General features: G+C 43.8%; 1 protein-coding gene across 1 annotated transcript; it reads right to left on the bottom strand.

Moving 5' to 3' along the window:
* Nucleotides 1-58,537: 58,537 nt before the first annotated feature.
* LOC141271478 (uncharacterized) lies at nucleotides 58,538-107,135 on the bottom strand. Its single transcript, XM_073681544.1, has 5 exons — nucleotides 106,945-107,135; nucleotides 70,855-71,839; nucleotides 63,050-63,433; nucleotides 62,654-62,953; nucleotides 58,538-58,590 (listed from the first exon to the last, which is right to left on the bottom strand). Exons 1-5 carry the CDS (start codon nucleotides 107,005-107,007, stop codon nucleotides 58,538-58,540), a joined length of 1,785 nt encoding a protein of 594 aa, XP_073537645.1. The 5' UTR covers nucleotides 107,008-107,135.
* Between the last annotated feature and the right edge of the window lie 37,044 nt (nucleotides 107,136-144,179).

Here is a 144,179-nt window from a genome sequence, read left to right as displayed (position 1 = left end):
GGCCCAAGCGTTCTTGGCTCCCCATGCTGAAAATCGCAGCCCGCAGCCACCCCTGAAAATGGCGCATTCATCATAGCACCATTTCCAGGTGCTTTACCCGGCTCTTCCAGCGGCCCTGGTGGTGAGTGGCACCCTGGGTACTAATAGGGTTAGTACCAGGCCAGCTTTGTATTATCAGCTGGTACTAAGCCCGAAATTCATGGTGTCACGCCAAATTAGACATAGCCACCATCAATTTCTATTAAACAGGAAAAAAAATACAGAAATTTTTTTTTTATTAAAAATAAAACACATTTAGGGACTCCATCTTTAATAAAGAAAAATCCTCACTCCAACGTAATCCATGGGTCTTCTGTCTTCAGCTCTGCTACATCTTTGCCATCAGATAAATATGTCTGCTGACAGAGATGAGCAGGCACAGAATGACACTGGAGCATTGTTACTGTGTAGTGCCGCACTAGGTTCCTTTTTTTGTCATTTCATGCAGTGTAGAAATCTTGGGAAAAGTGTGGATTGTGCTCTGGAAGTGATCAGTTATAGCTATTGTTATTTTCTGCAGAGATAAGTCCTGCATAGAAGATGTGATATATCGGTCTGCGGCAGATAAAGAACTTTACCTACAGACATCACTGGTGAGTATGTGTATTACCTATACACACACACTGACACTATATACAGAGCTCCTGTGTGTGATGTCACTGGTGATCACTGTATTACCTCTACACTGACACTATATAAAGAGCTCCTGTGTGTAATGTCACTGGTAATCACTGTATTACCTGTACACTGACACTATATACAGAGCTCCTGTGTGTAATGTCACCGGTGATCACTGTATTACCTGTACACTATACACTATATACAGAGCTCCTGTGTGTAATGTCACTGGTGATCACTGTATTACCTGTACACTGACACTATATACAGAGCTCCTGTGTATAATGTCACTGGTGATCACTGTATTACCTGTACACTGTACACTATATACAGAGCTCCTGTGTATAATGTCACTGGTGATCACTGTATTACCTATACACACACACGGATACTATTTACAGAGCTCCTGTGTGTAATGTCACTGGTGATCACTGTATTACCTATACACACACACTGACACTATATACAGAGCTCCTGTGCATAATGTCACTGGTGATCACTGTATTACCTCTACACTGACACTATACACAGAGCTCCTGTGCATAATGTCACTGATAATCTCTACATTATCTGTACACTGACTCTATATACAGAGCTTTTTTACATTTTCATTATCAGTCAGTATCTGGTGCCATTATGTGCCGTGGTCATGGCGTGGCGGAATTTGTCCCTTGTATGTGGTGTTATTCGGACAGTCACTATGTGGTGGTAATATGTGGTCTTCTCATGGTGTGGCAGTATATATACCTTGTACTTGGTAGTATTTGATCACTATATGGTGGTATGTGTTCTGATCATGGTGTGGCGGTATTTCTCTCTTCTATATGGTATTATTAGTCTAGGGATGGTTGTCAGTCATTTGTTTTTTCGGATATTAAGAATGGGAACATTCGTTATTTGCAATACATATTAAATACTTGGATGTTTAACCTCTCCCTGTGTTGTGACTACTACACAGCAGCAGAGATGCACGTCAGCTCAAGAAGCAAAAAATAAGCCATCACACAGCCCGAGATCCAAAAAAATGAGAACACTACGGTGCGCAGAACATGGAGTGAAAAGTGTGATTTTTTTTTTCAAACTTATGAATTTGTTTTCACCACTTAGATACCAGTAAAGGTATACATGTTTGGTATCTACAAACTCATACTGACACGAGGCATCACCCTGTCACGTCGGTTTTTCCATATAGTGAACATGGTGACTAAAAAACCCAATAAACAAACGTGTAATTGCACTTTTTTTTGCAATTTTACTGCACTTGGAATTTTTGTTGCCATTTCCCTGTACACTATATGGTAAAATAAATGATTGCATCTGAAAGTACAACTCGTCCCGCAAAAAAACTGTCTTTCCTGCTGCTACAGACTTTTATATGACTACAATTTACATTCTGCTGCTTATGCAAACATTTTTGCAGTTTACAAGACACTTCTTACACTTGCTTGCACCCAGATTTCAAGTGAAAGAGTGTTCTCAAAGCTGAAAATTGTAAAAAATCATCTGAGGTCTTCGATTGGACAAGAGCTTTTAGAGTCACTCCTTCTGTTGAACATGGAGTATGACATTTCAAGGAACTTAGACTATGATAACATTATTAATAAGTATGCAATGTCACCTTCTGTTCTGAAAAAAAAACTTTTCTAATTTTGCTGCTGAATGACTGTTAGTGTGTGTTTATTTGTTGTTTTGGGCCTTTCACTAACAATTGAATGGTACTGTATTATAGAGGAGAGGAAAACGTGCAATACAAACTTCCAAAATGCTTACAGAATTCTTTAAGTTTTACAGTGGGCCAAGTTTGGTGCTGCTACAATGATGCTGGCTGCTGGGATGCTAGATAGATGCAGGTTCAATTTGTGGCACTTATACTTTAAGAGAATGTACCTTGAAAGTATTTATTGTTATTGTTCTGTTATGGCACTTTATCACACACTGGTGTGAATAAGATAACAGTGTTCCTCTTTTGCCAGTAGTGTTTCTTTAGTTTGTTATTTATTCATTATATTGGTTATTTGTTGGTTAATAATGTTGATTCATTTTGAAAGAGTTTGTGGACTTATGCTATTCCTATATACGGTAACTGCATGGTGCTGGTGGGCCCCAAGATTGATTTTTTCCTTGTGGGCCCCAGGTACTCCAGTCCGGCGCTGAATGGAGGCCAGAAATGGCAGAATTTTTAGCACAATTATATGTGATCCGTGTGATGGAGAAACCACAGTTTTACATACCTGGCCTGTAGGTAACTATTTTTAACAGCGACCTCGTGTCAATAACTTCGTTGACACACTGTAACAAAATTTCAATGGAGGCCAGAAATGGCAGAATTTTTAGCGCAATTATATGTGATCCGTGTGACGGACAAACCACAGTTTTAAATAGATGGATTTTTAGCGCTGTAATATAGAAAGGATCTGGCTGTATTCTGCAGTGCCAACAAGCAAATGGAGCTTATTAAGCAAATAATCAGGATTAAGATCCCAAAAAAAATTATTCCTGGCCCCTGATACCTGGGGCTATTTCTAGAAATATCTCTAAAAGCAGCAGACAGAACTGGAATGGACCTTCTTGCTATATTCACTGCACTCTGTCACATACACTGCCTGCCAGCCTAGCACTGATATCTATACAGCTGGATTAGTCCTCAGAAGGACTGTTAGTTGAGATGGATATGTGTATAATTTGTTGTGGTATACCTACACTAACTAAGAAACAAGCAAATCTCTCCCTAGCTCAGCAGCACCTTTCCCTACACTGTCTGATTCCGGAGTGACTGTGACAAGCATGGCAGCGCCAGGTCTGATATAGACCTGATGATGCTGTCCGGCCAGCCAATCACTGTAATGCCACAACCAACATGGCTGCGGCATTACAGTGTGTGGCAGACAATCCCTGCATGTTCATTGGCTCTCTAAAGAGCGCCAAATATGCAGGGACGAGACTCGAGCTCCCGCCGAGCAACCCGGGAAATACAATACAGACCAAAAGTTTGGACACACCTTCTCATTTAAAGATTTTTCTGTATTTTCATGACTATGAAAATTGTGCATTCACACTGAAGGCATCAAACTATGAATTAACACATGTGGAATTATATACTTAACAAAAAAGTGTGAAACAACTGAAAATATGCCTTATATTCTAGGTTCTTCAAAGTTGCCACCTTTTGCTTTGATGACTGCTTTGCACACTCTTGGCATTCTCTTGATGAGCTTCAAGAGGTAGTCGCCGGAAATGGTCTTCACTTCACAGGTGTGCGCTGTCAGGTTTAATAAGTGGGATTTCTTGCCTTATAAATGGGGTTGGGACCATCATTTGTGTTGTGCAGAAGTCTGGTGGATACACAGCTGATAGTCCTACTGAATAGACTGTTAGAATTTGTATTATGGCAAGAAAAAAGTAGCTAAGTAAAGAAAAACTAGTGGCCATCATTACTTTAAGAAATGAAGGTCTGTCAGTCTGAAAAATTGGGAAAACTTTGAAAGTGTCCCCAAGTGCATTTGCAAAAACCATCAAGCACTACAAAGAAACTGGCTCACATGAGGAACGCCCCAGGAAAGGAAGACCAAGAGTCACCTCTGCTTCTGAGGATAAGTTTATCCGAGTCACCAGCCTCAGAAATCGCAGGTTAACAGCAGCTCAGATTAGAGACCAGGTCAATGCCACACAGAGTTCTAGCAGCAGACACATCTCTTCAACAACTGTTAAGAGGAGACTTTGTGCAGCAGGCCTTCATGGTAAAATAGCTGCTAGGAAACCACTGCTAAGGACAGGCAACAAGCAGAAGAGACTTGTTTGGGCTAAACAACACAAGGAATGGACATTAGACCAGTGGAAATCTGTGCTTTGGTCTGATGAGTCCAAATTTGAGATCTTTGGTTCCAACCACCGTGTCTTTGTGCGACGCAGAAAAGATGAACGGATGGACTCTACATGCCTGGTTCCGACCGTGAAGCATGGAGGAGGAGGTGTGATGGTGTGGGGGTGCTTTGCTGGTGACACTGTTGGGGATTTATTCAAAATTGAAGGCATACTGAACCAGCATGGCTACAACAGCATCTTGCAGCGGCATCCTATTCCATCCAGTTTGCGTTTAGCTGGACCATCATTTATTTTTCAACAGGACAATGACCCCAAACACACCTCCAGGCTGTGTGAGGGCTATTTGACCAAGAAGGAGAGTGATGGGGTGCTACGCCAGATGACCTGGCCTCCACAGTCACCAGACCTGAACCCAATCGAGATGGTTTGGGGTGAGCTGGACCGCAGAGTAAAGGCAAAAGGGCCAACAAGTGCTAAGCATCTCTGGGAACTCCTTCAAGATTGTTGGAAGACCATTTCCGGTGACTACCTCTTGAAGGTCATCATGAGAATGCCAAGAGTGTGCAAAGCAGTCATCAAAGCAAAAGGTGGCTACTTTGAAGAACCTCGAATATAAGACTTATTTTCAGTTGTTTCACACTTTTTTTGTTAAGTATTATTATTATTCTACATGTGTTAATTCATAGTTTTGATGCCTTCAGTGTGAATGTACAATTTTCATTGTTCTGAAAATACAGAAAAATCTTTAAATGAGAAGGTGTGTCCAAACTTTTGGTCTGTACTGTACTCGGCGAGCGCCTAGCATCTCGAGCAGTGAGATGCTCGGGCAAGCACTGAGCAGTAGCAAGCATGCTCGCTCTTCACTAATGATTATTAAAAACATTTTCCAGGCAGTAATATATTTCCTTTTTTTATTAGTGAAGTATATTTATTAGTTACTTGTGACATAACATTGTTTGGGTACCCTGATCCAATGGTTGGAAGGGTACAATTACATTTTCTCCATAATAACAACCCTGACATCTCTATAAATACAACCATGGACTGTTTTATATCAAATGGAACTCTGGGCAACAATGTAGAAGCCCCTGACGCGCCCCCTGGGGCCGTGGGGAACTCGGTAGCCGGGCCGGTCCTGTTTGAGGTAGTCACGGCGACAGTGACCCGGTCCGTGGCCCATTGGTCAATCAATGAAAAGTGTCAATTGGGGAAATAAAGTTTTGGGAAATAAAGTTTGTGACGCCACCCGTGGTATGCGGCTATAGGTGGTCGCCGCTGCTGTTCACATCCACTGGGGCTGTTGGTGACGCAGCAGAGATGGTTCAGCTCTCCACAGGCAGAGCTAGGCCCCAGGGCAGTTAAATAAGGGATTTAGGATGTTGGTGGTTGTAGTGTGCAAGGCACGTGACACAGCAAGTAAGTCAAGGACACAGCGGGGTGCAGTCTTCAAGTCTTTACTCACAGCTATTGAGATGCTCCAGGTTACAATGGCCAGATTATAACCGCCCGCCAAGCCCTGTGTCCTCCGGGGAAATGATCCAGCCAACTCTCAGATAACTTGGGTTCACTTGATCGGGACCCCCTTCTTATGTACTTTTCCAGGTCATCTCTCTGCGCTGGCTCTCGCCCTCCTGCCCTGCGCCTCACACAGTGTCCCGAGCCAGTGGCCGCAGTACTTGTTGGGCGACGTCCTTTCTGTCCCCTTTGTCCAATATGGCCACATTTTTTGTGTGGTTGTTGGCTACGGCACTTGAAGATACCGCAACCTCTGGTTTGCTAGCTGAGTCTTGTAGTCCTCCACTAGTCTGGGGCCGGTCCCCTACTGCGGCCTGATCCCTTCACGGTCAGTGTGAACTCGGGCGCATGGGTGGACTCCGCACTTCCCATGCCCCTAGGATCCTCTCTCTCTCTGGAGCCCTCCTCGCTGCTCCGGTCTTCTCTCCTCACTTCCTACTGGGCCTCTCTGACTGGGCCCTCTCCTCACTCCCTAAACTCCTGCTCCAAGGACTGGAACCAGGAATCCCCTCAGACAGATGTGGCACCCCTGAGGGTTCGGTCACAACAGAGGCCCCTGAGGGCTCGGTCGCCACAGAGGTACTGCATCTCACCCAGGGGTGTGGTACCTCACTCTCAGGTAAGGAAGGAGTACTGTCCGGGACCCTAACACCTGCATCCAACACTACACTACTCCAGACCAGCTGGAGGGGCAAGATGCGTTGCGCTTCCTGCTGAGCCCTGTCCCTGGCTGAAGTGGGGGGAACCAAAGTAGGGGGAACCATGTAGTGGGTGTGGGTGGAGGAAGTAAATCAGGGGAGCATTGGAAGAAGTGATATAAAAAGAGGGTGGAACATTCTAGAGGGAGTTCAGTTCAGTCAGAGGAGGACAGTGAGAGGAGCAGGAGCTCTGTAGAAGCTCTGCTCAGGAGGAGGGACTGGCCAGAGAGGCCAAGGACAGACTGAGGAGGAGAGGAGCAGGAGAAAGGCTCCAGGAATGTAGAAGGGACCCCAGGGGTACGGGCAGTGCTGGAGGCCACCTGTACACCCGAATCTGCCAGGCGGTGGAGGGGTCAGGTCGCACAAAGGGGACCGGTCCCTAAACTAGCAGAGTTCTTCAAGTCTCATCTAGGAAACTGGAGGCTGCAGTATTTCAGGTACTGTAGCCACAAGCCACATCTGTTTCACCAAGAAGGGGGCCATAGAGGACCCAGGGGACAGAGAAGACGTCCCCCGACAAGGCCCGCAGTCACTGGATTGGGACACTAGGTGTGAGGTGCAGGGAGACGGCCAGAAGGAACACACAGAAGGGGATCCCGCTATGTACTCTGGAGGCACCTGAGGGTTGGCTGAACCCCTCCCTGAGTAAGCACAGGACGACGTGGGAGGTTACCCTGGCCCTGGTAACTTGGAGTCTGAAAATCGTGAGTAAAACCCTGAAGACTGCACCCCACTGTCTCTGTCAATTATTACTGCTGCGCCATCACCCCCTGCACTACACTGCACCACGAGTGCTACTTCCATAACAACAACATCTATACTGCCCTGGAGCTAAGCTCTACCTGTGGAGAGCTAAACCAACTCTGCTGCATTCACACCAGCTCCAGAGGACCTGCTCCGCAACGGCAGCTCCACATAGCCGCATACCACAGGTGGCGTCACGAACTGTATATAAAAACTTTAATTCCCCTGTAAATATCCCCTTTTGATTGACCGCCCTGGGTCACGACCGGGTCATCGGCACTGTGACATCTCCCCTAGCAACGACCGGCCCGGCACTGAGTACCCCACGGCCCAGGGGGGCGCGTCACAGAACTCAACTCCTTCTAGAGGTTTCTACCCTTCTTTTTATACTCTTTCTTCAGTGCTCCCCTAAACTACTTCCTCCACCCACCTCCTCTACTTAGTTCCACCCTCCTGACAGGGACCAGGTCTGTGCTCTCCCTTAGGAGCTATCTGGACCCTCCCTCAGGACTGGTGTAGTGTTGGATGTGAGTGTGTGGGTCCCCCCTCACTAAAACATTGCTGTCAAAGGGTAGTGAAAAGGCTTATACAGAGCTCATGAATATGGAGGACTACATGGCATCAGGTTTACTAGTTTTCTAGTGATCATCTCTTGCTTCTAAAACTGTGATTTTACTATTTTATTAAAACTACAGCAAGCAGCCCATTAAGTGACGCATCCACACAGATTCCCTTTATATGGCCCATTTATAGCAATCCCCCCCCCCACGCTGACTTTTGATACAACCTAGGAAATACCGATCTGGTCAATCATGGTTTTTCTTTGTTCGATGACTTTATTCATTTTTAAAGAGGACAAGCTAAGGATCATTCTATTGAAACTACCAGGTAAGGAAAGTCAGAAATAATCAGATGTATTCCCTGTATTTATTTAACTGCACCGATTTTTTTTTTTTACTTTTAGATAATCTCCCCGTATGTGTTGGCCATGACATTCACCTTCTCATTAAAATCTGACACCGGGTGACTTAATGTAGAATTTCTTCTGGAATTTTAAGCATGTGTTACTCATGCAAAATGGCAATTTATGTTGGTATAAAATGATTCTTTTTTATTCAAAAAGAAAAGCAGAAAAAGAAATAAAATGCAGATTCTCTACCTGACGTTCAGTGTTAAACAATCATTAGATAATGGAGCCAATCTGTCAGTGAATAGAAGGAGCTGCGCAGACTTGATACAATGTATGTTTTTCATCAGCTATTCTCCTATATAGCCGGAGAGCAGGCGCGGGCTGACCAATCACATATCCAGCCGAGCTCCCTGTACTTATTCATGTCAGATTCTGCACTTCTAAATGAGGACTTATTATTATCCCCAAGCCGAAAAATGAACGATATCAAGTCCTTTTATTATTTAAATGAGAGTATTGGAGGGGGTATGCATGCCCGTTCTATTATGAAAAGGAAATGAAAAGATTTTAAAGCAAATTTTTGATTAAATGTTCACATCTCAGATACAAAGTGTCCCTGTGTATATATAAAAAGGCACATTTGTTCTCTGGATGATGTAAATGAAAGAACTTGGTATAATGAATGACAACCACTTTTGAATTGCTCTTATTCATCTAAAATGAAAAATGAAGCAACTTTGTAAACAGTCTTAAGATTTCCTCCTTGTTCTTGTCTATACAGCTCTTTTTCAGATCTATTTGTTTGCTGCCACGGCTTACTACAACCGTTCTGTATTTACTGTCCACACATAGAAGGAGGATGAGGATTGTGTCCTGGGGACACTTTGGGAAGTATGACTGGAAGAAATAGGTAAAACAGGTGACATGTTGGTACACCAAATTCTAGACAAAGAAGCAGACGGAGCGCGACAGCAGATTTCAAAGATGAAAAAAAGGTTAAGATGCGAAGGCAGAATCACAAGTCTGCTGAACGCTCCTTTGGTTGCAGACATGCAGTGTACCATCTTGCGCCACCCCCTGTACTCCCTTTGTTGCAGCTTCCACATACCATACTTTATTAAGGCCACCTTCATTTACTCCCACGGTTACATGGCAGAGACAGGTTGCCACACAAACCAATCCCTTCTTTGATTTTCTGATGGTCTCAATAGGCCACCCACCCACCGGTCATGGCTAGTGTCTCTCAAGTGGTGGATTTCCTATCTCTCTTGTCTCTGTCAGTCTGACACCAACTCAGGTCATTCTCTTGTTATCTCCAAATTACAGTACCAGCAGTTTTGCAACTAAAATCACTTTTCAGTGACATGTTGCCGTAATATTAGGATGCTTCTTACATCACTGACTTCTCCGTTTTCTCCTCCCAAGGAACATCGGTTCTCTAGCTTCTTGTCTTAGTGGCACCACTCTTCTTCCTCAGAAGAGATGAGCGGTGTTCGACTCGAACTGTTCGCCAATCTCAAATTCGAGCTGTTTTGGGCGGTGTTCTAGCCGTTCGGCGAACACGAACGATTTGAAAAAAATTCGGCTGTTCGAGGTTATGTTCGATAACTGTTCGTGCACCAAAATCATAACTGGATTTTTTCTCAGTAATGATGAAAATTAATGTTAATACGCAGTTTGAGTGTACAGCGGGGTGGGGGGAGGGGCAGGGGATGGATCTCTGCAGGAATAATGAAGATCTCCATTTTTTTTTCTCTTTCCCGCATTTACAGTGGGAGGTGCAATCTGTCAGCCTATCAGCAGAGCACACATGGAGCGAAGTGCTTTTTTCACACAAGCAAGGGCATGTGTCATTGGCAGTGTATGTCACATGTCCTTGCCCTATAAGACCCAGCCATTTTCCCCGTTGCCACCATTTTCTCACTGCTGCAGCTGCGTGTTAGACGGCACCGCTGTTGCTGTGTGCGCTATACCTTGTTAATTTCAAGCCAATTTTCGCACAAATCTACAGATAGCTTGGGAGTAGGGAAGAGTTGTGATTGCAGTCCTTTTAAGGACTAGGTTACAGCATTTCCTACGACTTTTATCAGGCAGGTCTGTGCTCTTAAATAGATAGGTTGGGAGTAAAGACTAATTGTAATTGCAGTCCTTTTCAGGGCTAGGTGACATCAGTTCCTATCACTTTTTGCCAGGCAGGTCTGTGCCAGTGCTGTGCAAGTTTTTTTCACAGCATTTGGCTAAATCTAGCAAAGCAAATCCTTTTTGGCCTATTGCAGAGTGTGTTAGTCAGTGGAGTAGCCTATCTGTGTTGCAAGCTACACCACCTGTGTATAGAATACCAATTTTTTTACTGCACCTAGTGAAGTAAAACCTTTTGGGCATAGCATCATTCTATTAGTCCATCTATACTAACCTCCACCAGGTTGCAAATTCAATATAATTTTTTTCTGCATCGAGCTCTGAAAAAATATTTAGGCTTCTAGCAGTGTGTGGGACTTGTTCTATTAGTCCATCTATACTAACCTCCATCAGGTTGCAAATTCAATATAATTTTTTTCTGCATCTAGCTCTGAAAAAAATATTTAGGCTTCTAGCAGTGTGTGGGACTTGTTCTATTAGTCCATCTATACTGACCTCCATCAGGTTGAAAATTCAATATAATTTTTTTCTGCATCTAGTTCTGAAAAAATATTTAGGCTTCTAGCAGTGTGTGGGACTTGTTCTATTAGTCCATCTATACTGACCTCCATCAGGTTGCAAATTCAATATAATTTTTTTCAGCATCTAACCCAGCCAATACTTCTGGGCTAATACCACAGTTTGGCCACTCAGCTCTGCTCGGTTCCCATCCATTGTTTTTTGTGCAAACAACTCCAGAGTTGTCAATTAGTTAACCACCAAAATGAGTGGAAAAAGGCCTGCTGCTGGTGGAAAGGGGAATAGGCGTGTTGGGAAGGGAAAAAAAGGTTGTGTCCGTGGGGTAGGTGTTAAAGCAACAGTAACATCTGCAGAAGAAAGACCATCTTCCAGCCAAACTAAGATGTCTACTTCTTTTAGCGGACAATATGATAAGATCCCTTTCTTACGGCCACGCCAATCGCTACAAATTCCAGATGAGGCACAAAAACAGCAGGTGCTTCAACGGATATCAAGTGCTCCTTTAAGTGGGCTCTCCTCCACCTCAACTTCAACATCACAAATACTCCAGTCCTCAGAGGTGTCACCCCAATCACACTTGCTTCCTCACAGCTCCCAAGTCTCCAGCTGCCCGTCTGAGTATGGGGTAGAACAGATGGTTGAGTCTGCAGAGCTGTTTACTCATACTATAGCCTGCAAATCAGAGGTCGGCTCCAGAGCTTCTGTGAATCCAGACGAGGAAATGATCTGCACTGATGCCCAGAATCTTTATGAGTCGGATCCAGAACCAGACGCAGAAGGTTCTGACCATAATGTAGACCCTCGTTCCCAAACTGTAACTCCTGTTGGTGGAGACAATGAGGAAGACGATGATGAGACTCATATACCTGATTGGAGCGACAACTTTAGTTTTTTGTCAGGGCAGGAAGAGTTTGGCTCTGAGGACGACGGGTGTGATAACACACAGGGTGATGATGACGAGGTTGGAGATCCCACTTACTGTCAACCCACAGTCAGCCAAGAGATGAGGTCAGCAGAGGAGGTGGAGGAGGATGCTAGTGACGACGAGGTCAGGTTGCGCCTTCCTGGACAGAGACGTAGTACTGGAAGCACGTCAACAACTGCATCCTCAAACACAACTCTGCCTCTGAGTCGTGGTGGCTCTTCAGGTCGCATGGGTGCTAAGCCTTGCATAGCCTGGGCATTTTTTCAGATCGATAAAGATGACCCAACTCGTGTTATCTGTAACATTTGTCAGCAAAAGCTAAGTAGAGGCCAAAAAATACATAGTTTGAGTACTTCATGCATGAACCGGCACATGGATATGAAGCATAAGTTGCAGTGGGAAGCTCACTGTGCTACAATGCGGCCTAGCAGGCCGGGCCAACCATCGTCTACCACATCTTGTGCATCCGCGGCCTCTTCATCCTCTGTGACTGGGGGGACAGCAGTCAACCTGTTTTGGGACGCAGACCTGCCACCTCTTTACCCGCAACAGCCAGCGTGATTGGCAGGTCATCATTTTCTTTGGAGGTGGAAACACCAGCTGGTGTTCAGCGCTGTCCGACATCGATAGCACCACCTTTGGATCAAGGCAACCTAACATGTCTGCCTGCATCTTCCTCACAGACCGGCAGTTTGCCGGGGACACCCTTCTCAACCCCGTCTAAGCACAACAGCCAGCCCTCGGTCCCTCAGATGTGGACAAGTAAAAGACCATTTCCTCCTAGCCATGAGAAAGCTAAGAGGTTGAATTTCACCATCTGCAAGCTCTTGGCTACAGAAATGCTTCCTTTCCGCCTGGTGGACACAGAGGATTTTCGAGACCTTATGTCCGTCGCAGTGCCCCAGTACCAGATGCCCAGTCGGCACTACTTCTCAAAGAAAGGTGTGCCTGCGCTCCACCAGCATGTCGCACACAACATCACCGCTTCTTTGAGAAACTCTGTGTGTGACAGGGTGCATTTCACCACAGACACTTGGACGAGTAGGCATGGACAGGGGCGTTACATGTCGCTGACTGGGCACTGGGTAACTATGGTGACAGCAGGACAAGGGGCTGCTGTCCAAGTCTTGCCGTCCCGACGAGTTGTGCGTCAATCCTCTTTATCTCAAAGTTCCTCCACTGATTCTGCCTCCTCAACCTCCTCTCGGTCCTCCACCTGCACTCAAAGCCTGTCTGGTCATGCCACAAGCTTTCTAACTGTGCAGAAGGGATCCTGCACACCTCCTTTCTATGCTGGCAGCAGGGCTCAACGTCATCAGGTGGTTTTTACTTTGAAATGTCTGGGAAATGTGAGTCACACAGCTGAGGAGTTGTGGTCAGCTCTGGAGAACCAGTTTTAAGAATGGTTGTCTCCACTGGACCTGAAACCAGGGAAGGCCGTGTGCGACAATGCTGCAAACCTGGGTGCGGCCCTTCGCCGGGGCAATGTCACACACGTGCCTTGTATGGCTCACGTGTTGAACCTGGTTGTCCAGCAATTTTTAGCCCACTATCCCGGACTAGATGGCCTTCTGCAGAGGGCACGGTCGCTGTGTGCTCACTTCCGCCATTCGCATCCCGCTGCTCAGCGACTTACATCTCTACAGAAGTCGTTGGGCCTGCCACTTCACCGGCTAAAATGCGATGTGCCTACCCAGTGGAATTCAACTCTGCACATGTTGCAGCGACTGTGGCAGCACCGACAAGCCCTGGTGCAATACATTGTGAATTATAGCCTGGGCCAACGAGATCCAGAGGTGGGGCAAATCATGCTGGAGGAGTGGTCTCAGATCAGGGACATATGCACCCTTCTGCACAGTTTTGAAATGGCGACGAAGATGTTTAGTGCTGACGATGCCATTATCAGCATGACTATTCCGGTGATTTACATGCTGGAGCACATGTTAAACAGAATTCGGAGTCAGGTGGTGGCACAAGAGGAGGTGGAGGAAGTAGAGGAGGAGGAGTTGTATGCGGAAGGGCTAACATCTGCAAGGTCCAGACGGTCGGCAGCACCAAGGCGGCAGGCATGTGAGGGTGGGGGAGATGGTTTTACCAGGGCGCATGGTAGCAGCCAAACTAGTGAGGAAGGTGCAGGAGCCCAGGAAGAAGTGGAGGACGAACTGATGGAAGTCTCATCAGATGAGGGAGACCTTGATCACATTTCTGTTGTGCGAGGTTGGGGGGAGAGGGCATAGAAAGGAAGCATGATTGTTACCTCGCCACCAACACAACAGGGACTTGGTGCTCCTGGATGCGCAAGACACATGAGTGCCTTCTTGCTGCACTACCTGCAACATGACCCTCGAATTGTGAGAATTAGAAATAATCCTGACTACTGGGTTGCCACAATGTTAGATCCCCGGTACAAAAGTAAATTTGCAGAAATTATTCCTGCCATAGAAAGAGATGCATGCATGCAGGAGTATCAGCAGAGACTGTTGCAGAATCTTACATGTGCTTTTCCCCAAAACACTAGTGGTGCACGTAGTGAATCTCACAGTTCCAACTTGCCAACCGTGGAACCGTCGAGTGTTCAGCTCTCAAAACGTAACAGAAACACAGTATCTGCTGGTAACATCAATTTTGCGGAATCATTTCACCACTTTTTTAGCCCATCCTTTGCAAGGCCACAGGAGACAAGAAGTCTGACACATAGTCAACGCCTAGAGACGATGGTGCAGGAGTATCTCCAAGTAAACATTGAAGCCATGACTGTGTCACTGGACCCTTGCTCTTTTTGGGTTTCCAATCTGGATAAATGGCCGGAGCTCACCACTTACGCCTTTGAGATCTTGTCATGCCCCGCAGCCAGCGTTCTGTCTGAACGTGTGTTCAGCGCTGCTGGTGGTGTGCTGACAGATAAGCGCACGCGGCTCTCCACTGATAATGTAGACAGACTCACGTTCATAAAGATGAACAAATCATGGATCCGAAACGACTTTTCTACCCCTGTGTCATCCTGGGGAGAGTAAAAGCTTGATGATTTGTTAAAATCACCTCACCAACCGTTTTAAGCTTTAAAATTACTAATCATGTTTATCTGCATCTTGGCTGGAAAATAATTTGGGCCTTGTAGCAGTGTGCAGTACTGATTCTATTAGGCCATCTATACTAAGCTCCACCAGATTTAAAATTACTAATCATGTTTATCTGTATCTTGGCAGGAAAATAATTTGGGCCTTGTAGCAGTGTGCAGTACTGATTCTATTAGGCCATCTATACTAAGCTCCACCAGATTTAAAATTACTAATCATGTTCATCTGTATCTTGGCTGGAAAATAATTTGGGCTTTGTAGCAGTTTGCAGTACTGATTCTATTAGGCCATCTATACTAAGCTCCACCAGCTTTCAAATTAATAATAATTTTTAGCTGCATCTAGCCTGGAAAATAATTTTGGGGCTCCTAGATGCGCAAGACACATGAGTGCCTTCTTGCTGCACTACCTGCAACATGACCCTCAGATTGTCAGAATTCGAAGTAATCCTGACTACTGGGTTGCCACACTCTTAGATCCCCCACACTCTTCGATCAACCTTTTCATTTTAATAAAGAACAAAAAAATGGTCATTTTTGAAATTATAAGCATTAGCAGGTTATTAGAAACTGAAATCAAACAGTTTTCAACTCAAAACTTTATTCTAGGTGATGTTACATTTACACATAGGACCACTTGTTCGAAAAGACCTTCTCAACTCTCTCGTCCATTGAATTTGTCAGGTTTTGGATGGTTTCTGCTTCAATTGTTTTGCAAGAGGACAGAATACCCTCCCAGAGCTGTTGCTTAGATGTGAACTGCCTCCCGCCATCATAGACACTCCTTTTGATGAAGCTCCAGAGGTTCTGAATGGGGTTGAGGTCAGGGGAGCATGGGGGTCACACCATAAGTTTGTCCCCTTTTATGCCCATATCAGCCAGATATGCAGATGTGCTATGTGCAGCATGAGATGGTGCATTATCATGCATGAAAATGATCTTGCTGCGGAATACACGGTTCTTCTTCTTGAACCATGGCAGGAAGTGCTGTTTGAGAAACTCCACATACATTATGGAATTCATCTTTACCCCTTCAGGGATCCTAAAGGGGCTGACAATCTCTCTCCCCATGATTCCAGCCCAAAACATTACTCCGCCTCCTCCTTGTGGGCGCCGTAGCAGTGTTTGCGTGGGGTGTCCATCAACCAGCCATCCTCCACTCCATCCATCTGGACCATCGAGTGTTGCATGGCACTCATCGGTGAACAAAACAGTTTTGAAGTCAGTCTTCATGTACTGTTTGGCCCACTGGAGCCGTTTCTGCTTGTGTGCAGTGGATAGAGGAGGTTGACAGGATGGCTTACGCACAGCTGCAAACCTCAGAAGGACTCTGCATCTTGTTGTTCGGGGGACGTTGGAGGCACCAGCAGCTTCAAAAACTTGTCTGCTGCTATGACAAGGCTTTTTTGCCGCTGCTCTTTTAACCTGACGTAATTGCCTGTAGGAAAGAGTCCTCAATTTTCCCTTATCAGCACGCACACGTGTGTACTGTGAATCAGCTACATACTTCTTGATTTTGCGATGATCAGGATGAAGTGTCTTGGCAATGTTGATTGTAGTCATGCCTTGACCTAAACACTCCACAATTTGTTGCTTCTCAGCAGCCGACACCTCGTTTTTTTTCCCATTTTGGCAGAAAATGTAGGCTGCTTAATAATGTGGGACAGCCTTCTTAAGTAGTCTTGCTTTCATTGGACACACCTGCCAAACTAATTAGCACAGGTGTCTGCAATTGCTTACAGTGATATAAAGAGCCCTGACACACATCACCATCAATGAGTTTAACTGACAAACAAAAAAATTCTTACCTTATCACTCCTAAACACTTTTTACATAATAATTTGGAACACAATGTACATGTGCTTTTCCACAAAACACCAGTGGTTCACGTAGTGAATCTTACAGTTCTAAGGTTTTCCTACCGAAACGTGCGTCGGGGTGACGGTAGCAGAGCCTGTCTGGTGGCCTTACCCAGGTACATAGCTATTTTAGCTTATTTATGACCAATTGTTTGTATTACTTCCATCTGTATAAGGGTTTTAACCCTTTTGTTTCTGGGTATTTTGATTGTGATGGGATATTATTGTTTTGAGGGTAAAATTTGGAAAAGGTATTCGTGATGGGTGGTATATATTTATTAATACATGTGACCCTGTTGCTGTCCCCCTTATATTTCCACTTGCTATATAGGCTGACCTTTCGGGCGCTGTGTCACAGTTTTTAACATTGTTTTATTCATGTGGATCCAGCACTCTGTGTCTATTCTGTCGTCCGCATTTATCTTTGTAATTTGTGTTTACTACATGTGTTAATAAAGGAATTTTCTTACTTCTTTACAATTTTGAACTTGTGTGGTCATCTTTTTGTTTCTCTGCTTCACAGAGGAACAATCCCCCCTTTCCTTTACTGTTACAAGATAATGGCCCGTTCTCTTTATTAGTCCTATATGCAATAACATGGGTCCATTGGGATTAGATTTATCTTCACTGTGTTGTTTGCATCTGTGTTTCTGTCTCTCACTAGGACATCATCAGCAAATGCAGAGCACTTGTACTCGGTGCCTCCCACCTCAATCCACCTAATATTGGGGTTATGGCGAATTGATGAGAGCAGGTGCTCCGTCACTAGGATGTACAGTACAGACCAAAAGTTTGGACACACCTTCTCATTTAAAGATTTTTCTGTATTTTCATGACTATGAAAATTGTACATTCACACTGAAGGCATCAAAACTATGAATTAACACATGTGGAATTTTATACTTAACAAAAAAGTGTGAAACAACTGAAAATATGTCTTATATTCTAGGTTCTTCAAAGTAGTCACCTTTTGCTTTGATGACTGCTTTGCACACTTCAAGAGGTAGTCACCGGAAATGGTCTTCCAACAATCTTGAAGGAGTTCCCAGAGATGCTTAGCACTTGTTGGCCCTTTTGCCTTCACTCTGCGGTCCAGCTCACCCCAAACCATCTCGATTGGGTTCAGGTCTGGTGACTGTGGAGGCCAGGTCATCTGGCGTAGCACCCCATCACTCTCCTTCTTGGTCAAATAACCCTTACACAGCCTGGAGGTGGGTTTGGGTTCATTGTCCTGTTGAAAAATAAATGATGGTCCAACTAAACGCAAACTGGATGGAATAGCATGCCGCTGCAAGATGCTGTGGTAGCCATGCTGGTTCAGTATGCCTTCAATTTTTAATAAATCCCCAACAGTGTCACCAGCAAAGCACCCCCACACCATCACACCTCCTCCTCCATGCTTGACAGTGGGAACCAGGCATGTAGAGTCTATCCGTTCACCTTTTCTGCATCGCACAAAGACACAGTGGTTGGAACCAAAGATCTCAAATTTGGATTCATCAGACCAAAGCACAGATTTCCACTGGTCTAATGTCCATTCTTTGTGTTCTTTAGCCCAAACAAGTCTCTTCTGCTTGTTGCCTGTCCTTAGCAGTGGTTTCCTAGCAGCTATTTTATCATGAAGGCCTGCTGCACAAAGTCTCCTCTTAACAGTTGTTGAAGAGATGTGTCTGCTGCTAGAACTCTGTGTGGCATTGACCTGGTCTCTAATCTGAGCTGCTGTTAACCTGCGATTTCTGAGGCTGGTGACTCGGATAAACTTATCCGCAGAAGCAGAGGTGACTCTTGGTCTTCCTTTCCTGGGGTGCAGCGCTTGATGGTTTTTGCAACTGCACTTGGGGACACATTCAAAGTTTTCCCAATTTTTCGGACTGACTGACCTTCATTTCTTAAAGTAATGATGGCCACTCGTTTTTCTTTACTCAGCTGCTTTTTTCTTGCCATAATACAAATTCTAACAGTCTATTCAGTAGGACTATCAGCTGTGTATCCACTAGACTTCTGGACAACACAACTGATGGTCCCAACCCCATTTATAAGGCAAGAAATCCCAATTATTAAACCTGACGGGGCACACCTGTGAAGTGAAAACCATTTCCGATGACTACCTCTTGAAGCTCATCAAGAGAATGCCAAGAGTGTGCAAAGCAGTCATTAAAGCAAAAGGTGGCTATTTTGAAGAACCTAGAATATAAGACATATTTTCAGTTGTCTCACACTTTTTTGTTAAGTATATAATTCCACATGTGTTAATTCATAGTTTTGATGCCTTCTGTGTGAATGTACAATTTTCATAGTCATGAAAATACAGAAAAATCTTTAAATGAGAAGGTGTGTCCAAACTTTTGGTCTGTACTGTATAAGAGAGGGGACAGAGGACATCCCTGCCTTGTCCCATTGGTGATTATGAAAGGTGATGAAAATGTTCCATTTATCTTCAGCCTAGGTGACGTATTGCGATACAGGGCCGTGATTTTGCCTATAAAAGGGTCCCCTAGACCCCTACCCCAAGCTTTTTAAGGGAATAATATATGGCGTGCCAGGAGACTCTATGGAGTGCTTTCTCAGCATCCAACGAGAGTATCTAATTACAAATTTTTAACTGCATCTAGCCCAGGAAATACTTTGTGCCTAGTAGCAGTGTCTGCTAGTCAGCGGATTATCCCAGCTGTTAAGCAAGCTACACCACCTGTAGTTTGGACACTTAATTTTTTCAAAGGAAATGGTTCGGGCCCCCGGGACACTCAGTGAAGAGCATCGGGGAGACACCCCAAGGCATAGGGGCAGGGACTGGCGGTAGGACCCCTTGTGGTGGACCTCCGAGCTCGATCCTTATAAAAGCTTTTTAACTGCAGCAGCTTTAGTGGACGCTACTGGAGCAGGAATTATGCGGCTGCTGGCATGAGACTTGCCCTCCAATAGATCCTTGTAAAAGGATTTAAAGTGTATTCATTCAAATTAGAGAGACAATTTAAATTAAAAAGCTTAGACCTGCCTCCACCGCAGGGGGGCTCGCTCGACCCACCAGCGGACAGGCACCAGTATTGGGAGAGGGGGGCTGGCCGTCAGGGTCCACCGCAGCTCTGGCACAAACCCGGCGACACGGAGGTCGCACGGGCAGGAACGGACTGGCCGTGTCGGCTTCGAACTTTTTTAGTTTTAGAAGGGCATGACATGCCTATATCTCCTTTTACTCCTCCACCTCTTTTCTTTTCGCATGACTATATGTACTTGTCACTTTTCCATGTGTTAGTTGTGTCTTCTGAGCAGTTTGTCAGCTTTTGGACACCTTTGAAGGTGTTTTCTATGTGTTCCTATGTGTTTTTGCTTGCCTGCCATTGGTTTTAACGGTGTTCGAAGGTGTTCGACGAACAGTTCGGCGAACATACGGGTGTTCGACGAACCAAACCGAACTCGAACACTACAGGGGTGGCTCAACACTAAACACCAGACGTCTATTTTTCCCAAACATTTTCTATTGGTGGTTTTCATGGATAGAGCACATACCCATCATAAATGGCATCCATGTTCTCTCTGTGATTTTCATGCACCCACAGATTTGTATGTCTGAGTTTGTCCTGTGACTTGGATCAAAAACGGGCATTTCTCAGTTGTTGCTTCTTTTTTTTTAACACATTTTTTTGCACGTAATGTGTCCATGAATAAAATTACGGAGACATGTCTGTCCAAATAGGCATCATGGATGAAGATCATCCAAATAAGTTTAAGGGCCCCTGACAATCATAGACAACAAATGGATGTCATGATCTAAATTTTTCACTCTTTGTTTCATTGCAGCCATTTGGTAAATTCTAAAACGTTCATTTTTTTTCTCATTAAAGTACACTCTGCCCCCCATCTTGACTGGAAAAAAACAGAAATGTAGAAATTTTTGCAAATTTATTAATAAAGAAAAACTGAAATATCAAATGGTCATAAGTATTCAGACCCTTTGTGATACTCCTTGAGATGGTTCTACTCCTTCATTGGAGTCCAGCTGTGTTTAATTAAACTGATAGGACTTGATTTGGAAAGGCACACACCTGTCTATATAAGACCTCACAGCTCTCAATGCATGTTCGACCAAATAAGAATCATGAGCTCAAAGGAACTGCCCAAGGGGCTCAGAGACAGAATTGTGGCAAGACACAGATCTGGCCAAGGTTATAAAAGAATTTCTGCATTACTCAAGGTTCCTAAGAGCACAGTGGCCTCCATAATCCTTAAATGGAAGAAGTTTGGGACCACCAGAAGTCTTCCTAGACCTGGCCGTCTAGCCAAACTGAGCAATTGTGGGAGAAGAGCCTTAGTTGACTTTGTGGAACTTTCTACCATCTCCCTACTGCATCTCTGGAGCTCAGCCACAGTGATCATGGGGTTCTTCTTTACCTCTCTCACCATCACTGCAGCCCTCCACCAGTCAGGCCTTTATGGCAGAGTAGCCTGACGGAAGCCTCTCCTCAGTGCAAGACATATGAGAGGCCGAATAGAGTTTGCTCAAAAATACATGAAGGACTCCCAGGCTATAAGAAATAAGATTCTTTGGTCTGATGAGACGAAGATAGATCTTTTTGGTGATAATTTTAAGTGGAATGTGTGGAGAAAACCAGGCACTGCTCATCACCAGCCCAATACAATCCCAACAGTGAAACATGATGGTGGTAGCATCATGCTATGGGGGTGTTTTTCAGCTGCAGGGACAGGACGGCTAGTTGAAATTGAAGGAAACATTAATGCGACCAAGTACAGAGATATCCTGGCAAAGCATGCCGATACACTACTGTGGAGTTCATTATACTGTGTTTTGGGAATGCAGTGGGGATATCATACTATGTGCAGGGGAGCTTTGGGTATGATACTGTGTATATGGGAGCCGTGAACCCATCATACTGTGTATAGGGGAGCTGTGGGCCCATCATATTATGAACATGGGAGCTGTGGACCCATCATACTGCATATAGGGGAGCTGTGGGTCCATCGTAATGTGTGGAAGGGAGATGTGGGGACATCATATTGTGTATAGGAGAGCTGTGAGGACATCATACTATGTATAGGGGAGCTGTGGGCCCATCATGCTGTGTATAGAAGAGATGTGGGTGTATCATACTGTGTATAGGGGAGATGTGGGGTCATCATACTATCTGAGTCTTCACTATCTGACTCCGGAGGGTGTGGACATGCCTGTCTGCCTCTCTGCTAGATTGTGGAGACAATACGGCGCCGGACTACTGGCAGCCCATTGCAGCAGCAGAAGCTTCTACTTTATTTCAGTTACAGTTTTGTTACAGTTATTTTATTTTATTATTTTATTACCTTCTCTGGATTGCAACGTTCCTGTATACTCGTCTATTGGGGATGGAAGATACAACACTTCCCACACTATCAACTGCTGCTGGGCACACAGCACGAGATCTGCACCTGGATCTTCTTCCACCACTTACAAGTCTCCTGCAGGTACAGACACTCTGGGGCACGCAATACGGACCATCTCAGCTAATGCTACTGAAGGATGCATGCTGCTACCCACAGCCTGTGACAGGGATACAGCCATATGTGAGCGGTGGAGGTCACTGCATACGACTTGCCATGGAGAGGACTGGTGTGACGGGTGGAAACAATGACGGGATGGTGGACCCTAGGTCTGTTGCTAAACGAGCAGTGTATTCTAGGGATCGTCTTCTGGAACTGCGCAGGATAAAGTCTTCTCCAGCAGTGGCAATACGGAATGTTCCACGGGAAATAAGGAGACCTTTCAGAGGCTGCAGAGCAGGCAAGAAGATCAAGTCCTGGAGGAGAAGGTTTAAACCAGTGGTCCCATCCATTATCATGGGTAACGTACGATCGCTGGGAAATAAGTCAGATGAACTGCTGGCTCTGAGTAAGACCCAGAAGGAGTTTAGGGAATGCAGTCTCATGTGCTTTACAGAAACCTGGCTGCATGAGGAGGTCCCAGATTCATGTGTCTCGGTACCAGGGTTTCAAATGGTTCGGGCTGATAGAGAGAGAGTTAGATGCGGCAAGAAAAAAGGTGGAGGAGTGATACTCTACATTAACAACAGATGGTGCAATCAGGGGCATGTAACTGTTAAGGAGAAACATTGCTGTCCAAATATTGAACTGTTAGCATTGGGCCTCAGGCCTTACTATCTGCCTAGAGAATTCACTCTTGTTATTGTAGTTGTGATGTATATACCACCATGTGCGTACCCAGAGGCTGCTGGGGATGTGTTGTCAGGGGTGATGGCCCGGCTTCAGACTAAACACCCAAACTCTCTAACTGTAATTTCTGGGGATTTCAATCGAGTAAAGATCTCATCTGCAATACCAAAGTTCTATCAATATGTCAAATGTCCTACACGGGACAACAACACACTGGATCTCCTCTTTGCTAATGTTAAGAATGCTTAGGCTGTGTGCCCACGTAGCGTTTTTCAAGCGTTTATGCTGCGGAATTTCCGCAGCATAAACGCTTGTACAACGCTAGGTAATCCGCACCCCATGGTCCCCAAGGGGATTCCGCATGTTCTATGCACATGCTGCGGATTTTTCCGCAGCGTTTATGCTGCGTACAAAAATCCGCAGCATGTCATTTAATTTTGCGGAAGTGCAGCGGAACTCCCGCCATTGACTTGCATTGAGACGCACAGAAACCGCGACTGTACATTTTTACAAGCGGCTTCTATGCGTCTCTATGTGTGGATGGTACCCAGCTCTGGAGGAGAGGAGACTCTCATCCAGACCTGGGTACCATTGTACCTGTAAAAAAAGAATAAAATAACAAATAAAGTTTATACTCACCTGTCCGGCGTCTTCTCTCTGAATGCCGGCATCGTTTGAGGACCTGCGGTGGCGTCACAGTCATGTGACCGCAGGCCCTTCACCGCTCTGTCTCGCGATATGCCGGCAGCCGGGAACCAGCCAGGAAGCAGCGCTGCAGCCACGCCGGGGCCTCGGGGGTGAGTATAGCTTTATTTGTTTTAATTTTTACGGTTCACACTGTATAAATCCATGCTGTTTGCATGGATTTATACAGTGTGACCTAGTTGTCAAGCACTTTCCAAGTGATGCTATCGCCTGGAAAGTGCTTGTCAATCTGCATGCGGAAACGCATGTGAACCCGCATATGGATCCGCATGTATTCTGCAGGAAAAACGCATGCACAATCTGCATGCGTTTTTTTCTGCCAGGGAGATGCAGAAATTCTGCAGAAATTTTCTGCTTCATTTCTGCATCGTGGGCACATAGCCTTATTCATTGGCTGCATTACCCCCCCTGGGGAAATCTGACCACAACCTCATACTATTGTCTCCTGCTTACCAACCAGAGGTCCGCAAACAACCAGTGACAATTAAAAAGATAAGGAAGTGGTGTCCAGCAGCAGAGGAGGCGTTACAAGACTGCTTTGATTGTACAGACTGGGAGGTGTTGTGTACCATGAAAGAGAATTGTGATGTTAATGAGATTACTGGCAGAGTTACTGATTACATCAACTTCTGTATGGACATTGTAGTACCTGTTCAAGAGATTCGGTGTTATGCAAACAATAAGCCATGGATTACAAAAGAGTTGAAACATTTACTAAACATGAAAAAACTGGCTTTTAAAAGGAAGGACAAGGAGGCATTGAAAATTATACAGCGAGACCTAAAGGGGAAAATTAAGATTGCCCGTGAGGCATTCAGAGTTAAATTAGAAAATCAATTTGCACAAAAAAGCTCCAGAGAGGTGTGGGCTGGAATGAAGCTAGTGACTGGGTTTAAGGCAAGGTCGGAGCAGGGGGGTGGTGGACTTAGAATGGCTAATGAAATGAATGAGTTCTTCAATAGATTCAGCAATAAAGGTGCGGTAGCAGCAGGGAAGGGGGAGGAGGCCAGGGAACAACTAGCTAAATTAACAGGGGGTGAAATAGATCATTTCTCGGTCTCCAAAAATGACGCGAGGGACCAGTTTAGCAAGCTGGCCATTGGCAAAGCAGCAGGGCCTGACGGTCTCAGTCCACGTGTCCTCAGAGTGTGTGCAAATGAGTTGTGTACTGTCTTCCAGCATCTCTTTAACCAGAGCTTACAATCAAAGAGAGTACCAGTGCTATGGAAGACTTCCTGCCTGGTGCCGGTTCCCAAGACTACCTTCCCGGCTTCCCCGGGGGACTATAGACCGGTGGCCTTAACATTGCATGCGATGAAGTCCTTGGAGAGAATAGTACTTGCTCACTTGTGTCCGAGGGTGATGGCGCATACTGATGCTCTTCAGTTTGCGTACCGGCAGGGACTGGGGGTGGACGATGCTGTAGCGTATCTGCTACAAACAGTACATTCCTTTTTGGACAATGATGGAACCACAGTGCGTGCTTTGTTCTTTGATTTCTCTAGTGCGTTCAACACATTACAGCCACTCTTACTGCGTGGAAAGTTGATTAAAATGGCGGTGGATGAGGGACTTGTGAATTGGATAATTGACTACCTGTCGGATAGGCCACAGTTTGTTAGGTGGGGGGCGGCTACATCAGATAGTGTACTGAGCAGTGTCGGAGCCCCGTAGGGAACAGTGCTGTCGCCATTCCTCTTTACATTGTACACAGCTGACTTTCAGTATAAATCAGACCGTTGTCACCTCCAGAAGTACTCGGATGACTCTGTGATAGTTGGCGGTATTGGGAAGGACCAGGATGAAGAGGAATATAGAAGGGTGGTTGCGGACTTTGTAGTATGGTGCCAGGCTAACCATCTAGAACTAAATGTTAAGAAAACCAGGGAGTTGGTGATGAGCTATGGAAGGTGCAAGAAGGTATGCCTACCTGTTACCATTGACGGTCAGGATGTGGAGATGGTGGACAGTTTCAAATATTTGGGGGTTTACCTGGATAGCAAGCTAGACTGGAAGTGCCACATGGAGAAGGTCTACAAGAAGGGGATGAGTAGATTGTACTTCCTAAGGAAGTTAAGGTCTTTTAATGTGTGTGGCAAAATGCTTGAGGTGTTCTACCAATCCATTGTGGCTAGTGCCACCTTTGCGGCAATAATTTTCTGGGGTAACAGTGTGCGTGTTGCTGACGCCAACAAGCTCAACAAACTTATAAAGAAGGCTAGCGCGACGGTGGGCCTACAGCTTGGGACTTTTGAAGAGGTGGTAGAGGATAGGATTAAGAAGAAGTGCAGAGCTATAATGGGCAACAACACACACCCGCTTTATGAACTGTTTGCGAAACAGAAGAGCACATTCAGCAATCGCCTAATACAACTAAGGTGTAAAAAGGAAAAATACAGGAGATCGTTTGTTCCAACAGCTATGGGGGTGTTTAACAAATGTCTGAAAAGCAATGTCTAAAGCATTCCAAATGTTATGTTATTATATGTGTCATGTTCGAGATCTGTGTTCTGCTGCTGTGATACCGCAATTTCCTCCGGGATAAAAAAAATAAAGTATATCTTATATATCTTATACTGTGTATAGGGAGCTGTAGGCCCATCATGCTGTGTATAGGGGAGCCGTGGGCCCATCATACTATATATAGGGGAGCTGTGGACCCATCACACTCTGTATAGAGGAGCTATGGCCCATCATACTGTGCATAAGGGAGCTGTGGGCCCAGCATATTGTATATAAGGGAGCTGTGGGCCCATTGTATTGTGCATAGGGAAGCTGTGGGCCCTTTGTACTGTATATAAGGGAACTGTGGTCCTATAATTCTGTGTATAGGGGAGCGGTGGAGAATTATACTGTGTATAGGGGAGATGTTCAACAAATACACTGTGTATAGGGGAGCTGTGGACCCATCATACTCTGTATAGGATGCTGTGTGCCCACTACATTGTGTAATAAGGGAGATGTACATGGGGGACTCTGTTATAAAGGCACTCGGAGTATTGTTACTGTCAAATGGCACATGGGACATTATTACTTTCTAGGGGCAAAATGTGGACACTGTTTTCTAGAGCAATTGCACCGGGCATTAATATATTCTAGGGGCAATTTTACAATATAGAGGGCACAAAGGAAGCATTTTACTTTGTAAGGGGCACAGTGGTGGGCATTATTATGTGAGGCACTAAGAGGAGCACTGTTGTGCCAAACAGCGAGTACAGTAATAGGGACACATATGGCAGCAGCGGCTCAGTATTGGGGTATCAACAGGATGGGGAGTTTGTGCAGGTTGGGGATAGATGGGGACGGTTCTGAAAATTTGAAAAGTCAAATGTGTTTTATTGTCATCGCTGCAGACGAGTTGTGGCTGGAGAAGTTGTCATGTCGGTCTGGGCAAGATGGAAAAGACGGGAAAAGTGAACGACACCATAAGAAAGAATGTGTGCTGTAAGTCACCATCTATAACTGTACTGTAATCACTTGTATGTTCTGTGAGATTGGTTTCTTTGGTCACCATATGGCGGTAATATCAGTGTTGTTGTTTAAATAGAGATTTGCTTTCAGTAACAGCAGTGTCATCTGCTGAGGTTTCTCTATACTCATGATCAGGGTGCCCCAGTGTAGTTGTAATCAAGGTTACCTGCTTAGAGGCCCATTCAAATGTTTCACACTCCTCCCCCCCTTCCTGAGCTGAATCCTTGGTTATGCCTCTGTAATACGGAGTTAAATCTTGAAATCTCAAAAAAGTTCAGCAAATTTCATCAGATGGGAATTCTTGGCCTAGATTCCTCTCTGCTAAATTTCCCTGCGACGTCTCAATGGAAGGAAAAGCTTCATAAATGATAAGAATGAGATTTCCAGGGAATCACAGCGAAACTGATGAAATCTTTCACAAATATAATTCATGCAGGAAAAATTGTATTGTACGACCCACTGGCTTCATTCTAAGTGAGAATCACTGTACTTCATAATTACAATACGCTCACATCCAAAATATTAATTCTCACGTGTTCTCTGCTGTCATCTTTACTCCATGTGCTGCAGCCCATGAAGACAGAATTAACTAATGTGTCACCAGATCATTGTGATTTTAATTAGCATATGGAGAAAAAAGTGAAAGATCAGAAAGGAAAGACTGAGTTAATAGCAAAATATATGAAAAACAACAAAGTCCAAATTAATATTAATATCTACAAAGAGGTTTTTCTAGTTCACTTTTACATTTAAATGTCCTTCCCATCATGCATCAGAAAGAAGCAGAAATTTCATAATGTTCTTATCTTGAGATCTTAACTGCCCTCCGTGTGTTAGAACCCTCCTGTTTGTTTTTTCCATCTTGTGTTTTGCGGTCACGTGACCATCTGCCTTTATAATTCAGCTCCGTCCTTGTGGCTGTGCTGGACTTCAGTGTTTGACTGATTCTCTAGCCTGGTGCTTCGGTGCCTTTCTCTGTCAAGTTCGCTTGGTCCTCTGGGCCCTCTAGTACATTTTTGTCAGTTTGTCTTTTTGTGTTCTGCAACAACTTCTCTGTTTAGGAGGTGTGCCATTTTTTGTCCCAGTCCTTAGTTCTTTTAGGGACCCCTCCCTTAATTCTATAGGTCTTCGTTCAGACTAGCCGAGGACTAAGGCGGGTCTGTTCACTAGGAACAGGCAGCCCGCTACATCGTAGGGATTCAGCTTAGTCTTACTGTAGGGACAGCTTTCCCCTATCTTTCCTTAGTACATGTTGCAGATCATAGCACCGTGTACAAGAACATAAAACTATAATTCTGCACCCTATGTGCAAGAATATTACTATAATTCTGCCCCTTTTTGCAAGAATATAACTACTATAATACAGCCCATATGTACAAGAATACAACTACTATAATACTGCTCCTATGTACAAGAATACAACTACCATAATACTGCCCCTATGTACAAGAATATAATTATTATAATACCGCCCCTGTATACGAGAATATAACTACTATAATATTCCCCCTTATGCACAAGAATATAATTACTATAATACTGCCCCTGTGTACAAGAATAAAACTACTACAATACTGCCTCCTGTGTACAAGATTATAACTACTAGAATATTCCCCCTTATGTACAAGAATTTAATTACTATAATACTGCCCCCTATCTCATGTTCGAGATAATGGAGGTATGACAATTAGCTATTGATTTCCATGCATTTGTGCATGACCAGATTATATAATATAATTGGTCTGAGGTCGCTTTCGCTCCCCCTTTGTCCCATTATAGTTACACATTGATGCACCCTTTACCTGTCATACTCCAGTTAGTGAGCAAATTCCATTTTCCAATTTTTCAGAAACAACTATCTTCCGCAATTTGACGTTCTTTGACTACACGCTGCGCTCTACACGGTGACAAGTTTTTATTTTTTATCACCAGCTGTCAGATTGTAAACAATACAAAAGTAAAACGCGTCTCTAAAATAAAAGCCACAACATCTCGCTGGCTTTATTATGCCAGATTTGTCATCACTGTGTACATCAGCAGCAAGTACTGTTAGATGCATTTAAGAGAATTCATAAAAAAGGTGAAAAAAATCAGTGTATAATCTGCCTCCAGCCCCTGGCAGCTCGCTTCTACTCTGTCAGGTTTCTTGTGCAACCAGACAGAAATGAGGCTGGAAAATAAGTTAAAAGCTTCCAATAATACAAATAATTGAAGAGGAACTGTCAGGAGTTCTGCAGCGAAACGCGTTAACATCTTCTACCTTGATGATTAAAATGAGAAAAAAAGTTTTTGTATTTTAATTCTGCTTTTAGAAGTTTTCTACAGCTAGAAATAATCGTCTTACACCACAGAGGTGGATGTGATATTTATCTGGAGCAATCCGAAACAAGAAATCCAGCCTAGGGCTGAAGGTTAGATAAAATGTGCACATCTTGGAGATGATCTCCATCAATGGCAACTACCAGGGTCTGATTCAGTCATTTAACCCATTCTCAAGCACAGAACAGCATCTCTTTCTTTATCCTCACTGTATCCTCACAGTTTTGAAACACCTCTTAAATTACCTATTTTCCTTACCGCCAGAGGTAAAAAGCACACAAACCCTTTTAATATAATGGGACCTTACAGCAATGACAACTTGCTTGTACAAAGTGTTTTTCTTTTTTCTTTTTGCATCTTTTTTTCTTTTGGAAAATGTGACATGTTTTTTCTTTTTTGTATTTTAGATTCAGTTATTTAATATAATGTTATGTTTGCTTCTTATAGACAGTCCTGAGACAGTGCAGATTAGTTTACACTGAAGTTAATGGCACATAGGCAATGATATCACCAATCCTCCCCCCTTCTCTTTTTGATAGTACTAACCTGACTCAGCAAGAAAGAGAATCTGCAGCTGCATCTCCCTCCTCTACTCCTTACTAAATTTTACACTAGATGGATTTTTTGGTGAACGAGATGGTTTTTGAACACTTTTAGGAATCCTGCTGGCAGCAAGAACATAACTACAGACTGCTGGAAGGATGAAAGGTGCAGATTCATTATAGATAGTGATTAGCTGGCCGCTATCTCTCCTAACTCATCCATAACATGGATGCTCAGCTTGATCAAATGTTCATGTGCTTTCAATCAGAAGTAAAGTGTATGGGAGGGTTGACTTGTAAGGTGCCTGAGCGAGGTAGTTGTACACTCTGGCACCATGCAGGAAAATCGTGTCCCAGTCCCGGTGTGCTGCTATTTGTGGGGTGCATCAAACTTACTTGTGGCCCATAGGCCTTCACTGGCTCCAGCACACAGTCCAGGGGACACCGAATGCCTTATAACAGTCTAACTTTTACTGAGCAATTTACATCATTACAATGAAGCCTGTAGAAAAGGGCACAACAAGTTACGGTCTTTCCCACAGGTACTGGACATAACTTCAGCCCTGATTCTCGGTCTGGATAGAGCATCCCTCTTGCTAACTCCTCTAGCACTAGGAAGTCTCCATCCAAAGCAGTGCACCCAGATTCCATTACCTTCCGACTCTGAGAGTCTGAGCCCATCTTTCCCTGCAGCAGTGCATGCTTAGTGCGCCCAAAAGGCCTCGACATCCATTTTGAGGTCCCCAGGCTGACAGACGGATTTGCAAGGAAGGGTTCTATGGAAATACACTGCCCCAAGTAACAGGCTCATATTGGTCCTAGCAGCCCACTGCATATGACCTCTGTTAGCACTTCACCATACTCCCTCTAACTGAGTTAACTTATTCCTGTTCCTGAAACTACCCAGAGATTCCCAAACCTTCCCCCCATTATTGGCTGGCCTTAACTCTCACACTGTCTCTTTGTCTGCTGTGTTTCTGAGCAGACTTCCTTTTTCAACCACATTCTACACAGTGACATCTTGTGATCGTTAGTAAGTACTGTAGCCCACAGGGAAATTAACACTTGTTACAACAAGGAAACATATCAGAAACAAAACATTATTCACATCCTACATATTCTATATCACAGTAGCATTGATGTCTTCAGTGGAAACATGGCAGCTGGTCCATCTCCTTACATTTTCCCCTTTTTTTAATTATGGTCATCCTCGACAATCCGGAAAATCTGCAAGACACCAATACATAAAATGCATAAAACCAAACCCATCTATTGGGTGAGAGTAAGGAGGTCACCATACACTGAAGATGATTGGCCAGCCCTGAAAAAATAGGTGGTTTTGGCCAACTTTAAGGTAATGTGTATGGAGACATTAGGTTCTTAAAGAGTAACCTTTATTTAAATTTTTATTTTATAAATCAACAGTCCACATGAAAATAATAAACTTTGTAATATATCTCAGCAGAGAAATTCGCATCACTCATTTTCAAAATTGTCAATTTACTGGCTAAAATCTGTATTCAGTGAAGACAGATTGTTACATTACTGAAATAGATACTTATCAGTCGCAACTGTTCTCATCCTATGTAGAGGGGAGAGGGGAGAGAAGAGGAGGAGGAGCTACAGGCGATTACACTTTAAAGGGGTTGTCCACTACTTGGACAACCCCTTCTCATACCCCACGCTTGCCACAGATAAAATAAAAAAGCTGATACTCGCCTCCCATGCCAGCGCCGTTCCAGCGGTGTCAGCACTCGCTGTCCCCAGGGCTCTCATACGGTGTTGTAACTCATGACGCTGGTGCCCAATCAGCTCTGGTGTCACTGTGCCCGCCTCCTGTCGAATTGAACATGAAGAGGAAGTCCGGGCTGCAGCTGCTCTCGGACATTCTCTTCATCGGGGCCAAGCATGGGCTATGAGAAGGAGTTTTTCAAGTAGTGGACGACCCCTTTAAGTCTTTTTCACTTTTTGAACTTGTGCTTCCCTATGGGCCACTCCATGGGTACAAATATCAAAAAAGACTGACAGTCACTTCCAAAACAGGAAACTGGTGTGTGTAGGTGCTTACTAAGAGTAGCCATCTCCATATACAACTAACAAGTAAAGTAGCACTCTGTAACGCTAAGTATGCAAACATGAAATATATGCAATTTGAATAGCATTACTGCTCTAGAAAATATAAATAATTGAGAAATATTAGTGCATAAATTGGCCAATTCATGTATACCCGGCAGCCACTGTTAGAACTCTCCTGTTAGGTTTTTCCTATTTTGCTGGTCACATGACCTTTTTTGCCTATTTAATCCTGCTCCGCCCTTCTGACCATGCTGGACTTCATTGTAATTTCTACTCTTAAGCTAGCCAGGTGCTTTGTAACCTTTCTCAGTCAGTTTAGCTAGGTCTTTTGACCTCTATGTTCTATGTTGTTTGTTTGTCTTTTTACTGCTACAATTTCTGCTAGGAGGTGTCCATCTTTCTCCCAGTCCCTAGTTCTTGTAGGGATCCCTCCCTCACATCTATAGGTCTTCGTTCAGACTAGCTGAGGACTTTAGCGGGTCTGATCGCAGGATCAGGTTCCCCGTTACATTGTAGGGATCTAGCTTAGTTCTATTGTAGGGACAGATCTCCTGTCTTTCCTTAGTGCTTGTAGCCTATCATAACAGTAAGTCCAGCCGAAAAATATCTCTAAGGAAAGACCTCCAGTTTCCATCATGGTGTCGGTTCAGGATTTGGCTCAACGCCCGCAGGGACTCTCTCTGGAGGTGGCCGAGCTCCAACAACACGTGAGTAGCTGTTCTGGAGCGCATTTTGTGGAGCCAAAGGTACGATTGCCTGATTTATTTTTTGGTGAACAACAAGATTTTTTTTCCTTTAAAAATGCTTGTTTATTGTATTTTCGTTTGAGACCCAGATCCTCTGGTGATGAATCACAGTGCATAGGGTTCATAATGTCACTTTTGCGCAAAGAACCTCAGGGATGGGCCTTTTCTCTCCAACCTAGTGATCCGTGCTTTAGATCAGTGGTAGTTTTTTTTCTGCTTTGGGGTTGTTGTATGATGATCCTGATCGTGTCTCATCAGCTGAGACGGAATTGAGACTTTTGAGGCAGGGATCAGGTAATGTGGAAAATTATTGTACTCACTTCCGTCGGTGGTCTGCTCAGGTGGGGTGGAACGATTCAGCTCTGAAAAGTTTGTTTCTTGCTGGGCTAGGTGAAAGGGTTAAGGATCTGCATATTGCTTATCCTACACCTGGAAACTTGCAGGAGGCAATGCAATTAGCTATACGGGTGGACAGGAGACTGCGTGCAAGGGTTAATGAGAGTAAATCCTTTGCCATGTCAGCTCCTAGTCTTGAGAGAGTCTGTACTGACATTGGAGAGCCAATGGAGATTGGGGCGATGTCACCCCGCTCTCAGGATAAAGACCGCAGGTTTTCTGAAGGTTTGTGCTTTTATTGCGGAAAATCTGACCATTTCATTAAGAACTGTGTGCTTCGTATGAACAAAGAAAAAAAAAAAAAAGGTCAGTTACGCCCGTATAGCCTGTTTAAACACTAAGGGGGTATTTTTTTCTGCTACTACTGCAGCTCAGGAAGAATTAATTGAATTTCGGGTATTTGTGGATTGTGGTTCTACTCTGAATGTGATTGATGGGGGATTCTTGGAAAAACTTAAATTAAAACCCAAACCTTTGTCATCCCTTATTGCCGTGGTTTCTGTCGATGGCTCTCCCTTGAAATGTGTTACTCACAAGGTTTATGAATTTCCCCTCACTATTAATGGTATTCACCAAGAAAATTTGGATTTGGTAGTATTAAATAATTTGCCTTCTCCAGTAGTTTTGGGGTTACCCTGGTTAAAATTGCACAATCCTGTACTGGATTGGTCTACTAATGAAATTAAGTCCTGGAGCCCTAAGTGTTATGACAAGTGTTGTAACGGGCGCATTGCTGCTGTGGATAAAGGGGAATTACCTGTACCTATTCAGGATTTTTGGAAAGTTTTTTCTGAGGAGGAGTCGCAAATTTTGCCTCCCCATAGAGACTATGATTGTACCATTGAATTTGTCCCTGCAGCGACTCTTCCTAAAAGTCGTTTATTTAATCTTACTATTCCTGAGAGAAAGGCTTTGGAGGAACACATACAGACGAGCTTGGCCGCCGGTCATATCAGACCCTCTAAGTCACCTGTGGCTGTTGGATTTTTTTTTGTTAAAAAAAAGGACGGCGGTTTACGTCCTTGTCTGGACTTTCGCGAGATTAATAAAATTGCTGTACGCAATCCCTACCCACTGCCATTGATTCCTGATTTGTTTAACCAGTTAGTGGGGGCCAAGTGGTTCTCTAAAATTGATCTCCGGGGGGCATACAATTTGTTGCGCATGAAGGAGGGTGATGAATGGAAGACTGCTTTTAACACTCCTGTGGGTCATTTTGAGAATCTGGTTATGCCTTTTGGTCTTACCAATGCACCAGCATTTTTTCAGAATCTTATTAATGACATCCTTAGACCTTTGATCGGCAAAAATGTGGTTGTGTATTTGGATGACATTTTGATTTATTCGCCTGATCTGGAGTCTCATTGGCGGAGCGTACGTGAGGTATTACAGTTATTAATTGACAATTCGCTTTTTGCTAAGCTAGAGAAATGTGAGTTCGCTGTACAGAGAATTAGTTTTTTGGGCTACATTATCTCCAGCGAGGGCTTTGAGATGGACCCGGTGAAAGTTCAAGCTGTGCAGGAATGGCCTAGGCCTATTGGTTTGAAATCGATACAGAGGTTTTTGGGTTTCGCCAATTATTACAGAAAATTCATTAAAAATTTTTCTATTATTGTTAAACCACTGACCGATCTCACCAGGAAAGGTGCTAATACGGTTCAGTGGACTACTGAGGCCATTGAAGCGTTTGTGTTTCTAAAGGAGAGGTTCAGCTCTGCCCCCATCCTTATGCAGCCTGATGTGACTAAGCCGTTTTTGGTTGAGGTTGATGCTTCTTCTGTGGGGGTCGGTGCGGTGTTGTCTCAGGAAAACAAGGATGGAGTACATCCCTGTGCCTTTTTTTCAAAAAAAATTTCTGAGACTGAACTTAATTACGATATTGGCAATCGGGAATTGCTGGCTATTAAACTCGTATTTGAACACTGGCGTCATCTCTTGGAAGGTGCTGAATTTCCCATTCAGGTTTTCACTGATCATAAAAATCTGATCTATCTTGATGCTGCCAAGCGCTTGAATGCCCGTCAGGCTAGGTGGGCACTTTTTTTTTCGCGGTTTAATTTTTCCATTACTTACATCCCTGGTACCAAGAATGTTAAAGCTGATGCGTTGTCTCGCAGCTTTTCTCCCATGGTCGGTGCTGAGGAGGAGGAGAGCATTTTACAAGAAGGTGTTGTGATTGCTGCATTGAACTCCGTTTTGGAAGATGAGATTCTTAAAGCACAGGAGAATGCCCCATCTAACACTCCCCATGGGAGGTTGTTTGTGCCTAGGACCTTTAGGAGAGATTTGTTTGTTGAGTGTCATGAGTCTCGGTTGGCAGGTCATCCAGGAATTTCTGAGACCAAGAGACTTGTGGGTCGCAGTTTTTGGTGGCCTGGATGGCAGAAGGAAGTCATTAAGTGGGTGCGTCAATGTACTGTGTGTGCTAGATCTAAGTCTTCTCATACTCCTGCTGTGGGGTTGCTTTGCCCTCTGGAGGTTCCTAGTGCACCTTGGACACATCTGGCTATGGACTTTATTACTGACCTTCCCTTCTCTGAGGGTTTCACGGTCATCTGGGTGGTCGTGGACCGTTTTAGCAAGATGTGTCACTTGGTTCCCTTCATCAAACTGCCCTGCGCTAAGACACTCGCTAAGGCCTTTGTCAAGGAAATTGTCAGACTTCATGGTGTTCCTACTGACATTGTTTCTGATAGGGGACCTCAGTTCGTGGCTCGTTTTTGGCGTGCCTTTTGTGACAGGTTGGGAGTTCATTTGTCGTTTTCATCTGGATATCATCCTGAGTCTAATGGCCAGACAGAAAAGAAGAATCAGGATGTTGAGCAGTTCTTGCGTTGTTTTGTGGCAGACAATCAAGAGGGGTGGTCTGAGTTTCTGCCGCTTGCTGAATTTGCTCTTAACAACCATACATCCTCTTCTGCTGGGTGTTCGCCTTTTTTTTGTTGTTATGGGAGACATCCGTCTTTTGGGTCATTCTCCAAATTGGTATCGGCTGTGCCTGAGGAGGAGAGTTTTTCCGGTGATTTGGAGAGAGTTTGGACGGATGTGTGTGGTAATCTTCAGGAGGCTAACAAAAAAATCTAAGAGGTACTTTGACAGGAAACGTCAAGAGGTTTTGTTTACGGTTGGTGACATGGTTTGGTAGTCCTCTAAGAATCTGCGGTTGAGGATTCCTTCTAAAAAATTGGGTCCCAAGTTTGTAGGGCCCTTTAAGGTGCTTCAGGTAGTTAACCAATCTGCTGTTAGGTTGGAGGTTCCTACCTCCTAGAAGATTAATCCGGTGTTTCATGTTTCTCTATTGAAAAAAGCTGATGTATCAGATAGAGACGCCACTGCCACTGTTCCTCCGGTGGTGGAGGACGGGGAATATGAAATTTCCTGCATCCTTAATTCTAGACGGTATAGGGGGAGTTTGCAGTATCTCGTCACTTGGAAGGGTTTCGGTCCCGAGGATAACTCATGGGTGAGGGCGGATGATGTTTCTGCTTCCAGACTTGTCAGAGCGTTTCACAAGAGGTTTCCTGATAAGCCTGGGCCTAGGGGATCCGGAGGATCCTCATAGAAGAGGGGGTACTGTTAGAAATCTCCGGTTAGGTTTTTTCTATTTTGCTGGTCACATGACCTTTTTTGCCTATTTAATCCTGCTCCGCCCTTGTGGCCATGCTGGACTTCATTGCAATTTCTACTCTTAAGCTAGCCAAGTGCTTTGTAACCTTTCTCAGTCAGTTTAGCTAGGTCTTTTGACCTCTATGTTCTATGTTGTTTGTTTGTATTTTTACTGCTACAATTTCTGCTAGGAGGTGTCCATCTTTCTCCCAGTCCCTAGTTCTTGTAGGGATCCCTCCCTCACATCTATAGGTCTTCGTTCAGACTAGCTGAGGACTTTAGCGGGTCTGATCGCAGGATCAGGTTCCACGTTACATCGTAGGGATCCAGCTTAGTTCTATTGTAGGGACAGATCTCCTGTCTTTCCTTAGTGCTTGTAGCCTATCATAACAGCCACAGTAAGGCGTTTATCTTTGCCAGGAACCTTCCTAATGTGAATCCTCTTAGAGACTAAAGTCTGCATGTGTATGGGAAGGTAAAATCCTGCTGTAATTAAAACTGCCTGAGGCTTAGGGGCAGAGTGCTCAGTCAGAAAGCACGTGACCCTGGCGCCCAATCAGCACTGGCGTCACTGTCCCCACCTCCCGCCTAATTGAACATGAAGAGGAAGTCCGGGCTGTAGCTGCTCTCCGACTTCCTCTTCATGTTCAATTTGTACGAAGGCGGGGAGAGTGACGCCAGCGTTGATTGGGCGCTGGGGTCATGTATCACAGCACTGCGTGAGAGTTCCTGGGGAGACCAAGTGCCGACACCACGGGGACGGCGCCAGCATGGGAGGTGAGTATAAGCTTTTTTATTTTATCGGGGCCAAGTGTGGATTATGAGAAGGAGTTGGCCAAGTAGTGGATGACCCCTTTAAGTCTTTTTCACTTTTTGCATTTGTGCTTTCCTATGGGTACACCAGTGAAATCGCACAGTGTGACATAGTCATTGTAGCTCCCCGTTGATCACAGCTTGTAGGTTCTAGAACCATCTTGCTTATCCTCCTTGTTACTTTTCTGCCCATCAATACTTTTATCTCAATGTTAAGAAGACGTCGTAACTCTTGTCCAGCAGTTCTGTAGTTAACTTCTAACAATCCCGGTAGGGAAGATAAAAATCTATATTAGGATGGTGAATTCCACAATTAATATTTCAATTTTTTAATGATAATTTTGACATTGTTGGAAGACGATGAAGAAAAGTTTGACTGAGTTATTATTTTATACCAGTGGGTAAGAGTTCTTTTCAAGAGATATTAGAGAACTGTAATGAGTCCCATCAAATATTACAGCTTTATTAAGCCCATAACAATAAATCTCATTCAATCATCATTATCAGCACAATGTTAAAGCCCCCGTCTCACATAGCGATATCGCTAGCGATATCGCTGCTGAGTCACGGTTTTGGTGACTCACCAGCGACCTCACCAGCGATGTCGCTGTGTGTGACACTTTGCAACGATCAGGCCCCTGCTGTGAGGTCGCTGATCGTTGCAAAGTGTCCTGGACCATTTTTTGGTCGTTGGCCTCCCGCTGGCCAGCACACATCGCTGTGTGTGACCAGCGGGACCAACGATCTGGCTGGTAACTATGGTAAACATCGGGTTACTAGGGGCACGCGCGCACTTAGTAACCCGCTGTTTACCATGGATACCACTCTGCTACGGTGCACGGAGGCTCCCGCGCACCGTAGCAGAGTGGTATCCATGGTAAACAGCGGGTTACTAGGGGCACACGCGCACTTAGTAACCCGATGTTTACCATAGTTACCAGCCTGCTCCTGCTTGCAGCAGGCTGGTAACGGGAGCAGGACATCGTGGAACGATTCTTTCCACGATATCGCTGCTCCCCTGATCGCTGGTGAGCCTGCCTGTTTGACAGCTCACCAGCGATGTATTAGCGATGCAGCAACGATCCCTGACAGGTCGTATCGTTGTCGGGATCGCTGCTGCATCGCTTAGTGTGACGGGGCCCTTAGACTGAAGAGCGTGTTAGAGGAGCTGGGGACCTCTAGACTGGAGATAGTCTACAAGAATGGTTTCAACGGAGGCTTGACTGGCAGATAACCTGCATGTATTGTAATGCTGATGATGGGAAACTTTTCTATGGCTTCTTGTGTTACTATTACAGGCTTGTGTTATCCTTGATGAAACTTCCATGTTTTGGGGGAAAACTGGTTCTATGTTTGGAGACCAGTCTTATTGGCAATGCTTCATGGGAAAATAGTATGCAAATTAAGTCTCTCCCATGCAAAAAGAAAATAGCTACCATGTAAGTCATTTACAAGGTTGCTACCTTCAGTGGGCGACACTAGCAAGAAGCTTTTCTTTCTCTAAGGAAAGCAGAAGGATCAGGGTCAACAATAGTCATTAAAGAGAGTGTGTCATGTCCCCAAATACTACTAATTGGCAGATGTACTGTTAAATGCTGTTCAACCATATTATTGAAATAGCAGCTACCGGGAGAAAATTAACTTTATAAGTCCCGGAAACTCCGGCTTTCAGTCATATATGCATGCGCACACCGGATGTAGTCATCACTCCCAGCATTGTGAGGGGTGGCTGTAAGCATGCCTCAGCACTTTGCACATCTGTGCAGAGTGAGCTGTCAATCATAATGCCTGAGCTTGTTTACAACTGCCCCTCATAATGCTGTGAGTGATGATTGTATCTAGTCTGGGCATGCCTAAATGGCAAACACGACAAAATTCTGTGAGAACGCCTCTTTGACTGAAAGCTGGTGTACAGTGTCCACAGTGTCCATTTTAGGACATGATCAGATATCAAAGTCAAACATCAGAATGATGTCAGTTTGAGACTAAATACCCTGTCTGAGAACTGATTTTGATAAGTGATTTTGATAAGTGACTTTGATACATGACTTTTACAAGTGACTTTAATAAGTGACTTTCAGAAGTGACTTTGACATCTGACTTTAAGTCTCACATATCAAAATCACACATCATTTGAATTTGGCTTGGAGGAGGTATTTCTGAAAGTCCCAATGAGAAAATCACATAACCAAATAGAACATCTAGATCTCTTCAACTGAGTTTATAGCTCAATGGTTAGTGCACAGGCTTCTAGACATAGAGTTTTGGTCCCATCAGCGAACAGTGACTTTTTTTATTATTATTACAGTTGTAAAAGTCACTTATCAAAGTCAGATGTCAAAGTCACTTGTCAAAGTCATATATCAAAGTTACTTAGCAAAATCACTTACAAAATCAATTCTCAGACAGGGTATTTAGCCTCAAACGGATATCATTCTGATGTTTTACTTTGATATCTGATCATTTCCTAAAATTGACACTGTACTGGTGGCTCAAAGGAGGAATAAAGTTCATTTTCTCCAGTTAGTACAGTGGCCAGACAGCACTGTAATGTTATTCACCTGTAGATTATCCATATATCTGTTAGTTAAAAGCATTTGGCGACATGATAGGTTCCCAGGTTCCCTTCATAAGGTACTTTTTATCAAATGTTTAAGTTTTAAAATTCCTGATAGCACAGGGTATAATTTACTTTGAGAGCGACCATTGTTATCCCCAGTGATCCGCAGATTCTGCATAGCCCTGTCTGAATGAAGTGGAGGTCAAGCATTTTCATTTTTACTTCATTCACTCTCTATGGGACTACCAGAAATAGCCATGTACATTCCTTGGCTGTTTTTGGCAGTCCCAAAGAGAATGGATGGATCAGAAGTGCATAAGCTTAATCTGCTCTCCATTTATTCTTTATGGGAACGCTGTAGATAAACAAGTACAGCACTTGGTTATTTTGGCTGCCTCATAGAAAATGAATAGAGCAGAGGTACACATGCTCAACTCCGCTCCATTCAGACAGAGCTCTGCAGAGTCCCATTCTCACAATTGAGGGGCTCAACTGAAGTAAATTATCCCTTATCTCCTTAATAGGGGATAATTTGAAAGTTTGGTTCAAAGTCACTTAAGTTTGTTGATAACCTATCCATTATATACAAGGAGTTGCACTATTCAAAAATTGAGACTCGCAAGGACATTTTGCAATCATTGCTACCTATTGAATTCATCCTGCCACAAACAGAACCACAAAAATAGCTTATCATTTGGAGGCTGTTTATTAAAAGGGTCCTGTTTAAACACTCCCTTAGTGTATGGCATGCTGTAACTGTGCCACTGGTCGGGCTTACCTTGAAGGGGCGTAACTAAGTGACTACCTGGTATTCATAAGCGCCTCTGATGGTGAGGATAGGCTTGGCTGCAGATAGTCACTATGAACCAATCCAGGGCAGTCCCCAGGTCTGCAGCAGCTGGACAGGTGGACAAAGGCAAAGACATGATCAGACGATCACACAAGTGGTTACATTTCTACAAACTCTGGCCTCACTTCCCTATAGCCGGGTGGAGACTTACCAGCATCAGTAGGATGCAGCAGGGCTGGAAATGCTGCAAGAGGCTGTTCAGCGAGACGACCCGAGACTGGGAGGAGCAGAGTGATTCATTATGTGGGGGCTGCAATAGTACTTCATGTCCCTTTGTAATTCTTACACTTGTATCTCCGGTGAGCTATGTCATATAACTATAGGCTAACAACGAGCATACAGAGAACATACCTTTATTATATTAAATTAGTTTCTGGAATAAACTTGCAGAAGTTTCTGTCACAAGGCGTTGTACTAATTTGCTAGGAATGCAAATATTCCTATCCTTGTCATCACTTATTATCTGGTACTGTTATATATAGGGGATGTTTGCAGATCTGGAGATATGATTTAGCAACTTAATGAACAGCTCTGCCCATCTGTCTCTGTATATCTGTGCCGTATATAGAAATACATGATGCAATTTATGTATTCTTCTAGCCCTTTCATTATATACAAAGAAAGGGGGGGGGTCCTTATGGCATAAATAGCAGAGATCGTTATATGAACAAATATTACACATTAAGGCACGTGTTACTTGGTCTGTTATGCAATTCCAACAAATGCCATAATTAATCACAAAAAAATGGCCACAACTATCTAAAATGACATAAAAAAGTCCCAAAAGTGGGAGCAGGGCTCAATACATTGTAATGAGTACCGTATATCAAGTAGTGTTACAAATGGACCATATACTAATGAAACAGATACTGCATACATACTGTACATACATCTAAGAATGACACTAATTATAACTTTATGAATTATAGCTTTATAAATTAAATTATAGTAGATGTAGTAGGTAAACAATAGGTGGATTAAAACAAAGGACTCTGAATCCAGTATGACCACCACCTCAAACGCCAATGTGAATGTCGCTATCTTCGTCTCAAAAGTTTCTAAACTTTGCACAGAGCATCTCACAGCCTTTGCTTCCTTGATATCTTCCCATAGTACAGCCTGGTTCCACTTTTGGTGGTGGACAGGGGTCAGCACTGGCACTCTGACAAGTTTGCGGGTACTCTATGTCTTTTGCCACATTTCTACAATACCCAGCTGGAACTTTTTTTCAGCAATTTGTGCTACAGTAAGGCTGCGTTTTTTAAGCGTTTCCGCAGTGGCAATTCTGCTGCAGAAACGCTTAAAAAACGCTTGGTAGAAGGCCTGCCATGTTCCCAAATGATAATCCGCATGTGCTGTGCACATGCTGCGGAAATTATCATTGTGGAAAAATACGCAGCACTACCAATTATTTTGCGGAAGTGCTGTGGTTTCGCTGCCATTGACTTGCATTCGAACGCATGTAATCCGCATCACTGGATCTGTACATGCGGATTACATGCGTTTCAATGTGCGGATGATACCTGGGTCTGGAGAAGAGGAGACTCTCCTCCAGACCCAGGTAGAACCTGTTAAAAAAAGAATAAAATAAAAAATAAATATTATACTTACCTTCTGATGGCCCCCGGTGTGCTTGTCTTTGCTTGCTGGCAGATCGCGGTGGACTGAAGGACCTGCTCTGACGTCATTTAGTCACGTGACGGCAGGTCCGTCAGTGTACCGTGAGCTGCCGGCAAGCCAGGACGGATCGAATAAAGACTCCGGGTGCCATCAGTACATATTTATTTTTTTTTTTTTTACCATTCTTTAAGGTCACACTATATAAATCCATGCCGTTTGCATGGATTTATATAGTGTGACCAAGTTGTCAAGCACTTTCCAAGTGATGCTAAAATCGCTTGGAAAGCGCTTGTCAACCCGCATGCGGAAATGCATGTGAAGAACGCTTCACATCCGCATGTCCCTGGCAGGAAAAATGCATGTACAATCCGCATGTACAATCCGCAAGCATTTTTTCTGCCAGGGAGATGCAGAAACGCTCAGGAAAAAATCCAGAGCATTTCTGCATCGTGGACACATAGCCTAACTGTTCTGTGGGATCAGAACGGATGGACTAACCTTCGTTCTTTGAGAATATTAATGAGCCTAGAGAGGGTTTGACCCGTTTATCGGTTCACTGTTTGTCTTTCTTTGGGCCATTTTGGTAGGTAAACACCACAAGCTCTGCCAATCTGTCCTGATGTTCTGATCCAGTTGTGTAGACATGGCAATATTGTTCTTGTCATGGTTTCTCAGATCCTCTTTACGCTTCCCAGTATTTCCTGCTTCAAACACATCAACTTCAAGAACTAATTGTTCACTTGCTGCCTTATATAGCTCACCACTTGCAAGCATCATGGCAGCACATGGACCATAAAGGGATGGTGCACTTTTTTTTGGATTTGCTGTGAGCATGAGTGCTTCGCTGCAGTTTTTTTTATAAAAACAATCTGAGCTTTACCCACCCTCACAAAGTCCAGTGCTTAGTCTCTGTTGCTGCTCCTGGTGTCTGTTATTGTATGCAGTGTTGACGCCATGTTGACAGAGCTGCAGTCAATCAGTGAACTCGGAAGCTCTGATTAACTTACTCATAGTTCTGCCCGAGCCACTAATGATCGCTAAGGCCCCTGAATGGCAGCAGTGATGTCGATGTGACGGCAGTGCTGCAGACAATAACAGACCTCAGGAGCAGCGGTGGAGACTCAGCGCTTACTCATGGATGGAGAGTAAAGCACAGTTTGCATTTAAAAACCATATTTTTCGGACTATAAGACGCACTGGACAATACTACGCACCCCAAATTGGGGTGGAAAATAGAAAAAAAAAAAAGATTTTTACAAGATTGGGGTCCGTCTTATAGTCTGAATTTAAGGTATCTTACCTGGGGGGTTTCAGTGGAGCAGGGTCACAGGAGGCATGATCCCTTCCTCAGGAAACCAGCGGTGGCAGAAGTGGGGCAATGCTGTGGGTCCTGGGTGGGAGGAGGGAGTATCCCAGGGGTGCGATGCTGCGGGCCAGGTGTCGGTGGTGAGGCAGAGCAGAGTGCGTTTCTTGAAGCAGGGTCCCTTCCTCAGGAAGCCAGCGATGGTAGAAGTGTGCTGCGGGCTCGGTGTCAGCCGCGGGCTTCAGGGAAATGGCCGCCGGAGGCAGGACGTGCGCAGATTGAGATCTCATTGCTTTCTCGGCGGCCATTTTCCTGAAGCTGTAGGCCGCCGGGAAAGCAATGATGTACTCCACTCTGTTCACCACCAACACCCGGACCGCAGCATTACCACACTTCTGCCGCTGCCAGCTTTCTGAGAAAGGGTCCCTGCTCCACAACTGTCGCAACCCCATGGTAAGCCTGCATTCAGACTACAAGACGCACCCCTCATTTTCCTCCCAAATTTGGGGGGAAAAAAGTGCTTCTTATAGTCCGAAAAATACGGTAAACTACAACCAGGGGACAGGGGTTTCCTGCAACTGGAAAATCCCATTAATCTTTATATACTTTTCTACGAAGGACCAGTAATCTGAGACTGAGCAGGTTCTATCAATACTGGATTAAAATAATTTTACAATCATTGTCTGTATGAATGTTACCGATCAGCTTGTTGGGAAACTAAAAGAGCTGAAATATTATAACTCAGAAACCAAATCTATAAACGATTCCCAAGGCACCCTGCATAAGGAGAATATAAGAAGAAATAATAATGCATTGCTGAGTAATTCCATTCTTCTCCATTAAGCATTGGGATCTTTAGAAGACATTATGCTGAGATACGGGTGGCGGTATTAACAATCAATGGATTGCGGCCATTTGCAGGGAGGTGTATGTGGCAATAAGATGCATTTAGTCCCTTGCGGAGTCTAATACTTGAGGACAAACATGATTTTTTCCCCGCTAAATGCCCAGGACATCTTAGCCAATGTGATTCATGTTTGGTGTAATAACATGCAGTCAATGAATACTGTCATTCTTCAATCGTCCCGGGAACGTCTTCCTGCCACTGTCCTCTTTATTAGACCACTAAACCTGATAATGTGAGCGATTTCACATCTGAGCAGAATACATAATCGCGTCTGTGAGAGGCTTCTTGCTGAGCCTGTTCTCAGAAGATGAACACACTGCTGATCTGGAGAAGAAATTGTGTTAAAGCAAATACATAGACTAGCCCAGGATTCCAGGAATGGAGTAATGGCCGGAAATGTCACCGAGGCTGAGATCTATTTACACTTTATGTCACATGAAATGGATCCCATTTATCGGAATGCCTCGTTTTGCCACTGTAAGAGTGTGTACTGTACCGTCGCGTTCTTACCACAGAAGACCACAATCGCGTAATGTCAATAGTGTCAGCCGTTTTATACATATATCTATAATATACTTACCTTGTAATGTCTTCACTTCCTGTTCCGTCCAGATGTGTCTGGATCCCAGAATTCCAAGCGGCGGAAGTTCGTCGACCGCCATATTGGGACACCCAAGTGATGGGTGTCTCAATATGGAAACCGCTGGTGGAACCAGCCTCTTGCGCGGTACCACCAGCAGAACACCGTCCCGAACACGCCGTACACGGTGCACATGCCGCCGCCGGGATCAGCCAAATGATTCACTGACCGCCGCCATCATTGTACAAGAGGAGCGCATGCGCAGTTTTAATGTGACTGCTGCTATTTGCCTGCACAAAGATGGCGGTGGTCTGATTTACTGCGCTGGGAGACAGCTCAAATGAGAGAACACATGAGAGGAGAAGACAGCAGATGGGAGAGAGAGAAAGTGCACAGGGGGGAGAGAGACAGAGCACAGGCAGGGAGACAGCTGAAACGGGACAGCACATGAGGGGAGAACAGCACAGGAAGGAGAGAGACAGCAGACAAGAGGGATAGCACATGGGGTAGACAGGTCAAAGAAGAGAGCACAGACGGGAGAAGTCAGCACATGGGGGAAAGAGAGAGTGGATAGGTGGGTGAGCACATGGGGGGGGGGGGATTCTCAACGCTGCAAAGCCTTCCCCCATCGTGACATTACCGCCCTCCCAATGCAATAGCATCGGGCCTCCATCTAGTGTATATATACAGTACAGACCAAAAGTTTGGACTCACCTTCTCATTTAAAGATTTTTCTGTATTTTCATGACTTTGAAAATTGTACATTCACACTGAAGGCATCAAAACTATGAATTAACACATGTGGAATTATATACTTAACAAAAAAGTGTGAAACAACTGAAAATATGTCTTATATTCTAGGTTCTTCGAAGTAGCCACCTTTTGCTCTGATGACTGCTTTGCACACTCTTGGCATTCTCTTGATGAGCTTCAAGAGGTAGTCATCGGAAATGGTTTTCACTTCACAGGTGTGCCCTGTCAGGTTTAATAAGTGGGATTTCTTGCCTTATAAATGGGGTTGGGACGATCAGTTGTGTTGTGCAGAAGTCTGCTGGATACACAGCTGATAGTCCTACTGAATAGACTGTTAGAATTTGTATTATGGCAAGAAAAAAGCAGCTAAGTAAAGAAAAACGATTACTTTAAGAAATGAAGGTCAGTCAGTCCCAAAAATTGGGAAAACTTTGAAAGTGTCCCCAAGTGCAGTTGCAAAAACCATCAAGTGCTACAAAGAAACTGGCTCACATAAGGACCGCCCCAGGAAAGGAAGACCAAGAGTCACCTCTGCTTCTGAGGATAAGTTTATCCGAGTCACCAGCCTCAGAAATCGCAGGTTAACAGCAGCTCAGATTAGAGACCAGGTCAATGCCACACAGAGTTCTAGCAGCAGACACATCTCTACAGCAACTGTTAAGACGAGACTTTGTGCAGCAGGCCTTCATGGTAAAATAGCTGCTAGGAAACCACTGCTAAGGACAGGCAACAAGCAGAAGAGACTTGTTTGGGCTAAAGAACACAAGGAATGGACATTAGACCAGTGGAAATATGTGCTTTAGTCTGATGAGTCCAAATTTGAGATCCTTGGTTCCAACCACCATGTCTTTGTGCGACGCAGAAAAGGTGAACGGATGGACTCTACATGCCTGGTTCCGACCGTGAAGCATGGCGAAGGAGGTGTGATGGTGTGGGGGTGCTTTGCTGGTGACACTGTTGGGGATTTATTCAAAATTGAAGGCATACTGAACCAGCATGGCTACCACAGCATCTTGCAGCGGCATGCTATTCTATCCGATTGGCGTTTAGTTGGACCATCATTTATTTTTCAACAGGACAATGACCCCAAACACACCTCCAGGCTATGTAAGGGCTATTTGACCAAGAAGGAGAGTGATGGGGTGCTACGCCATATGACCTGGCCTCCACAGTCACCAGACCTGAACCCAATCGAGATGGTTTGGGGTGAGCTGGACCGCAGAGTGAAGGCAAAAGGGCCAACAAGTGCTAAGCATCTCTGGGAACTCCTTCAAGATTGTGGGAAGACCATTTCTGGTGACTACCTCTTGAAGCTCATCAAGAGAATGCCAAGAGTGTGCAAAGCAGTCATCAAAGCAAAAGGTGGCTACTTTGAAGAACCTAGAATATAAGACATATTTTCAGTTGTTTCACACTTTTTTTTTAAGTATATAATTCCACATGTGTTAATTCATAGTTTTGATGCCTTCAGTGTGAATGTACAATTTTCATAGTCATGAAAATACAGAAAAATCTTTAAATGAGAAGATGTGTCCAAACGTTTGGTCTGTACTGTGTATATATATATATATACAGTTATATGAAAAAGTTTGGGCACCCCTATTAATCTTAAGCTTAACGTTTTATAAAAATTGGTGCTTTTGCAACAGCTATTTCAGTTTGATATATGTAATAACTGTTGGACACAGTAATGTTTCTGCCTTGAAATGAGGTTTATTGTACTAACAGAAAATTTGCAATCTGCATTCAAACAAAATTTGACAGGTGCATAAGTATGGGCACCTCACCAGAAAAGTGACATTAATATTTAGTAGATCCTCCTTTTGCAAAAATAACAGCCTCTAGTCACTTCCTGTAGCTTTTAATGGTTTCCTGGATCCTGGATGAAGGTATTTTTGACCATTCCTCTTTACAAAACAATTCCAGTTCAGTTAAGTTTGATGGTCGCCGAGCATGGACAGCCCTCTTCACATGATCCCACAGATGTTCAATGATATTCAGGTCTGGGGACTGGGATGGCCATTCCAGAACATTGTAATTGTTCCTCTGCATGAATGCCTGAGTAGATTTGGAGCGGTGTTTTGGATCATTGTCTTGCTGAAAGATCCATCCCCTGCGTAACTTCAACTTTGTCACTGATTCTTGAACATTATTGTCAAGAATCTGCTGATACTGAGTGGAATCCATGCGTCCCTCAACTTTAACAAGATTCCCAGTGCCGGCATTGGCCACACAGCCCCAAAGCATGATGGAACCTCCACCAAATTTTACTGTGGGTAGCAAGTGTTTTTCTTGGAATGCTGTGTTTTTTTGCCGCCATGCATAACGCCTTTTTGTATGACCAAACAACTCAATCTTGGTTTCATCAGTCCACAGGACCTTCTTCCAAAAAGAAATTGGCTTCTCCAAATGTGCTTTTGCATACCTCAGCCGACTCTGTTTGTGGCGTGCTTGCAGAAACGGCTTCTTTCGCATCACTCTCCCATAGAGCTTCTCCTTGTGCAAAGTGCGTTGTATAGTTGACCGATGCACAGTGACACCATCTGCAGCAAGTTGATGCTGCAGCTCTCTGGAGGTGGTCTGAGGATTGTCCTTGACTGATCTCCCCATTCTTCTTCTCTGCCTTTCTGATGTTTTTCTTGGCCTGCCACTTCTGGCCTTAACAAGAACTGTCCCTGTGTTCTTCCATTTCCTTACTATGTTTCTCACAGTGGAAACTGACAGGTTAAATCTCTGAGACAGCTTTTTGTATCCTTCCCCTGAACAACTATGTTGAATAATCTTTGTTTTCAGATCATTTGACAGCTGTTTTGAGGAGCCCATGATGCCACTCTTCAGAGGAGATTCAAACAGGAGAACAACTTGCAAGTGGCCACTTTAAGTATCTTTTCTCATGATTGCAGACACCTGGCTATGAAGTTCAAAGCTCAATGAGGTTACAAAACCAAAAAAAGTGCTTTAGTAAGTCAGTAAAAAGTAGGTAGGAGTATTTAAAACAAGAAAATGATAAGGGTGCCCATACTTATGCACCTGTCAAATTTTGTTTGAATGCAGATTGCACATTTTCTGTTAGTACAATAAACCTCATTTCAAGGCAGAAACATTACTGTGTCCAACAGTTATTACATATATCAAACTGAAATAGCTGTTGCAAAAACACCAATTTTTATAAAACATTAAGCTTAAGAGTAATAGGGGTGCCCAAACTTTTTCATATAACTATATATATATATATATATATATATATATATATATATATATATATATATATATATTGTGTCATGTGAAATGTAAACTATGTCCTGCGGTTTTTAGTTTGTACTGTGATATAGACTGTGATATAGTAATATGCATAGTGTAAAGGTAATGCATACTGCTGGTAGTGTACAGCATAGGACTACATTAGGGTAAGAGAGTGTGATAGGCATTGTAAGTGTACTTTGCTTAGTGTATACTGTTATAAGATGCATAGTGTTTGTAAGGGAGATCTGCCCAGTTCACACTGGCCCACAGGGGAAGGGCTTAGTGATAGAGACAGGACTGTGCATCCTGGATAGAGTTAGTTAGAGTTCGTTAGCTAGTGGGACAAGAACAAGGTCAAGTTCAAGATGCAGTGGGCCTATAGCAAAAGAATGAACATATTGCTCTGGGTGGTATGAGGCCTTACAAAATCCCCTGCGGATATTCCTGCAACGTCCAGAGTGCAAGGCTCGAGACAGGTGCTGTGGAGAGCACCTCAACCCCTCCCGTACAGAGGAAGATGGATGTGGAACCGCGTTTGGATAGGTAATTGATCTCAGGTGTACTGTGGAACTGGAGGGGAAATCATCCCTGGGGCTGACAGGAACAGTGAACGTAGGGATAGTCCAGGTAGGACGGAAAGAAAAGCTGAAAATGTACAGTATTACGGAAACAAGAAACTGAGGGTTCTGTGCCGACACTGCGTGTTACAAGCTGATGAACTTGAAATGTGGAGTAAACTTTTGTGTGTTACAATGAACTAGGTGTACCCTGAGCTGTGTGCGTCGGCTCCTGTAACCAAAGATGTAGAGATAGCTGAGGCCTGCTGCCTGCAAGTGAGTGTGACGCACCCAACACATGACAGCACTCTGGGTCTGGGACATGATTTTCATATAAAGTGCCATGGCGACATGGAGCAGCAACATAACCATGGCTACCGCCCTCTGGCACCTTACACCACAATTGAACATGAACTATCGCCTGAAGATAGTTGTCGGAAGGGCTGTTTTGGTGATCAAAGCTGGCAAAATAGGTAAATCCACCACTTCTACACCATTGTGCCAGTTATCCCTGTATGGGTCCAACACTTTATAATGTCCTTGAACTTGGCAGTAAATCTTATATGCTATTATAAGAGTATTCTCATTTCATACATTTATGACATTTCCACAGAATATGCCATAAATGTGAAGTAGATGCAGATCCTACTAATGAGACCTGCCTCTACCTTGAGAATGGGGCCATTATGCACCCCCACTGTGAGTGGAGATGTGTATACATAGGATGTATGTCACTCTGTATAAAAATATGGTAACAGTATAGGATACCACTCCATATACTCAGTAAAGAATGAATCCAGCACTCATCGAGTTGCAGAAAAATAATATCCCTATTCCCCACAGCGCTGTTACATGCAGTGTACCATATGCAATCTGTCTGAAGAAGGTCCTTTCGACCAAAACGTCACTGTTTTGGATAGCTTTGCTAATAAATCTGATATTACTTTTCTGCAACTTGATGAGTGCCGGATTCTTTCTTTAGTGAGTGGAGACGTGGTCGCAATTACCATTCATTTGTATGGGAAGCAGCAGTGAGCATCAGGGCCCGTTCTCGAGATAAATAAGGTGGGACCCACATTTACAAAAAATTTGTTGCACTTCCTGTGAATGTCATAAACGTGTAAGATGAGAATACACCTAAGGTAGTCATAAAGATATCTGGATTCTAAAGTCTGCTGGTGTGTAACCGAAGTCATCAATCAGTGGTTGGTGGCAGCATATCTAGATGGACCTAAGGTGGTGGCAAAAAAGGAGAAGACAGTGCTGAACATAACAGATGAAGTCAGGTCACAACTGAAATTAAGAAACGTAGCTGAGGTAATTGGAATAGGTAGCCACAAAAAAGCCAAGGAACAATTATATATGGAGAGTACGAGGTAAGAACAAGAATCAGGAGAAGGCCAAAAACAAGACAGAAGGGCACACTAAGGTGGACCAAAAATTGAAGTTGCAAAAGAACAAAAATCTAGAGTTATGACAAATAGAAAGATATCTGAGGTCAATATGGCTCCTCATTGCAATAGCAATGCAAAAAGAACCTGGAGGAGACACCGAAATTGGGAAGTTTCTTCTGTCGATGACAATGGGCAGAGAATGTTATTGAGGAACCAGCCACCATTCAACTAGAAAGAGGTGAATAGCCAATCCATATATCCAATAGCTTCTCTGTTCAATTCCTGATGTCCAGATATATACTATTCTTAATGTCCATATGATGACTGAGTGGAACAGGATTTTGTGTAATGCCCTTAACCCCAGGGAATGGAGCAACAGCTACTATCAACTACTATCAATAACCAATAACCCCATGATGGTTCAGATAGGCACTATGAATCTCCAAGGTCTATAAAATGAAGAACCCATTCTGAAGTGACTTTAATTCCTTATTGGCAAGTCGTATTTATGCTGTTTAGTTGCTGATGCTCTGCAATGAATATCTGAATGTGCATTAATAATTTTAGTAATGGCCTCATTATCGGACTGTTCTTTACGTCTCTCTGATGACCGTGCTATTTCTAGTCCTTTGAATTGCTGCCAACTGATAAATTAATAATGCTTTTTGTTATCAATGGAATGATCTTGGACGACCTCCCAGCAATGCGAAGTTGAGTAGGAAGCAGGTCCCACTGCCCAGCGGTCATAATGCATCCACTGGAACGTGAATAGACCTCAACATACAATAAAAGGCGCATTAACAATTTCCGACCTGCAGAAAGCACCAGCAGTGGACACAACCCGAGTCAGCTGAATGGTTTATTTAAGAATGTCATTACAACAAAAGCTTCCTCCGTTACTTTAGAAAACAATTAAAGCTCTTCTTCCGAGAGGCAATGTGTCTCTATTGAAATAACAAGCCAGGATTAACTTACATATTGCATGTCCCTGACCATTATCTCTGGACTTACTTTTATAAGCTGGGCACTGCCAGAGGATGGTTGAATAAGGCTTCTCTACCTCAAAAATTAGCTGCTGCTGTGACCAGGGTAAACCATCTCTGCCCAATGCAGTAGAAATGTAGAATTGCAAGGCAGCCATAACATGTAATACATGATTGTGATGGGACCACCAAAGTGGAGGCCAGAGTGACTTTGCTTTATGGCTCATAAATTGTCCCGGACAGAGATGCTTCTCATTTGAATCTAGAGTATATTTGCATTACATAGATGACCATTTCAGTGGGCCATGTTCCTTGCTTGTCGTAGGGTGAACTTTATATCATCCGCAGACACCTGGACTGATGATGCGTCCTTTCAATAGATGCCATTTTCTTTAAATGGGTCCATTTAAAGTGTTGTTTGGTGAAAACAAGATGTCATATTTCCTGGATAGGTGATAACTCGTGGATCGATGGGGGTCCGACCGTTGGGACCTGCACCGATCAGCAGGACAAGACACTATTATCTCCATTAGGATGGAGCAGCAGTGCGCATGATTGGGGCAGGGCTGCGGTTGGCTTTTTCTGGTAACTCCATAGAGAATGTATGGAGCTGTACTTGGGTGTCTGACCTGCTGCTCCATTTTGTAATGGAGATAAATGTTCCACGCAAGGGAACATTTGCCAATCGATGCGAGTTCCAGGGGTCAGAAACCCACCAATCAGCAAGTTATCACCTGCGGATAGGTAATTAATTGTTTTAACTGAACAATTCCTTTAAGTTGTCTGAGAAATTGTTTCATGTCTGTACACAATGTCACCATTAATGGATGAAACCGTATAGGGCAGGGAAAATTTTGAAGTGCTAAAGACCCCATTTAGTATTCAGCGAGGGCCCCACCTATCAGAAACTAATGGCACATCTTATGGATGCGGTACTGTATGTGTCAGACTCGATCCTCCGTAGAATCACATTCACTTCTGTATGCAGAACATCTAGCCTTATTGCTCAGTGACCTGAGGCGACTTTACTAAATAGCGATAAACCAGAAGTAAATTGAGCAAACATGGCTCACTGCTGCCAGCGATGACATGCTTAATATCGTCTGAAAGAAGCGGTTGATGGATGAGCTGAATCAGACAAGTGTGAGTGAGTTTTGGACGACGGACCATGTAAAATCAGAATCATTGCACATTTAACTGCACATCACAGGTTAATCTGTCGCACAAGACACATTGTCAATATCATTTTCTAACATTATAACTAATGAGTCTTGGCTTCCTAATTAGTCATGATGGCTTTTAGCTAAGTGGCAAAATTAATTAGAAGAAGTTGCAAAAGTATTCAGACCCCTGTAAGGATCACAGACTCCCCTGCAACTGTAAGTGAAGGAAAGGAATCTGTCACCAGGTTTTTGCCACCTATTCTGAGAGCAACATAATGTAGAGACAGAGACTCTGATTCCAGTGATGCTGCTTGCTATAGTTTTGATAAAAATCACAGTTTTATCAGCAGAGGATTATCACTAGAGGACTAGTAAACCTGCCACCACGTAATCCTCTATATTTAGGAGTTCTGTATAACCCTAACCTCACCACTTATTTTCAGCTTTCTGCCTATGCACAATGTACACAGAAAGCTGCCAATCAGTGGTGTGGGCAGGGTTATACAGAGCTCAGCATTCAGAGAGCTGCTAGATCTGCAGCAGATAAAACACTGATTTTTTAATACTGCAGCAAACAGCCCAGTAAGTTTTACATCTCTGGAAACAGGGTCTATGTCCCTACATCTTGCTGCTCTCTAATGGGGTAGCAAAAATCTGGTGACAGATTCCCTTTAAGCTATTGACGCACCCCCTGGGCCTCACTTGTGAGGGAATACCCGGAACCGGACCTGTTGCGGATGCTGGGGGTTGTAGTCCTCGTGTGGCGGGGACACGGTCCCATGGCTCAGGGTGGTCAACTCAAATGGCAGTCTATTTATGTGGTTTTGATGATATTAAATGTCCGACTACGCCACCTGTGGATTGCAGTCAGGATGAACCGCCGCTGCAGGGCAGACCGCTGAGGCTGGTGTTGTGGGTGCAGCTGAGTGTAGTACAACTCCCCACGGGAGGAGTGTAGCCTCAGGGCAGTGTATGCGGAGGATGGGGGTGATGGTGCAGGAGTAGCAGTGACGATACAAAGTCAGTGATGCAGTCCAGGGTCTTTACTCACAGTTCTTATTATCCAGACCACTTCTGCAGGTAATGGCAGCCCACGTCGTACTGTGCTCACCAGGTGAGGGGCTCGGCCGACTCCCAGGTATCTCCGGAGTGTTTCACAGGGCCCCCTTTGTGTGTCCTTTCTCTGGCCTGTCATACCCCGCCAGTGACCTCGCTTCTGTCCGGCTGCCTCGGGCCTTCTCTTGGTAAACTTGACGCCAGTTTCCCTGACCCTATATGGTGCCTTCCTAGCGGGTGTAGCGAGGGGCTGTGCCACATGAAATGTCACAGCCTCCGGTTTCTAGCTGAGGGTTGTTCCCCGCCTCCACTAGTTTTCGGGGACCGGTCTCCCCCTTTGGCCCTTTGGCCTGACCCTTCTACGTAGGTAGATTCGGGCGTGCGGTGGCTACTCGCCGGTCCACATCCCTTCTTTCCTTGTTCCTGGAGCCTTCTCCGCTCCTCTTCCTTCCTTCTCCTTCCTTCTGCTTCCTCCAGGCTCCGGCCTCTATCTTAGGCCTGCCTGCGGAGCAGAGCCCATGCAGAGGCTCTGCTCCCACCTCCTGCTCCCTCTTCTTCTGTCTGTACTGAACTAACTCCTGATGTAAGATGGTGCCCACCTTTTATACCTCCCTCTAGGTGCACCCAGGAACTGCCCTCTCCCTCCTATGCACTACAGGGTTCCCCCTTCCTCTGCTTGGAGCATATCCGTTGCCCTGTCCCCTGGAAATGTGGTGTAATGCATGCAGGTTTCGGGGTCCTGATCCACACTCCATCCTTACCTGGAAGTGAGATATCGCACATCTGGTTGAGATGCAATACCTCTGTAGCAACCGAGCCCTCGGGGTGCTACACTATCACAATCCTTCCATATTAAAAATGGCACAATGCATTGAAGAGACACAAAGAATTCCAAAGATTTATGGGCTCCAGAGACCTACTTATGATGGTTGCAGTGGTTTCAATCACACCCAGCAGTAGGTGATAATGTAGAGAATTACTGTAAAGGGTATTAGATTGCGCCTTAGTACAGATTTTTGGGGGACACCAAATCATTAGATGAAGGGGCAATGGCAATTAATTCCCGTCGTGTGCTGTTACTAAGCTACACTCCACCAGTAGATTTGGTCTTCTGCTAGCTCCATTCAGCCTCCATGGTGGGTATATTATAGGAGGTATGCTATGTATACACTTTTAGGGGTCAAACCTTCATGACCTGGTCATTTTTGGACTTTTTTTGCCTCCTCGACCTGTCTTTTGTTGTCTTTTCGACCCTGGATTGTAAAGCTTTACTTAATTGTTTTTTATGTTCGCTGATCTTCCAGCTTTAATGTAGCATGAAATGGTGTAGCCGTAAGGGGTGTAGAGATTATAGTCATAGCCGTTAATATAGTTCCTGCAAAGATCCCTCTGCAGTTTAATAGGACAGCAGTACTATAATATAAATAACACCTTGTCAGGTCCCTGTGCATACTTTGCAGTTTGTAAGTGCTTCAATCTACTCCTCTCTATGTTGCCAGATCTATTCCTAGTTTCAGAGGTGTAGAACCACCGTCAGTAGATGAATACAGCACTAGAACCACACTTTTCCTCCTATGCATACTGCCCACAAGATACTGTGCCTTCACATTAACTTCCCTCATATACAATAACAGTCCCTCTAACCTTCAGCTCTTTAAGGCGCTTACCTTTCCCACTTTACCTTTACCTTTTCCTGTCTCAGCCGGGTGACAACCTCTGATCAGTTATGAATTGGTACATTTGTACATGATCAGGACAACGGTCAGTACATTAATCCATTACCAGATCCACTGTCAGTACATGAATTTAACTTCTTCATACTGTGCCCCCACTTCTCCATATTGTCCCCAAAGCTCTCACCTCTCCATACTGGCTCCCTATGCTCCCATCTCTACATACTGTTCCCCTTTTCTCCATACAATCCCCTCACACTCCCACTTTTCCATATGGTCTCCACTTGCTCCAAATTCTCCATATTGTCCCCTACACTCCCACCTCTCCATACTGTACCCCACTTCTTCATATTGTACACCCGCTTCACCATACGGTCCACCCACACTCCCATTTCTCCATAAGATCCCCCCACACTCCCACCTTTCCATAATGTCCCCCACTTCTTCAAATGGTCTCCCACTCCTCCATATTGTCCCCCACTTCTCCATACAATCCCCCCACAGTCCCACTTCTCCATATGGTCCTCAGACGCTCCCAATTCACCATCCTGTTCCCTCATATTGTCTCCTATGCTCCCCCCTCTCCATACTGTCCCCCTACTTCTTCATATTGAACACCCATTTCTCCATACGGCCCCCCACCTCTCCATAATGTCTCCCACTTCTCCAAATGGCCCCCCACTCATCCATATAGTCCCCCATGCTCCCTCCTCTCCATACTGTCCCAACACTTATCCATCTGGTCCACTTACCCCCATGCTGCTCCCTCTCACAATTTTCCACATGCAAGTAAGACGTGTCCTTTGCCGCTCTACGTCTCACTGATCTGACAGCAGCAGAGTGATGAGGTCAGCAGTGTGCTACCTCTTCACTCCACTGCACATCGGGTCGGGGAGATAACAAGTGCTCCCCTCCTCCTAGCACTGCAGTGTTGCTCAGATGTATTCATGTCTAAGAGACGTGAATACATCTGAACACAATGAAGAGGGAGAGCTGTGCAGCTATGGCTGTGCTTAAGTATATCAGTGTAGCGTAGCTCCGGGTGGGCGCACCGTGGTGTGCTCCCCCTGAGCACGTGGCTACTGCACCCTCTGCCTCACCAGTAGCTACGCTACTGCCTAGTCCTCTTTGTTGACGACCCTCGTGAAATCTCATTTAATTTTATAATTGTGGGAGCCAGGTCCGATTATCTGAGTGTCCACAGTGTCCAATTGAGGATCCTTCAATAAATCTAAAGTTTACCATCTATCTTATACGGATACTCATTTCATTTAAACAGAAGACATTTATTTTATAGACCATGGTGGCAAACATTTGACTATATCAACAGCTTCAATTGGGGTTGTCTTCTTCTGGACCTTCAAAACACCTTATGGTATCGGAACTTAGGTATTAGAGTATTTTCTGGTTCATGTGGCCCATAAAACGTTTAATACATTATATATGTATTTATTTATATATATATATATATATTTTTTTTTTATTTAATTGCTTATATAGAGCCATTGATTCAATAGCGCTTTACAGTCATCATCATCATCACTGTCCCGGGGATTACAATCTACATTCCCTATCAGTATATCTATAGAATGTTGGAGGAAAGCGGAATATATGAAGAAAACCCAAACTCCTTGCAGATGATGTTCTTGGTGGGATTTGATATGTATGTATATGCACACTCCCACACACACTTCTACATCTATAGGGAAGATTTATGAAGAATAGGACAAACACATAGCAGTTGCAGGTCCCACAAATAGGACCAGCATCTATCTCAAGAATGAGGCCCCAATGAAGACTGCTGTTGGTGGAAAAATGGTTGGAATTTCTATTTATTCAAATCTGAATTCTGACTACCTCTCCACTAACAAGCCATGCATGACAGGAACCCATTATCGAGATAAAGCCATTGGTGGGTCCTGCATCTACTATGCCTAAATGGCATATCCTATAGATATGTTATAATTGTATGAGATTAGAATACCCATTTAAAAGTGTTGTATAGTATAAAAAAAAAATCATTACTACTTTGTTCCAGAAATTTTTATTGAAGCCCAGCCCATTTCACTTTGATGGAAGCGGACCACAACACCAACACAACACTCAGACCGCTGTGGCACTGCCACAGAACTGCCACTAATTTTTTTTTACTTTTTGGCCTTTGCACTTTTTTGCTCAAACTCTTATTAATTACTTCATGGCATGTGCCCATGATGTTTTTCTAAGGTGGATTCTGCCTGGAACCTGGCTGAAAAAACAATGAAAAACATCAAAAGAATGAACATAATGTAAAGCAACGTCAAAACCACTTTCTGTGCATATGGTGTGTTCTGTCTTTTGTCACTTCTTTTAACCGCTTCAGGCTTCGAAAGCCATGAAGCGGCTAAAAGAAGTAACGGTTCTATTCTTCCGATGGATCCTGCTTGCAAGCCGCCATTATTTTCTATTTAGAATGTAAAAAAAAGACGCCAGAGGATAAGCTGCTGCAAGAGACGTCCAAGAATATGTCAGGAAGGACGCTTCAGGGAAAACACCACCAGTGTTTTCCTGAATCGTATTCCTACAGCAACAAGCATGTGGGTACGCCGGTGTCTATAAGACGCCATGTGCACATACTCTTAGTAGGAACGCTGGGATTGCTTTTGCTCCCGGTTTTTTGACTAAGTGCACTGAGCAGCAAGATGGATTCCTCTGTCTAGAGAAGGTGTTCAGAAAGACAATATATAATGTAATAGATGTCAGCTCCCTGCTGATGAATCGGCCATTCAAGGAGTGGGAAAAAATCTGAGAATAATGTGGCTTGATTGGTAGAAGCTTCAAGACCCCAATGTGCACTGATAATCAAAGCCAATTGGATTTACGGTACATCGATGTACAATCTAATCAGTAATAAAAGCCCTTTGATTATGTAAATGATGCATTATTGCAGCCAAGGGTAATTGCTCCCCGTGCAGGTTCACCCCTGCAATTTGGCAGCATTAGTCAAGTGACAGTGCTGGGGCCCTACTACTACACAAGACCAATACTCCAATCATGGGAAATTAAGGAGCAAGACACAGAAACCTCAATTCAGAGTAATAAAAATTTGCAAGAGTATCTCAGTGAAATCCATCGGTGTGCATATATCAGGGACCATTCCAATCAGCAATGCACGCTTTTCACAGACATTGAACGAATAAAGGGTGATGATGACATGATGCCACTGAAGCTGCCTTTATAATGCCAGGACTGCATGACTCCAAAGGAGACCAGCATCTCACCCTATTAATTTGAAGCTTGTGGGCCTCACAACAAGGCTCCCAACTATCTGGGGGTTTTAATAGTAATAGTCTTTTCATAAGGGCCAAAGGGACTTTTTAGGCCTCTCTAGGTTCCAGGGCCTGTGTGCAATTACAACCCCTTTCACCTATTATAGTTACGCCCTTGGTCTTGACTCTACAAACATGCATTGCTTTATAATGTAAAACTATCTGGTCATGAACGTACTCTTGTCATATCCAGAGCTACATTCATTTTTCTGCTGCCTGAAACCTGCCAGAGGGAGAGCGACAGTTTAAACAAGAGAAAACAGTTAAGGTAAACTACATATTATTAAGCATCAACAGATACAACAGCGACATCTGCTGACACTGCAATGTAACTCCTCCAATGTATAATAAGTCTGTTGCTTGTTGCATGTATTTCATACCTTCTTCTGGTGGGTCTCAGGAATCACAGTCAAGTTTGTTTTTTCACAGTTTATAGCCTTAAGGCCTCTTCACAGCCTCATTGGCACGCTGCTTCCATCTCACTCTCAAAGGCATTGCTCTTGGTCTCTAATTTTCAGGGCTCTTCACTCTCTGCAGCAGAAAACATCACACTTATCAATTTTCTACAGGATGTCTACACTTTGCACCCTTCTCTGTTACTGAGTGGCCTCTTCTTCCACTCATACGGTCGGCCAGTCTTTCACAGTCACAGAGGTCATCTCCCCTCTGTAACTTGTGGCGGGCCACTGTACAACAAATGTCCCTGCTCCCAATCTACCACACATGGGTTGTCTCAGATAGCAAGGCTTCTACTTGTTGCACTTGCCCTTTATAATTGACCCAAGTGGCAAGAAACAGGCATTTATACCCTCTAATGTGTTGGGTTCGTCCTTACACTAACGACTCTATTCACTACCTCAGATGTCTAGTGATGTGTAACACTCGGCACCATTAACCTGCGGTCCGGCAGCCACAATGGTATCGCCTCCCTAACGGGGGTGGTATCCTGTCTGGAGGTAAATGGAGCTCCCTACATCAGGTAACCACGCATCCACACACAGGCCTGATCCCTGACCAGAAGGGGGAGCACAAGCTCCTAGTTTGGGGGAGTTACAGCCCCTTCTGGTTGGGGGGAGGGGAAAGAGGCAGTAGTGTGTGAGGCAGTGAAGGGAGAAGAGGCAGAGGTGACAAGAGCTCTGGGGGGTCAGAGTGTTTTGGAAAGGCTCACCCCAGGCTCATGCTGAGAGGAGGACACCAGAGTCCTGGGCTATTCAGGGGATTGCAAGCCCCGGCAGCCAAGTCTGGAGACCAGAAGATTACAAGTTTTCTGGTCACAACTGTAGACTCAAAAAGCACAGCAGTGTAGAGAGCCTGGAGCTGTCAGAAATAGCACAACACCCCTGATAGGCTTGCACTGCCTGCTGATTGGGAAAACTACAGAGAAATGGGAGCACAAAGAGGAACAGATCAACTCAAAAACTCACAGGCATCTGAGAATCTAAATATAAAGGGCAGAAGGAAGGCATACTGATCCCACCTGGTGGAGTGGATTCCAGCTGCTTCCAGGCTGGCTGGACCCTGGACCTAGTGACCAGTATCCCTGGATTCAACTTACTATCCAGCATCAGTAAAGGTAAAGACTGAATTAATCTGCCTCTTTGCTTCTTTCTGCTGCACTGCTCATCATAACCCCCATCATCACCCCAGGGGCCCGCTCTGGCTGAAGGGAGTGATCTACCTTGCTGCACTACCATCTATTCCCTGGGGACCCCATGTGCAGCGCTGACCATCCCTGGCCAGATACCTCTGCTGGCATCACGGGCCATCCATAAACTATCATCCCCTATAAATAATCCCCCCTTTCATGTAAGGTGTGCAGGGTGGTAGTAGTGTTGAGGGATTGCTGTGGTATTACATTCTCACCCTGACCGCCCACAAATACAAGATAATGTCCGTGTTGTATTGTTCTTTGCATGTTGTGTAAAACATTAGACAATAGACATTTACATAGTCATATATAAACACAGAGTAGAACAATACATTCACAAAAGGGAAAGAGGCGCATGACCGTCCCGGTCACCCTCTTACATTCCTCCCTTCTAAAATATAGTCGTCCCCGACCATATGGTACTGGTAGAATACCAACATGTTCATTAGCATACAATACTACATTTAAAGTATTATTAAACATTCTCACATATATAATTATAACACTCTTTGTTAGAGTCCTTCTCCTCTTCAAGCAGGCACGCACATCGGGTCTTCCATTTTTCACATGGGTCCACATGACCCTGGCCCCCTTGCTCCTGGGACCCATAAAAACATCCATAACAGGCCTGTTGGCCCACAAATCCTGTTCCGGGTTCACCGAACACAGGCAACCTTTCCATGAACACAATGGCCCACTGGCCATTTTGTACCAGCTCCGACAGTCCTGGAGCAGTGACCCAGCACAATCCTCAGGTCATCCTGACAGTTTCCCCCCTCCCTCCTTTTTGCTGGCTACGACCCTCTTAAAGCAAGTGTGCTGCTCATCAGCTCCTGTAGGGAGAGTCCAAGGTAAGAGTAAAGGCAGTTCAAGGGAAGAAAGGACATAGTCCTCAGAGCAGCTACACATACAGTCTATTTCTGTTACAAAAGGGGTAATTAACCCTGAAGGGGTTTCAGTCACGTAATCCAGCAGGGGAATGTCAACAAGCACAAAACAACTGGGATGGGGGAAAACACACAAAAGCAAACTGTTTTCTTTAACTGTGGCCATGCTGACCAGTTCCGGACACCTCTGGTCTTTTCTGCAGGGCTCCTGTCCTCAGGGATGCAGAACAACCCGTTGCTTCATTTTCTCAGTGCAACAAGCACTACTGGGGCATAACAGGGCAAACCCTTCACATCTGGCCACCATGCTTTATACTGCGGCCGTTACCTCTCTAGTCACTTCAGACCACTCCATGACTTGCTGCTTCTTTTCTATCATTCTCACCAGCAATGGCGCCAGCCCGCTCTGCTTCAAGCACACTCCTCTACTGCTCTGCCTCATCTGGGGTGGGTATTCTTCCGTCTCACCTGCCCGTTTCTTAGGAGTCCCCTCCTGTTCTCCATTGACTCGCAACAATCGATGGGGTTTCTTTTTCTTCCGTTGCACCCACCGGGGGCGAGCTCTACTGATGATGGGTGGTCCTCTGGGCCCAGACCACTGCACAGGCCAAACAGATTTTCGCGCCATTTTAAGTTTAGAACGTCCATGGTGGGAGGAGCTATCGCCAGCCTCTGCGACATCATCCGCCATTTTAGAATTTTCAACGGCCGCCATTTTGGGACTTCTAACGGCCACCATTTTAACTGTTTCATGGGTTCCTCCGCTCTCTATGTGCGAGGACTCTGAATCCTGCTGACTACGCCAATTTTGTAAGGGGTGCAGGGTGGTAGTAGTGTCGAGGGATTGCTGTATTATATTCTCACCCTGACCGCCCACAAATACAAGATTATGTCTGTGTTGTATTGTGCTCTGCATGTTGTGTAATACACTTACGGTTTTCTGTTGCTCCTCCATCTTCTTTAGGAATCCAGCCGTTGCAGGCAAGCAATCATTGTCACACACAGTCTCTCTTTTATATAACATAACTTTACTAAACTCCTTTTGTTGCTCAGTTCTAGTCACAGATACCTTTCCTTCGCACATTACAATTACATTTGTCATCCTCTCTTCTGTCCCTTTCGGTTCTATCTTCAGAGTTAGTTTTCCCAGTACCACAGCTTTCCCGAACACGGTCTTACTCTCCTCAGATATGTCCCCGTCCGCTCTCCCCTCTTTGGGAGTAGTGAAGGCTGGCTCCATCAGTCCTTCTACAGGCCTCGGACGTTTAGGGAATTTTCCTCAGAGTTTACCGCTTCAATGTTCCCCAAGCTGCCTAACTCTTTCTATCATCGACCGTCGGTATCCTTATTGACCTTCAGCCCCCAGGGCCCTGAGCTTCTCCTCAGTCTTCCTCCAGCACAGACTTTAACATTACCAAAAGCAGCAACTGCTCTGACTGAACTGTTTCCTGACAGGAATAACTGTTGCTCTCCTCTGGCCCAAACTCCTCCCCTTTTTTCAACTGGACCAATCATCAACCGTCTCTGTCGGTTGCTGGGCAAACTACTCCTTACTACCCCTCTACACTGGAGCTATTACTAAATATATTAACTATTTCTATCCTAAACTATTGTGCCCACCACTGCACTGTACCCAATTCCTAATCTAATATACCATCCACTCCTAACATATACTGTCCCTGTAACTAACATTAAACAATAGATATTTACATATTCATATATAAACGCAGAGTAGAACAATACGTACACAAAAGGGAAAGAGGCGCATGACCGTCCTGGTCACCCTCTTACATTCACTTGCCCGGTCAAGGCCACGAAACTGGACAATCGCCACCGTGAAACCCCCGTCGGACAGTCTGCCCGGTTAGCGAGTACCCCGGCCGTCACGACCGCGGCAGTTGCGCACTCACTTCTACTGGCAAAGAACATCTTGTCCTTAAAGATCAACACGCCATATGCTCTCAGAGTTGTCCAACTTATCCAGAAATACTGTGTGGAACCACAATGACCGACCTATACCGATAACACCCAATTAAGTTTATTCCACCGTGGTAAATAAGAAAACAATATTTCTGTAAGTTACGGGGTGGAATGGCCCAACAACAGACTGCCTCTCTTGCAAAAGGGTTTTATAACCGTATTCTTTACCCTCTTAAAAGACTATGCACAGCATATGATATGGTATACATATATACTAAGGGTCATACAATGCTCTGAAGCAGAAAATTCTCTTTACAGGGTAGGATCGTGGTCAAATGAGTATAATATATGGGCATGTTCTGTCAATAGGGCTGTTTAGATGACATTTTTTTCATATAGACCATGCATCCGTGTGAAAAAAAATCTTAGCCTGCACTACTCTCTTCCATATATCAGATGAGACTCACCTATTTAAGTCTATGGTGCACAGAAAAAAATCCGATCCTATATGGAATATCGGTAAAGCATTCCATTTTTACGAATATATCACAATTATTAACCTAAAAGACTGTATTTGTTCATGGACATTTTAAAATGTTAATGTGTCATTACAGATGCCACAAGAATGACACACAAACATAAAATACGGATACAAAGATGACAATACCAATGAAAATCGTCTGGATGAAAATTGGATTTTTTTTTATGTGCTTGTCCAAACCCGGCTTATCAGCAAGGCTGGATTCACACAACGCGATCAGGGTTGCCAACCATCCAGAAATTCCAGGACAGTACGTAAAAATAGGGCACTTTTTTTGCCCTGTCCATAAAAAAAATGTAAGGCATCCGTGATTTTTTTGAAGCTGAAGAAACTTCTGCAGATTATTTTGATTGTAAATTATCATCATTTTACTGTTTACATCGAATGCAACTGATGTCATCATTTCAGAATTATGGGCTGTAGACATATGGTTTTCCAATGTGTCTAAAAAATATTGTCTGCCCGTGATTTTTTAGTAAACTGTCCAGAAAAAATAAAAAGTCAAGTTGGCAACCTTGGTCGCGATTCGAGTACGGATGGCCATTCACAAGTTGGCCACGGGTCCCCTTATTCAAAATTGACAGCCTCATGTATGCCTATGAGGTTGTTGAGCATGGGCTGGGAGACCCGCAGACGATCCAGAAGTGGATACAGACAGAAGAACGATATATGGGCCCTTTGCAATCTAATAGCTCATCATAAAGCACAATTACATTTGCTATGGAGGTTGTAGTGGCCCCCTTACTTCTTTAGCCCCTGTCCAAAGGTTGCACCTGTGGCGCCCTGCTGTGCATTGGTGCCACAGATCCCAGAGGGGTGCATGGATGGATTCCTCCACAAGAGGCCCTCATAGCAATCACACACCTCCACCTTCCACCTCAGACCACCAGAGGGAGCCCGTTAGGGATATAAATAGGGAAGGTGGAGCTAGGCAGCTCAGTCTAAGTCTGGAATCTGCAGTCTGGAGTCTACAGTCTGTGAGAAGGTCAGTCTGTTAGAAGGTCAGTCTGTTGAGAGGAGCTCCTGCAGAAGTTAGCCTGCAGTGGAGCTCAGTCAGTCCAGTCCAGACTCAGAGAGCTTGAGTTAGTGAGCCTAAGCCGTGAAGACACCAAAAGAGCGGTGAAGAGTAGCGAGGCCTACTGCCCGTGTGAAGCCTAGTGCAGGCCCCGAGCATGGCCGAAGGTGAGTGGAAAGAGAGTAACATAGGGGGCAGAGGAGCTTTACCAGCTCATCTCAAAACCATTTACCGGACACCGGGTCCACGTCTGCAGGGATTCCTTACGCCGAGCAGAAACAACCGGAGCCCCTGGCGACCTATATGTCCCAGGAACACCAAAAGCTGACTGTTATACCAGGGTCAGGAGTCACAGAGGCCCAAGAGACCAGGGAGTGTGATCTCCAACAGAAGGCCCTACCACCAGGTCAGCAGGTGCAAGACAGAGGCCAAGTTAGGCCTAGCTTCAGGCAGGTCAGAAACTTATCAAGGAAAGGCAAAGAACAGGAGGCCCCACACCCGCTCACTGGGGAGAGTCCTGATATGCACCCTTCACCCTGAAGTACCCTGGACCGTGCCAGAAACACCACCAGTAAAGGTACTGACGTGAACTGTTGTGCGTGTGCCTATTCTTCCTCTGACCCGGCTGGGTCCCCTCTGTCCTGCATCCTTCTCCTACGATGCCCTGAGGCCCCGCTCCACCTGTGGGGAGTCGTACCAACTAAGCGGCCTGAACACCGGCCTTAGAGGACTGTTGCAGTGCTGGTGATCCTCACCAGACACCACGGGTGGCGTCGCGAACATTCCCCTATCCCATATAACTTCCCCCCTTTCTTTTAAGAGTGACCCCAGGGTACGGGCCCGGGAGCCGACCACCGCGACATCCTCCAAGGTCAGGCAACAACAAGGCCCGGGCGCCGAGTCGTCACCATCTCCTGGGCGCGTCACACCAATAGTACAGTATGTCCACCACAGCATTAATCACTGACCATGACACACATATGTGTGAATGTGAGCGGAGTAGGTGATCTGAAAGCAGATTATTTACGGTGATCCAGTCTCCTTTGATTCTATATCCCTATCACAATTTACTAGTTTCAGGTGTTTTAGCTGCCATTATCTGGATATATAGTAATAATTTGCAGCAATGTGAGGGTTGGGATGAGCACTGGGCTGTACAATTAAAATCATATTTTTGCTTTAATATAATGTATTTCTTCCAGACGCCGTCACGATTCTGAGGTCTGCTTCTGAAGAGCCAGAAATAACGCAACACAGAATAAATCCCCTGAACTGCATTGTTGGCATTTTTAATATTGAAAGATTTGATCACATATTTTAGATCTGCGGCTGAATTATTATAATACAGTCAATTTAGATGGAGCATTAATCCCTCCAGAGTTAGCGGAGCGTAAACCTTCATAATTCGGTCTAAAAAATTTGCGGTCTGATCCCTCCTGGACTGGAGTTCTTAAAAAGAGAAAGTTCCTCCAAGGAGGAAACCTTAATCAGGCTCGAATATTGTACACTGGAAATGTATAGATCGCTTATAGAACAATATAGCACCATGTATTACTGATTCATTCGGTAGTAAACATAATGGCCCCGATTCATCAAAGCTTTTATACCAGAAAATGGATGTAAAAAGCTTTGAAAAGTCTCAGAAATTTTGCACAACTTGAAATTGAGCAAAAATGTTGCGACTTTTGGGGTTTTCACCACCATTTTGGCTGTCGTGCGATGGGGGCGTGACAATATAGCACCTCTAATTCATGAGGAGGTGTGGCTTTTCTTATGCCAGAAATCTTACTCCAGTTTCTTATGGCATGGCTCATGCCACTTCTCAAATATTCCTGATTCATAAAGAGGCATGTGTCTCTTAAGGCTACTTTCCCAAGATGAGTTTTTGTTGAGTCTTTTTACGCAGCGTATTTTCGAAAAAAAATCCAAGTAACCTATTTTACTTTATGGGTGCAGAAATGGTGCAGAAAAGCTGCAACATCAAAAACTCTTCAAAAGCTCATCATGCGAACGTAGCCTAATGGTTCAGGAGCGTCTGATTCCACTACGCCTCTTCATTGTGAACATCGCCAATCATGATGAATGAGGGTCAATATTTCATTGCTTTTCATCTCTAGCCAGTGTAGTGTGAACATAAAATGGATATTTTGAATCCATATTGAAATATACAGAATGCATTCAAATCATGACAGACCAGCATTGTTGGCCATACATTTACAGATAGACATTGCTCATTGTGAAAAAGTCTTGCCTGATGTTTACACACAGACAATGTTCATGGTGACAAAATCTTGAGAACTGTTTACTCACATTGTCTGAAGGTTTACCTATGTTTATTGTTTGTTATTGTAAAATATGGAGATTTGTTTAACCTTTGTCTGCTGTTGACTTATGTGATTCTTGAGAGCTTTTGAATTGTGTGGGCTTATTGCCCCCATTGTCTGATGCTTGCCTTGTTTCTCTGATTCATCTAATCCCAAAGGCTGGCCACTGGAGGGCAAAGGTGAACTAGACTTACAACATAGTGCAGATCACCATATAAGGTCAGAGAAACGTGACTAAGACAGAAGCAGAAGCTGTGTAACTGTACTTATACGTGTACAGTGTTGTAATACCTGCATAAGTGGGGACGCCCATGCCGTGTTGTGATATTTCCAGGGGTTCTCTGTCTTGGTGGTTGCTTCTCTGATATTCCAGACCGATGATGTTTAAAAAGATCCTTGGTGATGACGTGAGTATATGTGCTTAACCTTTGTAATGTAATAGTGAAGAAGGGTGTAACATTCCTTTGGTACTAAAGTAGTTAGAATAACATGTTCCCATAGTTAGGTCTCTCTGAACTGCTGTTAGGTCAAGTTAAGGGGTTAGCTTCAGTGGTACAGTCAGTAGAGTAGAGGGGGGCGTGGATTATATCTGGGGTTTAGTTTGACATATTTCCATGTGGGGCTGTAGTACTTTTAATCGGCCACAGGATTCCACAGTCAGGCGCAGCTGTTAGTGAGAACCTGCTACCAGAATCGCGATCGGATGATTTGAAGTAAGTGAAGAACGTCACATACCCAGCCACACATCAGAGGGAGGACACAAATTGTCTGTAGGGTGTCAAAGCGAGCAGGGGCTACAACTCGCCCACGACTACCTTGCTGGGGCACCTTACATTATGTTAAAATATACAAAAGTGTACACAATATCATAAAATCATACAATTACTTTAATTTTGTATTTTATGTTTTAAATGAACCATTATAAATAAAATTGTGTTATATCGTGGTGGTTGCCTTCTTTAAAGCCGTATCCGAATCTTAGTGTTAAAAACTTGGCAAAACAGCCAGACAGCTCTTTGTTGCCTAAATTCATAGAGAGGGGGCTCAGCTGCATTGGAGACTCGGGTCCATAGCAAATCATCATAATTATCACAAAGTCTGCGTTTTTGAGATCAAGAGTAGAATTGGGCCTTAGGGTGATCAAGATCTGCAAATTAAACCATGAGATGCAATATCACCATGCAATATCACCAATGATAAGCCCTTCTTATTGAGTTATATATACCCATGTTTATATATACACACTGCAGACCACCTCTCACCGCAAAATTTTTAGTATTAAGTACTGCACCATTGTGGATATCATTGTTAAAATGTTTTGGTTCGACATTCAGCCATAGCATTTCAAAGAGTGAATTCCTCTGTATCCTCAGCATAAATTGACAAGCTACGAATTTCAAATCTGCAGCACAGATCAACTTACGCTGCAGATATTCTCCTCTTCATGTGCATGACATTTACAAAGATCTGACAAAACGACGGTACTGTTATATGCAAGGGATTTTCCATCTTGATTTTATATCTGCTGCACCCTTTGGGATTTTAAACTAAGTGATTGTCAGATTTGGCATAAATGTAAAATCAACTCGCATTAACTAATGCAGGGGTCCTCAGCCTTTCTTACCTTGAGAGCCACATTCAGCTTTGAAAGATGGTCGCAAGCCTACAAGTACCTTCTTTAAAATTGGTAATGCCATGAGTGCACCATTGTAAAATAATACCATAATTCCCAAAATACCCTAGTAGTAGTAATGCCTTGCAAGCTTCTTATAAAGTAATAGTTCCACAAACACGCCCATGAAAAGTAGTAATGCCTTGAGTGCTTCTTATAAAGTAATAATGCCACTTCAGTGAGAGAGTTACACTCACCTGAGTAAACAGCCATTTAAGGTGCCCAGGGCGGTAGCCGTGGGTGAGCTGCTGCTTTTCCACACCCTGGCACCCGAAAAATAAACAGTGTCCCAGTCCATCAGTGTTTTGCTGTGTCCATTGTACTCACTCTCAGGCTGGAGGCCTCCACTGCATCCACGTTCTTTGGTCCAGGATCAGGCACGCACACATCTAGGGACACCCGGTCCATTATAACAACTTCAACTTTATTGTACAGTTCAGATATAACAATCTTTAACACACAGCTTCGGGCATAGCACCCTCCAGTTTCAGTTTCATCAATACAGTACATTTTAAGCCTCTGCTTATGTTCAGCTCGGATTAGAATCATAGAATGGTAGAGTTGGAAGGGACCTCCTGGGTCATCTGGTCCAACCCCCTGCTCAAAGCAGGATTCACTAAATCATCTCAGACAGATGTCTGTCCAGCCTCTGTTTGAAGACGTCCATTGAAGGGGAACTCACCACCTCTCGTGGCAGCCTGTTCCACTCATTAATCACCCTAACTGTCAAAAAGTTTTTTCTAATATCTAATCTGTGTCTCCTCCCATTTAGTTTCATCCCATTGCTTCTAGTCTTTCCTTGTGCAAATGAGAATAAAGATGATCCTTCTACAATGTGACAGCCCTTGACATATTTGTAGACAGCTATTAAGTCTCCTCTCAGTCTTCTTTTTTGCAAGCTAAACATTCCCAAATCCTGCAACCGTTCCTCATAGGACATGGTTTGCAGACCAGTCACCATTCTGGTCGCTCTTCTCTGAACTTGCTCCAGTTTGTCTATGTCTTTTTTAAAATGTGGTGCCCAAAACTGTATACAGTATTCCAGATGAGGTCTGACCAAACAGGAGTAAAGACCGATAATGACTTCACGTGATCTAGACTGTATGCTTCTGTTAATACATCCCAGAATTGTATTTGCCTTTTTTGCTGCTGCATCACACTGTTGACTCATGTTCAGTCTATGATCTATTAGTATACCTAAGTCTTTTTCACATGTACTGTTGCTTAGCTCTATTCCTCCCATTCTGTATATGCTTTTTTCATTTTTATTGCCCAGATGTAGTACTTTGCATTTTTCCCTGTTAAAAACCATTCTGTTGGTTGCTGCCCACTGCTCCAGTTTATTTAGGTCTTTTTGAATCCTCTCTCTCTCTTCTCTAGTATTAGCTATCCCTCCTAGCTTTGTGTCATCAGCAAATTGAATCAGTTTACCCTCAATTCCTTCATCTAAATCATTGATAAAGATGTTGAACAATACAGGTCCCAGGACGGAGCCCTGTGGTACCCCACTTGAGACATTCATCCAGCTGGATGTGAAGCCATTTACAACCACCCTTTGAGTCCGATCACTAAGCCAGTTATGAATCCACCTAACAGTTGCCTGGTCCATTGCATACTTGGTCATTTTTTCAATAAGGATGGTGTGAGATACTTTGTCAAATGCTTTGCTGAAGTCAAGATATACTATATCTACAGCATTTCCCTGATCCACCCAGTCAGTGATTCTGTCATAGAAGGAAATTAAGTTAGTCTGACATGACTTGTTAGTTACAAACCCATGCTGACTCTGGTTAATCACTTCATTCTTATCCATGTACTTACATACATGTTGTTTAATAATTTGTTCAAAGATCTTTCCTGGTATAGAAGTCAGACTCACCGGCCTATAGTTCCCTGGGTCCACCTTCTTCCCCTTTTTGAAGATAGGAACAACATTTGCTCTTCTCCAGTCTTCTGGGACTTCTCCTGTTCTCCAAGAATTTTCAAAGATTATGGAGAGTGGTTCTAAAATTTCTTCTACGATCTCCTTCAGTACTCTGGGGTGTAATTCATCTGGACCTGGAGACTTGAACTCATTTATGTTAGCTAAATATTCCCTCACAATCTTTCTGTTTACAGATAACTTGGATTCCTCTATTCCTTTAAAAGGACAGTGAAGATCAGTTGATGTTACATTTTCTTTCTGAGAGAAAACAGATGCAAAATAGGAATTAAAAAGTTCGGCCTTCTCAACATCCTCTCTTACCATTTCTCCATTTTCATCCTGTAAAAATCCTATAGCATCTTTGACTTTTCTTTTACTTTTGACATACCCCCAAAATCCTTTTTTATTGCTTTTGACATCTCTTGTAAGCCTTAATTCATTGTCAGCTTTAGCTAACCTGATACGTGCCCTACAGGATCTGCAGACTGCATTATAATCTTCTTTAGATATGCCTCCCTCTTTCCATTTAATAAACATTTCTTTCTTTCTTTTTAGCATGTGTTTAAGTTCTGTGTTCATCCATCCTGGTTTCCTTAAATGCTTCCCATTCTTCCTACTTTTCGGGATTGTTAACAATTGTGCTTTGAGAATCTCATTTTTAAAAATTTCCCATCCTTCCTGGACATTTTTGTCCTTAAGGACATCCAGCCATTGGATCCCTCCTATTCTCTTTCTGAGTCTCTTAAAATCTGCCTTTCTAAAATCTAACCTTGAAGTTTGAGTCTTCACATGTCTTCCTCCTCTAGTTATCCAAAATTCTATAATAGCATGATCGCTGCCTCCTAGCGTACCAGCCACCTTTACCTCCTCAACCATTTCCTCCCTGTTTATAAGGATTAGATCCAAAGTAGCAGATCCCCTTGTTTTCTCCCCTACCTTTTGGAAGATAAAGTTGTCAGCAAGAGAGGATAAGAATTTGCTTGACCTGTTAGTTTTACTTGAGAGAGATTCCCAACAAATGTCTGGATAGTTGAAATCTCCCATGACCACTACGTCATATTTTTTGGAGAACTTGGTCATTTGATACATAAAGAGTTCATCCATATCTTCAGCTTGCCCAGGTGGCCTGTAGTAAATGCCTTATCCCTTGATCCTCCTGTCAGCCCTAAGGATTTCCTATCCGATCCACAACACTCTCAAGAACTGCTATATTTCCCTAACGTGGTTCCTCATCCAGTTTCCTTTTTATGGAAGGGATTAAGGCACACTCCTCAGTGCCTAGTTTTTTCCATAGGCTCCGGATGTTACAGGAAGGTCCACAGGGAAATTTGATACGACCTCATATGTACTCCACGTGTCTCCAGCTCACTGCACACTGAAACTGAACTTCATACAAACCTCTCACTAACTCAGACCAGGAAATGATTCCCCTTCTTGCATGACCTAACCACCTCCTATGTTGGGTTGGTCCCAAACATTTAATTGTATCTGTTCCTGCAGTCTGTTGCTGACATGATCTAACCTTTCACCTACATTCCAGCACACAACTTGCATTACTTTCCTACATTAACACTATAATAACAATATTTATACTATACCTATCATTTATACACTAATAGGCTCACCACTGACTATCTGCCCTAATGTTCCTACCCCTGAGCTGAGTGTACCAAGTTACCTTAGGCATTATCAATACAATACCCACACAACAGCATCAGTACTTATTACACTCTATGGATTTTACATTTTACATGATACCATCAAAACAACAATACAGCCGCATGTTAAAACTCACACTACAATTGTTGTCTTCATGGGAAGGTATATAACAGTCTCTGTCACACACTTACAGCCATGAGCCACATATGAGGGGCCCACGAGTTACAAGTGACTCACGAGGAGCCATTGGTTGGGGACCCCTGTACTAATGGATTCCTTGAAAAAATCCAAAGCAATGATTTCATCGTTTTCAGGGTTATAGGTAGACATGAGTCCAACGAGTTCAACCTATAACCCCACATGTTGATCCAAAGGAAGGCAAAAACCCCATGAGTTAGATGCTAATTGCCCCATATTAGGGGAAAAATTCCTTCTCAATGCCATATACGGCAAACAGACCAGTTCTCTATATCAACACCCCATCACAGAATCTAGTGCTCATTACTTGTAATATTATATTTTTCAAGAAAGTCATCCAGGCCCTCCTTGTACATTTGTAGTCAATCAACCATCACAACTGAATCAACCATCACAACATCATGTGGCAGAGAGTTCCCTAATCACTCTGCTCTTACAGTAAAGAATCTGTGTCTAATGATTACGAATAAGCCTTCTGTACTCTAGGCGTAGAGGATACCCCCTTGTTATTGTTGCAAGCCTAGGTGTAATGGAGATCATTAGAAAGAGCTCTGTACTGTCCCTTCATATATTGTAATAAAATCGCCCTTAAGCCTTTGTTTTTCCAAACTGAATAACCTCAAGTTTGATAACTTGTCTTTATATTGCAGTTCAATCATTCCCTTAATAGCATTGTTCGCTCTTCTTTGCACCCACTCTAGTTCAACTATGTCATTCTTATACACTGAAACCTAAAATTATACTCAGTATTTTAAGTATGGCCGCTCTAGTGACTTGTATATAGAGGCAAAACTATGGTATTGTCATGAGCATTTATGCCTCTTTTAGTGCAACCCATTATTTTATTTGCCTTGGCACCAGCTTCTTGTCACAGGTCACTAAAGTTAAGTTTTCAGTGACAGTTTTACCCATTGTTTTACCATTCAGTACATAATTATATATTTTATTTTCTTTGCCCAATTGCATGATCTTACATTTATCTACAATGAATTCAATTGCCATTTCTCAGCCTGAGCCTCCAGCTTAATAAATTCTCTCTGTAATATTAAATTGTCCTCCTCTGTGTTGATTACCTGGCAGAGTTTATAGTATCATCTACAAATATTTAAATTCTACTTCTATTCCTCTACAAGGTAATTAATAAATATGTTAAAAACAAGAGGGCCAAATACTGACCTCTATGGTACTCCACTGTTAACTGTGGTCTGAGTGTGTTATATTAATAATGATGCTAATTCAAGATTTTTTTTATAGGGCATGTAAGCAGATATACATAAAACCTTATTTATTTTAATTGGAGATGGATTGGATATGGATAAGTTTCATAAGTATCATAAGTATCCTCATAAAATTCAGGAATGTGTAAAAAGGATCTACAAGGGCCAGAATTTTTTGATGCATTCACAAATATGGTGCAAGTTTCGAATACCATATATTGGACTTTTTGCAATATTCTTCTATCTCTCTTGACACACGGCTACTGCATATGTCAGCGCTATGTAAATAACTCACAATCAATGATATATAAGCGACAGAAGAGCTGTAGAGCTGAAATGGTAGATTAGTCATTGACCGGCATCTGCAAGGGAATAGCCTGTAAAACTTCCTTCTATCGCCCGGGGATCAGTCAGCATTTAATAAAGAAACAATTCACATCTGGGGTACGGCGGAGGCTGCACGAGAGGCTCACTGCTTCCCAGATTCGTCTTTTAGATTTACAGTTTTTGTGCAGTTATGATGGTAATAAAATTGAATTTCGCCTCAAGGGTCCTTAAAAGAGATACTATTATTTTTTACATTTCAGCAGTAAAGATGGATGAAAGGTAGAAGTGAGATTTGTGAGTACGCTTTACTAGAAGAATCGAAAACCTACTTATCAAGAGGATTTCTGATTGTTTCATATTTATACACTACAAGAGCAAAACTTTCTGCGCCCCCTTCTATTTTTTTCCCTTTTTACCATAAGTACTGCCAATAGTGACACAGTGAGATCTTCACTACAAGCAATTCCACTCCCAAAACGTTCTTAAGAAAATTTCAGGGTTTGATTTTCCATACTTGTTAGCAATAGATCCGGCTGAAAAGGTGGAGAGCAAAGAACGCTCATGAGTTCAAGGTCTTTATAACAATTGTGCCACCAACAATACTAACGCTACTATATAATGTCCATGTGAAGTGAAAATCCAGGCAATCAGATGGATTGGAGAAGGTCCATGGGTCAGAAAGGTTTACCTGTCCGATATGCCAAAAATACATTTTTATAAATAATTTAGAAGCTGAATCAAAAATGCATCCAAAATACCTGATAACCTGAATAAAAATCATCAATGTTCCCCCACTGTGATGTATGTAACAAGCACAGCATTACAGACATAAGTTCCTTATACGATGCAGATGCTGCTGCTGCCAGATGCTGCTGCCACCACAACAGCTGCAGCTCTCAATTCGGTCGCCCCCCTCACACATACCACAGCTCGCACACTTAACAGGCAACCCTGGCACACCAACCTGACTAAAGAACTGCGAATGGCCTCCACTTCCACACTCACTGCAGCAAAACAAACATGCTTCTCATCTCTCATATCCTTCCTGTCTCACAACCCTAAACAGCTATTCAACACCTTCAATTGTCTCCTCCGTCCCCCAGCACCTCCTCCCTCGCCTCTCATCTCAGCCGAAGATTTTGCCTCATTCTTCAAGCAGAAGATTGACACCACCAGACAAAGCTTTTGCCTAAAGTCCCCACAGCCCCTCCTCATATCTACTCAACCCTCCTCCAAAACCAGCTTCTCCACCTTTACGGAAGATCAAGTTTCCTCTTTACTCTCCAAATCACACCTCACCACCTGCAAACTTGACCCAATCCCATACCACCTCATCCCTAACCTCACAATAATCTTCATCCCAACCCTAACCCACCTTTTCAACCTGTAACTAACAACTGGTATCTTCCCCTCAAGCTTCAAACATGCCTCGATCACACCCATCCTCAAAAAGCCCACCCTTGACCCATCTTCTCTGACTAGCTATCGCCTCATATCACTTCTCCCCTATGCCTCAAAACTACTGGAACAACACGTCCACCTTGAACTGTCCTCCCACCTCTCCTCCTGCTCCCTTTTTGACCACTTACAATCTGGCTTCTGACCGCATCACTCCACTGAAACTGCCCTGACTAAAGTCACCAACGACCTACTAACTGCCAAGTCCAAGCGACACTACTCTGTCCTCCTCCTCCTAGACCTATCATCTGCCTTTGACACAGTGGACCATTGCTTTTACTACAGACTCTCTCATCTCTCAGCATCACAGACTTAGCCCTATCTTGGATCTCTTTATACCTAACAGACCGGACATTCAGTGTCTCCCACTCACACACCACCTCCTCATCTCGCCCCCTATCTGTCAGTGTCCCCCAAGGTTCAGTTCTAGGACCCCTACAATCTCCATCTACACCTTTGGCCTCAGACAGCTCATATAGTCCCATGGTTTTCAGTATCACCGCTATGCTGATGACACAAAGATCTACCTCTCTGGACCTGATATCTCCTCCTTACTAACCCGAATCCCACAATGTCTGTCTGCTATTTCATCTTTCTTCTCGGCTAGATTCCTAAAACTTAACATGGATAAAACAGAATTCATCATCTTTCCACCACCTCACTCAACCCCCCCATCTGACCTATCCATCACAGTCAATGGCTGCTCACTCTCCCCAGTCCCGCAAGCTTGCTGCCTTGGGGTAACCCTGGACTCTAATCTCTCCTTCAAACCACATATCCAAGCCCTTTCCACTTCCTGCCGACTCCAACTCAAAAATATCTCCTAGATCCGCACATTCCTCAACCACGAATCTGCAAAAACACTAGTGCACACCCTCATCATCTCCCGCCTTGACTACTGCAACCTCCTGCTCTGTGGCCTCCCCTCTAACACTCTCGAACTCCTCCAATCTATCCTAAACTCTGCTGCCCGACTAATCCACCTGTCCCCCTACTATTCCCTGGCCTCTCCTCTCTGTCAATCCCTTCACTGGCTTCCCATTACCCAGCGACTCCAGTTCAAAACCCTAACCATGGCATACAAAGCCATCCACAACCTGTCTCCTCCATATATCTGTGACCTAGTCTCCGTGTACTTACCTGCACCACCGCTCCATCATACCGCTGCACAACCAGCTCTACCCTCACCTACTGTATCCTCACCCATCCCTTGAAGATTGTGAGCCCTCGCGAGCAGGGTCCTCTCTCCTCCTGTACCAGTTGCTGACTTGTATTGTTCAAAATTATTGCTTGAGCTTTGTATACCCCTTTCACATGTAAAGTGCCATGGAATAAATTGTGCTATAGTAATAAATAATAATAGACAATGCAAATAACTTCTAGAAACATGACAGGTGCCCTCTAAGGAACATGTATCACAGGTTGAAAAGCTAGGGTACAAACTGAATAAATTGGCATCATTTACACTGTGTGCAGAATTATTAGGCAAGGTGAATTTTAGAGGATTATTTTTATTATTGATCAACAACTATGTTCTCAATCAACCCAAAAGACTCATAAATATCCAAGCTTAATATTTTTGGAAGTTGGAGTGGTTTTTTTTTAGATTTGGCTATCTTAGGAGGATATCTGTTTGTGCAGGTAACTATTACTGTGCAGAATTATTAGGTAACTTGATATAGACCAAATATTATCCCATCTCACTTGTTTATTTTCACAAGGTAAACCAATATCAGTGCACAAAATTTAGAAATAAACATTTCTGACATGTAAAAACAAAATCCCCAAAAATTAGTGCTCAATATAGCCACCTTTCTTTATGATGACACTCAACAGCCTTCCATCCATAGATTCTGTCAGTTGCTTGATCTGTTTTCGATCAACACTGCGTGCAGCAGCCACCACAGCCTCCCAGACACTGTTCCGAGAGGTGTACTGTTTTCCCTCCCTGTAGATCTCACATTTTATGATGGACCACAGGTTCTCTATGGGGTTCAGATCAGGTGAACAATGGGACCATGTCATTATTTTTTCTTCTTTTAGACCTTTTCTGGCCAGCCACGCTGTGGAGTACTTGGATGCATGTGATGGAGCATTGTCCTGCATGAAAATCATGTTTTTCTTGAACGATACCGACTTCTTCCTGTACCACTGCTTGAAGAAGTTGTCTTCCAGAAACTGGCAGTAGGTCTGGGAGATGAGCTTCACTCCATCCTCAACCCAAAAAGGTCCCACAAGTTCATCTTTGATGATACCAGCCCATACCAGTACCCCACCTCCACCTTGCTGGCGTCTGAGTCGGAGTGGAGCTCTCTGCCCTTTACTGATCCAGCCTCTGGTCCATCCATCTGGCCCATCAAGAGTCACTCTCATTTGATCAGTCCATAAAACCTTTGAAAAATCAGTTTTAAGATATTTCTTTGCCCATTCTTGACGTTTTATCTTATGTTTCTTGTGCAAAGGTGGTCGTTTTTCAGCCTTCCTTACCTTGGCCATGTCCCTGAGTATCGCACACATTGTGCTTGTTGATACTCCAATAACGTTGCAGCTCTAAAATATGGCAAAACTGGTGGCGAATGACATCTTGGCAGCTTCACGCTTGATTTTCCTCAATTCATGGGCAGTTATTTTGCGCTTTTTTTGGCCAACACGCTTCTTGCGACCCTGTTGGCTATTTGCCATGAAACACTTGATTGTTCGGTGATCACGCTTCAAAAGTTTGGAAATTTCAAGACTGCTGCATCCCTCTGCAAGACATCTCACAATTTTGGACTTTTCAGAGCCCGTCAAATCTTTCTTCTGACCCATTTTGCCAAAGGAAAGGAAGTTGCCTAATAATTAAGCACACCTTATATAGGGTGTTGATGTCATTAGTCAACACCCCTCCTCATTACAGAGATGCACATCACCAGATTTACTTAATTGGTAGTTGGCTCTCAAGCCTATGCAGCTTGGAGTAGGACAACATGTATAAAAAGTATCATGTGAGCAAAATACTCATTTGCCTAATAATTCTGCACGCGGTGTAGATAATGTGTCAATGACTGCAGGAGCCAGGTCTAAGTTCCTATTAAACACTGCCTAGCTTTTGTCAAGCAGTGCCCTATTTTGTTAGTACATGCTGGGTTCCCCTTCAAGGTTAACTTGCAGAATGTCTTTATCTCTTCCTAATTCAATTCCTTCTACCGATTTGCACTTCTGAAACCCTCCCATAAATATTGTGGCATGACCCACAAAACCCAGTCTACACAGTAAAGCCTGCATAAAACCTGGTCTAAATTGTAAGACTCTGTTCACAACTGTGCTAGAGAAATTATGGAGAGAAAAATCAGGGACAAGACAGTCACTCCCATGGGTAGTACAGCATAGTTAGTGAGATAGCAGGGTGCATATTGTGTGATCACCTAGTAAGCTGTGCAAATAAGGATAGCAATGAAGAGCCAGAATTTCTCTGTGCATTCACAAACATGGTGCAAGTTTCGAATGCCATGTTTTGTACTTTTTGCAACATTCTACTATTGCTCTTGATACACAGATACAGAAAATGTCAGCACTATGTAAATAACTAAAAATCAATGATAAATAAGTGACAGAAGAGCGGTAGAGTTGAAATTAGTCAATTAGTCATCAACTGGCATCTGCAAGGGAATAGCCTGTAAAATTTCCTTTTATCGCACGAAGATCAGTCTGCATTTAATAGAGAAGCAATTCACATCTGGTGTATGGCAGAGTCGGAGAAGTCTTGATCATGTAGAAGATCCTAGTACCGAAAGGATCCTAGATTCGAAAACGCGTTTGTTTAGCAACAATTTTTGTTGTCCTACTGTTCTCCTACCAACAGACAGTGCCTTGTGGCTCCTCTCTTTTTTTCTCCATTAACATATCTGTGCAGAAGGCTCCATTACTGATTCTGTCATTTTTAATGTAATAACTACATTATATTTTCAGGTAAAATGCCGGTTGTTAAGATAAAAATCAAACAGAACCTCATTTTTAGTCAATGGGGTCCTTGGGGTGCTGTTGGTATCTGGCTTACAGAGGGGATCTAGGGTTGATGTTATTTTTGCATTTGTGTTTCTCTAATGGAAAAAAATATATATAAATACCTTTCACAGATCTGAACAGAGCCTAAAGCCCCCATGCACATCAGACTAATGTACAGTACAGACCAAAAGTTTGGACACACCTTCTCATTTAAAGATTTTTCTGTATTTTCATGACTATGAAAATTGTACATTCACACAGAAGGCATCAAAACTATGAATCAACACATGTGGAATTATATACTTAACAAAAAAGTGTGAAACAACTGAAAATATGTCTTATATTCCAGGTTCTTCAAAGTAGCCACCTTTTGCTTTGATGACTGCTTTGCACACTCTTGGCATTCTCTTGATGAGCTTCAAGAGGTAGTCACCGGAAATGGTCTTCCAACAATCTTGAAGGTGTTCCCAGCGATGCTTAGCACTTGTTGGCCCTTTTGCCTTCACTCTGTGGTCCAGCTCACCCCAAACCATCTCGATTGGGTTCAGGTCTGGTGACTGTGGAGGCCAGGTCATCTGGCGTTGCACCCCATCACTCTCCGTCTTGGTCAAATAGTCCTTACACCGCCTAGAGGTGTGTTTGGGGTCATTGTCCTGTTGAAAAATAAATGATGGTCCAACTAAACGCAAGCCGGATGGAATAGTATGCCGCTGCAAGATGGTGTGGTAGCCATGCTGGTTCAGTATGCCTTCAATTTTGAATAAATCTCCAACAGTGTCACCAGCAAAGCACCCCCACACCATCACACCTCCTCCTCCATGCTTCACGGTGGGAACCAGGCTTGTAGAGTCCATCCGTTCACCTTTTCTGTGTCGCACAAAGACACGGTGGTTGGAACCAAAGATCTCAAATTTGGACTCATCAGACCAAAGCACAGATTTCCACTGGTCTAATGTCCATTCCTTGTGTTCGTTAGCTCAAACAAGTCTCTTCTGCTTGTTGCCTGTCCTTAGCAGTCGTTTCCTAGCAGCTATTTTACCATGAAGGCCTGCTGCACAAAGTCTCCTCTTAACAGTTGTTGCAGAGATGTGTCTGCTGCTAGAACTCTGTGTGGCATTGACCTGGTCTCTAATCTGATCTGCTGTTAACCTGCGATTTCTGAGGCTGGTGACTCGGATAAACTTATCCTCAGAAGCAGAGGTGACTCTTGGTCTTCCTTTCTTGGGGCGGCCCTCATGTGAGACAGTTTCTTTGTAGCACTTGATGCTTTTTACAACTGCACTTGGGGACACTTTCAAAGTTTTCCCAATTTTTCGCACTGACTGACCTTCATTTCTTAAAGTAATGATGGCCACTTGTTTTTCTTTACTTAGCTGCTTTTTTCTTGCCATAATACAAATTCTAACAGTCTATTCAGTAGGACTATCAGCTGTGTATCCACCTGACTTCTGCACAACACAACTGATGGTCCCAACCCCATTTATAAGGCAAGAAATCCCACTTATTAAACCTGACAGGGCACACCTGTGAAGTGAAAACCATTTCCGGTGACTACCTCTTGAAGCTCATCAAGAGAATGCCAAGAGTGTGCAAAGCAGTCATCAAAGCAAAAGGTGGCTACTTTGAAGAAGCTAGAATATAAGACATATTTAAAGTTGTTTCACACTTTTTTGTTAAGTATATAATTCCACATGTGTTGATTCATAGTATTGATGCCTTCTGTGTGAATGTACAATTTTCATGGTCATGAAAATACAGAAAAATCTTTAAATGAGAAGGTGTGTCCAAACTTTTGGTCTGTACTGTAGGCCACAGCTGCCGATTTCTACGGGTTCAGCCAACACTCTAATGTGTGCTGGCCAAACAGGGTGCTAGCCAACTGATTGTCAGGGGAGATGTTGATCGGGCATGTCTGAATTCAGAGTGACGATTGCTTTGTTCTCTCAAACATAGGTCTCATCATAGAGAACACAAGAGCACTAGGCCAAACGAGTGCTCCTGTGTATGAAAGAAATGGCAGAGATAACTGTCGGAGAAAAATTGGTCAAAGCATCATTCAGCCAACAGCCATCTAATCTGAATGGAGATCTTGAGTCATATTATAATGATAGTAGCCCTAGTTATCTATACCTGTCTTGTCTTTGAAATCTCTCTCCTTCGCATAGGAAAAGACAGAACTTCTAAGTGACGGAAAAATAGTTTCTCTACAGCTATAAAAATCCCAAAGAGTAATGCCAGCGTTATAGAGATCTACACCAGGATGTCTCAGCTTCTTCGGGGCAGTACACATTTCGCAGGCACTGACTCTCCGACTGTGGTTTATTGTTTCTCTCCTCCTTTATCTGAAGACGGTGGAACATAAATGAATGGCAGGATGATGCCCCGAGGAGCTTCTCTACTTTCAACAGGAAAATAAAGAACTAGAAAGAGTCGACCAGAGAGAGCGCGGAGAGAAATATGTGCTGGCCGTAGGGATTTCAACTGAGCGATGCTATAGTATTAAGCGCTATAGGTAAACCTATAAGACTATCATGTCACTTCCCCCGGGGCACAGATGTTTGTGCTGCAGTAACTGAACCATTAATGGCCGAATCATTTTTCTCTGAATTGACAAACATGAGCAGCTACTAAACCAATATCTTCGAGCAGCCTAAATATTTACTCCTGTTATGGAGATGACAAGGCTCACACAGACACTTCAGAATTGTACTGAGGAGATAAGAGGGAGCTAGTGGAAGTGGACGGCTTCTGTAAAGCGTAAATGTAATCATCAAGGTGCAAGATAGTCCAGTTTCTTCAAATTACACTTTGTTTTAGCTACTATATTTTTTTCAAATTCCCTTCTTTCTCTCTCTCTTTCCTTCCATTCTTCTGTTCCAATTAAGCAACCCTCCCTCTTACTCTTCTTCCTTTTTAAACCCCACTTTCCAACTTCCTTTCCTCATTTTCTGCCCCCTTTCCCAACCCATCATGCAATAAGAAAATGGTCCGCCATGCTGTTATACCACAGGTAACAGACAAGGACTGTTATGTGCTTTTTACCATTGCTATGGGTTATCATTGTCCCTGTTGTGGCGGAGATAACACCGGTTACCCAAGCTTCCTTTATATTATCCAAAACTTTTATCCCAATTAGAATGCAGTGAAAATGTGCAACCTACACTCCATTCATTCCCTTTAAATGGAGTGCCCAATAGGCACGCTATGAGAATGTGAATATGCGACTTGCACTCGGCTTTTTCTGGAAACCCCATAGAGAACGAATGGAGAAGTGATCTGGCATTTATCTTGCTATGTCATTTTGTAACTAGGAAAAAACTTCCCCATCAGGGATAAAATTGCCAATCAGTGCGGGTCCGATCAGCAAGTTATCATCTATCCTAGTTATAGGTGATATCTTATTTTAACTGGACAACCCCTTTAAATTGTATATTCCATGTACATTATATTTATACATCAGTGTACATACCAATGTACAGTATTTAACTGCTGTGTAGTGTGTGGAACTGTGATTGAAGTTTGTATCAGATATTGCCTGACAGGAAGCTACTGGTAGTGATTAGTGGCTTGAGAACAAGGGAGGGATGCACTGAATTGATGACTCACTAAGGAGATAGTATGAGGATGGAATTGCAAAGTGTGCCCATGTTCCTTAGAAATGTAACACTGAGCATAAAATTTTTCTGTTTTTGAACAGCAAATGATAAGCCTGGCAAAAGGAGGAAAGTTGTGAAGTCCTGCAATGAGTGACTGCATCATAGTTAGCTAGCAAGCGGTGGTAAGTAGCGTTCACTATACATGGTGTGCTATAAAGGGCTATAAAGAGGAACACAAAGGAGCATGTAGGAAGTTCCAGTATGTACTTTCTGTTGAAGTTTTTCCAGGTAAGAGAGACCTGCCTGCAAAAGAAAGCACTGCCATTGCAAAAAGAAATATGGTGAGGATTGTCATCACAGAATGGAACATTGAGGCTCATTGCTGTGAGTGAAAGCACATCTGCCTGATAGGCAAAAATAATCAGCACACAAGGTGTGAGGAGAGAACTAATCCTGAGGAAGTATGTATGCTGATGCCTAATATAAAGAAGCAAACCACATCAGAGATGACAATCAGGCTGGTGCCTGAGTGTAAGAGACTGATGTACGGTAACTAAATGCAATAAGTAGGCTGCAGGGATGTGCAACATTGCCTGCCAATCTTACTCAGTCCATTGTTGTCAAGAAAGGCAACCACGTGAGAGGCTGAACCAAACACTGAGAAAGAGATTGCTTTACTGCATTGAGAAGAACATAAGTATAATATCTGTGTAACAGTAAAGATACTGAGGAGAGTGCTGCAAGGTTACATAAAGTGTTGCAAATGCAAGCTTAGGGGATAGGAGATAACTTCCCAACTGTTAAAAGTCCGACAATTGGGACGCCCACTGATCCTTAGAATGAGGCTCGGAAGAGGCTTCTCTGAGTGAAGTGAAGGTTAAGCATGTTCATCTCCGTTCTGTTCATTCTCAAGGGATCTACCAGAGATAGATAAATGCTGTACTTGGGTAGCCTTCAGCACTCACTGTAAGGCCTCCTTCACACATCAGTGTCTCCAGTACATGTGACAATTTTCACACGTACTGGAGACACACACTTAGACCCATTTAAATCTATGGGGCTGCGCACATGTCCATTTTTTTCGGCAGAATGGTCCGCAATACGTCCCACACATGTTTACACTGATGATACACGAATGACATCCGTGTGTCATCTGTGTGACACGTACTGGAGGCGGGGAATAGCAGTACAGTTAGCGCTGTTCCCAGGCGCCGGTTGCTGACTACAACTGTCATCATGCTCACCTGGTCTCCCTGTGATCAGCGAGACCAGGCGACACTGATGACAGTTGTAGTCAGCACCCGCCTGGGAATCACGCTAACTACCTACAACTGTCATCATCCTCATCTGGTCTCCCTGCGATCAGCAAGACCAGGCGATGCTGATGATATTTGTAGTTAGTGCATTAAATAAATAATTAAATAAAATAAATGGCATGGGGATACCCCTATATTTTGAAACCAGTACAGATAAATCAGACAGCTGTGTGCTTCTATTATCAGGCTTGGATGGTCCATAGTTATTGGCCCGTCCCCAGCCAAAATGTAGAATCCCACAGCCACCTCAGAATTGGCATCCCAATGCCCAGGTGCATTTGCAATCAGTATAATATATGGGCATGGTGACAACTGTGATTTGTCAAAAATCACAGCTGCGATCAAGCCCTCGGGTTAGTAATGGAGAGGTGTCTATCAGACACCCCCATTACTAACCCCATAGTGAAAAGAAATAAACACACACACAGAGAAAAGTCCTTTAATTGTAAAAATCACTCCCCAACAATTACCCTCATTTACCATTTGTTGCCATAAAAATCGATGTAAATACTTTTATGCCCAAAAATGACAAAATTATTCTCGGAGTGATACCTTTATTGGCTAACCAGAAAAAAAATATACAGTATATGCAAGCTTTCAGACCACAGAGGCTCCTTCTTTAGGCAATATTACGAATGAATTGATAAGACAAAAGGCACAACATTTAAGAGATGTTACAGCAAGACATTTGTTCATGAGGTGTAAGGGGTGATGCCTCCTAATGATAAGTCAAAGAGATCAAATTTAGGGTTTTTAGTTGCAAATGGCAATGTGGGAATGTTTAATTATCTGGAGACCCTCTGGTGGAGGTGTGAATTGAATCCATGTAGTGAGTCATAAATCCAGGTGTTAGATTGAGTCCTGTTGTTAAGGAATTGAACATTCTTATCAATTTGAATTTCCAAATTTTTCTCTCTTTGTCGTCCTTGAAATGACCTTTTAGTATTAAAACTTTTAGATATGTCAAACAGTGTCCCAGGCCAGAAAAATGTTTTCCCCCAGGCTTGTCCAGTTCACTCTTAATTGTGTGTCTGTGTAAATTCATTCTCGTTTGCAGTTTTTGCATAGTTTCTCCAATATAAACTCCTTCCGGGCACCTTGTACATTGTATCATGTACACCACATTGGAGGATGTACATGAAAATACATCCATGATTTTGTAGTCCCGATTTGTGTTTGGTATGTAGACTGTATTTGATGGTAATATGTGGGTACAAGTTTTGCATTTTTTATTTTTACATGGGAATGTGCCCACCACTGATGGTGATGAGAGGACACTTCTGACAAGGAGATTCCTTAAGTTAAGGGGCTGTTTGTAGGAGAGAAGTGGTAGTTCTGGGAATATCTCTTTCAGTTTGTGGTCTCTGTGGAATATGGGTTGGAGATCAGCACCAATTTTCCTTAGGATATTCATGTGGGGGTTCTATGTGACCACAAGAGGTAGTTGTCCTACCTCTGTCTGTAATCCAGGAGGCTGCTTCTTGGTATCTTTGTAGCTCTGTGGATCTGTTCATCTATTACCAGTGGATGGTATCCTTGCTGTAGGTATATATTCCTCAGTGATAGCAGCTGCAGTTTTCTGTCCTTACTTGTCTGAGGACAGATTTGAATGTACCTCAGAGCTTGACTGTAGATGATGGATTTTTTTGTGTGTCTTGGATGAAAGCTGTTCCATCTAAGATATGCCAGACGTCCTGTGGGCTTATGGTAAATTAATGTTTGTATGATGTTGTCTTTGATGTATATGGTCGTGTACAGAAAATGTATTTGGGATTTTGAGAAGTTGAGGGTTAGCTTGATGGTTGGGTGGAACCTGTTGAAGTTATCGTGGAAGGTCAGCAGATAATCTTTTGAGCCTGTTCAGATTATTAGCAGATCATGAATGTAGCGAAAGTATGCTTCAGGAGGTTTTTCAGATCCATCTGTGATCAGTATAACAATATAACTTTGTATTGGACATTACCATAAAAATAAAAGCTATCCTCACATGACCACTGTAAATCTATAATAAGGTGGTCCCACGATGATCCCCGACTCTGCTACATCTGGATGCTGTGGTGAGCGGTGACATCAGTAACGTGACAGTTCACCACGGCAGCCGGAACACGCTGACAGTAGCATGAGAACCCGGTGATGTCATTAAGGTTACCACAGGTCACAGGCGGCTGTTCTCATGTGTGAACTGTGGTAACCGTACTGATGTCACTGTTCACAATATAAGAATTTCAGGACGTGTGAAGGGGACTGTGGCAAGACGATTCACTCGGCTGCTTCAGAAGTAGACTCAGGACATTGTTTCCTCTGCAGGTTTATTGTACAGCATAAAGCTCTGTAGATTCAGCAAAATAAACACAGCCTTCCTTGTATAATGGAAAAACAAAGGATAAATGATAGCACAGTCCATAGGAGTGTGGGGTTCACCCACACAGGTTTTAGCACATCCTGCAGCTCCTCCTGAGCTATAGCTTTCCAGTCTGAAGACTTTGCTTCTCCAGACACACCACGCAACAGAAAAAAAAAATAGTGACTGAGCATTTAACCTAACTCAGCCACACCCTGAGGGGAGGTAGGGTGAATGACTTCTCACCCATCTCTATGTCATTCACACAAAACCACACCCTTTTTAGGTGAATGAACCCCCAACATATAATATGCTGGAGAAAAGTCGTAGGTTCAGTTCACAAAGGCCGTAGTGACACACACCTCCCCTCGCACATAACACCAGTGACTCTGTCACAAGCCTAAGAGTGAATGGAATATTACACATGCTCAACCTCTGATCTCTTCAGTGCCTCATTCTTGGAGTGGCTGGTGGTCCCAGCAGTCGGACCCACGGCGACCAGGAAGTTATTCCTTATACCATGGATAGAGGATAAATTCCAAACTTGGTACAACTCTTTTAATATTATTGGTTTGTTAAACTCTTCAAATTTAATATATTAGAACGTGTCTCAGGACTGTTTTGAGTGATATTGGTAGGTTGGTCAAAGATGCAACTTCCTCATCCAAAAAGAGGTAAATGGAAACAACAGTTCAAACATACTGTATATCCATTAATTGGGCACAGAAAAAAATGAATATTAGTAACTTAATTTATTTTTCTCAAACTATGATATACTGTCATAGAATGTATGGCTGTATTATAAATGTGTCTGTAATATTTATATTTTTTGTATAATTTATATTACATTTTTTTCTTGGTCCCATCTTTTGCCATAAATTGAATTTCTCAATATGCAGCACGCTGAATGCACTTTTTCCCAACATCCCATCTGCGCCTCGCGTTTTCATCTCTCCAGCGATAATGTCGTTCAAATGGAGAAAGCCATTTAGTGATAAGATCTCCTACTCTAAGCATAATTTATAAGGGAGGAATATCCATCTCACATATGAAATAGATCAATATCAGAGAAGAGCTTATTATTGGCTGAAAAAGAAAAAATATATATATACGACGTGAAGTGCAGAGCAGATAACCCGCCCTGGGAGAATTGGCTGAAATTCTAAACGATTTTTTTCATCTAATATTTAAGAATTTCATTCACTCTTGTACTTTCCAAGGTTCGGAGAAGCTCGATATCAGTTTTATGCGTTTCCATAGAAACGCAGATATTTTCTCTGTAAGACGAGGGTCCGTAGGGGATCGTCATTTTACACATCCAGGAAGTATGAGGTGGAAAGAAAGATTTTTTATTTGTCTACTTTTTGACCTTTTTGAGAAACTAATTTGTGCTGACAGAAAATTTTTCAATTTGGAAAATGAATGGCAATTTAATGCACTAATTCTGAATGCAAAGAAGTGGGATTTAGGCATATTTGCTGAAAAGGGGGCATTTATAGGTGGTTTTGGGGATAGAAAAGGATACATTTTTGGATAGAAATTTAGCATTTTTTTGTACAAAAACAAAGGCCCTTCTCGTATTTATTACAGTCCAGGTCTCATAGAAGACATCAGAAAACATAGAGGAGAATATGTTGCTTTTGGGATTGAGGGCTCTTTAAATAGGGCAGGCCTCAGAATACAGACAATTAACCTTCTGGAGTTTGCACACGATGATGCTTATTGAACCTCATTCACCAGACCTATCTCACAGTAAAACTATTTGTGTTGCCCATACCAACAAATCAGATCCAAGCCTTCATTTTACCAAAGGAGGATAAGAAATTATTGAGGCCCATAGTACTGTTCTTGCCAGTTGGGCTGGACTCTGCGGAGGCAGCAGTGTTGTGTGTGTGTCCAGCACTGTGTTGGACTGAGTGACATTGACCCACCAGTGATACTGGTACTGGGGGCCCACGCTAGAACTACGTAAAAATATTACCTTCATTCACAAATTCCCAACTGACGCATTCACTAGAAAGATGGTGGCAGTTTTAATGCAAAATGTTGCAGTTTTCAAATTTGTGGTTCATGACTCCGCTTTTTTGCAGGTAAACTGCAGTTTCAGTCACTAACAATCCTGAGCACCAATAACAATCGATTTGAAATCTGTGCCGTTTTGAAGTGAAAGCTTATGTCAAATTGCAGTGGCAATGTGTCCATTATATAGGCTCACCCAGAAAGGGGTTCTCTAAGAATGTGATAAAAATGGCTGTCGCCACATATTTTAGGCTGCAACCCATCCTAGTCACATCTCAGAACAGGTTGCGGCCTAAAGAAAAACAGCTATAGGCATGTCTCATCTGTCAGAGGAGCAGCATTGTGAGCGCACATGACTGATCTGCTCACTCACAAAGAGAAAGAAAACTTCTCCTTGGCTGACTGAGCACAACAGGCTTTTTTTCTCCAGCATCAGCCTGTTCAGTTCTCATTTGTACAGTAAATGGATCAGAACTGAAGTTGGAGAAAAAAATGCCCGTTCTGCTAAGTCAGCTGAGGACAATTTTTTTTCTTTCCTTACAACTCTGCTCCACGGCTGAGTGAGCAAATCAGGCATGTTTGTTCACATTCCTGCTCCTCTGACAATTGAGACTCATGTCTAGATCAGTGTTTCTGACTAGGACATGTTGCAGCTTGAAATATGTGACAGGGGCCATTTTCTCACATTCTCAGAGAGCCACTTTAAGAAAGTTCAGAAGTGCAATCTATTGAGAAAACTACAATTCCTAGAAGGTTCAGCATGTCTGCCATACTCAGGGTATGCTGGGAGTTACATAGAGGGCAAAGTGATGACAAGAGATTAAACATTATTTTATTTAATTAACTACAAGAGAGGACACACACAATTTTAACCCTATGAATCAGGAATGCATGTGACGCGCCCCCTGGGCCATGTTCAGGGGATACCCGGAGCCGGATCTGTATGGGGGTAGTAGTCCTTGTGGCGGTGACCCGGTCCGTGCCCAGGGTGTCAAACTAAGTGGCACTCTATGACAATAGATGTTAGCTTGGATGTCGACTACGCCACCCGTTGAGTGCGGCTTTGAAGCCGCCGCTGCAGAGCAGTCCGCTGAGGCCGGTGGTATATGTGCAGCAGTGATGGTATAACCCCCAACGGGAGGGGTATGGCCTCAGGGCAGCAGGTGTGGATGATGGGGGTTGTGATGATGCAGGAAGGAGAGGCAGAGTCAGGAGATGCAGTTTCAGGGTTTTTACTCACTGATGTTGCTTTAGTCACTCTGGCCTTGAGTGACCACCCGAGCCGTGCTGCATCCACCAGGTCCTGGACTCGGCTAACCCCCAGGCAGTCCGGAGCATGGTCATGAGCTTCCCTGTCTCTCTCTCTTCCTCCTGGCCGTTCCCACCAGGGATCCACCTTTGGCCGGCTCCCTCGGGTCTCTTGGTGGTCAAACCTCCTCTGGGTTCCCTGACCCTATGCTTGGTGTGCCTTTCTGGTGGATTTGGTGAGGGTCGTGGTAAATCTTGACCACGACCTCCGGTTCCTGGCTGAGGATTAGTGGCCTCCACCAGTTCGGGTTCCGGTACCCGTGTCCGCCAACCCTTCACCCTTTCTGGTCTGTTTCTGGGTTCTTGGGGTTCCCTCTGTCTTTCTCTCTGGGTCCTTCTTACTCCTCTCTCTCTGCAGGCCTTGCTCTGGAGCTGGGCCCAGCCGGAGCCACAGCTCCCTGTCAGCCCTCCTGGCTGAGCTCCCCTCCTCTTCTCCTCCTGCCTGAACTCAACCCTGATCTAAGATGGTGCCCACCTTATATACTCCCTCTATGTGTGAGCCCAGGTGACCAGCACCCAATGAGCTCCTAGCTTTACCCAGAGTACTCCCCCTATCTGCCCCTACACTACTGGGATGTTCCACCCCCCTCCCACTTCAGCCAGGGACAGACGCTGTCGTACCTGCACATTTACTTAGTGGGAGTACCGTTGTTCTGTCCCCCGGAAATGGGATGTATGTAGTGCATGCAGCCTACTGAGCTCAGTCCCACACTCCATCCTTACCCGGGAGTGGAATACCACACCCCTGGGTCGAGGTGCAATACCCCTGTAGCAGCCGAGTCCTCAGGGTGCTACATTCCCCCCTGGTAAATCACAGCACGTCCTCGGGCTGTAAAAGAATAAAATATCCAAAAACATACAATTTTTTTCAAAACATACAAGAACATATCAAACATTAAACATTATCAGATTTAAACAAGATAAATTTTTTCTTTCATATAAAACTCTTTCATAATAATGTTCTTTGAGTTACTGGCCACTGTGCGCTTGTGACCAGGTAGAAGTGCAACAGTCAGTTCAAGAACAACAGTTTCCTATAAAACCAGTAGGGGGCGCCTTAGAAAGCGCAACTATATACAAGGGGAGGTGGCCGCTCTCAGTCCTCGGCCAGTGGGGAAAAGGAATGGCTGTTCACAGTCCTCAGCCTGTGGGGAGATGGGACACACTGGAACAGTTCACTGGTCCCAACGGGGACTATATCTTACTTAAGCAGCATGGCATATACCCTTACGGGCAACAGTTTAATTTGCTGGTCCCAACGGGGACTATAATGGTAACAGTTCCAGTACCCTGACGGGTAACTATTTTACAGTTCCATTTACCGTACTTTAGTAGCGGCGTCCTCCTAATACCTCCTCCGTGTACCCTTCAGACCTGTCCGGGTCCTCTTGTTCCTCCTGACACCTCAGCTCTTCCTCTGTCAGCCGGTGTACATGAAGGGCATAGGGTCCTTTGGCACATTGGTGCCGGGTAAAGGTGACCTCGTCACCCAGGTACAGGTCACGACCTCTGTGTCCCTCCGGCAGGTGGGACTCGACATCTCTTCTGGTCACGAAGACGTCGCCGGGGGTGTGATGATCTCTGATGAAGCCCCAACCGTGCTGCAGTTGGAATTTAATTACAGTCCCGGTGGCACGGGGACCGTGGGCTGCACGGGGGTTCCTTCGGGTCCGGCTCTTTTGTTCTGCACTCTTTACTTGCAGCCGCTCCTCACGGACCCGTCTCTCTTTCCTCTCTCTGTCAAAGACCGCTAGCTGCTGCCGGCAGCACTCCGCACGCTCAGCTGCGGCCGCCCGGGTCTCCTGAGTGAACCCGATGAGGTCTCCTCCTGCGGGGTCCCACTCAAACTGCGCCTCCTCTAACGAGAGCGGGGTCATCTTGACGGGCGCCGGAGCCGGGATCAGGGGTTCGCACAGGGGTCTTTCTTTCCGGAGTCGGGGATGGTGGTACTCCGGTGGCCACACAAAGGGCTGCCCATCCGGGCAAGTGTGCTGGGCCAACAAGTCCTCACCCAGGTGCGGCACAGTGGAAGTTGAGGGCGCGGTGGTGGTAGCGGCACCCAGGTTTACCAGGCCTTGCGACCAGGCTTGGGGCACCCTGAACGTAAAGGGCACCGTGAAGACGGCGGCGCCCGGGGTTACTTGACCTTGCGACCAGGCCGGTGGCGTCTCCTGCTTGGCCGCGCTCAGGGTTGAGGCGCGTGACGTCACAGGGGGCGTGGCCGCGGCTTCTGTTTGAGGCCTAGTCGGGAGCGGTGACGGTGCAACGACGGGCACGGCAGGGGAAATTTCGGGCTCTGCGACGGGGAGCTGGGGCAGGCTCACAGCTTCTCGGCTCGGGGTAGTGACGTCCCCTTTACCTGCCTCCGTTTCTTTAGCTCCTTCCTCGGCGTCGTCTCCGGCCTTGATTCCTCCTGCACCATCCTCAGAGGCGGTCTGACTCCTCGTCTCGGGTGGCGTGCTCCGTTGGCGGGTTCCAGCCTGCAGGGCCATCTCTCTGCTCCACTCCGTCAGCGTTTCTCGCTGCACCTGGGCCATCCTCCGTGCGAGGCGCTCCAGCTCGGTCTGCGCACACTCCCGGTCTCGGGGGAGCTGTGCCAGGATCTCCACCAGTTCTTGTGGAGTGGCAGCTTGCAACAGGCTCCTGACCACAGGGTCGGTGCTGCCTGACTCTCCCTCCATCTCCGGGTACGGCTTCTCCAGACTCCTCCAGGCTGCACCCATCTTCTCTCTTTTGTTCTTGGTCCGCCCACACTGAGGGTGGTCCCGGGGCAACTTGGTGATTGTCAGTCCCAGGGGCAGTCCCCTCACGCTGATGGACATCTCAAGCATCACAGTCTCTGCTGGTGGGGGCGGTCTTCGTTTTTGGCGCCATTCTTGGTCCTGGCCCACGATGGGAGGTGGCCTCTTGCCACCCTCTGGCACGCCCATAATGGCGTCCGCTCTGCCAAGGCGGGAAATCTTCTCAGATGGCGGGAACCGCTTCCCAATGGCGGGAAACTCTGTGGACGGCGGGAAAAGACCGCAGATGGCGGGCAAACGGCGGGAACCGATCCGAGATGGCGTCCGATGGCGGGGACCCTCCAGAATCGGCAGGAGACTTCTTTTTGAGGTAAATGCGAACTTTTCTTCAGGCACGCAGTACCCGGTGGTTGCGGGCACGTTATCCTGCCGACTACGCCAAAGTTGACGCGCCCCCTGGGCCATGTTCAGGGGATACCCGGAGCCGGATCTGTATGGGGGTAGTAGTCCTTGTGGCGGTGACCCGGTCCGTGCCCAGGGTGTCAAACTAAGTGGCAGTCTATGACAATAGATGTTAACTTGGATGTCGACTACGCCACCCGTTGAGTGCGGCTTTGAAGCCGCCGCTGCAGAGCAGTCCGCTGAGGCCGGTGGTATATGTGCAGCAGTGATGGTATAACCCCCAACGGGAGGGGTATGGCCTCAGGGCAGCAGGTGTGGATGATGGGGGTTGTGATGATGCAGGAAGGAGAGGCAGAGTCAGGAGATGCAGTTTCAGGGTTTTTACTCACTGATGTTGCTTTAGTCACTCTGGCCTTGAGTGACCACCCGAGCCGTGCTGCATCCACCAGGTCCTGGACTCGGCTAACCCCCAGGCAGTCCGGAGCATGGTCCTGAGCTTCCCTGTCTCTCTCTCTTCCTCCTGGCCGTTCCCACCAGGGATCCACCTTTGGCCGGCTCCCTCGGGTCTCTTGGTGGTCAAACCTCCTCTGGGTTACTTGACCCTATGCTTGGTGTGCCTTTCTGGTGGATTTGGTGAGGGTCGTGGCAAATCTTGACCACGACCTCCGGTTCCTGGCTGAGGATTAGTGGCCTCCACCAGTTCGGGTTCCGGTACCCGTGTCCGCCAACCCTTCACCCTTTCTGGTCTGTTTCTGGGTTCTTGGGGTTCCCTCTGTCTTTCTCTCTGGGTCCTTCTTACTCCTCTCTCTCTGCAGGCCTTGCTCTGGAGCTGGGCCCAGCCGGAGCCACAGCTCCCTGTCAGCCCTCCTGGCTGAGCTCCCCTACTCTTCTCCTCCTGCCTGAACTCAACCCTGATCTAAGATGGTGCCCACCTTATATACTCCCTCTATGTGTGAGCCCAGGTGACCAGCACCCAATGAGCTCCTAGCTTTACCCAGAGTACTCCCCCTATCTGCCCCTACACTACTGGGATGTTCCACCCCCCTCCCACTCCAGCCAGGGACAGACGCTGTCGTACCTGCACATTTACTTAGTGGGAGTACCGTTGTTCTGTCCCCCGGAAATGGGATGTATGTAGTGCATGCAGCCTACTGAGCTCAGTCCCACACTCCATCCTTACCCGGGAGTGGAATACCACACCCCTGGGTCGAGGTGCAATACCCCTGTAGCAGCCGAGTCCTCAGGGTGCTACACATGCTTACACAATGGCAGGCGACAAGCATGAGCAAGAAACTGCAAAATGATTGGTGAGAAAGGGGCCTTTGTGATGATGTTAAGACTGTGGAGTCTGGGGCTAAAGAATACAATGGGAGCTGCATCATAGAACATAACTTTACCACCCAGGAGAGGAATATGAGAAGCTATAGGAAACTGACAAAAACAATCACAGAAGACAACCACTTGGACTTCCAGCATCTCGTGAGGGTTCTGTTTTTTGTGGTCCAAATTGTAGATAGAAAGCTTATTAATGTTGTGGTGACATGTGATGATACAACATCCACTTAATATCTTACTTAGCAAGGGGCAGTTATACTTTGACCTGGTAGCTCCCAATGCTGTGTATCCCTGGGTACTGCAGGGCACCTGCACCACTCTCGATCATTTACACACGTGACCTCAATGTGTTATGGGCAGCTTGGGTCAATTTCTAAATTTCCAATTCTGTTATTTTCCCTGCTTTTAGTGAGTGATATTTCCTGCAAGAACCATTAATAGTGACGCCAGCCATATTGAATATGACTCACAAAAAGCTGTGGAACACATGAATAGAAATTGTAATACATTCATTTCTATGTAACATATTTAATAGCAAAACCATTAAATGTCAGTATATCTTCATGTTCAACCCTGATGTTAAACCTGTGTGGAAAAAAAAAAGCATCTAAGTATTAAAAGTAGAGAAAAAAGCCCAAAACTCTAGATTTCTGACCAGAGTGACACCATGGAATAAACACAGTTTAACACCTGCTGACACTAGGACTGTAGAGAGAGGCAGGAGAGGGGGCTCAGCAGGAAAGGTGCTGGGTTCAGTGCTAGGAAAAACACAACATAAAACCTGTGATGTCTCGAAAAGAAAGTGACGAAGATTTAAATAAAGCTGGAAGCAAAATTCAGATGAAGAAGAAAGAAAATCCTGGATTTGTAAGAACAGAGGCAAATCATGTACGCGACAAGAAAGAACGCCAGTCATAAGATGGGAGCAGTGGAAAAGGCATTTTATAGTTATTTTCCTTAGGGTGTTCTTACATGAGTCATTTTGGTGCATATTTTGTAATAAAAAAACCTTGATGCAGTTGTGCTGTAAATAGGAAAATTGCATTAAAAAATGCAAAACTTCAAGCAAATGTACTCTTATGTATTCTGAATGACAATGAAATTATGTAACAATTACAGAAACAAACTCTGATTTGACTGACTCTATGACTGTATTCAAAGTTTGACCTCATGTTTTCGATTTTGTTCGCAGCAATTAAAAAAAATGGCAGCAAAAAATATTGGATCAAATCACACTTATATAACTAAAGAGAAAAAGGATGTGCCAGGAACACCGTACAACAATGTTTTTAGTAAAAACATTCATTTTTTTGAGTAAGTCAAAAAATATACGGTATATACAAACAACAATACAGTAAAGGCAAAAAACAGACAACACAGACACAAGTGACAAAGAAAATTGGTGCGGAGCTAAGCTAATCACATAGAGAATTCAGTAAGTAAGTACATATGTACATGGGTATACCAAATGCAAATCACCATGAAGTAGAATTCACAATAAAGTAAGAGAACACATGTTGGTTCACTTAAACTGCTAAAGCCTATCTAGAGGGCCTTAAGTATTGCAGCTATTACAATTATAGGTGAATCTCCTTTAAAAGGAATAATGTGTATAACACATACAACCCCTGACAAAAATTATGGAATCACCGGGCTCGGAGGATGTTCATTCAGTTGTTTAATGTTGTTGAAATGAAGCAGATCACAGACATGGCACAAAACTAAAGTTATTTCAAATGGCAACTTTAGGACTTTAAGAAACACTAAAAGAAATCAAGATTAAAAATGTGGTACTCAGTAAGGGTAATTTTTTTTCAGACCAAGCAGAGGGAAAAAATTATGGAATCACTCAATTCTGAGGAAAAAATTATGGAATCATGAAAAAACAAACACACAAAAGAACACTCCAATACATCACTAGTATTTTGTTGCACCACCTCTGGCTTTAATAACAGCTTGCAGTCTCTGAGGCATGGACTTAATGAGTGACAAACAGTACTCTTCATCAATCTGGCTCCAACTTTCTCTGATTGCTGTTGCCAGATCAGCTTTGCAGGTTGGAGCCTTGTCATGGACCATTTTCTTCAACTTCCACCAAAGATTTTCAATTGGATTGAGATCCGGACTATTTGCAGGCCATGACATTGACCTTATGTGTCTTCTTTCAAGGAATGTTTTCACAGTTTTTGCTCTTTGGCAGGATGCATTATCGTCTTGAAAAATGATGTCATCATCCCCAAACAACCTTTCAATTGATGGGATAAGAAAACTGTCCAAAATATCAATGCAAACTTGGGCATTTATTGAAGATGTAATGACAGCCATCTCTTCGGTGCCTTTACCTGACATGCAGCCCCATATCATCAATGACTGTGGAAATTTGCATGTTCCCTTCATGCAGTCATCTTTATAAATCTCATTGGAACGGCACCAAACAAAAGTTCCAGCATCATCACCTTGCCCAATGCAGATTCGCGATTCATCACTGAATATGACTTTCATCTAGTCATCCACAGTCCACGATTGTTTTTCCTTAGCCCATTGTAACCTTGTTTTTTTTCTGTTTAGGTGTTAATGATGGCTTATGTTTAGCTTTTCTGTATGTAAATCCCATTTCCTTTAGGCGGCATCTTACAGTTCCGTCACAGACATTGACTCCAGTTTCCTCCCATTCGTTCCTCATTTGTTTTGTTGTGCATTTCCTGTTTTGGAGACATACTGCTTTAAGTTTCCGGTCTTGAGGCTTTGATGTCTTCCTTTGTCTACCAGTATGTTTGCCTTTAACAACCTTCCTATGTTGTTTGTATTTGGTCCAGATTTTAGACACAGCTGACTGTGAACAACCAACATCTTTTGCAACATTGCATGATGATTTACCTTCTTTTAAGAGTTTGATAATCCTCTCCTTTGTTTCAATTGACATCTCTCGTGTTGGAGCCATGATTCATGTCAGTCCACTTGGTGAAACAGCTCTCCAAGGTGTGATCACTCCTTTTTAGATGCAGACTAACGAGCAGATCTAATTTGATGCAGGTGTTAGTTTTGGAAATGAAAATTTACAGGGTGATTCCATAATTTTTTCCTCAGAATTGAGTGATTCCATATTTTTTTCCCTCTGCTTGGTCTGAAAAAAATTACCCTTACTGAATACCACATTTTTAATTTTGATTTCATTTAATGTTTCTTAAAGCCCTAAAGTTGCCATTTGAAATTACTTTAGTTTTGTGTCATGTCTGTGATCTGCTTTTTTCAACAACATTAAACAACTGAATGAACATCCTCCGAGCCTGTTGATTCCATATTTTTTGCCAGGGGTTGTAATAGAAATAGATAATAAATACAAGAGAAAAAGGGGAAGAGCTGCACATGGTATACACACAAACGATCAATAATACCTAAATGTTGTCAGCTGTTTCACCACAGCTTCATCAGGAGTGACATTTTGCTCATTCATCTTTGCAAATTAGCTCTAGCTTAAGTGAGATTCGATGGAGGTATCTGTGAACAGCAATTTTCAAGTCTTGCCGCAGATTCTAAGTGGCATTTAGGTCTGGATTGTGACTGGGCCATTCGTACACACATACACACACTATTACAAATCTTCTCTTCCCTTGTTTTCAAAGACCTTGCCTCTCCTGGATCTCCATATACCTCTACAAACGCATATTTAGTGTCTCTCATTCCCATACTAAATCCTCATCTTGTCATCTCTCTGTTGGTGTCCCTAAAGGCTCGGTTCTGAGCCCCCTACTCGTCTCAATCTATACCTGGGACAGCTTATAAAGTCCTATGCCTTGCAGTACCATCTAAATGCTGATGATACTCAGATCTACCTCTCTGGCCCAAAGATCACTGTGAAGACCCGGGGTCTTCTGTGGGAGTAACGCTACTCAGACAACACAGGGTGAGGGTAAAACAGCCTGACAATACTTTATTGAACCACAAAGCAGATAATAAACACACAGAACAGTCCCAGTAAATGCCCAAGATGGTATAACATTACACAGTCTCACCCTTCCTTATCAGCCCGCCTGGGATAGAAGCACTGTGACTTTGGAGACTTCCAGGGCCAACTACCTCAACCAGTGGCCCCCTGCTTCTGTCGGGCCCCCAAAAAGAGGCGTTAGCAGGAAGATTAGGAAGCTAGCAGTCCATCAAGGTACAAGAGGGTCCAAATCTGGCATCTCCGAGAGTTTCCATGGGGCCAGGCGACCGGTGGGTCCCTCCTGGCAACTCCAAATGTCTCCATAGGTTCTAGGTGACCGGTGGGTCCCTCCTAGCAGCCCCAAAACAACATATCCATGGGGCCAGATGACTTCTTCGTCCTCTCCTAGACTCCCCAAAATGTATCCATGTCTCTATGATGGTTAATGGAGCAGATCCGAATATTTCCAGTCAGGGCTGGTACCCTTAGATTAGAATCATGTAGAATACAAATCTGTGTCTCTTTAGATGCCATGCAATCCAACTACTTTCCTGAAGGATGTCTCCCATTCTTCTTCCAAAGTCCTTCTGATTCTGTCTCTTTCTGTCTCAGAAACACATGTCCCTTCTTAAATACACATCCACAGGTTAAGAATTAGGAATGATATTATTTCACAGGGCTTGAGTATCCACAGCTCATCCCCCAAGATTGACTGGCAAACACCCTACAATGGTATTTAACATATGTAGCAAACATTCATTGTTCTAGATAATCTATTTACACGGTTGGTATCACAGGGGCTCTTGTAAATACACATCATTGTTTCAGAATCAAAGAGCAGATAGCATTCAGGGTTATACAAATAATAATCTGTGTTAATCAACTAAAGAAGAATACAGATTAAAGAGTCAACATAAAAATAAAGGTTTGCTGCTCTAGCCATCAGAAAGTATGTCTGGCATAATTAAGATTTTACTCAGTATCCTCACAATCACCCTCTCTGCTGTCCAGAATCCCAGAGTGTCTATCAGCACTATCTTCCTTCTTCTCATCACTCTTCCCAAAGTTCAATGTGGACAAAACAAAACTCATCTGTCCTCCATCTCACCTAACTCCCCTACCCAATCTATCTATCAAAATAAATTATATCATGCTTTCTCTTGTACTGCAAGTCGGCTGCCTTAGAGTAACCTTCAACTCTGCCCTGTTCTTCAAGCCGCACGTCCAAGCTCTTTCCATCTTTTGCCACCTTCAACTCTAAAATATTTCTAGAATCTGTCTTTTCTTCAAGCATGAGTCAACTAAAATGTTATTGCATGCCCTCACCATCTGCCACCTCGATTACAGCAATGTCCTCCTATGTGGCCTCCCTGCTAACACTCTCACACCTCTCCAGTCTGTCTTTAAATATGCTGCCCGACTAATCCACCTCTTGCCTCGCTATTCCTCTGCTTCTTCCCTCTGCAAATCCCTTCATTGGCTCCCAATTCCCCAATGTATGCAGTTCAAACTCTTAACATTGCCCTTCCAAGCCATCCATAATCTGTCTCCTCTGTGTATTTCCGAACTAATCTCCCATTATCTTCCAACCTGTAATCTCCGGTCCTCTCAAGAACCCCTCCTGTCCTCCACACTTATACAGTGGTGGCCAAAAGTATTGGCACCCCTGCAATTCTGTCAGATAATACTCAGTTTCTACCTGAAAATGATTGCAATCACAAATTCTTTGGTATTATTATCGTCATTTAATTTGTCTTCAATGAAAAAACACAAAAAGAATTGTCCTAAAGCCAAATTTGATACAATTCTACACCAAACCTAAAAAGGGGGGTGGACAAAAGTATTGGCTCTGTTTGAAAAATCATGTGATGCTTCTCTAATTTGTGTAATTAACAGCACCTGTAACTTACCTCTGGCACCTAACAGGTGTTGGCAATAACTAAATCACACTTGCAGCCAGTTAACATGGATTAAAGTTGACTCAACCTCTGTCCTGTGTCCTTGTGTGTACCACATTGAGCATGGAGAAAAGAAAGAAGACCAAAGAACTGTCTGAGGACTTGAGAAACCAAATTGTGAGGAAGCATGAGCAATCTCAAGGCTACAAGTCCATCTCCAAAGACCTGAATGTTCCTGTGTCTTCCGTGCGCAGTGTCACCAAGAAGTTTAAAGCCCATGGCACTGTGGCTAACCTCCCTAGATGTGGACAGAAAAGATAAATTGACGAGAGATTTCAACGCAAGATTGTGCGGATAGTGGATAAAGAACCTCGACTAACATCCAAACAAGTTCAAGCTGCCCTGCAGTCCAAGGGTACAACAGTGTCAACCCGTACTATCCGTTGGCATCTGAATGAAAAGGGACTGTATGGTCGGATACCCAGGAAGACCCCACTTCTTACCCCGAGACATAAAAAAGCCAGGCTGGAGTTTGCCAAAACTTACCTGAGAAAGTCTAAAACATTTTGGAAGAATGTTCTCTGGTCAGATGAGACAAAAGTAGAGCTTTTTGGGGAAAAAGCATCAACATAGAGTGTACAGGAAAAAAAAAGAGGCATTCAAAGAAAAGAATACGGTCCCTACAGATAAACATGGCGGAGGTTCCCTGATGTTTTGGGGTTGCTTTGCTGTCTCTGGCACTGGACTGCTTGACCGTGTGCATGGCATTATGAAGTCTGAAGACTACCAACAAATTTTGCAGCATAATGTAGGGCCCAGTGTGAGAAAGCTGGGTCTTCCTCAGAGGTCATGGGTCTTCCAGCAGGACAATGACCCAAAACACACTTCCAAAAGCACTATAAAATGGTTTGAGAGAAAGCACTGGAGACTTCTAAGGTGGCCAGCAATGAGTCCAGACCTGAATCCTATAGAACACCTGTGGAGAGATCTCAAAATGGCAGTTTGGAGAAGGCACCCTTCAAATATCAGGGACCTGGAGCAGTTTGCCAAAGAAGAATGGTCTACAATTCCAGCAGAGCATTGTAAGAAACTCATTGATGGTTACCGGAAGCGGTTGTTCGCAGTTATTTTGGCTAAAGGTTGTGCAACCAAGTATTAGGCTGAGGGTGCCAATACTTTTGTCTGGCCCATTTTTGGAGTTTTGTGTGAAATGATCAATGATTTGATTTTTACTTCATTCTCTTTTGTGTTTTTTCCTTGCAAGCAAATTAAATGAAGATAATAATACCAAAGAATTTGTGATTGCAATCATTTTCAGGAAGAAACTGAGTATTATCTGACAGAATTGCAGGGGTGCCAATACTTTTGGCCACCACTGTACGTTCCTCACCCAATTGCCTCCAAGACTTCTCCCAAGCATTTCCCATACTCTGTATCTTAAAGATTAAAGCCTGCAATAACCCCGGTGCCACCTCACAACCACTGAAACTGCTGCAACCCCCCCAACCTACTGTCTCCTTTCCCACTGTCCGGTAGAATGTAAGCCCGCAAGGGTAAGGCCCTCTCCCCTGTGAACTAGTCTGTCATTGTTTAATTGTTCACTGTATTTTATATTTGTACTTTGTATGTAACCCCTTCTCATATACAGCACCATGGAATCATGGTGCTCTAAAATAAATAATAATAATAATAATGAATATGCTTTGATCTAAACCATTCCATCGTAGTTCTGGCAATATGCAGGTTGTTGTCCTGCTGGAAGATGAGCCTACTTCCCAGTCTCAAGTCTTTTGCAGCCTCAAACAGATTTCCCTCCAGGATTGTATTTAGCTCCATCCATCTTCCTATCAACTCTGAGCAGCTTCACTGTCCCTGCTGAAGAAAAGCATCCTCACAGCATGATGCTGCCACCACCATGTTTGACAGTGGGGATGCTGTTTTCAGGGTCACGTGCATTGTTAGTTTTTCATTTAGCTCAAAAAGTTCTACTTTGGTCCCATCTGACCAGAGCACCTTATTCCACATGCTAGCTACATGGCATGTGGAAAGTAACTGATGACACCCAGACCACACTCTGATCAAAGTCTGATCAAAATAATCAGTCCGTTTTTCTCGTACGTGAGAAAAATGGACATCTGATTGAGGCCTTTTTCCTGATTTCTCTCATTTCTGTTTGTTACATTGCATCAGCGACGGTTAGGTGAATGTAATACTGCATAAGTAACCTGCAGTTTTATGTAACACCACAGATAAGAAACGACGATACCTAGCAGTCTGATAACAAAGAACAATAAACATTTTCGGTATTCCTGTATTTAGCCTCATCCTAGCAGAAGTCGTTGAATCGGAATAATTGATTAGATTTTCCCGCCTTAAAGGGGCTGTGTAGGTAAAGATATTTCTGGACTTGTCCTTGAAAGAGCTGCATGCACTTAATAATAGCTTTGGGGGTAACATCCTGCTGTCAGATTCCTTTCAAGGTGCATTAAATTAAACCACAGCATTAAATTGGTAAACAAGTGTTCCTAAGAATGCGACAGAAGGATCCTCTGAAAATCTGCAGCAAAATCTGGACTGCAGTCTGTTAGATTACGATTATCTAACACAAGTTTTTTGTAGTTATGTCTTATTCCTCTTTCACCCCTAGCATGTATACTCCCCTGAGGATACCTCGGCAGTAAGGCAGAAACGCTTTGGGAGGATTTTCTTTTTGGGGACACAAGGTGCAGCATTACACTTGGGTACTGCCCTTGTGAGAGAGAACTAGGGTCAATCGGGCATCTGTGCTGATGTGGCCCCCACAAGTGGCTCCATGAATTACAACAACCTGTCTTCTGGATTGGGTGAGATTGCAACAATTTACAATTGATACAGGTATTAGCATTGCACTTTAAAGAATCTATGGTATGTTTTGATATACCTATTTATGTCCTTTGACCTGTAAACAGGCAATCTGCATAGATTATTGTGGGTATATCCCTCTTTTTAAACATTACTATTAAAAGATATATTTTATCAATAGAATCTCTTAATGCTGTTAACTGACTATTTCCGATGATGACAGTATGTATGCAATTTGCATAGGTGTGGTAACGTGCGGACTCCTGCGGAGGCAGATGACAATGTAAAAGACACATGACCGTGTACTCACAATACGGGAAAATCGTTACGTTCCTTATGCCAGAAATCTTACTGCAGTCTTTGACTGGAGTACAATTAGGGGTGAGGTGCACAGAGGCGCCACTCATCAGACATTTTTTCGTGCACCTATTAATGAATCAGGAGCGTCTGATTCTTATTCCCCCTAGACACCTCATCGAGACCGGCAAGAAAATCCCTAGGTTTGACAAATAAAGGTCTTTGTCTCTAGATCTTCTAATCCGTTCCACCCCTGTTATGGTTTAGCTCCAGTCAGTCTTGATAGGGGCAGACATATCCAGGGTAAAATGGATACAAGGCTATTTTAAAGTAATTTTTGCATTTATTATTTCTACTAATATAAAACAAATGGTGGAGGTGGGTGGGTGTAGAGTAACAGGTGGAGGAGATACAAACATAATGGAGCAAAATTACCCTGACACCCACACCTCCGCCTCAGCCATTACCGAGAATTGTTCCGTTCTGTAAACTAATTATATGTTGTTACATATTCCTTATTTATTGATACAAGACTATTATAAAGATGATACAATATATGATTTCTGTCCACTTGACGCGCTCATCGTTCCCGAGAAGCGTTTCTGTGGGAGATTCTATACTTCTAATATAAAAATAACTCCACACATTCAGCTTCCATTAGTGTAATTTACATTTGAATAATGCTCTCTGCTAATAGCTGTTACAGGAAAATGGAGCCATTCATAGCGGCTGCTTCTTTATGAATCCGGCAGGTGAATCATCCGCCGCCTGGTGCACAGAGCAAGCTCCCCTGAGAACCTCTAGGACTGCGGAGGAAAGAGGACAACTGTAAAGGTGACTCCTCCGAAAGGAACCTGAGATCACATGCTGCTCCACATGGGAAAGAAAAGAATGTAGACAGGAAATCTGTTGCTTTTTAAATTTTAAGTAACATCATGTCTATACTCCAGTCACATCCAAAGCTGCTTTCACAATTTCTCTGGCTGACACTTTGTATCAATCAGTATCATGATGACAAATAAAGCCTAACAGCTTTGGTAATATTCAAGTGTTACTCAACTGTCCTGGCTCAAGTGCTGGGCTCTTCATCTTCCTCCCTTAACAGCCGTCTCTCTGTCGCTGTGCAGGTTGGGTTACCCAGCACACACCTCTGAGGTCACACTTATCTTACAAAATTTCCAGGCAAGCTCAGTTATTTAGGTAGTTGGCATCCACACTACTACACCCTGTTTCTCTACTCAACTCTGTAATACCAAAGTACCACCTGATATACTCAGCTTTGGTACAGCATAGTTGAATGGAGCAGCAAAGTGCCCATGAACATATTTGGTTCTACAGCACCATTGGTCTCTGCTACATCAAAAATGATTCACCTTACATTTTCAACTCTGCTAAATCAATAGTGAGTTACCTGAAATACTCAACTCTGCTACATTGCTGGACTCTGCTACATAAACAATGAGTTACCTGATGTGCTCAACTCTGCTGCATTACTGGACTCTGATACATAATCTATGAGTTACCTGATATACTCAACTCTACTGCATTGCTGGACTCTGCTACATAAACTTTGAGTTACCTGAAATACTCAACTCTGCTGCATTGCTGGACTATGCTAAATCAACAGTGAGTTACCTGAAATACTCAACTCTGCTGCATTGCAGAACTCTGCTACATAAACTTTGAGTTACCTGATATACTCAACTCTGCTGCATTGCTGGACTATGCTAAATCAACAGTGAGGTACCTGAAATACTCAACTCTGCTGCATTGCAGAACTCTGCTACATAAACTTTGAGTTACCTGATATACTCTACTCTGCTACATTGCTGGACACTGCTAAATAACCTTAAACTATGAGTTACCTGATATACTTAACTCTGCTGCATTGCTGCACTCTGCTACTTCAACAATGACACACCTCATATACTCAACAACAATGAGTCACCTCACATAATCAACTGTGCTATGTTGCTGGTCTCTGCTATTTCAACAGTGAGTCAATTTACATACTGAAAGCTAAAAGATACATAATTTGTGAAGATGTGGAGTTAATATTATTTGTTAAAATTAGGGATTTTAAAAAACTTTCTTCCAAAAGCAGCACCATACCTGCACTATTGCAGCTTAGTCCTATTCACTTTAGTAGAGCCTAGCTCTGGAAACAGCCATATTTGCCCCATACTCCTACGCATATAGTTTACAACCTTTAAGTGTCAGAACATCAAAACATCCACTTTTAATTTTGGTGGCTGATAACAGATAACTCTAGCACATTATGCTTTCTATTAGATAAGGCAGCTGTTTGGCCTTTCCTTTTATTTCGATGCTTTTTAATAATTGAAACTCTCTACGGTATGACCCTTGATGTCCAGGAACGGCTGAACTCAGCTGTCACCATCACATAAACCTGTATTATTGGCTGCAGGTATCATATATTTCACGGGATTAAATCCTCCAGAGCTGTGTTATCCGTGACAAGTCACCAATACAAATCTCACCTGTGAATTGCGCAAATCCTGAAGTAGAATCCGCGTGTCAGCCAAGGTTTCCTGGGGATTCATTCAATATAGATATATTTCTTAACTCACTTCAGCTGAGACTGAGCAAAAGAATGATGAAGAAATGATATACTGTTATTGAACTCTGCAGCCATGACACACACATCTGATAAAACAGGATAGGAAGGTTGTGTACCAAGAACAGGTGATGCTTCTTACTTATCCAAATAGATCACAAAAACAGCTTCTAGGTACAGGAATGATAACAATAATACTAATAATGATAATAATGCCTCTTATGTCAAGAATATAACTACTATAATACTGCTTCTTATGTCAAGAATATAACTACTATAATACTGCCCTCTATGTACAAGAATATAACTACTATAATACTGCCCCTATGTACAAGAATATAACTACTATAATACTGCCCCTATGTACAAGAATATAACTACTATAATACTGCCTCCTATGTACAAGACTATAACTACTATAATACTGCCCCCTATTTACAAGAATATAACTAATATAATACTGCTTCTTATGTCAAGAATATAACTACTATAATACTGCCCTCTATGTACAAGACTATAACTACTATAATATTGCTTCTTATGTACAAGAATATAAATACTATAATACTGCCCCCTATGTACAAGAATATAATGACTATAACACTGCCCCCTATTTACAAGAAAATAACTACTATAATACTGCTTCTTTTGTACAAGAATGTAACTACTATAATACTGCCACCTGTGTAGAAGATTATAACTACTGTAATACTGCCCCTATGTACAAAAATATAACTACTGTAATACTGCCTTATATGTACAAGAATATAACTACTATAAATACTGCCCCCTATGTACAAGAATATAACTACTATAATACTGCCCCTATGGACAAGAATATAACTACTATATAATACTGCCCCCTATGTGCAAGAACATAACTACTATAAATACTGCCCCCTATGTACAAGAATATAACTACTATAATACTGCTTTCTATATACAAGAGTATAACTGCTATAATACTGCCCCCTATGTACAAGAATATAACTACTATAATACTGTCCCTATGACCAAGAATATAACTACTATAATACTGCCCCATGTACAAGAATATAACTACTATAATACAGCCCCCTATATACAAGAATACAACTACTATAATACTGCTCCTACGTACAAGAATATAACTACTATAATACTGCCCCCTATGTACAAGAATATAGCTACTATAATACTGCCTCTTTGTACAAGAATATAACTACTATAATACTGCCCCTATGTACAAGAATATAACTACTATATAATACTGCCCGCTATGTGCAAGAACATAACTGCTATAAATACTGCCCCCTATGTACAAGAATATAACTACTATAATACTTCCCCCTATGTACAAGAATATAACTACTATAATACTGCCCCTGTGAACAAGAATATAACTACTATAATACTGCCCCCTATATACAAGAATATAACTTCTATAATACTGCCCACTATGTACAAGAATATAACTACTACAATACTGCTTTCTATATACAAGAATATAACTACTATAAATACTGCCCCTTATGTACAAGAATATAACTACTATAATACTGCCCCCTATGTACAGGAATATAACTACTATAATACTGCCCCCTATTTACAAGAATATAACTACTATAATACTGCCTCTATGTACAAGGATATAACTACTATAATACTGCCCCCTATGTACAAGACTATAACTACTATATAATACAGCCCCCTATGTACAAGAACATAACTACTATAAATACTGCCCCTATGTGCAAGAATATAACTACTATAATACTGCCCCTATGTACAAGAATATAACTACTATATAATACTACCCCTTATGTACAAGAGCATAACTACTATAAATGCTGCCCCCTATGTACAAGAATATAACTACTATAATATTGCCCCATGTACAAGAATATAACTACTATAATACTACCCCCTATTTACAAGAATATAACTACTATAATACTGCTTCTTATGTCAAGAATATAACTACTATAATACTGCCCCCTATGTACAAGAATATAACGACTATAACACTGCCCCCTATTTACAAGAATATAACTACTATAATATTGCTTCTTTTGTACAAGAATGTAACTACTATAATACTGCCCCCTGTGTAGAAGATTATAACTACTGTAATACTGCCCCCATGTACAAAAATATAACTACTGTAATACTGCCTTATATGTACAAGAATATAACTACTATAAATACTGCCCCCTATGTACAAGAATATAACTACTATAATACTGCCCCTGTGAACAAGAATATAACTACTATAATACTGCCCCCTATATACAAGAATATAACTTCTATAATACTGCCCACTATGTACAAGAATATAACTACTACAATACTGCTTTCTATATACAAGAATACAACTACTATAAATACTGCCCCTTATGTACAAGAATATAACTACTATAATACTGCCCCCTATTTACAGGAATATAACTACTATAATACTGCCCCCTATTTACAAGAATATAACTACTATAATACTGCCTCTATGTACAAGGATATAACTACTATAATACTGCCCCCTATATACAAGACTATAACTACTATATAATACTGCCCCCTATGTACAAGAACATAACTACTATAAATACTGCCCCTATGTACAAGAATATAACTACTATAATACTGCCCCTATGTACAAGAATATAACTACTATATAATACTACCCCTTATGTACAAGAACATAACTACTATAAATGCTGCCCCCTATGTACAAGAATATAACTACTATAATATTGCCCCATGTACAAGAATATAACTACTATAATACTACCCCCTATTTACAAGAATATAACTACTATAATACTGCTTCTTATGTCAAGAATATAACTACTATAATACTGCCCCCTATGTACAAGAATATAACGACTATAACACTGCCCCCTATTTACAAGAATATAACTACTATAATATTGCTTCTTTTGTACAAGAATGTAACTACTATAATACTGCCCCCTGTGTAGAAGATTATAACTACTGTAATACTGCCCCCATGTACAAAAATATAACTACTGTAATACTGCCTTATATGTACAAGAATATAACTACTATAAATACTGCCCCCTATGTACAAGAATATAACTACTATAATACTGCCCCTGTGAACAAGAATATAACTACTATAATACTGCCCCCTATATACAAGAATATAACTTCTATAATACTGCCCACTATGTACAAGAATATAACTACTACAATACTGCTTTCTATATACAAGAATACAACTACTATAAATACTGCCCCTTATGTACAAGAATATAACTACTATAATACTGCCCCCTATGTACAGGAATATAACTACTATAATACTGCCCCCTATTTACAAGAATATAACTACTATAATACTGCCTCTATGTACAAGGATATAACTACTATAATACTGCCCCCTATGTACAAGACTATAACTACTACATAATACAGCCCCCTATGTACAAGAACATAACTACTATAAATACTGCCCCTATGTGCAAGAATATAACTACTATAATACTGCCCCTATGTACAAGAATATAACTACTATATAATACTACCCCTTATGTACAAGAGCATAACTACTATAAATGCTGCCCCCTATGTACAAGAATATAACTACTATAATATTGCCCCATGTACAAGAATATAACTACTATAATACTACCCCCTATTTACAAGAATATAACTACTATAATACTGCTTCTTATGTCAAGAATATAACTACTATAATACTGCCCCCTATGTACAAGAATATAACGACTATAACACTGCCCCCTATTTACAAGAATATAACTACTATAATATTGCTTCTTTTGTACAAGAATGTAACTACTATAATACTGCCCCCTGTGTAGAAGATTATAACTACTGTAATACTGCCCCCATGTACAAAAATATAACTACTGTAATACTGCCTTATATGTACAAGAATATAACTACTATAAATACTGCCCCCTATGTACAAGAATATAACTACTATAATACTGCCCCTGTGAACAAGAATATAACTACTATAATACTGCCCCCTATATACAAGAATATAACTTCTATAATACTGCCCACTATGTACAAGAATATAACTACTACAATACTGCTTTCTATATACAAGAATACAACTACTATAAATACTGCCCCTTATGTACAAGAATATAACTACTATAATACTGCCCCCTATGTACAGGAATATAACTACTATAATACTGCCCCCTATTTACAAGAATATAACTACTATAATACTGCCTCTATGTACAAGGATATAACTACTATAATACTGCCCCCTATATACAAGACTATAACTACTATATAATACTGCCCCCTATGTACAAGAACATAACTACTATAAATACTGCCCCTATGTACAAGAATATAACTACTATAATACTGCCCCTATGTACAAGAATATAACTACTATATAATACTACCCCTTATGTACAAGAGCATAACTACTATAAATGCTGCCCCCTATGTACAAGAATATAACTACTATAATATTGCCCCATGTACAAGAATATAACTACTATAATACTACCCCCTATTTACAAGAATATAACTACTATAATACTGCTTCTTATGTCAAGAATATAACTACTATAATACTGCCCCCTATGTACAAGAATATAACGACTATAACACTGCCCCCTATTTACAAGAATATAACTACTATAATATTGCTTCTTTTGTACAAGAATGTAACTACTATAATACTGCCCCCTGTGTAGAAGATTATAACTACTGTAATACTGCCCCCATGTACAAACATATAACTACTGTAATACTGCCTTATATGTACAAGAATATAACTACTATAAATACTGCCCCCTATGTACAAGAATATAACTACTATAATACTGCCCCTGTGAACAAGAATATAACCACTATAATACTGCCCCCTATATACAAGAATATAACTTCTATAATACTGCCCACTATGTACAAGAATATAACTACTACAATACTGCTTTCTATATACAAGAATACAACTACTATAAATACTGCCCCTTATGTACAAGAATATAACTACTATAATACTGCCCCCTATTTACAGGAATATAACTACTATAATACTGCCCCCTATTTACAAGAATATAACTACTATAATACTGCCTCTATGTACAAGGATATAACTACTATAATACTGCCCCCTATATACAAGACTATAACTACTATATAATACTGCCCCCTATGTACAAGAACATAACTACTATAAATACTGCCCCTATGTACAAGAATATAACTACTATAATACTGCCCCTATGTACAAGAATATAACTACTATATAATACTACCCCTTATGTACAAGAGCATAAATACTGCCCCCTATGTACAAGAATATAACTACTATAATACTGCCCCCTATGTACAAGAATATAACTACTATAATACTGCCCCTGTGAACAAGAATATAACTACTATAATTCTGCCTCCCATGTACAAGAATATAACTACTATAATACTGCCCCCTATATACAAGAATATAACTTCTATAATACTGCACCTGTGAACAAGAATATAACTACTATAATACTGCCCCTATGTACACGAATATAACTACTATAATACTGCCTCTATGTACAAGAATATAACTACTATAATACTGCCCCCTATATACAAGAATATAACTACTATAATACTGCCCCATGTGCAAGAGTAAAACTACTATAATACTGCCCCCTCTGTACAAGAATATAACTTCTATAATACTGCGTCTATGTACAAGAATATAACTGCTATAATACTGCCCCCCCCCATGAACAAGAATAAAACTGGTATAATATTGCTCCTATGGATAAATATTAATGTAATATTCAGTAAATTGATTTACTATGATTTTTTTTTGATAATCTGAGAAATCACAAATTATTTACGTGAAATTCTTCATGATGAATGTTAGTAGATTATATTGTAACTGGATGGAATCCGCTGCCTTCATGCTTCATGATGACACCCCTGTAGCTGGAAACAATATTAATTATACTGCAGAGTCTAGATGGAGACAGGAGGCTTTTGTCGCCGCTGATTTCCAGGACAGGTTTGCTCTGGTTTACTGGAGGAGATGACGCAGAGTTCTTTCCCTGCTCCTATTCCTGGACCTGACGATCACAGTGATAACAGAGACGTTTTGTTTACTTGTCGGTCGTCCCTCGGCAGTCATGTCATCGCTCAAATGTCTGTCTATGCTTCTTGAAAAATCCTCAATGTTCCCTTGGTTATTTTGATTTTTTCTAAACTTTTTTCCAAACAATGACTTTAAATATCAAATATCAAAATTTGCCACTATGAGGAATATTTTATGTTATTTATGGTTTTACATTTTATTTTTTATTCTAAACAATTAATTATAGTTTTTAATTATGTTTTTACATTTTTTTACATTTCTTTTTATTAGTTTTTACTAAATTATTTATTTTTTACTTAAACCATACCCACCAAGAATCACACTTCTGGTGGGATAGTCACTATTTTTGACCCAAGTCCCTTAGGCCTCCTTCACACATCCTGATATTTCCGTTATTGAAAAAATCCAGTACCGGTTCTATCCGTGTACGTGTGTGTCATCCGCGTGGCATCTGTGTGCTGTCCGTGTGATATGTAATGGAATATAATGCAGACTAGAAATGACAGATGTTTAGGTGTTAGAGATGTGCAACCATAGAGATAGATAGATAGATAGATAGATAGATAGATAGATAGATAGATAAATAGGCAGACAGACAGAAAAATATCCATGAGATATATAATCAGTGCTTTGCATGTGTAGCTTACTCTACTTGTATTAAGCTAATAGATAAATGAACAAAATGATGTGGGGTCCCCCTATTTTTGATAACCAGCTAAGGTAAGGCAGACAGCTGCGGGCTTATATTATCAGGCTGAGAAGGTCCCTTGTTATTGGGCTCTTCTCAGCCTAAAAATACAAGCCCACATCCACCCCAGAATTGGCGCATCCATTAGATACGCCAATTCTCGCACTTTACCCGGCTCTTCTCAATTGCCCTGGTGCTTTGGCAATTGGGGTAATGGTGCTTAGGGTTGATGTCAACTGTGTTTTGTCAAAAATGGTAAAATATAAAAAAATAAATCTATACTTTCCTTCTGATGGCCCCCGGAGTCTTTATTCCATCCGTCCTGGCTTGCCGGCAGCTCGCGGTACACTGAAGGACCTGCCGACATCAGCGTTGCGTGACCCGTCACATGACTAAATGACGTCACGTCAGGTCCTTCAGTCCACCGCGATTTGCCTGCAAGGGAGGACAAGCGCACCGGGGGCCGTCAGAAGGTAAATATAATATTTATTTTTTATTCTTTTGTTTACAGGTTCTATGGTACCCGAGTCCGGAGAAGAGTCTCCTCTTCTCTAGACCTGGGTACCATCCGCACATTGAAACACATGGATTCCGCATGTACAGATCCAGTGATGCGGAATCCAAGCGTTCCAATGCAAGTCAATGGCGGTGAAAACGCAGCGCTTCTGCAAAATAATTGGTAGTGCTGCGTTTTTTTCCGCAATGATAATCCGCAGTGGAAATTTCTGCAGCTTGTGCACAGCACATGCGGATTATCATTGGGGAACATGGCAGGCCTTCTACCAAGCGTTTTTTAAGCGTTTCTGCAGCGGAATTGCCGCTGCGGAAACGCTTAAAAAACACATCGTGGGCACACAGCCTATGAGTAACGTAGTGGAAGGAGCAGGGTTTTCTGTAGTACAGAGAAGTTCATGAGAGGGGTGTATTGATCTTATTGGAGGAGAAAGACTTAAGGTATGTGCACGTGATGTCTTTTTCAGATGGTTTCCATCTTAAATCCTCTTGAAAAGGCGCCCAGAAAACTCTCAAAAGATTGAACACATGCATTACCGTGTAACAATAACTTGCCGTGCATATGTTCAGTCTTCTGAATGTCTTTCTAAAGATAAAAAGCAGCTAAAAGAAGGTATCTGACAATTTTTCGGGTGATTTCCACTCTGAAGACGCTCCATGCTAGGAGTCTCAAACTAAGTCAAATTTGAATATGAAGGGGAGCGTTCTTTGCGGGAGAAGATTACGCTTTTAGTGATACCATTTTTTTTCTATATGACTTTTTGATCATTATCAAACAGCGTCCTCGTCCTCCTCCACAACCGCGACGCTTAGCAATGACATCATGTGCTGCTGCACCGGCATGCCGGTGTCAGCTGCCAACCTATGATTGGCTAGTGGCTGATATTGGTACTGCGGTGCAGCAAGCCAGTCTCTGTGCCGCAATACATTTCAATTGAAAGTGTGTCCGAGGATGCACATACAGTTGAAAAGAAGCGCTAATATCATCAGCCCCTAGCTCGCTGGACATGATTGTCTCCAGGGCCCAAGGGCTACACAGCGGAGGCTCAGGAACCGCATTTTTGAGACCCCTGCCCTATACTTTACAATATAATTCAATGGGAAGACTAAAAAATACGCACTGGTGTCTTTTTGAACGTTTTCCCAGAGTTCCTCCTTCAGAAACTGTTAATGTTTTTCTCATTATTGAATGGAGGTAAAAAAAATGGCAGTAAAAAAAAAGACACTCCAAAAGAGATGAAAAACGTTCAGGAGAAAACCACTGGCAGTCAAAAAAAGTCAAAGCAAGCGCTCAACGATCAAAAAGACGCAAAGAAAGATGCTCCAAGACAATAAACGTCGACATGTCCTGAATACTGATGAGTGAGCACTAAAATGCTCGGGTGCTCGATGCTCGTGTCGAGTAAATTGGAATGCTCGAGTGCTTGGTCCAAGTCTATGGGAAACTCAAGCATTTTTCCGGCGGCTCACCCCCGGCAGTCTGTAGAAGGCCTAAAAATTGCCCAAATCGAAGGGAAGAGTGCTCAAATGACATGGGAACAGCATGGGGAAAACCCTTGGAAGCATTTCTGACTCCCAGGTCACTTCTGTCAACAACGTTGTCAGAGGTATTATGCCACTTTTATGGGCTCACAATAAAATATGCAAAAACGAAACCAAAATGGATTTTCCTGGGAAAAGTGTTAAGGAACATCCTTTCCAGGGTAATGACTTGTATATAAAGCAAAATAAATAACCAAAAACAAAAATTCTCCTCCACTCCTTGGGCTATGTTCACATGTCGCGTTTTTGATGCGTTTTTGCACTTTTGCATTGCTTTCAACAGTGAAAAATACATTCACCGGTAAATGTAATTTTAACAATATTTGGGCATCGCTACACGCTTTCTCCTCTTGACTCGCTTGAAGATGGCCGGGCGAGAAGCCCGAATCTACAAATGGAAAAAGTGAACAGCTCTTCTGAGTGTCCAAGTGTGGGATTAGTTGGGGGCACTTTGCATGATGGGAGGAAGGAGGATCAGGGTGAGGAATATGCGGTCCAGACTCACGGCTACTGAAACTTGACCGTGTGGAAAACAGGGTGGTGATGGTTGTAGCAAAGTGACTGGAAGCATTATCTGCTATCCAACCAACAACTTTTTGACACTGCTCTGTGTTCAATAGTAGTGTTGTGCAGTCCCCTAGTAATTGGTGCAGGAAGGTCGAGCGACAAGATGTGGGTGTTTGTTGTGGCACAATTTCAGCTTGCCCACGGCCACGGCCTCAGCCTCTGCATGCACCATCACCATCATGTCCACTTCCCTGTCCCTTGCCACGCACCTTGCCCATTTTAAATGGAGGACAATATTTTCCATGTTCACTAGAAATGGCTGATTTTGGAACGTAGTTATATGTGATACATCTGACAGAGAACCACGGTTTTAAATAGCAGGCTTGTAGTTTACTAATACTATTCTTCACAGAGACCTAGTGTGAATAGCTTGACCAACACACTGCAACGAAATGAAAATAGAAGCCAGAAATGGCTGATTTTGGAACGCAGTTATATGTGATACGTCTGACAGAGAACCATGGTTTTAAATAGCAGGCCTGTACTTTACTAATACTATTCTTCACAGAGACATAGTGTGAATAGCTTGACCGACACAATGCAAAAAAATGAAAATGGAAGCCAGAAATGGCTGATTTTGAAATGCAGTTATATGTGATACGTCTGACAGAGAACCATGGTTTTAAATAGCAGGCCTGTAATTTACTAATACTATTCTTCACAGAGACCTAGTGTGAATAGCTTAACAGACACACTACAACAAAATGAAAATGGAACCTAGAAATGGCTGATTTTGGAACACAGTTATATGTGATACGTCTGACAGAGAAACATGGTTTTAAATAGCAGGCCTGTGCTTTACTAATACTATTCTTCACAGAGACCTAGTGTGAATAGCTTGACCGACACACTGCAACGAAATGAAAATGGAAGCCAGAATTGGCTGATTTTGAAACGCAGTTATATGTGATACGTCTGACAGAGAACCATGGTTTTAAATAGCAGGCCTGTAATTTACTAATACTATTCTTCACAGAGACCTAGTGTGACTAGCTTGACCGACACACTGCAACGAAATGAAAATGGAAGCCAGAATTGGCTGAATTTGGAACGCAGTTATATGTGATACATCTGACAGAGAACCGCAGTATTAAATAGCAGGCCTATAGTTTACTAATACTATTCTTCACACAGACCTAGTGTGAATAGCTTGACCGACACACTGCAACAAAATGAAAATGGAAGCCATAAATGGCTGATTTTGGAACGCAGTTATATGTGATACGTCTGACAGAGAACCACGGTTTTAAATAGCAGGCCTGTAGTTTACTAATATTATTCTTCACAGAGACCTCATGTGAATAGCTTCACCGACACACAGCAACAAAATGGAAATGGAGGCCAATATTTTCCATGTTCAGTTCAAATTTCTGTATTTTTATCGCTGTAATATGGAAAAGATCTGGCTGTATACTGCAGTGCTGACAAGCAAATGGAGCAGAAAAATGGTGTACTCTGGATTGCTTTTTAAGCAAATAATCAGGATTAAGATAAAAAAAAATTGCCCTGGCCTCTGATACCTTGGGCTATGTCTACAAATATTTGTCACAGCTGGATCAGTCAGAAGTTGAACATGCAATAGACCCTCTTGTGATGTATCATGCACTGCAGTCTATCACATATCTTGCCTGCCAGGTTTTTAAGCAAATAACCAGAATTAATGGCTACAGCATTACAGTGCGTGGCAAGCAATCCCTGCATGTTCACTGGCACTCTAAAGAGCGCCAAACATTCAGGGCAGGGACCCGAGTTCCCGCCCAAGCAACCCGGAAATACTCGCCGAGCACCGAGCTTGTCGAGCACCTGGATGCTCGGGCGACTACCGAGTAGTGGCGGGCACGTTCGCTCATCACTAGCCCTGAAACATCTTCCTCTTGGAAAACTCGGTGGGTAGAACAAAGTAGAAGTAGCAAAGTTATCTGCAGTACAGTGTTTCAGGAGAGGAAGGTGGAGAGTATGCAAATTAGAGATCAGCTGGCTACTTGTCTGGACCTGGAGAGCTGCGTATTGAGAGCATAGCATGTGAGAGTGAGGGAGGTCTCCTCCTGATGTCGCTCAGTTGGTCTGCAGAGAGAGAAAGCTTTGTGTGGCACCCTGCAAAGTCAGGCATCACAAATATCTGTGAACTCTGGTGTGAGAAGCCTGCTCTTCAGTCATTTTTACACACACACACATGTAATTAGTGTAAAGGCTATTGTGAAGTCTGGTGTGTAGCAGCCCCTACATGGGAACTGTCAAGCCCAGGAGAAGAGGCACTGCTACCCTGGGATTTAGTGGTGCTGGAGATCAAGAAGGCCAGCCAGTGCCTTTGCTGTGGTCGCCGTCGGGATTCCAGCGAAATCTGTGCAGCCGCATGGGACAAAGTGTCCTGCGTAATTCAAGAAGTGCCCAACTGTCAGACGACATCAGGCATGAGAGGAGGGATGTCTATAGAGAATCCTTAGTTGTCAGCGGTGGGAAGAGAGCTGAGGTATTTTCCTGTGAGACTAAGGTGCCGTCCAGGGCCGGCGTCAGCACCCGGCGCACCCGGGCAAGTCCCGGGGCCCTGAGCAAGCGGGGGGGGGGGCACACTCACTGTCGGGCACCCCGGCACGCTATGGGACCCGTGAGCGGTGCGGTGCCGGTGTCAGCGCCCGCTCCCCCTTGCTTTCTCAGGGCCCCGGTACAATACTTACCTCTCCCGTGCCTCCGCAGCAGCTCCGGTATGTTCCGCGGCTGCTGCACTGTGACGTCTCAGGTCAGAGGGCGCGGTGACTTCTTTACACAACGCTCTCTCCTGAGCTGTCACAGGCAGTGCAGAGCGGGAAGACACCGGCGCGGGTGAGGAGTCCGGAGCAGCGGTAGCATGTGAGAAGTGAGGTGAGTATTTGATTTTTTTTTATATGTATGGAGGCATGGGGCATTATATCGGGGGGGAACAAGTGACATCCTGCATGTGGCATTATATGGGGGGGGACAAGTGACATCCTGCATGGGGCATTATATGGGGTGGGGGACAAGTGACATCCTGCATGGGGCATTACATGGGGGGGTGATATCCTGCATGGGGCATTATATGGGTGGAGAGGTGACATACATCCTGCATGGGGCATTATATGGGGGGAGAGGTGACATCCTGCATAGGGCATTATATGGGGGGGGAGATGACATCCTGCATGGGGCATTATATGGGGGGAGAGGTGACATCCTGCATGGGGCATTATATGGGGGGAGAGGTGACATCCTGCATGGGGCATTATATGGGTGGGGTGACATCCTGCATGGGGCATTATATGGGGGGAGAGGTGACATCCAGCATAGGGCATTACAAAGGGGGGGTGACATCCTGCATGGGGCATTATGTGGGGGCCAGTATCCTGTATGGAGCATTATATGGGGACCAGTATCCTGTATGGAGCATTATATGGGGACCAGTATCCTGTATTGAGCGTTATATGGGGACCAGTATTCTGCATGGAGCTATATATGGGGCCCAAAATACTGTTTGGAGGACTATACTGTCCGGTCTGCACAGAGCATTGAGAGAATTCGCCGGTTTCTGGCTATTGTGGAATTTACAATAGATATCACTCATGTAATGTAAGACATGAAATCTTCGGCATTGTATTATATATATATTTCTCTGCGGTATCTGTGCATCATGAATCGTGGTATGTGTTAAAGGGGCCCACTGAGACTCTTTTGCCCAGGGCTCACAAAAATCTGGAGCCGGCCCTGGTGCCGTGGATGCCAAGGTCCAGGTTGAGAGGAGAAGTTTTACAGCACGTATAGTGCTATATGCAGCGGGAGTCAGGAGCGCTGCTACACATTGATGGAAAAGCGCTGGGTTCATCACACCATGAGGGGCTGTTGGCTCAGTGTAATTAATAACTGTGGAGAGCTGTAATCATCATCATCATCATCAACTGCTCCAGTAAAAGCAAGTTTTTTCCTATTTGCACCTGAGGTCTGGACATTGCTTATTGAGACGGACTGATCCTGCATCCCTTCCACAACTTTTCTCTTTTTATTCTGCTGAGGACGGCCCGCCGGTTAGCAAGACCACCGTGAACATTGGCTGGCATTACGCGCCGGCTTGGTGGAGGCCGACTCAGACCGTTGGACTAGTTCTGGAGAAGAAGATGTTGCCACGTACAATATACAGTATTCACAAAAAGTTAGGGATATTTGGCTTTTGGGCGAAAGTTATGAAAAATGTAAAAAGGTCATGCTACAGTGATAATTTATCATGAATGTAGGGCATTTAAGTAGAAGCATGCAATGTTGATTTCCTCATCTCATGCAATTTATTGAAACAAAAGCCAACAACAGTGGTGGATATACAGTACAGACCAAAAGTTTGGACACACCTTCTCATTTAAAGATTTTTTTGTATTTTCCTGATTATGAAAATTGTACATTCACACTGAAGGCATCAAAACTATGAATTACCACATGTGGAATTATATACTTAACAAAAAAGTGTGAAACAACTGAAAATATGTCTTATATTCTAGGTTCTTCAAAGTAGCCACCCTTTGCTTTGATGACTGCTTTGTACACTCTTGGCATTCTCTTGATGAGCTTCAAGAGGTAGTCACCGGAAATGGTCTTCACTTCACAGGTGTGCCCTGTCAGGTTTAATAAGTGGGATTTCTTGCCTTATAAATGAGGTTGGGACCATCAGTTGTGTTGTGCAGAAGTCTGGTGGATACACAGCTGATAGTCCTGCTGAATAGACTGTTAGAATTTGTATTATGGCAAGAAAAAAGCAGCTAAGTAAAGAAAAACGAGTGGCCATCATTACTTTAAGAAATTAAGGTCAGTCAGTCCGAAAAATTGGGAAAACTTTGAAAGTGTCCCCAAGTGCAGTTGCAAAAACCATCAAGCGCTACAAAGAAACTGGCTCACATGAGGACCGCCCCAGGAAAGGAAGACCAAGAGTCACCTCTGCTTCTGAGGATAAGTTTATCCGAGTCACCAGCCTCTGAAATCGCAGGTTAACAGCAGCTCAGATTAGAGACCAGGTCAATGCCACACAGAGTTCTAGCAGCAGACACATCTCTACAACAACTGTTAATAGGAGACTTTGTGCAGCAGGCCTTCATGGTAAAATAGCTGCTAGGAAACCACTGCTAAGGATAGGCAACAAGCAGAAGAGACTTGTTTGGGCTAAAGAACACAAGGAATGGACATTAGACTAGTGGAAATCTGTGCTTTGGTCTGATGAGTCCAAATTTGAGATCTTTGGTTCCAACCACCATGTCTTTGTGAGACGCAGAAAAGGTGAACGGATGGACTCTACATGCCTGGTTCCCACCATGAAGCATGGAGGAGGAGGTGTGATGGTGTAGGGGTGCTTTGCTGGTGACACTGTTGGGGATTTATTCAAAATTGAAGGCATACTGAACCAGCATGGCTACCACAGCATCTTGCAGCGGCATGCTATTCCATCCGGTTTGCGTTTAGTTGGACCATCATTTATTTTTCAACAGGACAATGAACCGAAACACACCTCCAGGCTGTGTAAGGGCTATTTTACCAAGAAGGAGAGTGATGGGGTGCTACGCCAGATGACCTGGCCTCCACAGTCACCAGACCTGAAACCAATCGAGATGGTTTGGGGTGAGCTGAACCGCAGAGAGAAGGCAAAAGGGCCAACAAGTGCTAAGCAACTCTGGGAACTCCTTCAAGATTGTTGGAAGACCATTTCCGGTGACTACCTCTTGAAGCTCATCAAGAGAATGCCAAGAGTGTGCAAAGCAGTCATCAAAGCAAAAGGTGGCTACTTTGAAGAACCTAGAATATAAGACATATTTTCAGTTGTTTCACACTTTTTTGTTAAGTATATAATTCCACATGTGTTAATTCATAGTTTTGATGCCTTCAGTGTGAATGTACAATTTTCATAGTCAAGAAAATACAGAAAAATCTTTAAATGAGAAGGTGTGTCCAAACTTTTGGTCTGTACTGTACCTCCCAAAAAAATGTTGATGTCTCAATAACTTGTCACGTAGCCTTGAGCATCAATTACAGCTTGACAACGACGTCTCCTGCTGTTCACAATTCGAGTTATTGTCTGCTGAGGCATGGCATCCCACTGTTCTTGAAGAGCAGCCCTCAGGTCATTGAAGTTCTGGGGTATAGAGTTATGAGCCTCTACACGGTGACTCAGCTGATCCCATAGGTTTTTTATGGGATTCAGGTCTGGAGAAAGAGCAGGCCGCTCCATTTGAGGCACCCCAGTTTCCAACAGCTGTTCCCTAAAGATGCGACATCGATGAGTTGAAGCATTGTAGTCCATGAAGATGAAATTAGGCCTGTGTTGTTCGTGCAAAGGCACAATGACTGGATTAATGATGTTAATGCTTGTCACTGTACCATTCACAAAGTGTAGGGCAATTCTGTACTGACTAGACACCTGCCCACACTAACACCACCACCACCAAAGGCTAGTTTGATGACAACAGTGGCTGATGCATAGCGCTCTCCTTGATGTCTCCAACATCGTTGGCGGCGATCATTTCTGCTCAGTATGAATCGACTTTTATAAGTGAACAGCACTGAGGCCCACTGGTCTCTTGTCCAGCGTAGATGCTCTCTGGCGATCAAGCCTGTGCCTGGTGGTGTGGTCAGGTACCCTTGCAGGTTGTCTAGCATGCACACCACGCTGATATAAATGGTTTCAAACAGTCTGACATGACACTTGGGTGCCTCCCACCTCCCTTAAATGTGCCTGGAGTTGTGTGGCATTCATCCATCCAAAGGGCATTGTTCACAATGAAGTAAGTGGTCATCAGTATGGGATGTGGCCAAAGGATGTCCACTTCTCTGCCTTTCTGTGACTCTTCCAATCTCTGTATCTCCGTTGCACCCTGCTGATGACTCTGTGACCCTCAAAGCTCAGTGGCCACTTCCGTCTGAGAACATGCTGCTTGAAGCCTCGCAATGGCGCCGTACTGCTGATAAATTGTTAGATGTCATCTTGGTCTCATGATGTCAAAATGTGAAAAGCATGATGAGGAGAACTGTTTAATACCAATTCTAATTGAACCCTGAAATGTATTGGGCGATTCATGAATCAAACACCTGTTGCGAATTTTGCCATTGAAGGGAACCTGTCACATCATTTGAGCGTGTAAACTGTCCCCTGGTTGTTGTTAGTGATGCAATTTGCATCACTAGTGACGCGCCCCCTGGGCCAGTGTTGTTGGGGATACCCGGAGCCGGATCAGATGGGGGTTGTAGTCTCCGAGTGGCTGTGACCCGGTCCGTGCCCAGGGTGTCAAGCTCAGTGTGTGGCAGTCCTTACTGATGTTACTAAAGTTCTTTATGTCGACTACGCCACCCGTTGAATTGCGGTCACTACGGCCGCCGCTGCAGCAGGGTCCGCTGAGGCTGATGGTGTTTGTGCAGCTTAGGTGGTATAACCCCCAACGGGAAGGGTATAGCCTCAGGGGGTCAGGTGCAGAGGATGGTGGTTGTGGAAGTGCAGGGAAGATGGTAATGAGAGTCAGAGTCGGGTTGTGCAGTTCAGGGTTCTTTACTTACTGCTGTTCTTGTACCGGTCACTCCGGCCTTGAGTGACCACCCGAGCCGTGCTGCGTCCACCAGGTCCTGGACTCGGCCAACCCCCAAGTAGTTCTGGAGCGTGGTTCTGAGCTCCCTTTCTGTCCTGTCCTCGTCTCTGGCCTTCCCCACCAGGGATCCACCTATGTCCGGCTCCCTCGGGCCTCTTGTGGGCGAACCCTTGCCTCTGGGTTCCCTGACCCTATGCGTGGTCTGCCTTCCGGGTGGATTTGTTGGGTGGCCGTGGCAGATGCTGCCCACGGCCTCCGGTCTCTGGCTGAGGTATGCTGTAGCCCCCACCAGTTTGGGATCCGGTACCCTGTTGCCAACTCTTCACCCTGTGATTGTATTTGGGCTCTCAGAGTTCCTTCTTTCTCCCCCTCTGGGTCTTTCGTTCTCTCCTCTCTCACTCTGGGCCTGGGGCTGCTCTGCTCCTCTGCTTTCTTCCACTGCTCTGCAAAGTCCTCACTACAACAGGCTGACTTCCCACAGACTGACCCTGATCTTAGATGGTTCCCACCTTTTATACTCCCTCTATGTGTGAGCTCAGGTGACCAGCACCCAATGAGCTCCTAGCACTACCCAGACTGCTCCCCCTATCTGCCCCTACACTACTGGGATGGTCCACCCCCCTCCCACTCCAGCCAAGGACAGACTCGATCGTACCTGCACATTTCTAAGTGGGAGTACCGTTGGTCTGCCCTCCGGAAATGGGATGTGTGTAGTGCATGCAGCCTTCTGAGCTCAGCTCCACACTCCATCCTTACCCGGGAGTGGAATATCACACCTCTGGGTTGAGGTGCAATACCCCTGTAGCAGCCGAATCCTCAGGGTGCTACACTAGCATGCTTTTTTCATGAAAATCGTTACTGTAATCATTTGCAAAAAAAACTTTATATACTTATATCTTACTTGCTTGTTTAGTCATTGGGGTGTTCTTCACTGCATTCAGTCCGGCATGTCACCGCCCACTCAATTTCAATTATGCCCCCGGGTTTGCGGCGACGTCACATGAATATTTGCATTCAAATACCGCGCTTGTGCACTGTGTAGTGTGAGCGACGTTTGCGCACTGTGTATGCCAGTATACGCGCTTGCGCAATGAGTATTTTGAAGCTGTGCTTGCGAATTGTACATTGGCAATCTGAGCATGCGCCGTGATGAGCGGCTCCCGCGCGTGCGCAGTGAAGCTGTGCTTAGTTCCCAACTTCACTGACAGTGTGCGCATGCTCTCCCAATTGCGTGCACTGCTCATAGACTTGACGTGCAGCAGCTCTGGCTCATGCGCACACAGTCAGTGAAGCTGGGAACTAAACACAACTTCACTGCGCACGCGCGGGGAGCTGCTTGTCACGGAGCATGCGAGGATTGGCGATGGATAATTCGCAAGCACAGCTTCAAAATGCACATTGCGCAAGCACGTATACTGGCATACACACTGCACAAGCGTGGCTCACACTACACAGTGCACAAGCGCGGAATTTGAACCTGAGTATTCATGTGACGTCGCCTCAAACCCGGGGGCATAATTCAAATTGAGCGGGCGGCGACAAGCTGGACTGAATGCAGTGAAGAACACTCCTATGACTAAACGAGCAAGTAAGATATAAGTATATAAAGTGGTTTTTGCATATGATAAAGCATCGATTTTCATATAAAAAGTGTGTTAGTGATGCACATTGCATCACTAACAAGCTGGGGACAGTTTACATGCTCCAAATGACATGACAGGTTCCCTTTAAGCTCGTTGTTAGAGAACAGCAAGTTGTGCAAAAAGTACTGAAACACTGAACAGTCGGACATGTGCATTCATAAGCTTAGAGACAGACACATTAAGTTCACCTGAAAAGGTTAGAGCGCATTTTAGGTTCATCCTGAAATTTCGCCAAATATCCCTAACTTTTTGTGAATAGTGTATTTCTGTAGTATTTGGCTGTCATTTTTAATTTATAATTTTTTTATAGAGCAAAGAGTTAAAAATAAAACTTCCCTCAATCATAAATCCAAAGTCACGTTATGTACGTTCCGGATGTGTTTTCTAATTAACACATTATGGTTTATCTTTTCCACCATAAGTTTTTTCTATAATGAGTAACTGTCCTGTTCTTTACCTAAACGCTCATTTCCTCAGGTCTTCCGGAGACGGATATAACAAGTGACATTCTGTTATCTGACATTTATTTCTGACACATCCTGGACGTGCCTCACACAACTCCATTTACATTTTTGCTGAACTGAGAGAATTCTCATTGCTGCGCTTCATGTTTTAAACACTAGGTGGCATGTTAGAGGCCAGAATCATAGGCATAGGTAAACGGCTCACCATCTGGTCATGTATGGTATTGCAGGTACAAAAAAAATCAACAGTTAAAAAAAAGGACCCAAAACCAAATCCTTTTATTTAAAAAAAAAAAGTATTTTCATTTAATGAGTTAAATAAACACATTTCCGCAGGCAGCGGCCTAACAACCACTATTTTGTTTTATTTTTCATTTGTGCGGGGTTTATAGCTGAGTAGCCGCGGTGTTTAATGATGTTCGTGCTTAAATAGTCGTAACACGGCAGGCACCCACCTGTACATTACACAGCAAGACTGCGGCCCTAATACCGACGTCCCTTTACTACCACATTAACACATAATATTTGTGAGGCGGAAAATAAAAAACTAAAACTGCTGCAAAGCGATGAAATTGCCAGGATTTATTTAGATTTCTTTTCTTTATGATCTGGGAATGAAGTAACAAGCTGCAGAATAAACGAATGCAAAGATCGCGGTGCATTGGGTGCTATTCAGTAGGAGAAATAAGGACACCTAGTGGCTGACAGCAGAACTGCAGAAGCCGGGAGTGAAGACAAAATAAAGAATAAGGTGTACGGAAATGTGCAGGTAATGTAAGGAATAGTAAGAGCTGGTTCTCCAGCAGCACAGAGTATTTCAGTAAATGAGACATGGCTCATCTTTACACATTTGCATAGAACTGATTTTTCATTCTTTATTCCACCCCCCTTCTGGAGTGAGTTTTCAACTTTTTGCAATTTTTTAAAAAGTCACAATGCATAACTTTATTTGCATTGATAATCACACCCAGATTACACTCGCTTTTCAAAAGTGGAAAAACCCACATAAAATATGAGAAAGTTACAAATACAAATGCAGGGTGCAAAAAAATGTGAGATTTTATAGAACAAAATAAACTTGTTGCAAAAGCTTTGATAAATTCACCTTTAGGAGTAACATAAAAAAAAACGGGCAGGATTCTCCGCAGAGCAGAGTATTTCAGGGGGGAGGGGTGCACTGAACTTACAGGAAGAGATAGACTAAGGGTATGTGCACATTGGGAGATCATTTACATGCCAGTCCTGTCCAGCTATGCCATTGTGGGCGTGACATGGGTGATGTATGGGCGGGTTGTGCTGTGATCCCGCCCACATGTCAGATTCATCACTGGTGTATATTTCTGGTGACGGTGCATGCTGGGCCGCGGATGAAGAAGTAGCAGGGATATCTGGATCACAGAGTATTTCAGTATAGAGGGGTTAACTGATCTTATCAGAGAGGACAGACTACGAGTTAGGCGTCTTTCAGACGTCCAGATATTTCCGGTACTGTAAAAACCAGTACCAGAGATATCCGTGTCCGTGTGCACCTATGTGCCGCCCATGTGCTACTTCAGGATCACACGTACTGGTGCTTGGGAATCAGCGGTACAGTTAGCGCTGATCTCAAGTACCGGGTGCTGAACCCTGCCCTCATCATTGTCTCCTGCTTGCGCTCCGATCAGCGCGAGCAATGGACAATGTTGAGAGTAGTATTCTGCTCCCGCTGTGTCCTGGTGTAAAAATAAGAATAAAAAAAAAATTCCTTATACTCACCTATCTGAAGATGTCTCCCGCTGTAACCCATCTGAGCGCACATGCCGAGGACCCGGGGAGAATGACTCACTGCAGCGAGCGGGCCCCTGCTCTGTGCTGAGCTCACTGAGTGACAGGACAATGCTCACTGGAGCGAGTCATTCTCCCTGACTACTCGGAGTGAGGGGTCAGATGGGTTATGGCGGGGGACATCTACGGACAAGTGAGCATAAGAATTTTTTTTTTTTTATTCTTATTTTTACACCAGGACACAGCAGGAGCAAAATACTACTCTCAACATTGTCCCTTGATCGTGCTGATCGCAGCGCAAGCAGGGGACAATGATGAGGCAGTGTTCAGCACCAATCGCTTGGGAACAGTGCTAACTGCATCGCTGATTCCCAGGTGGTATGTGTCACATGGATGACACACAGATGTCATCCGTGTGTCATCAGTGCAGACATGTGCAGGCCGTTTTGCGGCCCCTGCTGCAAGAAAAATACAGACATGTCAGCGTGTTTTGCCCACGGACACATAGCCGGGGAGTCACACTGACATGTGCACAGACCCATTCATTTGAATGGGTCTATGTGTGTCAGTGTCTCCAATACGTGTGGAAACGGACACCACACGTACTGGAAACACTGACGTCTGAAAGGCGACTAACATAGTAGAAGCATCAGGATTCTCTGCAGCACAGAGCATTTTAGGAAAGTGTTGATCTTGTGGTAAGTCACAGACTAAAAGTTTGCAAATTAGCAAAGAATGAAATAAACTAGCTAGCAGGTAGCTAGAGAGCTAATTTGCACACTTTTTTTCCCCATTAAGTAGCATAGTAGGGGTAGCAGGGTTCTCTGGAGCGCAGTATTTCAGGAGAGAAGTGTCTGGCATACAGTACCAATCCGATAATGTCCAGTTCTAATTCTGTAAACCTTCCCATTAAAGCTTTGCACATCCGCAGATTTGCTTTACAATTTTCTAATTATGAGATTAATTCGTGCAGATCTGTTACATAAAGCGGCTCTGTTTCGTGTGATTTATACATTTACAAGTAGCGACGCTTGGCCACAATTCAGAGCGAATTGTCCGACTAATTTACAGGGTGGGAATTGACGAGATCACACATGATAATTAAAAGCTCTGAGCGCCATCTGGTGGTGAAATCATGCATTACAAGGAACAGTCCAGAAACAGGTTGTCCGGTCTCAGAAGAAAACTCTGCAGTCTCTCTGCTAAATTGTCACAGTTCGCAATACACTTGTGTTCCTCTAGTTGGCTAGTCTCAACCAGCTAAGTCCAGGTGTCTACTCGGCCTGTGACCACATGTATATACACTGCTCAAAAAAATAAAGGGAACACTCAAATAACACATCCTAGATCTGAATGAATGAAATATTCTCATTGAATACTTTGTTCTGTACAAAGTTGAATGTGCTGACAACAAAATCACACAAAAATCATAAATGGAAATCAAATTTATTAATCAATGGAGGCCTGGATTTGGAGTCACCCCCAAAATTAAAGTGGAAAAACACACTACAGACTGATCAAACTTTGATGTAATGTCCTTAAAACAAGTCAAAATGAGGCTCAGTATGGTGTGTGACCTCCATGTGCCTGTATGACCTCTCTACAATGCCTGGGCATGCTCCTGATGAAGTTGCGGATGGTCTGCTGTGGGATCTCCTCCCAGACCTGGACTAAAGCATCCGCCAACTCCTGGACAGTCTGTGGTGCAACGTGACGTTGGTGGATGGAGCGAGACATGATGTCCCAGATGTGCTCAATCGGATTCAGGTCTGGGGAACGGGGGGCCAGTCCATAGCTTCAATGCCTTCATCTTGCAGGAACTGCTGACACACTCCAGCCACATGAGGTCTGGCATTGTCCTGCATTAGGAGGAATCCAGGGCCAACCGCACCAGCACATGGTCTCACAAGGGGTCTGAGGATCTCATCTCGGTACCTAATGGCAGTCAGGCTACCTCTGGCAAGCACATGGAGGGCTGTGCGGCCCTCCAAAGAAATGCCACCGCACACCATTACTGACCCACTGCCAAACCGGTCATGCTGAAGGATGTTGCAGGCAGCAGATCGCTCTCCACGGCGTCTCCAGACTCTGTCACGTCTGTCACATGTGCTCAGGGTGAACCTGCTTTCATCTGTAAAGAGCACAGGGCGCCAGTGGCGACTTTGCCAATCCTGGTGTTCCGTGGCGAATGCCAAGCGTCCTGCACGGTGTTGGGCTGTGAGCACAACCCCCATCTGTGGACATCGGGTCCTCATACCACCCTCATGGAGTCGGTTTCTAACCGTTTGTGCAGACACATGCACATTTGTGGCCTGCTGGAAGTCATTTTGCAGGGCTCTGGCAGTGGTCCTTCTGTTCCTCCTTGCACAAAGGGGAGGTAGCGGTCCTGCTGCTGGGTTGTTGCCCTCCTACGGCCCTCTCCACGTCTCCTGGTGTATTGGCCTGTCTCCTGGTAGCGCCTCCAGCCTTTGGACACTACGCTGACAGACACAGCAAACCTTCTTGCCACAGCTCGCATTGATGTGCCATCCTGGATGAGCTGCACTACCTGAGTAACTTCTGTGGGTTGTAGAGTCCGTCTCATGCTACCACGAGTGTGAAAGCACAACCAACATTCAAAAGTGACCAAAACATCATCCAGAAAGCATTGGTACTGAGATGTGGTCTGTGGTCCCCACCTGCAGAACCACTCCTTTATTGAGGGTGTCTTGATAATTGCCAATAATTTCCATCTATTGTCTATACCATTTGCACAACAGCATGTGAAATTGATTGTCAATCAGTGTTGCTTCCTAAGTGGACAGTTTGATTTCACAGAAGTTTGATTCACTTGGAGTTTTATTCTTATTCTGTTGTTTAAGTGTTCCCTTTATTTTTTTGAGCAGTGTATATTGAATACATGCAGACTGCCCACATGCACCAGACAAACAGGGTTAGGGTGGCAACGTGCGCACAGCATGATGTCACAATTTAGCACACAGAGTGACTGCAAACTTTCTTCGGAGATTGGACAACCCTCGAGACAACTGATCGACAATTACATGGTCGAAGAAACAGGGTCGTTTAAGAAGCACAGAGGATTTCAGGAGAGGAGTGTGCTGATCTTTTAGTAGGTCATATATTGAGAGAAAGCACAATGAAAGAAGCAGTCTCCTAGCAGCACAGAGTATTTCAGGAGAGGAATGTGCTAATCTTGTGGGAGGTCACGCTGAGATTTACATTAAAAGTGTAGGATCCCCAGTAGTGATGAGCGAACACTAAAATGCTCTCGTACTCGTTGTTCGAGTCGAGCAAATGGTAATGCTCGGGTGCTCGACCCAGGAAACGAGCCCAATGTAAGTCAATGGAAAACTCGAGCATTTTTTCCGGCGGCCCCTCCCCCCCCAGATGTCTGGAGGAGGCTTAAGAATTGGCCAAAATGATGGGAACAGTGCTGAAATGACATTGAAACAGCATGGGGAAGACCCCTGGAAGCATCTCTGACTCCCAGGTCACTGCTGTCAACTATGTTGTCAGAGGTATTACGCCACTTTTACAGACTCACAATAAAACATACAAAAGCGAAGCCAAAATGGATTTTCCTGGGAAAAATTTTAAGGAACATCCTTTCCGGGGTAATGACTTGTATATAAGGCAAAATAAATAACCAAAAACAAAAATGCTCCTCCACACCTTGGGCTATGTTCACTCGTAGCGTTTTTGATGCGTTTTTGAACTTTAAGATTGCTTTCAATGGAGAAAAATTCATTCACCGGTAAATGTAATTTTAACATTTTACTACCTTATCTGGCCATGTGGTGTGTGAGACATGATCAGACACATCATGTTTCATTTATGAAGGAGTACCTGTGAAAGTCACAAAGCTTATTTTTAAAGGCCATCAGGCGGCCCTTAGTATTGTTACAGGGCCTGCAGTCGCCCCTCAATATTGTTAGAGGGCCATCAGCTGGCTATGCTTTGTTGTTCCCATTGTTAAGGAGTGGGTCTCCTTTACTGTTATTGCTAGTGTTGAGCCACCCCCGTAGTGTTCGAGTTCGGTTCGGTTCGTCGAACACCCGTGTGTTCGCCGAACTGTTCGTCGAACTGTTCGTCGAACACCTTCGAACACCGTTAAAACCAATGGCAGGCAAACAAAAACACATAGAAACACATAGAAAACACCTTCAAAGGTGTCCAAAAGCTGACAAACTGCTCAGAAGACACAACTAACACATGGAAAAGTGACAAGTACATATAGTCATGCGAAAATAAAAGAGGTGGAGGAGTAAAAGGAGGGGGAGACACAGATATAGGCATGTCATGCCCTTCTAAAATCCAAAAAGTGAGAAGCCGACACGGCCAGTCCGCTCCTGCCCGTGCCACCTCCGTGTCGCCGGGTTTGTGCCAGAGCCGCGGTGAACCCTGATGGCCAGCCCCCCTCTCCCAATACTGGTGCCTGTCCGCTGGTGGGTCGAGCGAGCCCCCCTGTGGTGGAGGCAGCTCTAAGCTTTTTAATTTAAATTGTCTCTCTAATTTGAATGAATACACTTTAAATCCATTTACAAGGATCTATTGGAGGGCAAGTCTCATGCCAGCAGCCGCGTAATTCCAGCTCCAGTAGCGTCCACTAAAGCTGCTGCAGTTAAAAAGCTTTTATAAGGATCGAGCTCGGCTGTCCACCGCAAGGCATCCTACTGCCAGTGCCAGCCCCTATGCCTTGGGGTGCCTCCTGATGCTCTTCACTGAGTATCCCATGGTCCCGAAGCATTTCCTTTGAAAAAATTAAGCGTCTAAACTACAGGTGGTGTAGCTTGCTTAACAGCCGGGATAATCCGCTGACTAGCAGACACTGCTACTAGGCACAAAGTATTTCCTGGGCTAGATGCAGTTAAAAATTTGTAATTAGATACTCTCGTTGGATGCTGAGAAAGCATTCCATAGAGTCTCCTGGCACGCCATATATGATTCTCTTAAAAAGCTTGGGGTAGGGGTCTAGGGGACCCTTTTATAGCCAAAATCACGGCCCTGTATCGCAATACGTCACCTAGGCTGAAGATAAATGGAACTGTAGCACCCTGAGGGCTCGGTTGCTACAGACGTATTGCACCTCACCCAGAGGTGTGATATCTCACTCTCAGGTAAGGATGGAGTGTGGATCAGGACCCGACACCTGCATGCATTACACCACATTGCCGTGGGGCAGGGCGACCAATATGCCCCTGAGATGGGCACGACAGTCCCTGTCCCTGGCTGGAGTGGGGGGAGGGAACACTGAGGAAGGGGAACCCTGTAGTGCAGGAGCAGGGAGGAAGCAGTTCCTGGGTGCATTGAGAAGGGAGTATAAAAGGTGGGCACCATCTTAGTTCAGTGCAGAGAAGTCTGAGCAGAAGTGGCAGGGAGCAGGGGCTCTGCATGAGCTCTGCTCCGGAGGCGGGCCTAGTAACAGAGGCCCAGGCCTGGAAGAGGGAGAAGGAAGGAAGAGGAGCGGAGAAGGCTCCAGGAACGAGGAATGAAGGGATCCCAGGGGTGAGGACGGGCGAGTCGCCACCGCACGCCCGAATCCACCTGCGTGGAGGGGTCAGGCCAAAGGGGGAGACCGGTCCCCGAACTAGTGGAGGCAGGAAACGACCCTCAGCTAGAAACCGGAGGCTCTGACATTTTATGTGGCGCAGCCCCTCGCTACACCCGCTAGGAAGGCACCACATAGGGTCAGGGAAACTGGCGCCAAGTTTACCAAGAGGAGGCCCGAGGCAGCCGGACAGAAGTGTTGGTAAGAAAGGCCAGACAAAGGACACACAAAGGGGGTCCTGTGAAGTGCTCCAAAGTTATCTGGGAGTTGTCTGAGCCCCTCACCTGGTGAGCACAGTACGACGTGGGCAGCCGTTACCTGCAGACGTGGTCTGGATAATAAGAACTGTGAGTAAAGGCCCTGGACTGCATCACTGACTCCGTGTCGTTACTGCTGCTGCCCTGCACCATCACCCCCATCCTCCGCATACACTGCCCTGAGGCTATACTCCTCCCGTGGGGAGTTATGCTACGCTCTGCTGCACCCACAACACCAGCCTCAGCGGTCTGCCCTGTAGCGGCGGTTCACTCTGACCGCAATCCACGGGTGGCGTAGTCGGACATTTAAACATCAAAACCACATAAATAGTTCCGCCACTGGTTTGACCGCCCTGAGCCACGGAACCGGGTCGCCGCCACGAAGACTACAACCACCAGCATCCACCAAAAAGGGTCCGGCTCCGGGTGTCCCAAGGCCCAGGGGGTGCGTCAGAACATTTTCATCACCTTTCACAATCACCAATGGGACAAGGCAGGGATGTCCTCTGTCCCCTCTCTTATACATCCTAGTGACGGAGCACCTGCTCTCATCAATTCGCCATAACCCCAATATTAGGTGGATTGAGGTGGGAGGCACCGAGTACAAGTGCTCTCTATTTGCTGATGATGTCCTAGTATATATCACTCAATCACATATATCCATCCATGCTGTTATGGCTGAAATAGATCACTTTGTTACATGGTAAAATTTTAAAATCAATGCAGCGAAGTCTGAGGCCCTCGATGTCTCCCTCCCCAAATCCATATAGGATTCCATCCAGTCCAACTTTCCCTTTGCCTGGCCCTCACAGGGTATCAAATACTTAGGAATTCCTATTCATAGAGACCTCTCCCATCTATGTTATCTTAATTTTGGGCCCTTTATTGAACAATTCCATACAGACCACGGTTGGCAAGTTAGAACTGTAAGATTCACTACGTGAACCGCTGGTGTTTTGTGGAAAAGCACATGTACACCGCGTTCCAAATTATTATGCAAAAAGTGTTTAGGAGTGATAAGGGAAGAATTTGTTTGTTTGTCAGTTAAACTCATTGATGGTGATGTGTGTCAGGGCTCTTTATATCACTGTAAGCAATTGCAGACACCTGTGCTAATTAGTTTGGCAGGTGTGTCCAATGAAAGGCAAGACTACTTAAGAAGGCTCTCTCACATTATTAAGCAGCCTACATTTTCTGCCAAAATGGGAAAGAAAAAGGATGTGTCGGCTGCTGAGAAGCAACAAATTGTGGAGTGTTTAGGTCAAGGCATGACTACAATCAACATTGTGCGATGATCAGGATGAAGTGTCTTGGCAATCAAGAAGTATGTAGCTGATTCACAGTACACACGTGTGCGTGCTGATAAGGGCAAATTGAGGACTCTTTCCTACAGGCAATTACGTCAGGTTGAAAGAGCAGCGGCAAAAAAGCCTTGTCATAGCAGCAGACAAGTTTTTGAAGCTGCTTGTGCCTCCAACGTCCCCCGAACAACAAGATGCAGGGTCCTTCAGAGGTTTGCAGCTGTGCATACGCCATCCTGTCGACCTCCTCTATCCACTTCACACAAGCAGAAACGGCTCCAGTGGGCCAAACATTACATGAAGACTGATTTCAAAACTGTTTTGTTCACGGATGAGTGCCGTGCAGCGCTCGATGGTCCAGATGGATGGAGTGGAGGATGGCTGGTTGATGGACACCCCACGCAAACACGGCTACAGCGCCAACAAGGAGGAGGTGGAGTAATGTTTTGGGCTGGAATCATGGGGAGAGAGATTGTCGGCCCCTTTAGGATCCCTGAAGGCGCTAAAGATGAACTCCATAATGTATGTGGATTTTCTCAAACAGCACTTCCTGCCATGGTTCAAGAAGAAGAACCGTGTATTTCACAGCAAGATCATTTTTCTGCATGATAATGCACCATCTCATGCTGCACATAAAACATCTGCATCTCTGGCTGATATGGGCATAAAAGGGGACAAACTTATGGTGTGACCCCCATGCTCCCCTGACCTCTACCCCATTCAGAACCTTTGGAGCATCATTAAAAGGAGTGTCTATGATGGCGGGAGGCAGTTCACATCTAAGCAACAGCTCTGGGAGGGTATTCTGTCCTCATGCAAAACAATTGAAGCAGAAACCATCCAAAACCTGACAAATTCAATGGACGAGAGAGTTCAGAAGCTCCTTTTGAACAAGGGGTCCTATGTGAAAATGTAACATCACCTAGAATAAAGTTTTGAGTTGAAAACTGTTTGATTTCAGTTTCTAACAACCTGCTAATGCTTATAATTTCAAAAATGACCATTTTTTTGGTCTTTATTAAAATGAAAAGGTTGATCGAAAAGTTTGGGGGATCTAAGAGTGTGGCAACCCAGTAGTCATGATTACTTCGAATTCTGACAATATGAGGGTCATGCTGCAGGTAGTGCAGCAAGAAGGCACTTATGTGTCTTGTGCATCTCGGAGCCCCAAAATTATTTTCCGGGCTAGATGCAGCTAAAAATTATTTTTAATTTTAAATCTGGTGGAGCTTATTATAGATGGCCTAATAGGATCAGTGCTGCACACTGCTACAAAGCCCAAATTATTTTCCAGTCAAGATACAGATAAACATGATTAGTAATTTGAAAGCTTAAAACGTTTGGTAGGGTGATTTTAACCAATCATCAAGCTTTTACTCTCCCCAGGATGACACAGGGGCAGAAAAGTCGTTTCGGATCCATGATTTGTTCATCTTTATGAACGTGAGTCTGTCTACATTATCAGTGGAGAGCCGCGTGCGCTTATCTGTCAGCACACCACCAGCAGCGCTGAACACACGTTCAGACAGAACGCTGGCTGCGGGGCATGACAAGATCTCCAAGGCGTAAGTGGCTAGCTCCGGCCATTTATCCAGATTGGAAGCCCAAAAAGAGCAAGGGTCCAGTGACACAGTCGTGGCTTCAATGTTTACTTGGAGATACTCCTGTACCATCGTCTCTAGGCGTTGACTATGTGTCAGACTTCTTGTCTCCTGTGGCCTTGCAAAGGATGGGCTAAAAAAGTGGTGAAATGATTCCGCAAAATTGATTTTACCAGCAGATACTGTGGTTCTGTTACGGTTTGAGTGCTGAACACTTGACGGTCCCACGGTTGGCAAGTTGGAACTGTGAGATTCACTACGTGCACCACTGGTATTTTGTGGAAAAGCACATGTAAGATTCTGCAACAGTCTCTGCTGATACTCCTGCATGCGTGCATCCCTTTCTATGGCAGGAATAATTTCTGCAAATTTACTTTTGTACCGGGGATCTAACAGTGTGGCAACCCAGTAGTCAGGATTATTTCTAATTCTCACAATTCAAGGGTCATGTTGCAGGTAGTGCAGCAAGAAGGCACTCATGTGTGTTGCGCATCCAGGAGCACCAAGTCCCTGTTGTGTTGGTGGCGAGGTAACAATCATGCTTCCTTCCTCTGTCCTCTCCCCCCAACCTCGCACAACAGAAATGTGATCAAGGTCTCCCTCATCTGATGAGTCTTCCATCAGTTCGTCCTCCACTTCTTCCTGGGCTCCTGCACCTTCCTCACTAGTTTGGCTGCTACCATGCGCCCTGGTAAAACCATCTCCCCCACCCTCACATGCCTGCCGCCTTGGTGCTGCCGACCTTCTGGACCTTGCAGATGTTAGCCCTTCCGCATACAACTCCTCCTCCTCTACTTCCTCCACCTCCTCTTGTGCCACCACCTGACTCCGAATTCTGTTTAACATGTGCTCCAGCATGTAAATCACCGGAATAGTCATGCTGATAATGGCATCGTCAGCACTAAACATCTTCGTCGCCATTTCAAAACTGTGCAGAAGGGTGCATAGGTCCCTGATCTGAGACCACTCCTCCAGCGTGATTTGCCCCACCTCTGAATCTCGTTGGCCCAGGCTATACGTCAGAACGTATTGCACCAGGGCTTGTCGGTGCTGCCACAGTCGCTGCAACATGTGCAGAGTTGAATTCCACCGGGTAGGCACATCGCATTTTAGCCGGTGAAGTGGCAGGCCCAACGACTTCTGTAGAGATGTAAGTCGCTGAGCTGCGGGATGCGAACGGCGGAAGTGAGCACACAGCGACCGTGCCCTCTGCAGAAGGCCATCTAGTCTGGGATAGTGGGCTAAAAATTGCTGGACAACCAGGTTCAACACGTGAGCCATACAAGGCACGTGTGTGACATTGCCCCGGCGAAGGGCCGCACCCAGGTTTGCAGCATTGTCGCACACGGCCTTCCCTGGTTTCAGGTCCTGTGGAGACAACCATTCATGAAATTGGTTCTCCAGAGCTGACCACAACTCCTCAGCTGTGTGACTCACATTTCCCAGACATTTCAATGTAAAAACCGCCTGATGACGTTGAGCCCTACTGCCAGCATAGTAAGGAGGTGTGCAGGATCCCTTCTGCGCAGTTAGAAAGCTTGTGGCATGACCAGACAGGCTTTGGGTGCAGGTGGAAGAACGAGAGGAGGTTGAGGAGGCAGAAGCAGTGGAGGAACTTTGACATAAAGAGGATTGACGCACAACTCGTGGGGACGGCAAGACTTGGACAGCAGCCCCTTGTCCTGCTGTCACCATAGTTACCCAGTGCCCAGTCAGCGACATGTAACGCCCCTGTCCATGCCTACTCGTCCAAGTGTCTGTGGTGAAATGCACCCTGTCACACACAGAGTTTCTCAAAGAAGCGGTGATGTTGTGTGCGACATGCTGGTGGAGCGCAGGCACACCTTTCTTTGAGAAGTAGTGCCGACTGGGCATCTGGTACTGGGGCACTGCGACGGACATAAGGTCTCGAAAATCCTCTGTGTCCACCAGGCGGAAAGGCAGCATTTCTGTAGCCAAGAGCTTGCAGATGGTGAAATTCAACCTCTTAGCTTTCTCATGGCTAGGAGGAAATGGTCTTTTACTTGTCCACATCTGAGGGACCGAGGGCTGGCTATTGTGCTTAGACGGGGTTGATAAGGGTGTCCCCGGCAAACTGCCGGTCTGTGAGGAAGATGCAGGCGGACATGTTAGGTTGCCTTCATCCAAAGGTGGTGCTATCGATGTCGGACAGCGCTCAACACCAGCTGGTGTTACCACCTCCAAAGAAAATGATGACCTGCCAATCACGCTGGCTGTTGCGGGTAAAGAGGTGGCAGGTCTGCGCCCCAAAACAGGTGTGACTGCTGTCCCCCCAGTCACAGAGGATGAAGAGGCCGCGGATGCACAAGATATGGCAGACGGTGGTTGGCCCGGCCGGCTAGGCCGCATTGTAGCACACTGAGCTTCCCACTGCAACTTATGCTTCATGTCCATGTGCCGGTTCATGCATGAAGTACTCAAACTATGTATTTTTTGGCCTCTACTTAGCTTTTGCTGACAAATGTTACAGATAACACGAGTTGGGTCATCTTTATCGATCTGAAAAAATGCCCAGGCTATGCAAGGCTTAGCACCCATGCGACCTGAAGAGCCACCACGACTTGTGGTGAGAGGCAGAGTTGTGTTTGTGGATGCAGTTGTTGACGTGCTTCCAGTACTACGTCTCTGTCCAGGAAGGCGCAACCTGACCTCGTCGTCACTAGCATCTTCCTCCACCTCCTCTGCTGACCTCATCTCTTGGCTGACTGTGGGTTGACAGTAAGTGGGATCTCCAACCTCATCATCATCACCCTGTGCGTTATCACACCCGTCGTCCTCAGAGCCAACCTGTTCCTGCCCTGACAAAAAACTAAAGTTGTCGCTCCAATCAGGTATTTGAGTCTTATCATCGTCTTCCTCATTGTCTCCACCAACAGGAGTTACAGTTTGGGAATGAGGGTCTACATTATGGTCAGAACCTTCTGCGTCTGGTCCTGGATCCGACTCATAAAGATTCTGGGCATCAGTGCAGATCATTTCCTCGTCTGGATTCACAGAAGCGCTGGAGTCGACCTCTGATTCCCAGGCTATAGTATGAGTAAACAGCTCTGCAGACTCAACCATCTGTTCTACCTCATACTCAGACGGGCAGCTGGAGATTTGGGAGCTGTGAGGAAGCAAGTGCGATTGGGGTGACACCTTTGAGGACTGGAGTATTTGTGATGTTGAAGTTGATGTGGAGGAGAGCCCACTTAAAGGAGCACTTGATATCCGTTGAAGCACCTGCTGTTTTTGTGCCTCATCTGGAATTTGTAGCGATTGGCGTGGCCGTAAGAAAGGGATCTTATCACATTGTCCGCTAAAAGAAGTAGACATTTTAGTTTGGCTGGAAGATGGTCTTTATTCTGCAGATGTTACTGTTGCTTTAACACCTACCCCACGGACACAACCTTTTTTCCCCTTCCCAACACGCCTATTCCCCTTTCCACCAGCAGCAGGCCTTTTTCCATTCATTTTGGTGGTTAACTAATTCACAACTCTGGAGTTGTTTGCACAAAAAAACAATGGATGGTAACCGAGCAGAGCTGAGTGGCCAAACTGTGGTATTAGGCCAAAACTATTGGCTGGGTTAGATGCAGAAAAAAATTATTTTGAATTTGCAACCTGATGGAGCTCAGTATAGATGGACTAATAGAGAAAGTCCGACACACTACTAGAAGGCCAAATATTTTTTCAGAGGTAGATGCAGAAAAAAATATATTCAGTTTGCAACCTGATGGAGGTCAGTATAGATGGACTAATACAACAAGTCCCGCACACAGCTAGAAGCCCAAATATTTTTTCAGAGGTACTGTAGATGCAGATAAAAATTATTTTTAATTTGCAACCTGATGGAGGTCAGTATAGATGGACTAATAGAGAAAGTCCGACACACTACTAGAAGGCCAAATATTTTTTCAGAGGTAGATGCAGAAAAAAATATATTCAGTTTGCAACCTGATGGAGGTCAGTATAGATGGACTAATACAACAAGTCCCACACACAGCTAGAAGCCCAAATATTTTTTCAGAGGTACTGTAGATGCAGATAAAAATTAGTTTTAATTTGCAACCTGATGGAGGTCAGTATAGATGGACTAATAGAGAAAGTCCGACACACTACTAGAAGGCCAAATATTTTTTCAGAGCTAGATGCAGAAAAAAATTATATTCAGTTTGCAACCTGATGGAGGTCAGTATAGATGGATTAATAGAACAAGACCCACACACAGCTAGAAGCCCAATATTTTTTCAGAGGTAGATGCAGAAAAAAATATATTCAGTTTGCAACCTGATGGAGGTCAGTATAGATGGACTAATAGAACAAGTCCCACACACTGCTAGAAGCCCAAATATTTTTTCAGAGGTACTGTAGATGCAGATAAAAATTAGTTTTAATTTGCAACCTGATGGAGGTCAGTATAGATGGACTAATAGAGAAAGTCCGACACACTACTAGAAGACCAAATATTTTTTCAGAGCTAGATGCAGAAAAAAATTATATTCAGTTTGCAACCTGATGGAGGTCAGTATAGATGGACTAATAGAGAAAGTCCGACACACTACTAGAAGGCCAAATATTTTTTCAGAGGTAGATGCAGAAAAAAATATATTCAGTTTGCAACCTGATGGAGGTCAGTATAGATGGACTAATACAACAAGTCCCGCACACAGCTAGAAGCCCAAATATTTTTTCAGAGGTACTGTAGATGCAGATAAAAATTATTTTTAATTTGCAACCTGATGGAGGTCAGTATAGATGGACTAATAGAGAAAGTCCGACACACTACTAGAAGGCCAAATATTTTTTCAGAGGTAGATGCAGAAAAAAATATATTCAGTTTGCAACCTGATGGAGGTCAGTATAGATGGACTAATACAACAAGTCCCACACACAGCTAGAAGCCCAAATATTTTTTCAGAGGTACTGTAGATGCAGATAAAAATTAGTTTTAATTTGCAACCTGATGGAGGTCAGTATAGATGGACTAATAGAGAAAGTCCGACACACTACTAGAAGGCCAAATATTTTTTCAGAGCTAGATGCAGAAAAAAATTATATTCAGTTTGCAACCTGATGGAGGTCAGTATAGATGGACTAATAGAGAAAGTCCGACACACTACTAGAAGGCCAAATATTTTTTCAGAGGTAGATGCAGAAAAAAATATATTCAGTTTGCAACCTGATGGAGGTCAGTATAGATGGATTAATAGAACAAGATCCACACACAGCTAGAAGCCCAATATTTTTTCAGAGGTAGATGCAGAAAAAACTATATTCAGTTTGCAACCTGATGGAGGTCAGTATAGATGGACTAATAGAACAAGTCCCACACACTGCTAGAAGCCCAAATATTTTTTCAGAGGTACTGTAGATGCAGATAAAAATTAGTTTTAATTTGCAACCTGATGGAGGTCAGTATAGATGGACTAATAGAGAAAGTCCGACACACTACTAGAAGGCCAAATATTTTTTCAGAGCTAGATGCAGAAAAAAATTATATTCAGTTTGCAACCTGATGGAGGTCAGTATAGATGGACTAATAGAGAAAGTCCGACACACTACTAGAAGGCCAAATATTTTTTCAGAGGTAGATGCAGAAAAAAATATATTCAGTTTGCAACCTGATGGAGGTCAGTATAGATGGATTAATAGAACAAGACCCACACACAGCTAGAAGCCCAATATTTTTTCAGAGGTAGATGCAGAAAAAACTATATTCAGTTTGCAACCTGATGGAGGTCAGTATAGATGGACTAATAGAACAAGTCCCACACACTGCTAGAAGCCCAAATATTTTTTCAGAGGTACTGTAGATGCAGATAAAAATTAGTTTTAATTTGCAACCTGATGGAGGTCAGTATAGATGGACTAATAGAGAAAGTCCGACACACTACTAGAAGGCCAAATATTTTTTCAGAGCTAGATGCAGAAAAAAATTATATTCAGTTTGCAACCTGATGGAGGTCAGTATAGATGGACTAATAGAGAAAGTCCGACACACTACTAGAAGGCCAAATATTTTTTCAGAGGTAGATGCAGAAAAAAATATATTCAGTTTGCAACCTGATGGAGGTCAGTATAGATGGATTAATAGAACAAGACCCACACACAGCTAGAAGCCCAATATTTTTTCAGAGGTAGATGCAGAAAAAACTATATTCAGTTTGCAACCTGATGGAGGTCAGTATAGATGGACTAATAGAACAAGTCCCACACACTGCTAGAAGCCCAAATATTTTTTCAGAGGTACTGTAGATGCAGATAAAAATTAGTTTTAAATTTGCAACCTGATGGAGGTCAGTATAGATGGACTAATAGAGAAAGTCCGACACACTACTAGAAGGCCAAATATTTTTTCAGAGGTAGATGCAGAAAAAAATATATTCAGTTTGCAACCTGATGGAGGTCAGTATAGATGGATTAATAGAACAAGACCCACACACAGCTAGAAGCCCAATATTTTTTCAGAGGTAGATGCAGAAAAAAATATATTCAGTTTGCAACCTGATGGAGGTCAGTATAGATGGACTAATAGAACAAGTCCCACACACTGCTAGAAGCCCAAATATTTTTTCAGAGGTACTGTAGATGCAGATAAAAATTAGTTTTAATTTACAACCTGATGGAGGTCAGTATAGATGGACTAATAGAGAAAGTCCGACACACTACTAGAAGGCCAAATATTTTTTCAGAGCTAGATGCAGAAAAAAATTATATTCAGTTTGCAACCTGATGGAGGTCAGTATAGATGGACTAATAGAGAAAGTCCGACACACTACTAGAAGGCCAAATATTTTTTCAGAGGTAGATGCAGAAAAAAATATATTCAGTTTGCAACCTGATGGAGGTCAGTATAGATGGACTAATACAACAAGTCCCGCACACAGCTAGAAGCCCAAATATTTTTTCAGAGGTACTGTAGATGCAGATAAAAATTATTTTTAATTTGCAACCTGATGGAGGTCAGTATAGATGGACTAATAGAGAAAGTCCGACACACTACTAGAAGGCCAAATATTTTTTCAGAGGTAGATGCAGAAAAAAATATATTCAGTTTGCAACCTGATGGAGGTCAGTATAGATGGACTAATACAACAAGTCCCACACACAGCTAGAAGCCCAAATATTTTTTCAGAGGTACTGTAGATGCAGATAAAAATTAGTTTTAATTTGCAACCTGATGGAGGTCAGTATAGATGGACTAATAGAGAAAGTCCGACACACTACTAGAAGGCCAAATATTTTTTCAGAGCTAGATGCAGAAAAAAATTATATTCAGTTTGCAACCTGATGGAGGTCAGTATAGATGGACTAATAGAGAAAGTCCGACACACTACTAGAAGGCCAAATATTTTTTCAGAGGTAGATGCAGAAAAAAATATATTCAGTTTGCAACCTGATGGAGGTCAGTATAGATGGATTAATAGAACAAGACCCACAAACAGCTAGAAGCCCAATATTTTTTCAGAGGTAGATGCAGAAAAAACTATATTCAGTTTGCAACCTGATGGAGGTCAGTATAGATGGACTAATAGAACAAGTCCCACACACTGCTAGAAGCCCAAATATTTTTTCAGAGGTACTGTAGATGCAGATAAAAATTAGTTTTAATTTGCAACCTGATGG

This window comes from Phyllobates terribilis, unplaced genomic scaffold (genome assembly GCF_046119375.1).
Source record: "Phyllobates terribilis strain yellow unplaced genomic scaffold, ASM4611937v1 Scaffold_5__5_contigs__length_657084704, whole genome shotgun sequence".
In the NCBI taxonomy this organism is placed as follows: Eukaryota; Metazoa; Chordata; class Amphibia; order Anura; family Dendrobatidae; genus Phyllobates; species Phyllobates terribilis.
This window is presented reverse-complemented; position numbering and strand designations above follow the sequence as displayed.

What these genes read in the sequence shown, in the direction of transcription:
- LOC141271478 (XM_073681544.1), bottom strand. Translation starts at nt 107,007, where the DNA reads ATGAATCCCCAGGAAACCTTGGCTGACACGCGGATTCTACTTCAGGAT. An exon ending in AGGATTTGCGCAATTCACAG is followed by an intron (nt 71,840 to 106,944) that starts GTGAGATTTGTA and finishes GTTTTCTCTCAG; the next exon opens with AAAGAAAATGTAACATCAAC. An exon ending in GACTCCTAAGAAACGGGCAG is followed by an intron (nt 58,591 to 62,653) that starts GTGAGACGGAAG and finishes TTGTTTTTTCAG; the next exon opens with CCAGGTTCCAGGCAGAATCC.